This window comes from Oryza glaberrima, chromosome 12 (genome assembly GCF_000147395.1).
Source record: "Oryza glaberrima chromosome 12, OglaRS2, whole genome shotgun sequence".
In the NCBI taxonomy this organism is placed as follows: domain Eukaryota; kingdom Viridiplantae; phylum Streptophyta; class Magnoliopsida; order Poales; family Poaceae; genus Oryza; species Oryza glaberrima.
In genome coordinates this window covers 23,098,301-23,234,735 of record NC_068337.1, presented here as the reverse complement: position 1 = coordinate 23,234,735, position 136,435 = coordinate 23,098,301, and the positions used below count along the sequence as shown (strand labels likewise).

At 45.6% G+C, this 136,435-nt stretch overlaps 15 protein-coding genes and 7 pseudogenes across 16 annotated transcripts; 12 read left to right on the top strand and 10 right to left on the bottom strand.

Annotated features, from left to right (window-relative positions):
- Window positions 1-1,077: 1,077 nt before the first annotated feature.
- On the bottom strand, window positions 1,078-1,928 carry LOC127757982 (uncharacterized). The gene has a single exon (XM_052283579.1). It carries the CDS (start codon window positions 1,835-1,837, stop codon window positions 1,310-1,312), a length of 528 nt encoding a protein of 175 aa, XP_052139539.1. The 5' UTR covers window positions 1,838-1,928; the 3' UTR covers window positions 1,078-1,309.
- Window positions 1,929-6,934: 5,006 nt separating this feature from the next.
- Window positions 6,935-8,283, top strand: LOC127757688 (F-box/LRR-repeat protein At3g48880-like). The gene has a single exon (XM_052283256.1). The coding sequence runs from the start codon at window positions 7,143-7,145 to the stop codon at window positions 8,013-8,015; it is 873 nt and encodes a 290-aa protein (XP_052139216.1). The 5' UTR covers window positions 6,935-7,142; the 3' UTR covers window positions 8,016-8,283.
- A 124-nt stretch (window positions 8,284-8,407) lies between these two features.
- On the bottom strand, window positions 8,408-14,662 carry LOC127757687 (uncharacterized). Its single transcript, XM_052283255.1, has 16 exons — window positions 14,445-14,662; window positions 14,168-14,356; window positions 13,895-14,059; window positions 13,264-13,660; window positions 13,065-13,183; window positions 12,307-12,384; window positions 12,031-12,171; window positions 11,849-11,893; window positions 11,545-11,711; window positions 11,397-11,475; window positions 11,241-11,323; window positions 10,960-11,089; window positions 10,744-10,876; window positions 10,205-10,353; window positions 9,774-9,969; window positions 8,408-9,222 (listed from the first exon to the last, which is right to left on the bottom strand). The coding sequence occupies exons 1-16, from the start codon at window positions 14,562-14,564 to the stop codon at window positions 9,020-9,022; spliced, it is 2,394 nt and encodes a 797-aa protein (XP_052139215.1). The 5' UTR covers window positions 14,565-14,662; the 3' UTR covers window positions 8,408-9,019.
- Window positions 14,563-15,854, top strand: LOC127756412 (probable BOI-related E3 ubiquitin-protein ligase 2; annotated as a pseudogene).
- A 4,452-nt stretch (window positions 15,855-20,306) lies between these two features.
- Window positions 20,307-21,386, top strand: LOC127757800 (auxin-responsive protein SAUR77-like). 2 transcript variants are annotated; one of them, XM_052283388.1, is made up of 2 exons: window positions 20,307-20,389; window positions 20,539-21,386. In XM_052283388.1, exons 1-2 carry the CDS (start codon window positions 20,382-20,384, stop codon window positions 21,050-21,052), a joined length of 522 nt encoding a protein of 173 aa, XP_052139348.1. In that variant the 5' UTR covers window positions 20,307-20,381; the 3' UTR covers window positions 21,053-21,386. The 2 variants fall into 2 exon arrangements, with proteins under 2 accessions (XP_052139348.1, XP_052139347.1); XM_052283387.1 differs by having other exon boundaries at window positions 20,307-21,386.
- Window positions 21,387-24,248: 2,862 nt separating this feature from the next.
- LOC127756872 (uncharacterized) lies at window positions 24,249-27,063 on the top strand. The gene is made up of 6 exons (XM_052282254.1): window positions 24,249-24,562; window positions 25,157-25,309; window positions 25,829-25,922; window positions 26,022-26,104; window positions 26,216-26,369; window positions 26,489-27,063. Exons 1-6 carry the CDS (start codon window positions 24,440-24,442, stop codon window positions 26,719-26,721), a joined length of 840 nt encoding a protein of 279 aa, XP_052138214.1. The 5' UTR covers window positions 24,249-24,439; the 3' UTR covers window positions 26,722-27,063.
- Window positions 27,064-27,518: 455 nt separating this feature from the next.
- LOC127756410 (L-type lectin-domain containing receptor kinase IX.1-like) lies at window positions 27,519-29,364 on the top strand (annotated as a pseudogene).
- Window positions 29,365-29,502: 138 nt separating this feature from the next.
- Window positions 29,503-32,237, bottom strand: LOC127756409 (L-type lectin-domain containing receptor kinase IX.1-like; annotated as a pseudogene).
- A 5,653-nt stretch (window positions 32,238-37,890) lies between these two features.
- On the top strand, window positions 37,891-42,466 carry LOC127757591 (probable L-type lectin-domain containing receptor kinase S.7). Its single transcript, XM_052283134.1, has 2 exons — window positions 37,891-38,740; window positions 41,033-42,466. The coding sequence occupies exons 1-2, from the start codon at window positions 37,915-37,917 to the stop codon at window positions 42,244-42,246; spliced, it is 2,040 nt and encodes a 679-aa protein (XP_052139094.1). The 5' UTR covers window positions 37,891-37,914; the 3' UTR covers window positions 42,247-42,466.
- A 1,965-nt stretch (window positions 42,467-44,431) lies between these two features.
- On the top strand, window positions 44,432-46,529 carry LOC127757590 (L-type lectin-domain containing receptor kinase IX.1-like). Its single transcript, XM_052283133.1, has one exon. It carries the CDS (start codon window positions 44,432-44,434, stop codon window positions 46,487-46,489), a length of 2,058 nt encoding a protein of 685 aa, XP_052139093.1. The 3' UTR covers window positions 46,490-46,529.
- A 2,755-nt stretch (window positions 46,530-49,284) lies between these two features.
- Window positions 49,285-51,280, top strand: LOC127757808 (LRR receptor-like serine/threonine-protein kinase ER2; annotated as a pseudogene).
- A 2,777-nt stretch (window positions 51,281-54,057) lies between these two features.
- LOC127757849 (L-type lectin-domain containing receptor kinase IX.1-like) lies at window positions 54,058-56,154 on the top strand (annotated as a pseudogene).
- A 3,657-nt stretch (window positions 56,155-59,811) lies between these two features.
- Window positions 59,812-64,777, top strand: LOC127757348 (thiosulfate/3-mercaptopyruvate sulfurtransferase 2-like). Its single transcript, XM_052282854.1, has 12 exons — window positions 59,812-60,097; window positions 60,176-60,400; window positions 60,946-61,005; window positions 61,209-61,271; window positions 62,010-62,134; window positions 62,324-62,486; window positions 62,645-62,704; window positions 62,807-62,865; window positions 63,448-63,529; window positions 63,729-63,792; window positions 64,215-64,282; window positions 64,367-64,777. Exons 1-12 carry the CDS (start codon window positions 59,936-59,938, stop codon window positions 64,463-64,465), a joined length of 1,230 nt encoding a protein of 409 aa, XP_052138814.1. The 5' UTR covers window positions 59,812-59,935; the 3' UTR covers window positions 64,466-64,777.
- LOC127757347 (L-type lectin-domain containing receptor kinase IX.1-like) lies at window positions 64,682-67,077 on the bottom strand. The gene has a single exon (XM_052282853.1). The coding sequence runs from the start codon at window positions 66,989-66,991 to the stop codon at window positions 64,928-64,930; it is 2,064 nt and encodes a 687-aa protein (XP_052138813.1). The 5' UTR covers window positions 66,992-67,077; the 3' UTR covers window positions 64,682-64,927.
- An 18,415-nt stretch (window positions 67,078-85,492) lies between these two features.
- Window positions 85,493-86,979, bottom strand: LOC127756408 (uncharacterized). The gene is made up of 2 exons (XM_052281746.1): window positions 86,127-86,979; window positions 85,493-85,596 (listed from the first exon to the last, which is right to left on the bottom strand). Exons 1-2 carry the CDS (start codon window positions 86,977-86,979, stop codon window positions 85,493-85,495), a joined length of 957 nt encoding a protein of 318 aa, XP_052137706.1.
- A 970-nt stretch (window positions 86,980-87,949) lies between these two features.
- On the bottom strand, window positions 87,950-92,671 carry LOC127757745 (eukaryotic translation initiation factor 2 subunit gamma-like). The gene is made up of 9 exons (XM_052283311.1): window positions 92,428-92,671; window positions 91,424-91,537; window positions 90,855-90,916; window positions 90,321-90,433; window positions 89,954-90,056; window positions 89,327-89,554; window positions 89,028-89,246; window positions 88,675-88,935; window positions 87,950-88,595 (listed from the first exon to the last, which is right to left on the bottom strand). Exons 2-9 carry the CDS (start codon window positions 91,527-91,529, stop codon window positions 88,293-88,295), a joined length of 1,395 nt encoding a protein of 464 aa, XP_052139271.1. The 5' UTR covers window positions 91,530-91,537; window positions 92,428-92,671; the 3' UTR covers window positions 87,950-88,292.
- Window positions 92,672-94,639: 1,968 nt separating this feature from the next.
- LOC127757685 (homocysteine S-methyltransferase 2) lies at window positions 94,640-98,114 on the bottom strand. The gene is made up of 7 exons (XM_052283253.1): window positions 97,777-98,114; window positions 96,558-96,614; window positions 96,278-96,477; window positions 96,068-96,197; window positions 95,774-95,977; window positions 95,531-95,602; window positions 94,640-95,241 (listed from the first exon to the last, which is right to left on the bottom strand). Exons 1-7 carry the CDS (start codon window positions 97,975-97,977, stop codon window positions 95,074-95,076), a joined length of 1,032 nt encoding a protein of 343 aa, XP_052139213.1. The 5' UTR covers window positions 97,978-98,114; the 3' UTR covers window positions 94,640-95,073.
- A 3,960-nt stretch (window positions 98,115-102,074) lies between these two features.
- On the bottom strand, window positions 102,075-108,074 carry LOC127757898 (ubiquitin-like-specific protease 1C). The gene is made up of 14 exons (XM_052283490.1): window positions 107,626-108,074; window positions 107,419-107,464; window positions 106,940-107,028; window positions 106,576-106,778; window positions 105,741-105,783; window positions 105,198-105,274; window positions 105,087-105,116; window positions 104,905-105,000; window positions 104,475-104,577; window positions 104,023-104,105; window positions 103,743-103,865; window positions 103,493-103,604; window positions 103,171-103,278; window positions 102,075-103,063 (listed from the first exon to the last, which is right to left on the bottom strand). Exons 1-14 carry the CDS (start codon window positions 107,950-107,952, stop codon window positions 102,479-102,481), a joined length of 2,025 nt encoding a protein of 674 aa, XP_052139450.1. The 5' UTR covers window positions 107,953-108,074; the 3' UTR covers window positions 102,075-102,478.
- A 2,075-nt stretch (window positions 108,075-110,149) lies between these two features.
- LOC127756746 (uncharacterized) lies at window positions 110,150-110,679 on the top strand. The gene has a single exon (XM_052282123.1). The coding sequence runs from the start codon at window positions 110,152-110,154 to the stop codon at window positions 110,677-110,679; it is 528 nt and encodes a 175-aa protein (XP_052138083.1). The 5' UTR covers window positions 110,150-110,151.
- A 1,579-nt stretch (window positions 110,680-112,258) lies between these two features.
- On the bottom strand, window positions 112,259-112,741 carry LOC127756407 (uncharacterized). The gene has a single exon (XM_052281745.1). It carries the CDS (start codon window positions 112,739-112,741, stop codon window positions 112,259-112,261), a length of 483 nt encoding a protein of 160 aa, XP_052137705.1.
- Window positions 112,742-113,051: 310 nt separating this feature from the next.
- Window positions 113,052-114,896, top strand: LOC127756909 (uncharacterized; annotated as a pseudogene).
- Window positions 114,897-126,349: 11,453 nt separating this feature from the next.
- On the bottom strand, window positions 126,350-132,054 carry LOC127757500 (uncharacterized; annotated as a pseudogene).
- Between the last annotated feature and the right edge of the window lie 4,381 nt (window positions 132,055-136,435).

Here is a 136,435-nt window from a genome sequence, read left to right as displayed (position 1 = left end):
CTTGCCAAAAAGCCATGAATAATTGATAGTCACCATCACACTCCTTGGAAAAAGAAAAGAAAAAAAATATTCCAAAGACCAAAACGAAAGAGAGAAAAAAAAGGGTTCTATGAATTTCTCATGCTCCAACCTGCTTTGAATTTGATCCACATCACTATAAAACTTTGGTGGACTTGTGGCCTCAAAACAGATCCTTGGAACCCTAGCCACATATTTTATTCTCCTTCTGGGGCCTAGCATTTTGCATTGCATCGTCCATTCTCCTCTGCCCCATGAGATTGTGAGGCAGAGAAGTCATTCAGATGTAAGGAGAGAGCAGCCATGGCTGAGCTTGTGGCTCACATCCATCCATAGCTAACCACCATTTTTTTCTATCATCATCATTAGCTTGATTAACTCGTACATAAATACAGGTGCCAACAGCTAGCCTTTTCCATCAGGTTTATGACAAGCTTGCAGGCTGCTGCATTAAACTCAAGACATTGGAGATTAACAAATTTGGAACATTTTCCCTGAAATCTAGGAGTCTCTACCCATTTATTGCTGTGCAATATTAGAGCATGTGAGCACTTGGTTCAAGTCTTATGTTTCTTTTAGCTATCACATGATTGGCAATTATGCAATTTCATTTTCTATCAGATTAGTCTCAGTACCCAATTTGTGTGGATAAGAAAGGGAGGACAAATTGAGCAAATAATTAGTATGTTGTATGGTTTAATGCAGAGATGGAGTTAGGCAATTTTCACTAGAGGCTAATGTTTAATCTTCCTCTTGCGAAAGTATCAAATGCTAAATTACATTTATCTACCAAATTCTAAATAGGCCGGCCAGAGGTTGGCTATACAAAATCAAGTGCATCTCAAGCAAATTGGGCTGGAATTCCCGGCCCATATAGCACAAATGGGCCTGAAAATTTATGACTTAAGAAACCTCCAAAAAAAAAAAAGCATTGGACAACTAAAATGATCATCCATCCCTTCAGGATGATCATTTTTATCCAGCTAGGCATTGTTAAATTAATATATATCCAACTATCTTAGTCAGTGTTGAGAAAAAAACAAAAATATTCAAGTGACTATATATATATTTTAAACGGTGGGACAGGATATAAGTGAAGAATTTTCATGTGTTTTCATCACTACAAATATTACAACTCTCCATATTTTCTTTTGTAATAAGTTTGACACCTAAACATGCAGACTTACATATGTATTACTTGAATTATACTCACTAAACTTTAATCCAAAAAGAAGGTCGATTAATTCATTTCTATACTTAAAAGCTAATGGATCATAATATTCATCATAGGCTAGTTGTTGTTGCCGAAGAAGACGCCCCACTTGGGCTCGCCGGCGGCCGGCTCGTCCACCGTCGTCTTCTCCGGCGACACGCCGGCAATGGCCGGGATGTCCACGGGCACCGCCGGCGACGTCGTCTCTGCGGCGGCGGCGGGCAGCCTGGGCCTGACCTGGAACGGGTTGAACAGCGACGCCCACAGGCTTAGCTGCTCCTGCCGCGTCGCGCCGACGTACGGCGGCACCAGCTGCACCCCCGGCCCGGCCATCGCCGGCGGCGCCCCGGCCATCCACGGCATCGACACGCCGCCGACCACCGGGAAGTGCATCAGCCCCCCACCCGCCGGCAGCAGCGGCAGCCACTTCCCCTCTCGAACCGCCCCATCGCCGGAGGGCGCCGCCGCCGACACGTCCATCTCCACCGCCTCGCCGTGTCTCCTCGCCTGCAGCGGCCTCGCCGCCGTCGCGACGACGACGACGCAGAGCGCCGCGGCGAGCACGGCGAGGCGTCGCAGCTGGTGGTGGTGGTGGTGGCAGCCCATCGCCGTCGCAACTGCTGCTGGTCTCTCTCTCCTCGCCGCCGGCCGCCGTCGTGCAGCTCGGTGGCTGCGCCGCGCGAAGCTTTTGTAGGCGAATCCATGGCGAGGTTTAGGTCGGGGTTTGCACCGTTGACCAGAAAAGGCCAGGGGTGGTTTAGTTGATGGTTCGGTTTAGTTAGGCCACGCTGCGCTCGTGTCAATCCTAATCCCCTGCTAATTAACCTGGTTTAAGCGAAGAGATCGAGATTAATTGGGCCTGCAGCCCGCAGGCCCAATAACCAATAAATGGTTATTGGGCCGTATATGGGTGAAAACGGTCACAGAAATTCCCAATCGATCAAGCTCCGTTTCTGTTTAAGGGGTATCGTTTCCACCCGTACCTTTTTCACTATTTATAAATTTTATTTTTTCTAATTTCTTTATACATCGTATTAGTGTCAACGTTAAGTAATTTAATAAATAATAAAGGAAAAAGTACAAATTACCCCCTCGAACTATCGCGGTCGTCTGAATTACCCCCCGAACCACAAAACCAGGTATTCTTCACCCCCAACCATGTAAACCGGACAAATTACCCCCCCGACCCAATTTGCGGTGGTTTTGATCCACGTAGCGTACGCGTGGCAGTACAGTCAGCACTCTATTTATAAAACAAAATTGTGGGACCTACCTGTCATCTCCCCATCCTCTCTTCCTCTATCTTCTCCCTCTCTCTCTCAAACGGCTCCGGCGCGGTGTGCGGGGGAGGACGCGGCAGTGGCGTGCGGGCGGTGGCGGAGCGCCGGGAGGACGTGGCGGCGGGCGGTAGCGGTGGCGGAGCGCCGGGGAGGACGCGGTGGCGGGCGGGAGGTTGAGGAGGAGGACGACGAGGATGACTACTAGCAATCACTGCCCACTCATACATAATCCCGGCAATGGCGGCCGAGGAGACCAACTCCTCCTCACCTCACCTCACCAACCTCCTCCACGACTCCAGGGAACTCGAATCCCGGCCCGGTTGGTTGCCGCCGAGATCGATCCATGGTGGCCGAGGAAGCCCACTGCCTCGCCGACGCCACCGCCACCGCCTTGCCCAAGGCGTCGCCTAAGAACGCCGCCGCCGTCGATGGCATCGCAGTCGGCGGGCCTGCTGTTCGCGCTGCTCGGCTTCCTCGTCTTTCCCGTCATCTGGGCCGTCCCAGAGTCGCTCATCACCGCCGAGCTCTCCACGGCGATGCCGGGGAACGGCAAGTTCGTGGTCTGGGCGGACCGAGCGTTCGGGCCCTTCTCCGGGTCGCTCATGGGCGCCGCCGCCATGCGCTCCATCCTCGTCGTCGTCCTCCTCATCATCGGCGCCGCCTTCCGCCACGTCCTCCCCGGCGCTCCGCCACTGCCCACACGTCGCCGCCGCGTCCTCCCCCGCACGCCGCCGCCGGAGCCGTTTGAGAGAGAGAGGAAGAGTGAGAGAGAAGAGAGAGAAGAGAGAGGAAGAGAGGATAAGGAGATGACAGGTGGGTCCCACAATTTTTTTTTTATAAATAGAGTGCTGACTGGACTGCCACGCGCACGCCACGTGGACCAAAACCACCGCGGATTGGATCGAGGGGGGTAATTTGTCCGATTTACATAGTTGGGGGTAAAGAATACCCGGTTTTGTGGTTCGGGGGGTAATTCGGACGACCGCGATAGTTCGGGGGGTAATTCGTACTTTTTCCAATAATAAATATGATCAATTATCAACTGATGAGGGTCGTTTTTCAAAGAGATGCTATCCATTCCAACTGTTTTCATCCCTTGGGCCGTAGCAACACCGGGCTGAAATTGTCACAGAGAGGGGGAAAAATGGAAAAAGAAAAAAAAAGAGGAAAAGGAGAGGTCGACGTCGATGTCAATTGTCAAGCTCGATTTGCGGCGGTGGCCGGCGGCGAGGAAACAACGGGCCGGAGATGTTGGTCGTCGGCGCCGATGAGTGGCACGGCAGCTGGATTGATTGGGCCGGAGCCCACTGGATCATTAATTACGCGTGCGGTTTGGCCCGAACCAACTGGGTGCACGTACTAAAATTCTTACTAAACCTTTAGCTTTAGTAACAGTCATATTATGGTGGTTTCATGTTGCTGAATTAGGTGGTTGTCTAATACACATTTTGTCATGTAATAAAACAATCTAATAGGATGAAACATAACTGAGTACAATAAATCCTGATAGCATCTAATTTGTTTTATAGAACGGAGAGATAATATATGAATTTGTAGTGGACATGTCACATGTGTATAAGGAGTTAAGGACGCGCTCATATATGCGTGTGCAGTGGTATGAGTGTAATGCACGCACGTCCTTAAGTAGATTTAGAAAGATATTTTCTTCTACGAGTACACATTTAAATATTTGGATTGTGCAATACGACCAAAATTGAGAAAATATGCTCTCACTTTTGTTAACTCTATATCTAAACAATCTATTCCCGTATTTTGTGGGACTAACTATGTTTATTATTATTTTTAATAAAAAACAGTGATTGAAATTAGAAAAAAAGTGGCGTCCTATTTTTAACGAAACTACTACTCCCTCCGTTTCGAAATATTTGATGCCGTTGACTTTTTATCACATGTTTGACCGTTCGTCTTATACAAAAAATTTAAGTAATTATTAATTCTTTTCCTATCATTTGATTCATTGTTAAATATATTTTTATGTAGGCATATAATTTTACATATCTCACCAAAGTTTTTGAATAAGACAAACGGTCAAACATGTGCTAAAAAGTCAACGGTGTCAAACATTTCGAAACGGAGGGAGCACTATTTATTTAGCATAAGCTGCAATTCTGCAAAAGCGTGGACTTATTGCCAATAAAATCAGAAAGAAGCACTTTATAGTTTCGACCACCACTCGCGTAATTTGAGACCTGCACGTTCCTTCGTCAATTCATCGCGGGACAGGGATTTGAATTTCGAAACGTGAACAACTTGAACATTGATCACGATTTCTGCCTACTCTTGATTTAAAAAAAAATCACAAAATTTATCTTTTCGGTGTGATGTCCTTCGCAATGTTAGCTATAGTCGCAATTGGCCAACTGGCTCACTCTTGTAGACACCAACTTCATCGACCGCATGTGAAATTGCAAGGAGAAAATAAAATAAAATTGAAGCACTTTGAGCCATCTTCTCGATCTTTGTCCCAAAATTAATCATCTCGATCGTACGTAATCAAGATATTTTTAGGTTAATTGTCAGACCTAATGGCAACAAAGCCGGATCCTGTCAGGCATAATGACGTCTTTGATTGTAATTGGTTACAGTTCAAACGTACTCTGTGTGTAAATTATGATTGATTTGCTGCACATTTGTGCGGTATCTCTGGAAGACACGTGGTTGTTCTTTGTTCAGGTTCCTGTATATACATAATTGGCATGGATTTTGTCTTGAAAAAAGTACAGAGATTGATTTGCACCACATGGAGATATATCAACATATGTCAGTCAGTGTATCACAAATACAATTAAATTATGCATATGGCAATCTTTGCATCATTCGTTTTTTTTTCTAAAAAAATCTTCGCATCATTGTCAACGCTAGAGAGGGGTTAACATTTTTTTTAAAAAAAAAACTATGCTTACATAAGAATGTGAAGCCAAAGAAAATCCAACGTAACATCAACGCTTTGTTTTCTCAAAACAGTGTTACTTTAAGATTGATTGATGCAAGGTTGCAAACCATCATTTTCACTTAACCAATATGGCTGGGTTTAACAAAAAGAGATGACGAATGGAATACCTTTTTCATATTAAATATATTAAAAAAATCATTTCACCCTGCGTGTACCTGGACATGTTTCTGGTCAAACATTTTAAAACTCTGAAGTATGAACGGCATCTTAAAAGTATTTAGAATGGATACGCGAGAATCACATATAAATTAATCTGGAGAAATGTTTCATAATGTTTGAATTTCACCAGACTATATAATATATTACAATACAAATTATTGAATTGTGTTTTAAATACCATAATGATGTCCAAAACGATATTTATCAAGACATATTGGAGGGAGTAATATCCTTCTGTCCTAAGCACATGCGAACGTCATGCATGGATAGCTAGCTCTGTTCCAATGTTTAATTAATTTCAAATTTTTTTTTTATGTAAGCTATGTCGACAAAGTCGAGTATACAACGTACCCATGGCACAGCGCATTTATGGTGAAGAAATTAGGACTAATCCCACTTGGATGACAAAGTTGTACCAATAATAATTTCGGATCATTATCGGATTTTGAGTTGACTTCATTTTGAAAAATACAAACTTAGCTTTCGTGAACATATAGATGTAATTGGGGTATCTAGTCAATCATACAATATTTTGTTTTGCTAAATTCTTATACGGCCTATTTAGGTTGGAGGAATTTCATGAGAATTTTAGAGAAACGGAACCATTTCGTCAACATAGATACAATGTCATTTTTTTTCTTTTTGAAGAATTCTGCCTATATATTTTATTTTACCATCTAATTACTACAATAGAATTTAACTGCTACTACCACACTGGTCTTGTCTCCAGTGACCAATAGGGTAAACACCAAAATAATACCACACATATACATTAGATGGTACCCGTGCTTTGCTACGGATAAATATTTTTTTTTATGAAGTGTGCTATCCATTATTTGCTACGGGGAATATTCACTTATTTTGATTCTATATTTGTCTAAATTTGATTGCCTTCAATATCAAGATGTTCAAGAAGTGATTTACTCCATAAAATTTACGACGGAAATACTTACAATGATAGATTTCACTATCCCTATCACTGAAGCCTTTTTAAGTATTATTGATAAATACATTTTGCCAATGCCAAGCTAGCTGTGGCTGCTAAGGAAATTAATACTACTACTACTGGTCTAACTTGACTCATTCCTATACCATGTGTATGCGTGTGTGATATGGACACTCCCTCCTATCCAAATTCCAACTTTCTTTGTTGTCTCACTTTCCCTTTTTCCACTTCTTTTTAAACTTTTTCTCACCTTTGAGCTGTCCCTATATACACAACATTTGACCAAGATGATGACGACTAAACATGTTGCAAAAATCAAATCCACAAGTGTAGATGTCCATTGATCTTAGATCGGACGTAAGTGGCCCACGCAGTTGCACGACTTAAATTTATATCGATAATAGTGTCGACATTAAGTGGCAAGTTGCAATTTGTACAATTTTAGTTGCATTTGGGGTTATAGTGGTTTTCGCCTCAAGATTTTAATCTTATTTTTTTTACTATTTAAGGAGATAGCAATTGGAAAATTAGCAAGAACCAAGGGTGGCGCCAATGGACACCGGAGAGGAGGAGGCGGCGGCGGCGGTGGCGCGGTGGGGAGACATGGACGCCGACTGCCTCGTCGAGATCTTCCGGCGGCTGCCGCTCGACGACGTGGCCGCGGCGGCGCCGCTGGTGTGCCGGTCGTGGCGCGCCGCGGCGCGCGACGCGTCGCTGTGGCGGGCGCTCGACCTCCGCGGCGGCGGCGGCGCCGCCGCGCGCTTCATGCCGTGGTCGCCGCTGGGCGCCGCGTTCGCCGCGCGCTACGGCGTCCGCCGCTTCACCTTCGCGGGCTACCTCCGCCTCTGCGTCGCGCGCGCCGCGGGCCGCGCCGCCGAGCTCGCCCTCCCGCCGCTGCTCGGCGCGCCCGACCTGGACCTCGTGTCGCTCCGGTGCACGGAGCTGAGGAGGGTCGCCCTCCCGGCGCTGTCCGCCGCCGACGATGCGCGGCTGCCCGGCCTCGTCGCGCGGTGGCGCCGCCTCGAGCACCTGGAGCTCGAGCACAGGCCGGCGTCGTTCCCGGCGACGGCGGCGCGCGTCGGCGCCGGCTGCCCAGGCTTCTCCAGCCTCAAGATGGCCGGCGCCATCCGCGACGTGGACGCCGCGGCCATGGCGGCGTCGCTGCCGCGCCTCAAGCGCCTCTGCCTCGACGGCTGCTACCTGCCAAGGCACGAGCTCCTCGCCGTCATCCATGGCTGCCTCGAGCTGGAGTCGCTGAGCGCGAAGCACTGCGTGGGGTTCGACGAGGGAGACGAGGAGGTGGCGAGGGAGGCCGCCATGATCGGGAGGCTCGAGGTTGGAGGGTCGAGATTGGTCGACAAGTTTGACCAGCGTGACGTGGACGGCCTGGATGATGACACGTCGTCCTACGTGGACGTCATGTGATCTCGCTGTCTGTGTCGCCAGTTTGCCTGGATGTAAAAATTTGCTTTGACATTTCGGTTGTTGCGGTTGGGTCCATTTGAAACGCAGGAATTCTACTTGATTCGGCTTCAGTAAAATTCACGCGTTTCAAATTGATTGTAACTTGTAAGTCGTATTATGACATCATAAATTTTTTTTATTTAGGGCTTGTTTGGAACAAACGAATTTCAAAGGATTTGTACGAGAACTGAGCTTGATTCATGTGAATATCATACAAATTACTGGAGTATCATATTTGGAGATATGGCACGGGTCAACATCTATTGCCATCGATACAGACTGAAACCGTTCACAAGCCTGCATGCATTTCGTACTTGTCAGTGCAGCTTAGCCATCAATTTCTGAATCTGGAAGACTTATATGGCAATATTTGGCATCTAATGCAATTGCTAAGTTTAGCCTGCCAGATATCAGTACATAATCGACAAGATTGCCTTTTTTCCAGGAAGACAAATTATTTGCCTGGTTGTTATAGAGTTCTAGAAGAAAAAAGTATTCCATCATGTATGCAAGCAACAGACAACTGAAACTCTGAAAGAAGCATCGAGTTTTCAGTTTACCAGATCAACACACACTTCATTCAGAGTCAGTAAAACAGCATCATTCACTCACCGTGTTACTGGATATCTTAGCGTTACATTTTCACCAAAAAGAGCTAGTTTTTGCTATCAGAATTACAGATTAGCCTATGGAAACAAAATTTGCTAGGATCTGAAGATAGATCACTAGATATCACCTACAAAAAGAGGTAGGGTGGCTCATTCACCCAACAGCGTTGCTGTAGCCATCATCGCATGTGTTCTCTTGTGAGCTGAGCTGACAGATAATCAATGCCCACAACCAGCTTCAGCAGTATTGGACGAGCTTCGGGCAGCACTAGTCATAAGGATTTCATGTGCAATACCATTTGTAACTAGCAGGGTTCCTTGTTGCATTGTATGACGGGACAAAACTTCGGCACTTTCTCACTCATTTGCAACTGGTCTCTTCTCAAGCAATGATGCCAAGAATGCAGGACATAACTTTGTGAGAGGCGGAAGAACATGAGTTGATCCACTGAATATAGTCTCCCAAGGTCTCTCTGACGGTATAAATAGAATTTCTGGAACATCTTTCTTTGACTCCAGTTTCGGAAGTTCTCCAAAAATAGAAGCATAACCAATTGGTCCTGGAATAACAAAAAGGAGCTTCAGAGCCTTTTTCAACATGTTTTAGAGTACAAAAGAAAAAGGGGCAAATAAATGGTTTTGCCAGGCACAATGCAACAATATTCAGAAAGGGTTTCTGGAAGGCTAGCATTAAAAAAGAGAATGGTTTCTGGAGCGTAAAACATTTAGCATGAGAAAATGTTGGGATATGATGTTCATATACTCCCTCCGTTTCAAAATGTTTGACACTGTTGACTTTTTATTACATGTTTGACCGTTCGTCTTATTCAAAAAAATTTGTGAAATATGTAAAACTATATGTGTACATGAAAGTATATTTAACAATGAATCAAATGATATGAAAAGAATAAATAATTACTTAAATTTTTTGAATAAGACGAATGGTCAAACACGTACTAAAAAGTCAACGGTGTCAAACATTTTGAAACGGAGGGAGTACTATATAATCTTGCCACCAGCAAATATAGCCGTAGAGAAGAGCAGGTTAACACAATGAAAAATACAAGTATACAGAAGCTGATTAGAATAAATGCAGCAAACCATAACTCACCAGGCTCCTCAGTTTGAATATTTTTGTGTGCACTCTTGCCAATATGCAATTCTTCATTGCTTCGGGGATCAAATATAACATACTCATGAGAACCGTTGACATAAACCAGCGATGATGCCTCTCCATCTATCCTGTCTTTTCTGTTTGCATCCAAAGAGGAATCACCCTTCAAAAAAGCAACGCTGCCTCCCCTTGCCTACAAAAGAAAAGTGAAATTAACTCTTGTAATACATTAATGGGCCACTGATGCATTCAACAGATTGACACAAGCAGAGGAAAGAAACAAAATATAAACATTTCACTTGAGAACCAAAGCAATAAGTAGCTAACAATGCGCATTGCCTACAATCACTAACCAGAAAATTTAGTCCCAGAAAATATATAATGTGCTCTATGGACTGTTCAGAGTATAACAACTCAGCCAAACATACCTTCTTTACTGACCAGGAAGAAACAGGCTTTGGATTTTCTGCATCGAAAAGTAGTATCACCCCATCTTGCTCTGCCAGTGTTTCTCCATCAGGACAGCTTAGAAGAGCAAGAACTGCAAACTCACTTCTACTTGACGAGCAACACGCAGCTGTCAAAAGTACATATATAAAATGAGAATTATATCAGATGCATTTTTCTGCGGACTTATCCAAGGAGATATCAGCAGTTTGTTTTCACAAACCCAACTTCTTTGATAGAATTTCGAAATGTTCGCACAAAGGTCAAACCTAAGTTCTGTACTAGACTATTAGCTATAGTTTGCCTACTTAATTCTATATCATGAACGTACAGAACAATTGGATCTAGACGACTGCATCTGTATAGGGTAATTGAATTATTAGAACTATCATTTGGCAGCTCTTCAAGCTGGTAAGATTAAATCTTAATAGTCATCATGAAGATGAATAACTAGACATGCAATCTGAACCAACTCATGTAATAAAATCATAAGATACATTTCAACGAGATAATTTTGTACCTTCTGCAAAGAGGCTGTAAGACCATTGCATGGAAAGATTTGGAACATTCCACATGGCAACCTGTGGTTTGGAGCTCTGAGATAGAGACATCAAAAATGGTGATGTCCCAATGAACGAAAGTTTTGTGATGGGCTGCAAATTGAAATGAGATACACATATCAAACTATTAATCTGAACAGAATGGCAAAGGTCCACGCTGAGGAATAATACAATACCGATAGTGCCTCTGCAATCACACCAACAAGTGTGTTATTATCAGGATCCCACAATGTGACGACATTCTCAGCTGCAACCGCAAGAACAGATCCATCGCTTGAGAAAGTTGCGGCTGTCATAGGTTTATTCCTGCAATTTTTCATTTTTTACGTCACCATTTACAACATTTGCCACAAATTAATAGATGATATTATAGCAGCATAAACAATAACATATATGCTTATGGCAGCAATATTGAGGTATTGTTTAAAGGGAAATTAAATTAACAAAGTCAACTCACTTGTATGAGCCGACGGATTGGCATCTCCAACCAGATTGATTTTTTTCATCACTTGGTTGTGAAAGCATACTTTGGACCCAAACCTACAGGTAAAACAGTAAAAATTAAGAAATAGATACGCAGAGCATCATCTCAATAACCAATAGATATGCACACCTTAAAGTTGCCACCAAATGAAGAGCTCACAGCCATGTTTTTTCCAGGGCGGAAAGCAATAGCAGAAATTCCAGCATCGCTGTATGAAAGAATGGTAAGAGAACATATGCAACCATTTATAATTGACCTTATATAGTCATGTTGGTACCTGTGCGGCTCATAAATGACAGTGGACAAAAAATATTGTCCAGCACGAGACCCTTGGTTCCAAAATTTCAATGTAACAAGCCCACCTAATTCTTCTTCAGGAAGCTTGACATCAACGGTGCACATAAACTTACCATCAATTGACAATGAAACTAAGGAAATGTACATCTGTGGAAAGGAAAGCATTCTCATCAGAGCAAACTTCTGGATACTAAAATAAATGTGAAAAACAAAGAAAAATTTTAAGCCACAAGAACCTAACAAAAGAAATCTACGGTACAAGCAAAAGGAAGTTGTTATCTCACTGTGATATCATCAACAGGCTGAAAGTTCCTCTCACAAACTTGCACCTGTAGAAAGTAAAAATATTGGGATGGGATATTCTTGCACAAAACCAGAACAGGAAGACAAGTACCGATTCAATATACTGAGAACCACAGAACTGGATAAAATATGATGAAATGCTCTCATATGCTTACTGTTTTACCTCTGAAACTTCAGTATTCTCAAATAAATCGTAGAACTGTATGCAATAATCTTCTGTTGGCACAGCAACAAGTTTGTTACTGTAATCAAATCCATACACATCTCGATAACAACCACCCAGGTTTGGTGAAGATATAGGTAGCTGAAGAGATAAACAAATAAAAGACATCCATTAGCACATAATATAATCACCAAAAAGTGAAACAGCAGAGATCATCAATACAATTTATTTGGATTAGAGTGGGCTCTTAAAGGGCATATTTATGCTATTACAAACCTTAATTCCAGCAATAGATTTCATGACCTCCATGTTGGGCATTTTTAGAAGATGGACTTGGTTATTCATACATGACACCTGAAATACAAAGAACATTAAGCTCTACTTCAAAAATGAATTGCAAACAAATGAAACAGAAACAGACAAAAAGAAACGGTAGTTTGAAACAATCATAGAGCCAAAAAAAAGTCTAATACAAAAATGCTACCTGCTACACTTTATGAGCCCCCCATCATCAGTACAGCCCATTAGGAAGTAAATGTGTTACCATAAAAAGATGCTGAAGTGCTGAACCATTCTAGTTTTCTCATACGGTTCTAATAACATCATGTAACCTAATGTGGACATGTATGATTATGATATATAATTATGCTCACTCTGGCCACAAAAAAACAAGTCAATTTAAAATGCATGCAGTCAACACGAATTCTTTGACCATAAATATCAGTTAAAATATAGTATTCCGGTATGCAAATGAAACTGATAAATTCAATTTTGTCATAACAAGAGCTTTCATAATATTACAGTTATATAAACTTTTTTAAAATTTATGCTAAAGAACTAGGCAGTAAAAAGTTGTATAATGTGGACTTAGATAAGTCCAAAACGACTTGTTTTTGTGACTGGAGGCTACTATGTGGCAACATCATATTCAAATAACTCTTAAATCAACAAAAATAGTGTGTTTTTCACTCTTCAGATTACTATATCAGGTGCAACGAAGTTCAATGGGAGATGTAAAATATGGGGATACTTACACAGGCAATGGAAGAATCCGGAGAATCTACAAAGGACAAAAGAGGAGACCCTAGACGTGGTTTATATCTTCTCTTCCCAGTATCTAGTTGCCATACAACAATAACTCCCTCCATACCACCTATAAGATAAGGAACTTGTCATTGAAAAGCATAAAACCCTAGAATCACAACTGAATGAACACAAATCAGCAAGCAAAACCTGAGAACAAGTAAGCTCCATCAGTAGAAAATTTGAGAAACCTCACTCCGCTTGAATGCCAATGCCATGTAGTGCAAGTATCTGCATCACCATTACCCCTCACATCACCCCTGTCTTCATCTAGTTCAGATTTTGTGCCATCTGATCCAGAAAACTTTGCATTTCCAAAACCTCTCCAGATCAGTATTCGCCCCGTTGCATCACCACTAGCAACAATTCTCTCACTTGGATGGAAGGCCAGTGTGTTCAAGTTTTTTGTGTGGCTAAGCTTTATCTTCCTTATCTTGTCGGGCTTGAAATTTTTTGTTGGTATCCTCCATACATGGAGCTTTCTCTTATTTGTAATACCCAAAAATTCACCAGAGCTACTTGCAACAATCATTTCCGGTTTACGGGTCTGTTTAAATCGAAGCAAACAACACATTGATGTAAGTTTTAATAGAAAACCTTACCACAGCTACTACAGCACAATATTATTGTTATATTTCTAATTGCAATAGCAACATTAGCAGCAAACTACATTTCCAAATGGAAGCTCACTATTCATAGCATGATCAATAATAAAATATCTAAAAACATATTGTCGCAGGAAAATGGTTAGAAAACGAACTGGGACAGGTAAAATTTGTACCTCAGCCAGAAGACTACCCACTTGACGCCCTTTGGTTAAGTCATAAATTCGCAACTGCCCGCGCAATTTCTCATTAGATGGCTTACTGGTGTCTTCAACAGAGACGAATGCAAACGGCGTGTAAATTTCAGCTCCTCTCGATATTCTGGCTATGTTAGGAATGACCTGCGCCCAAAACAGAATAAAAAAAATTAACCTATAAACATTTGCCCAATTCACTGCTCACAACAAAACGGTAGCAACCAAGGCGACGAAATTCGCAAAGCGGCTCACCATGGAGTGCACGGGGAGGCCGACCTGGACCTTCCGCACCAGCTCCGCCGCCGCGAAGTCCCAGTAAATCAGAAACCCGTCAAGCCCCGCCGTCCAGCAGTAGCTCGCGAGCTTCGCCGCCGCCGCCACCGGCGGCGGCGCCACCACCACCGCCGTGACGTCCCCCTCGTGCCCCTCCAGCTCCGACACCTGCAAACACACTCCCCCATCGGTAACCAAAAAAAAAAAACCACAGCGAGCCACAAAATCTCTCTCTCTCTCTCTCCATGGTGCGTACCAGCATGCCGGTGGAGGCGCTGAAGACGGAGACGGTGCGGCCGGTGCAGGCGAGGAGGAGACGCCCGTCGGCCGAGAAGGCCGGCGGCGCGGAGACGTAGCTCTGGCCGCCGGTGATCATGGCGGCGGCGGCGAGGGGTTTGGGAGCTAGGGTTTTGCGGCGGACGGGAGAATGGTGGCGGCGAGGCGGCGGCAGAGGCAGCGTAGGGTTTTGGGATTTTTGGCAATGGCAGAGGCGGGTTAACGGGTAGCGACCCGGTCCGCTTTGTTTGAGCTCTTGATGGGCTCCATGGGCCAGGTTGATGGGCTGTCCTTGTTTAGGTTAAACGTGGGCCGGGTCGAATTTGTAGTGATTTAGGCCTGGTTTGATAGGTCCAGGTTTTAGTTCGAGCTTCCCAGCCCATCTAGATTTCTTTGGAATTGAGGCCCGTCTATGTGTTTGCTTAAGATTTTAGGAAAAAGTACACCGAAGGTCCCTCAACTTGTCATCGGGATAAAAAACGTCCTCGAACCGCAAAACCAGATATGCGGGGTCCCTTAACTATACAAAACTGTTCACCCGAGGTCCTTCGGTGGTTTTGACCCCGGTTTTGGCCTACGTGGCACGTGGGACCCATGTGGACCCCACATGTCAGCGTGCCACGTCATCACCATCTCTCTCTTTCCCTTTGTCCTCTCTCTCTCACTTTTCCTCTCTCTAGGCTGGCGACAGGCGACGTGGTGGTGGCGGCGATGCGGGAACAGGCCTCCCATCCTGACAGCCAACGCCTCGCTCTTCTTCACCTACGACGAGGCCACGCACCCGCTCACGCCGCCGCCCTCCTCTGTTTGTGTTTGGTGAGTGGTGTTTGATCGGCGTCGGTGTTTGGTGGATGCCGTGCAAGCCGAGCGGATGCGCGTGGGGCTGGAAGAAGCGCAGCGACAGCACGTCCGGGCGCTGGTGGCGGCCGTGGCGCGCGCCACGACGGGGAGGGTGCGTGCGGCGGAGGCCAAGCTGGATCGCGCACGCTGCCGCAACGCGGAGCTAGAGGAGAAGCTCCGCTAGATGAGCGCGGAGGGGCAGGCTTGGATAGGCGTTGCTAAGAGCCACGAGGCTGTCGCCGCCGGCCTCCGTGCCACGCTCGACTAGCTCCTCTAGTCCCCCTGTGCCGTCGCCGCCGCAGCGGGGGAGGGCGACGCCGAGGATGCGCAGTCGTGCTGCTTCGAGACCCTAGGCGGCGCCGCCGCCACCACTGCCGCCGACACGGTGTCCGGGGTGACGTCGTGCAAGGCCTGCCGTGTCACGGAGGCATCTGTGCCGCTGCTCTCGTGCCGCCGCCTGTGCCTGTGCGGCGCCTGCGAGGCCGCCGTTGACGCTTGCCCCGTCTGCGCCGCCACCAAGATCGCCTCCGTCCATGTCCTCCTCTCCTGAAGTCACTCACATGTGCCACACCAGCCACTGCATGGAGTAGGAGATTTCGATAGCGCAACAGCTATGGCCAGACCGAAACCGGGCATCCATCAGCCAACTCCGGTGACAAGCAAGCTAACAACAATCATCCTGTCCCAAGTTACATGGAAATTCATGCTAGGGAAGCCATGGTTCTGTCATCAGTGATCTCCAGGCCATGCGAGTTTTGTCGGTGGAAACAACAGTGTTCGGTGCGATGAATTAATGGTTGATTGCCAATCTCATCTGTCGCAGGTACCATTGCTTCAAATATTTGGCAGCCCAGGTCGGCACGCACGCCGCCCCGTCTCCCCGTCGACCGCTGCTCATCGGTTGTCCTCCCCATCGGCCGCCGCCCGTCCCGGCACCCCTTCTCCCCGCCGATCCCCGCCTATCGACGAAGTCCCGGCGCCGCTCCCCATCCGCCGGCCACCGTAGCTCCGCGCCTCCGCTTCGCCGGCCGCCACGCGCTCACACGCCGCCTCCGCCGTTCGCCGCTCAACCCCCCTCGCTGCCCGGTCGTCTGCTCCCTACCCGTCGGCCGGCCTGAGAAGAGTGCGAGAGAGAGGGGAGGAAGGGAGAGAAGAAGAGGGGAATGGACGTGGCACGCTGACATGTGGAGCCCACGTGGGTCCCACGCGCCACGTAGGCTAAAACTGGGGTCAAAACCACTCAAGGACCTCGGGTGACTGGTTTTGTATAGTGAAGGGACCATGCATATCTGGTTTTGCGATTCGAGGACATTTTTGTATCCGGGTGACAAGTTGAGGGACCTTCGGTGTACTTTTTCCAATATTTTAGCCCAAATCCCCGGGTTGAGGAAACCATGATCAGGCTCTCACCAGCCATAGCTAAATTTAAATTTTAGAAATAATTAGAGGTCTTTTTTTTTATAAAAAACACACAGTACAAATGTAGACACCCACAACATACGCACACTCACTCCTACGAGCACCTTTAAAAGATTGGGTCGACATGTCTTGAGATTGACAAAATCACCACGGACACCTTGCTATCGATGGATACTCGTGCCTACCACTAAAATAACCATATGAGCATCTCCAAAAACTGGGCCAACTTATCTTAAGATTAACGAAGTCACCACGGGCGTCTTGCTGTCATGAGTACGTACCCGACGCCTACCATTGAAAGAAAAATTAGCCGTAAATAGAAGCACCCGTGTTAAGTCTAGAAGTTAAACCCGTCCACCCGGGTGGGTTGTTTTCACCATGAGAAATCTAACCAATTAAACTATACTCACTTCGCAATTTAGAGTTTTTTGCTGTCGCTTTTTATTTTTCAAACGAGACACTACAAAAATAAACTGGGAATTTAGGCTTCTCAAAGAGACCCTTAGGGGACAACTTGGTGATCTATATGCTCACTTTATTTTATGACGCGTGAACTAATTAAGCTGCTAGCTAGATTGGTAGGCCTACTTATAAAATTTGCTACAGTTTCTAGCCTGGACAGGTCGTTGATGTGTACACTTCCAATTCAAAGAATGTTATGTTCTTGATCGAGCAAGTGGAAATTGGTATGAGTAGTGTAGTGTAACTAATTTTGGTTGCTTAGAACATAAACCTCCTGAACTACGTACCCTTGGTTTTCTTAATTACCAACTAAGCTTAGGTTGAGTGCCACACTAATTACCAATTAGGCAGGACACAAGATGTAATAATTCTTGTTACCTTTTGTGTTGGATCCAATATCTACACTCTGATCCAAAGCTAGTAGCAACACCATCTTTTATGTAAAATTAACTGTACCGTACAGATTAACCAACCAAGAAGCATAATATATACAAACTTGATCCTACAAGATCAAATTCCTATTAATTCAAGGACCTACAGGATCAAAGCATATCGGTATAGTCTAATCTTGCTACACATGCCTCAAATTAATTTGTTCAATTTCAGAGGTGCTTGGTTTGAAGCCTAATCTTGGTGTAGTGTTTAAAACTTATGAAGATAAAGATTAAATTGGTGTACGACGTACGTAAAACGCGAAAGATATTAACACATGATTAGTTAAGTTTTAAGTATTACAAACTTGACGAATGGATATATTAGATATTTTAAAGCAACTTCTATATAACAAGTTTTCGCACGAAAATATAAGTTTGAAAAACGTGCTAACGAAAACCGAGGTAAAATCTATATCTTCATCCGAAAAGAACATGATTCAGCCATACTTATGGCCTTATCGGTTCTGACAAATTAGTGTACAAGATTACTTATACTTCACTATATAAAAAAAACTACATAGAAATATGTCTTTTTTACTGTACAGATGGTGTACATAAGAAAATCCACTTATGCCTGCAGTGCGGGCTGTGCGGCCCACAGTTAGTATTGCACGCCTCATTTCTATTCTAGAGACGGTTATGCGAACATCTAGAAATTGATTTTTAGATATAGTTGTCTTAAGCGATTGTCTTTAAAAGTAGATTTTCATATGTGGTCATCTAAGTTGTCCGCATGATTTAGAAATGTCACTACTCTGAAGGTGGTATTTTTTAACCTGGAGTCCTTTTGTGCCTTTTTTTCTTGAGTACTTATTAATTAATTAATACTTCGTAAAAAAACAATTGAATAGTCCTTACATGTCTAAAGGGTTTTTTTTTTGCATAAAACCTATGGCTTTTCCACGTTTTCAAACCGTGTATACATGCCACATGTGCAACGATTACTCTAGATTGCTGTCTTTTCTAACATATTAATCTCTATGGTCTAAATATCAATAAATAATTGTGAATCTAACACGTGATATTACATGTAAGCAAAAGATTAAAATGTGAAGTACCATATCAATGCTGAATATGGTCCAGAGAGAGGACGGACGAATCAACGGTGTATGTTGTACCACCAATTCTTATATCAAGATTTGTGCAGGACTGGAGGATGGTTGTTTAGACATTGCAATCTTATAAAAGCTAGGTCATGTCCTCATGTGCAGTTGTCGGCCTATACACAACTACTCCCTCCGTTTTAAAAAGAATCAACATATTCTAGGACAACAAATTTGGACAAAAACTTATTCAGATTTGTTGTCTTGGGATGCTGACTCCAACCAATCAACCGCCGCCACTTGTGGCACTGACAAGCAGGCCTGCCTGTTGGCTAGATAAGATAAACTTTGTGTCCCTGTTTGGTACAGCTTTAGATCACAAATCCATGGTAGATTTGTATTTTGTATGTTAAATAATAATGGTTTAAAATTTTAAATTATATATAAAATATGAAAAAAAATGATTAATCAAAATGTTATCAATGTAATCTAGATCCGCTGATTTTGTACCCAGCTTCAAAAAATTTTGGATCCAGAGTTGTGCCAAAAAGGATTTGTATATATATGTTTATGATCTTTTTTTTTTGTTCTGATTAATTCCTCCTCCTTTTTCATACATGGTCCATAGCTTGCATCCTGTACTAATTAAGTACTAACAGCCTAACAGGTAGGACAGGCAGGTCCGAATATAATGCTGAAGTGAGACCCTGAAAACCATGAAAGCTCTCCTTGCTAATCTTGTCCCTGTTGTTTGTTAATTTAGTTGAAAGTCTATGATGGTTGCATTAGAGGAGATTAATTAGTTGGAACTTGGAACAGCTCTTTCAAGAAAATTCTTTGCCCTCAATTAATCCACTTGCTATCATGAGCCAATGCTCTTTGCATACAATTGATCGAGATTGGTTCGAGTTTGCAATATCACGCTATTACCTCACAGTTATCATAGTTACCCCCTCAGTAACTACCTTAGTTTTTAACCTTATAGCTTTTATGGTAACCACATGGATACTAGGGTAACCACGATACCGTCAGGTAGAGGTAACCATCACCAAAATGGTAAGGGAAACCATGGGGTGGGCTACGCTTGCAATGCTCAATTTCTGACGATAGACTTTTTTTTTCTCTACGAAACACAGTACAAGAAATTCATGTATATATACGCTACACACTCACACCTATGAATACGTATAGGTACGCAACAAACCACATTTATAAAAGCCAAACTTTTGCTATGTGTATCTCTATTGTAGGTGAAGATCATTAGATCAAGACCAGAGTTATATATGTTCCATCATCCTAAAACTTCCAAAAGCTCTAATCATGAGCACTACTCAAGACCAAAGTGGATCATGCATGTAACAAATGAAATAAGATAAGAGTCACTGGCAAACAAAAATGTGGCATATATGCCTCTGGGCCCCAATTAAGCAAATAGGCCAACCTGGTGCCCTAATTAAGCTAGCTTGCAAAAATTCAATGGACAGGTAGATCGATCAGTGTGTGACTACCTATAGCTATATAGCTTTAGCTAGCTAGCGTCCTCACTTGTCTACAACGACGTGCCACCCACTTCTCCTCCTCACTAACACACATCCACTTATATATACACACATTTGTAATTTGTATCTATATATATTTGCAATGCTTAAGCTTGAAACCTAGCTTGAAGCTAGCTTAATTTGCTAGCCATTATAGCCTCTCATCGATATATATACCCCAATGCATATGTAATTAAGCTTGAATCCTATTTTTCTTCCTTGTTTGTGTTTTGTGTTTGTGACTTGGGTCGAATTAGTTTGAGAGAATTTGGAGGGTTTTTGGTTTTGGTTTTGATTTTGATTTTGATTTTGATTTAGTTTTTGAGTTACATGAACAGGTTCAGAAATGTGTTGCTACGAAAGTGCAAGAGCCTGTCACGCTCTCTCTCGAGGTCGAGCTCCTACAGGAACCTCCGATCCATGTCCACCCGGGAGCACGTCGTCGCCGGCGGCGATGGCGGCATTGTCGGCGGCGGCGACAGCAAGGCGGTGTCGGCCGGCGGCGACGGGGCGGTGGTGTTCGTCGGGAGCTCGCGGCGGCGCTACGTGATCAGCAACAAGCACCTCAGCCACCCGCTGATCGCCGCGCTCATCGACGACGACGTCCCGGCGGCGGCCGCCGGAGACGGAAAAGAAGGCGGCGGCGGCGGTGGGGTGGTTGAGAGGAGGAGGTCGACGTCGGCGGCGACGACGACGTCGTCGTCGACGAAGCCGATCGCCGTCAACTGCGAGGTCGTGCTGTTCGACCACCTGCTGTGGATGCTGGACAACGCCGTCGACCTCCGCGCCGGCGGCGACGGCGACGACGACGACGCCGCCATGAGAGAGCTCGCCCAGCTCTACGCCTACTAGCTGCTGCTGCTGCTGCTGCTGATCATGGAGAGAGATCAGCTTAATCAACACCATCAATGTTAGTTAAGTACTCGATCGGTACATGCGTGCATGCATGTTGTTAGTAATTGTTTTGATTAGTTCTTAAAATTAACTGCCTTGATTGATTTCATTTTTAATTTTGATGTTCATTTGGTTCTTGCGCGAGATCTAAAAGATTATTCGGCGCGATGAAGAAGATGATTTGATGCATGTACATGCAAAATGTATGGAACATGGTGTAGTTATTATGGTTTATGATGTTTTTCACAAAAGAAGAACAGATGAATGAATTTATGGATAGAGTTGTTTGTTATGGTTTTAATCTGGTCTGGTTAATTATGCTCTTGATATGAATAAGTATAGTTGGCCATGCATCATCATCATCATCATGCATGCATGCATGCAGCTTAATTAAGGTGGTTGTTGATATGATGATGCTGGAGTTAATGTAGGTACATTAGTAGGTGCTAATTTGATGAATGATGCATTCTTGTGTACCACAAGCTAGCTCAATAAATTTGGTTGCCTTCACTTTGGGCAATTAGTTGACTTGTGATCAAAGTGAAGATGCAATTTGTGCATGCAATTTGATGAGTGCTTGTTAGCTTGCTGCAAGTTGCTGTCTATACAGCTCATACTTATATACTACACTAGCAAATTGCCCATTGTTTACTATGGGTAAAAGAAAATATATAATGCTTTATCGTAGATAAAATATATTTTTATGAAATATGCTAGTATTATTATTATTTACTTATTTTAGCTTGTGTTATTCATTTGATTTAAATAAATATTAAACTATTGCATATACTATTATAAAATATTAAGGAGTAATTTGTAAGACTGCAAAATTAGTGGTTTCGACGGCGTATTGTATTTTATAGTAGTATAGATATGAGCAGAAATTTGTCGACCGGAAATGATATTTGGTACTCACTTTAAAATCAGTATACATTTATTACCTTTTCTAACATTATCTAAAAATGCCTTTCCAAACATGTATTTCGGGAAGAAAATAATTATTGGGGGAAAAAGGAGCCCTGGAGTCTTGAGACAGATTAGACGTTAACATCTGAAATTCAAGTAAAAAAATAATATCTGAAATTAAAAATGGAGGCAGTGCTAGCAAGGTTTAGAAGCGAATTTGAAGTTAAAAAAAGGCAAAAAGAAAAAATTAAAGAGAGCGCAATCAAGTAGTTAGCAAAGGCAATCAGATACAGCTAGCAGAAGTAATTAACACAGCTAACATTTGTATCAGACAGCAAGCAGGCACAGAACAGCTGAACTGAACAGATATAACGGCAGTTCAGAGCAGACAGGCCACCAAATACAGCACACCCGTTAGTTCCAACCCAATTTTAGCTCAACAGTCCACATCTCATAATATATGCACAAAATCTAGCTTTTGATTATCTTGGATTTTATGCTCTTCTAAAAAAAATACTTCTTCAATTTCAAATTATAAGTAGTTTTGATTTTTATCAAAGACAAACTATTTCAAGTTTAGCTAAATTAATAGATAAATATAATAATATTTATAATATTAAATTAGTTTTGTTAAATCTATAATTAAATATATTTTCATAACATATTTGTCTTGCATTGAAAATGTTACTGTTTTTTCTACAAACTTAATTAAACTTGAAGCAAATTTGACTTTGACTGAAGTTAAAATGACTTATAATTTGAAACGAATAAACTACAAAGATAGAATGCTTCATTGTCAGTTTGATATCATGATGAGTTCAGGTTTGAACGTGTGTTTGAATCTTAACAATCAATAATATAATCTCGAAAGCAGCAACATCATCATCTTAAATGGAGTACATAATACTACAAACATTGGAGCCATTAGCTGTATGTTTCCCTTTTGTCTAGAACAAAACACATTTGAGTTTTATAAGAGACATCATGCGCATCTGCAAAATTTTAAAGCTGTACTAGCTGTCAGTCACCTGAAATTCCCATGTATATATATCTGTTCCATTCTTAAAGAAGAAATATTCAAGTAAGTATTATATGTAGCTTTGAAGTTACTACATGTAATTCAGTTTGGTCCAGATTGTTTTTGGCAGCTGGAAATCAATGTGCCAATTTGGACAGCCTGCAAAGGATTGGGCAGAGTGAAGAATAGGTCCATATGGAATGGACGCATAATTTTGCGCCCAAAGGCCTGTCCCCTTGTAAATTTTGCTGAATTTTTGCAGGAAGCATGGATGCTTGTTTGCGAATTGAGATTCATGTAGGAGTTGGGCTATTCACCTGTTCAAACTCGGAGATTAGAAACTTGGAGCAAATTTTACTTTGCCATGGAGTTCATGAAAAAGCCGGTGTTTGCTTTGACAATATACCTTCACTTTCCAAGCTGATTCGGCGCCTAGGATTCAAAATTGAGGATTTATCCTCTAGTGCCAATGACATATAAGGTCAGAAGGCTATAAATGCTTAATTTCTATCTAAAAGGAGTGCATCTGATCAAATTTTACCATGAAGCTCGGCACAAAATCTCAATTGAACTAGAGGACTTTGTATGCATATGACAGATTTAGGCTGATTTCAAACCTCGTGTTTTCAACATTTCTATATGGCACAGAAAATAAAATAGAGTGGCTCATTAACAGGTGATTAATTAAATATCAGTTGTAAAAAAAATTAAAAATAAATTAATCTGATATTTTAAAGTAATTTTTCTATAGATATTTTTTACAAATATACCGTGTAGCAGTTTGGAAAACATGTGCGCGGAAAACGGGAGGCAAAAGTTAGGAAAATGGAGTAGAGAACTTTGGAACTTTGGGGGTGTTTAGATATAGGGATATAAAGTTTTGGCGTGTCACATCGATATTATATAGGGTGTTGCACGAGGTGTTTGGGCACTAATAAAAAAATTAATTATATAATCCGCTAGTAAACCTCAAGAAAAATTTATTAAGCCTAATTAATCCATCATTAGCAAATGTTTAATGTAGCACTACATTGTCAATTAGGCTTAAAAGATTTCTCTTATAAATTATTCGTAATTTGTACAATTAGTTATTTTTTAGTCTATATTTAATACTTTATTCGGTGTTCAAATGTTTGATGTGACATGGTAAAAAATTTTAGGTGATAACTAAACAGCGCCTTTGCAAAGAAGAAGGGGAAAAGTGCGTAAACGAAAAGAGAGAAAAAACGAGAGAGGAATTAAAGAGGCCGTTCCCGGCCAGCGCGCGGCATACGTGTGCCTTCGTCTAGCCACGCAATTCTCCCCCAAAATTTCCCCCACAACAACGACCCGCCATTACTGCCCCTGTGCGCCTCGCCTCGCCACCGAACCGCCGCGAGCACCCGGAGGAAGAGAATCGAATCGAGGCGAGAGGAGGAGCAATGGCGACGGCGAGGACGCTGGCGGCTGCTGCGGGGGCGGCGAGGGCGTTCTCGTCGACGGCGACATCCGGCGGCGGCGTGTCCATGGTGCAGGGCGCGTCCCGCGGCATCGGGCTCGAGTTCGTGAGCACTCATCGTCTCCTTCCTCCTCCTCCTCTTCCATCTCCCATCTCATTTTCACCTTTTTTCACATCAATCCCTTCGCTTCTCCATATTTACTACTTACTCCATTTCAGATTATAAGATGTTTAGATTTTGGTAAAAGACGAATTATTTCAAGTTTAACTAAGTTTATAAGTTTATAGACAAATATACTCTCTCAGTTTCATATTATAAGAATTTTTAACATTGTCCATATTCATATAAATGTTAATGAATCTACCTGTCTAAAAAATATGGGCAATGCTAGAAAGTCTTATAATATGAAACTGAGGAAATAGTAGATATTACTATTTTTTCTATAAATCTAGTCAAACTATAAACAATTTTACTTTAACTAGAGTCAAAACCTCTTTACCTAAAACGAAGGGAATACTTTCCATATTCATTTCTCGCTTGGCTCCCACATTCGCCGAAAGAATCCATCGGGCCCACCTGTCAGCCACTCATACGGCTCACCGAGTTCGTGCTGGTGTGCAGTGTGTAGCTGCTCTGATCATGCGCGTTGCCGGCGATTTCTTCTACGAGCTCTGAATCTCTCGTGCGCATGCGATGCAGGTGAGGCAGCTGCTGAAGAGGAGCGACGAGGGCCGCGTCGTCGCGACGTGTCGCGCGCCGGATTCAGCCGTGGAGCTTCAGAAGCTGAGGCAGGAGCACGAGCAGCGCCTCGCCGTGCTCCCGCTCGACGTCACCGACGAGAGCACCATAGAGGTATAGATATACTGTGCACTATATACAGAGATTAGAGATTGATAGGTAGTACTCCCTCCGTATTCTAATGTATAACGCTGTTGACTTTTCGACCAACGTTTGACCATTTGTTTTATTCAAAATTTTTATGCAAATATGAAAATATTTATGTCATGCTTAAAGAACATTTGATAACGAATCAAGCCATAATAAAATAAATAATAATTACATAAATTTTTTGAATAAAACGAATAGTCAAACGTTAGACAAAAAGTCAACGGCGTCATACATTAAAATATAGAGGTAGTAGTAGATTAGATTATTCTTTGCTTGGATTGTTAGTCGTACCCGGATAGACAATGTTGTGTTGTGAGCAGAGTTACTTGATATTCAGATTCAGAAGGATGATATGAGGTTTTGTTTTTTCTAATCTGCACAGCTTGTTTCTTGGTAGGAACTACTAGATTATGATGCTAGTGAAGGCATGCTGAATTGAGACTTGAGAGTTCTTATGTAAAATTTTGAGTCTTCCGGTGACAGGCAGCTGCGGCCTCGATAGGAGAGACCCATGGATCTCTGAACCTGCTGATCAATGCAACTGGGATCCTTTCAATTCCGAATGTGATACATCCAGGTTTATAGTTGAAATTTGAGCATAGCTTTTCAGGTTGTATTTGATTGGTTGGTTGGTTGTTGCTTACTGAATTTGGGATATTTTCATGTTGTGTTACAGAGACTACATTTAGCAAAGTTCAGAAGTCATCCCTGCTACTGGCATATGAAGTGAACGCTGTTGGCCCTATTTTAGTGATCAAGGTATAAATAATAACTCACTGTTTCACTTCCGTTTTCATATTCTTGTCGTGATGTGGTCGGATATCATCTGTTATATAGACATGCTTACTCTAAATTGATTTGTTCTATCAGCATATGTGGCCATTCCTGAAGGCTGGAGGTCGCTCTGAGACCGGGAGAGGATTTTCATTGGTTGCAAACATGAGTGCCAGAGTCGGTTCAATAGGTGACAATGGCCTAGGAGGCTGGCATTCATATAGGGCTTCTAAAACAGCACTGAATCAATGTATGCAAATACTAACATGTTCCATTTTGCCTGTACTAGCCTGCTTTTGACACTAATCTTAGTTTTACAGATAATTTGTTTCCATCAGATTTACAAAATGTTTTGCTAATTTTGTGCAGTGACAAAGACTGTATCAGTTGAGCTGGGGAAGAAGGACAACATTGCCTGCATCCTGCTGCATCCAGGAACCGTGGACACTGACCTCTCACGCCCTTTTCAGAAGAATGTTCCCAAGGATAAGCTCTTCACAAGGGAGTTCTCTGTTCAGAAGCTACTGTCCATCATCGACAATGTCAAGAAGAGCGACAACGGCAAGTTCTTTGCTTGGGATGGACAAGAAATCCCATGGTGATATCAATCAGCACTTCAGCAGAGCAAGTGAGCAACAGTGTCCAAAATTTGTGCTCAATATTTTCTCAGCCTTTATTGTGTTGTTGGCACCAAATAGATCGTGTCAATGCTCGATTTGAATTCTATTTGGATCTACGACGATCTGAACATAACAAACCAAAATCCATTTTCTTTTCGCTTCCTTTTTAGATGCATACAAATGATCGATGTAACTTTCTTTTGCCACTGGTGGCACAACAGTTAACCCAGTGTAATTAGTTGCAACGTATCCTGATGGATGTATATGTTGAAAACTTCCAGCCAATTTCTCAACTACTGCATCATGTCCATATCATATCCTGCGACGACCATTGACTTGTAAAGTACTTCAAATCTCCTCCATAGTACTAGAAATTATAGAACATTATATGCTACCACAGGAGACTCCTGGTAGTCCATCATTGATGCCGGATTGACTACGGCCATGGCCGGCTGGGGTACGTCCAGGAAAGAAGTCGCCAATGCCAGATGCATGGAAGCTTCTGTCGATAAGTTGACAGTGACGTGGTCTCCCTTGCACGATACTTGAATCTTATGTGCACTAATCAACGAAGATAAATATACGGTACAAACCACATATGCATTAAAAATCTGAAAACTACTGTTGAATCTAAAAATAATGTCTGATACCAATAGTAAAAGTTTTACTTCCAGATTCAATCAACAGTGACGTGGATAAATCTCAGACGTCCATTTCCATGTCTCCATATATAGTTTGCGCTACATATTTTCTCACTCAATGGCGTCAGTCAGTACCTGGCTATCGGCCATGGCTCCACCGCTTCTCCTGCTCCTTGCCGTCGCCGGCTCGCTCCGCGCCACCGTAGTCGACGGCGACAACGGCGATGGCGGCGGTGATCAGATCATCCGGCCGTTGAAGATGTCGTGCTCGACGGGCGACGGCAGCAGCTATGTTGCCGGCGGTCAGTACCACAAGAACCTCGACCAGCTCCTCGCCGCCATCCCCATGGCGGCCGCCGGCGCCGAAAACCACGGCTTCTACAACGGCTCGTTCGGCGCTGCGCCCGACGAGGTCTTTGGCCTCGTCATGTGCTACGCTCAAGCCACCGGCGACGCCGACCCGTGCCGGAAGTGCCTCGCCGCTGCTCCCTCGGGGATCATGCAGCTGTGCCCGGGGAGCCGGACGGCGCGCGCGGTGTTCGACGAGTGCGTCGTCCTCGATCTACTCGGACGCGTCTTTCTTCTCCGTCGCCGGCGACCTCACCGCGTCATCCCCTAAGTTAAGTACCGTGGCTGCGGTTGCCATTGGAGTGGGTTTTACGGGAAGAGCGAGTTCTTCGAGATGAGGCTCTCTCGAAGACGAAGCGCCGGAGACGGCTAGTTGCCGCCGTTGTTGTTGGCTTGTCTGCCGGCGGCGTCGTGCTCGTGCTCTGCATGAGCCTCTCGGTGCGGTACTTTCTTCACCGGCGGCGGCAATGGCGGACGGCGGCGGCCGTCAAAAAATCCGAGCTAGAACAGCCACTGAAACAGAACGAGCTCTCTAAAGGCACCGGGCCACGGTGATTTTCCTACGGCGAGCTCGCCGCCGCCACGGACAACTTCGCCGGCGGCAACAAGCTCGGAGAAGGAGGCTTCGGGTCCGTGTACCGTGGGGTGTTGTCCACCATGAACGACCTCCCAGTCGCGGTGAAGAAGATGTCCAAGAGAGCTCGAAGCAGGGGTGGAAGGAGTTCGTCTCGGAGGTGAGGATCATCAGCCGCCTCCGCCACCGCAACCTCGTGCAGCTCATCGGCTGGTGCCACGACGGCGGCGACGAGCTCCTCCTCGTCTACGAGCTCATGCCCAACGGCAGCCTCGACGGCCACATCTACGGTCCGGAGAACATCGTCCTGCCATGGCCGGTCAGGTACGAGGTCCTGCTCGGCGTCGGCTCCGCGCTGCTGTACCTGCACGAGGAGACGACGGAGCAGTGCGTCCTCCACCGCGACATCAAGCCGAGCAACGTCATGCTCGACGCCTCCTTCGACGCCAAGCTCGGCGACTTCGGCCTCGCCAGGCTCGTCGGCGTCGGCCGCCGTTCGCGCACCACCGGCGCCGCCGGCACCCTGGGGTACATGGACCCTGCCTGCGTGTCCGCCTTCACGGCGAGCGTCGAGTCCGACGTGTACAGCTTCGGCGTCCTGCTGCTCGAGGTCGCGTGCGGCCGGCGCCCCGCCGTGGCCACCGACGACGGCGACGTGGTCCACCTGGCGCAGTGGGTCTGGGAGTGGCACGGCGGAGGCGCGATCCTCGACGCGGCGGACGCGCGGCTCGACGGCGAGTTCGACGGCCAGGAGATGGAGTGCGTGCTGGCCGTCGGGCTGTGGTGCGCGCACCCCGACCGCGCGCTCCGGCCGTCGGTGAGGCAGGCCGTCGGCGTGGTACGGTTCGAGGCGCCGCTGCCGGCTCTCCCGGCGAGGATGCCCGTCGCGACCTACACGACGCCGCCGGCGGCGGCTGGTTCTGCAGACGGCAGCGGCGGTGACGACGACACTAACGGCAGCACGTGTTCCATCTCGATCGAGACTTGAAGATGTACAATTCAGAACAAAAATGGTTGAGGAAACTACGATGGTTAATTGCAGCTTGTGATGAAATGAGATAGTTCATTCAATCTGCTGTTCAGAATGCAAAATTAGTTTGAATATTTCGTTCGAAATTTCCGAGATTTAGAATTTCGGTGAACCCTGAAATTCTTTTCCCCTTCCGAAATTGTAAACCCCTCTAATCCTCAAAGCATTAATCAAAGACAGCTCAAAGCATTAAGCTGGACAGTAGCTGATGCTGATCCGGCGGCCATGGAAATCTTGACGCCTGCAGAGCCGTCGCTGCTGCCGGTCTCCGGCGCGCCGGAAACAGGCGGGCCGTACGTCGCCACCGGCATCTTCGCCGGGAGGCTCGGCAACGGCGCCTCGAACCGCAGCACGCTGACGGCCTGCCTGATGGAGGGCCGCAGGCCGCGGTCGGGGTGCGCGCACCAGAGCCCGACGATCAGCACGCGCTCCATCTCCGCGACGTCGAACTCGCCGTTCAGCCGCGCGTCGGCGGCGTCGAGGATGCCGACCCCACCGCCGCCGCCGTCGAGACCCACTGCACGAGGTGGATGGCGTCCTCGCCACCGTCGAGGAACACCGCCGGACGCCGGCTGCAGGCCACCTCGAGGAGGACGACGCCGAAGCTGTACACGTCGGACTCGACGCTGGCCCTCCCGGCGAGGAAGAAGCACTCCGCGTCAATGTACCCCATCGTGCCGGCGATGCCCGTCGTGCGCGAGCGCCGGCCGTCGTCGATGAGCCTCGCGAGGCCGAAGTCCCCGAGCCTGGCGGTGAGCGACGCGTCGAGCATGACGTTGCTCGGCTTGATGTCGCGGGGCACGACGCGCTGCTCCGCCTCCTGGTGCAGGTACAGCAGCGCGGCGCCGACGCCGAGCACGTCCTCGTACCTGACCGGCCATGGCAGCACGTTCTCCGGGCTGTAGATGTGGGCGTCGAGGCTGCCATTGGGCATGAGATCGTAGACGAGGAGAAGCTCGTCGCCGCCGTCGTGGCACCAGCCGATGAGCGGGACGAGGTTGCGGTGGCGGAGCCGGCTGATGATCCTCACCTCGGCGACGAACTCCTTCCATCCCTAACGAGATGTCTCGGCCACCAGGGGCGTACCTACGTGTATCTACCCGGTGTCCCCGGACACAAGGTAGCTTGTCTATTTCTAGGTATTTTAGGGTCATATTAAGCATTATATCACTCAAAAATTAGCCTATAAGCATATCAAGGACCCCCGGTAATTTTTGTTCTAGGTTCGCCACTGTCGGCCACCCTCTTCACGGCGACATCACGGCTCACGCCGCCGTCGCTCAAGATCCCGCGGTACACTGACCCGAAGCCGCCGCTCCCCAACTTCGTGTCGTCGGAGAAGTTCGCCGTGGCCGCAGCGAGCTCGCCGGGGTCCGGCGACCTCTAGCTCCAGCTCGTATTCGACGGGTTTCCCGCGGAAAAATCCTGCATCTTGCTTTCGCGCCATCTTCACCGCGAGCTTGGCATTCCGCCGCCTTCGCCGGCGGCGCAAGAGGCCCCAAGCAACCACGGTGAGGAAGAGCAAGAACGCCACCGAACCGACGGCGACGGCGACGGCGACTACTTTGCTTTTGCTGGAGCGAGCAACTTTTGTGATGCATTTGAAGTTGAGCGAGAAGAGACGGCGATCAGACATTTTTCGAAACGTACATGAGAATCGGAGCGACTAAAAATCAAGGGGAGTGGATTTTGATCCCTCAAAGATATATCTCTCGTTGTTTATATGAAAGTTAAATAGTTATTAAATTTTTTTTAAAAAAACTAAGAAGTTCAAATATGCAAGTTACCACATATTCATAGTTAAATTTGCTTTTTTTCGTTGCGAGATGTAGAAGTTGAATATGAACTTGCATGTTAGTTGAGTGATATATCACATGTTTATATACCATCTCAATTTTTTTAAAATTTTTCATAACCATTTAAGTGACATATAAACAACAAGTGGATATCCCTTCGAGGTATCAAAATAGTTTCCCAAAAATCAAGTACTGATTGACACTTACCTTTACCGGCGTAGCAGCCGTTGCCAGCGGCAAACCCGTCGCCGGTGAACCCTGCCGGGCACTTGCACTGGTGGCCCCACGCGCCGCTTGCGGTTTTCACGTCGTTGCACGCAGCGTTCGCCGCGCACCGCCCGGCGGCGAGGTCGCCGGCGGCGCCGCGGTTGTTGCAGCTCCCGTTGACCCACCATCCCAGCTCCGCCACGGCGAGCTGCAGCGAGAACGCCCCCCCCCCCCCCCCCCTCCGGCGTCTCGCCGTAGAAGAAGGACGTCAGCATGTTGTCGCACCGGGGCTCCTCGACCGCGTCCCACCGAGCGAACAGGCCGACGCCGAGCGCCTCCGCCGTGGAGTTGGGCGGGATCGACGCGACGCACGTCAGGGACGACGACGCGGTCCCGTTCCCGCCGGCGCCGCCGCACTGCGCCGCGCGGATCACCTTGGACATGGCATCGGCGGGGACGCTACAGGCGGTGGTCGTCGCGGTTCGGCAGCTGCCGCGGAGGAACATGCCGACGCGCGACGAGACGCCGTAGCTGGCGCCGGAGAGCCACCGCTTGGCGTCGGGGACGGTGCGGTTGCAGGACGGCGGGACGGAGACGGCGAAGGTGGAGGTGGTCGAGTTGAACGAGCCGTCGACGACGGTGTACGATCGATCCGTCGTCGGAGAGTGGTTACCTTGGAGGATCAGTGCGGCGGTGGAGTTGCCGGCGTCGACGTTGCAGGACAGCATGATGGGGCAGCTGCCGGAGAAGCCGAAAGGGTAGGGGACGACCAGGCCGCCGCACCGGCGGCTACACCCCTGGGCAGCGGCGGCGGCGGCGGAGGCTTCAGGAAGGAGCAGCGAGAAGAGGATGACATGGAGGAGAAGCTGCCGCTGCATCTCTGCTTCCGGCTTGCTTGCCATTGGAAGACTCACCGAGTCATTGCTTATTACTGCTGAGCTAGAACCCTACCCCTCCCGTTAACCCGTTTCATATTATAGTTCAGTTTGAGTTTATTTTGTCAAACAGTTTTAGGTTTGGTCAAGTTTAGAAAAAAAATTAGCAGCATTAGTTTCAATAAATATAATATTAAAATATATATTTTTAAAAAATTAAGTTTGATTAGGAAAAGTTTCAAAGCTGCCTGTAAAATGGATGAGTAGGATATGGATTTTTATCCCTCGAGAAGATATCCTCTCGTTGTTTGCATGTCATTTAAATAATTATTAAAAAATTAAAAAAAAATAACAATATAGATTAATATGGAATATACCACTCTACGAGCATGCAAGACCAAATTTGACTTCTACAAGTTGCAACAAAAGGAACAAATTAAACTGAAAATAGTTATCGTACATTCATATCTATATTTGTTATTTTTGTTGCAAGTTGTAAAGTTGAATTTTAACTAGAATGTTTTTAAAGTCATATATTTCATATTAATCCATATTGGCAATTTTTTTTAACTATTTAAGTGGCATGCACAAAACGAAAGATATCCTCTCGAAGGATGAAATCACTTTCTCGGATAAGTATATATATAATCTATATAACACATCCTTGACAGCTAAGCTATTTTTTTCTCAATGTCTGAACTTTCTTTCGTCGACAAAACCATTGCTATCCGTCCAGTTCGTAGATCAACAGGCACATGTTCAATTCACAACAACAAGTACTTTTCTTTGAGCCCCGAAAAAAAAAGAATGAACTTTTCTTTGCGAATCCACAAGTAATTATCTTGAAATTTAACATTGAGACTTCTAGAGACAGTTTGACTATAACTCTACACCAAAAGCCATTGATATATTGGTGATATTGCATGCCTAAACCCCCGGAGGTTCATTGTAGCGCCCGTTCCGTCGTGGCGCCTAGCGGGAAAACTATCTCTTAAAAACCCTAGTTGCGAAATCCGTTTCTTTGCTTGTTGTCTAGTGTCCGTGCCATCTCAGATCTCAAATCCCCGATCTATCGTCGAGTTCAATCCCGAATCCAAATCCTTCCCATATCAATCCCTCCGCAAAAGTCTATTTCGCCTCCCTAGGGTTCGATGGGCCGAATCCCTCTCGGCCCATCTCCCCCTCCTTCCCCGGGCTCTCTCTCTCTCTCCCTCCCTCTCCCCCGCTCTGCCCAAGCGCTGCACGCGCGTGCGCGCGAGCCGCGCCGAGCCGAGCCCTTCCTCCCGCATCCCGCTGCCGTTCCCGCCGACGCCGCCAAATCGTCGCCGCGCGCCGTTGCTTCCCCCCGCGCGCGCGCCGTGGTGGCCGACCGGCCAGTCGCCGCCGCCGTCACCCTCTGCCGCGCCTGCCGCCCGTGTCGCCGCTCCGCTCCAAGCCGCCTCCGCCGTCATCGCCGTCGTCATCGCCTCGGCCCGGCCACTCCCCGCACGTGCCCCCAAGGGACGGAGGCAGAGCCCTCCGCTCCCTCTGCCCGTCGCCTTCTCTCCCTCCTCCTTTTCCCGAAACGGCAAGGAGGCAAGCCCCCTTTTCCTCTCCTCCTTTTCCCCTTTTCTCTCCCCGCCGGCGTCATCCTTCCCCCACCTCTGCGCCGCTTGACCGCTCGCACCACCCGCCTCATCTCCCTTGACCGCCCAAGGTCGGTTTCCAAACCGACATCGCCGTCCTATAAACCCAAGCGCCTCCCTTCCTTTTCCCCTCCCAAATCTTCCCCGTTTTCGCCCGCGCCATTGCCGTCCCTCCATCTCTCTCGCCGACCGTCGCCGTCGCGTGTGCCGGAGGAGCCGGTGCGCGGGTAGTAGCACGAGTAGCCTCCCCGTAGCTAGCTGGCGCCGCCCCGACCGTTGCCGCCGCCCACCGTGTGCTCGCCGCCGTCGCCGCCCGTGCTCCGTAGCGCCCGCTCGTCGCCGGCCTCGCTCGGCGTAGCTCCGCCCAATCCGATGCTAGCAACGGATTCCCGTAGCCGCGTAGATGCTCTCACCACCGGGAATCGACCCCTCGTGACCTCATCGCCGTTTCCCCCTTCTCCCGCTGCCGGTTGCCGCCGCCGCAATCTGCCGCCGTCGAGCATCCCCCGGCGAATCCGAGCCGTTGGCTCGTCTCCTCTCGTCCCGTGCAACCTCCCGGTGTGCTCGCTTTCGCCTGTATCGCCGTGGTTCGCTCCGCCGCTCGCCGCTTTCGTCCGCCGTCCGTTCCGGCCGGCGTCGTCGTCTACCTCTCGCCGGTCCGCGTGGCAGCCACGTAGGCGCCACGTCGGCGCCGCCTCGGCCGCGACCGGATCGGCTGACCAGGCCAGCCGCCCCCTCCGTTTCCCTCCCCATGCGTGCGGTCCACCGCGAGCCGTGAGGCTGCGCGTGGGCCCGCCGCATCGCGTCCTCCGCGAACCGCGCGCATGCGCCGCGCCTCCCTCCGCAAACCCTAACTCGCCCCGCGTGCACCTCGCCCACGGTGAGCCGAGTCGCTGACAAGCGGGTCCCACCCGGGACCACGCGGGATGGACCCGGCCCACCGGCTCTCTCTCCCCTCCCCGCCCGCGCGCGCGCCTTGGGCCGCTCTCTTGGGCCGGCCGGCCCATTAAACTCGGCCGAGCCGCCCCTTTCTCTCGGGCCGCGCCCTAGCCGCCCGAGGGAAGTCTAATTTCCCTCCCTCCTTCTTTTCTTTTCTTTTTCAAAAAGGATTTAAATAAATCCTTTTCCTTTAGACCAAAAATCCAATAATCTTAGAAATTCAATATCTTTCCAACCGTAAGTCCGTTTGATTCTGTTCAACTTCCAAAATTCCTCAAATCTCGAGATCTATCTAATGGCACGCTTAGAGGTCAATAATAGGGCTTTATTTTCGCCGTTTGTTAAGTTGTTCCGTTTCGCGTGTAGTTTCGGAGCCCGAAGACCCGCAGTGCGAGGATTTCGAGGAACAAGCTCCAGATCTCGAGCAAGGCAAGTCAGCTTTGATCATCTTGCACCTATAATTTAAATCTAAGTATTTCTTTCCGCAAAATTTTGCATGAATAGGATTTACACAAGTAATTCGGCCGCGGCTTGCGAGATAGCCTGCCGGCCCCCAACCCTAATTGCTGCAATTACCCTCCTTGATTTATTGAACACTAAAACCTCCTTTGTCGACTGTTGTGCTTCGATGCATGGGCCTTCAGGCACGGACATCGAAACACCTCCCCTCAAATTTAAAATATCCAATGATGGGTAAAACTTGGGGTTTTACAAAAGACTTGGAAAACCCGACACCTGGGTCGGTGCTTGCGAACTAAATGATTTTTCCAAATCGCGGACCGGGGAACGTACCGGGTGTATGGTTTCCCGCTCTTGCACTTAAGGACCGTTTCCTTGGAATTTCATCCGAACATAAGACAAGTCCGACCACATGGGTGGAATGGGACACCCCTGGCTGAGTAATTAGCTAATCGGGGAAGCCTTGATGTCAAGAGACATGTGGATTCGCCGGGGTGGTGTCGGGGAGAACCCCTGGGCTTCCTGGCACAGTATGGTCTGGGACCTAATCTGGTGTTGGTATGGGACCCCTCTCGTTGGCATATGGTGAACCTGTGTCGGCTTTCGAAATGCCTTGTCATGAAAGCCTTAAGGTCTCTAGTCGTGGCCGTCTTGCACGGGCTGGATGATCCGTGTTAGTAATGTCGTGTGGGTAAAGTGTACCTCCTCTGCAGAGGTTATTAAACTGTTCGAACAGCCGTGCCCACGGTCATGGGTGGATGTGAGGTGATTCCTAGCGTAGTTTTGTTTGACTACTGCCTTGTTAAATTTGCTGATGTGGTTTGGGAATGATGTTTGGAAAATCCGCAGCTGATGGGATCAGCCAGGCCCGGGTGGCCGTTTGAAAGCTATTGGCCGGGTGCCAATCTTGATCAATTCAAAAGACTGATACATTGCACATACTCCGACCGGACGAGGCGCACTGTCTCATTCGTGTCGTTTGAGAAGCACTCATTTAGTTGTTTCAGAAAAGAGTTTAAATAAAATCAATTGCAAAAAAAAAAAAACAACAGCCTTTCCTTGAAGCCTGCATTAAACACATATATCCCATGGCTTGCTGAGTACTCCTGTACTCACCCTTTGCTCTATATAAATAATCCCCCCCCCCCAAGTTGCTGAAGAAGACGAAGCGGATCCCGCTGACGAGAAGTACTTCCAGGAGCAAGCCGGCTGCGATGAGTTTTAGGGTTTCGGCCTAGTTCCCAAGTCGTGCCTGTGATGTGTGGTCCAAGTCTTGGCTTCCGCTTCCCTTTTGTAATGCAGTTGTGAGCTCGGGATCTGTCCGCAGCCCAACATGACTGTACTCCTACTCTATAATAAAGAGACCTCTGTTGCTGTGATATTCTGTCTTCCTGTGATACCAGCACTATTTCCTGGGACTGGTATCGATTAACAGGTTAATTTGAAGCGTCACGGGCTAGTTCCTCTCGGGACTAGTTCGGGGCGTGACATTCATATCCTCTACCAATACACCTTAGTTGACGAGTAATACCTAAATCGTCGTGTTTAGTGTCATGCTCATGCGTCATAGTAAGGTATCTAAAAATATGGTCACCGCTACTAAATTTTATATTAACGTCCTGCTAGTGTCAGTCATCACCGCTATTGCCGTCTACAGAACTAGCCGATGGCGGCGGTGTCGTGTAGGTCACCATGGGCATCCTCGACAGGAGAACCGGCAAACGATGCCAACGGTCTGTCTTATGGACGGCGGTGTGGTCGAGGTGTATGTACGTACCACAAATAGATAATTTAAAGCCAATAGTTGATTATACTAACTTGCTCTTAGATGCTCGCCGTGAAGGCGGACATGCACGGACGCACCCTGCCTAGCTTGGTCTATATACTCGAGGGTGTCAATGGCCGTTGCCAATGACGAGCCTGGCGAGGCCAAAACCACCGAGCTTGGCGTTGAAGGAGGCGTCCAGCATGACGTTGCTTGGCTTCGTGTCACAGTGCAGACACACTCCTCAGTTATCTCCTCGTGCAGGTAAAGCAGCAGCCGCCGCGGAAGTTAGCAGTGGGCCGTAGTGCCTCTCTCTCAAGCTCGTCTTCTAATGTTCTGCCGCAAAATATTTATTAAATATTAAGAAGTTGGAGTTGTATAATTTATAAAATAAACTAAGAGTTAGAAAATGAGTTTTTTAGCTTCTCTGGATTCCCACTGTCTGAATTTATCAGTTGTTTACCGGAATCTTAAAGTCTCTTGAACATAGCCAATGTTTAACTTCAATTATATGCGGCGTCCTTGTTTTGTTTTGTGAATGGAAAACACCCATGAAAAACTGAGATGGATTTTTATTTTTCGAAAGAGCATTATTCGTTTCCTACATGTTATCTAAATAATTATAAATAAATTTTTTAAAACTATTTCATACCTTTTCACCGAAATTATTTGAAAACTTAACGAAACTTGAATAAACATTGACCAAATTAAAAAAAAACAAATATTTTGGCTTGGCTTGTCGGAGGGCGCGAAATTGTAAACAATGGTCATTTTTTTACTCACCACTAGGTAACATAAAAAAACAATGGGATAAAATTTTGGCGTGAAGGATGTTGACTAGTACTAGTAGTACTCCAGCAATGACTTGGACTAGCGAGTCTTCCAAGTGCCGAGTAGCAGACGACAAAGAGTAGAGATGCAGCGGCTCGTCGTCGTCCTCCTTCTCTTCTCGTTGCTCGCTCATGAAGCCACCGCCGTCGCCGCCCAGGGCCAGGGGTGTAGCCGCCGGTGCGGCGGCCTGGTCGTCCCCTACCCTTTCGGCTTCTCCGGCAGCTGCCCCATCATGCTGTCCTGCAACGTCGACGGCAGCAACTCCACGGCGGCGCTGCTCCGGCCAACCAACGCCGCCGCCACGACGGATCACTCCTACACGGTCGCCTCGTTCAACTCGACCGCCTCGACCTTCGCCGTCTCCTTCCCGCCCTCCTGCAACCGCACCGTCTCCGACGCCAAGCGGTGGCTCTCCGGCGCCAACTACGGCGTGTCGTCGCGCACCGGCCTGTTCCTCCGCGGCTGCCGGAACGCGACGACCGCCAACTGCAGCGTCCCCGTCGAAACCATGCTTCACACGACGAGGTGCGGCGGTGGTGGAGGCAACGAAACCGCGTCCTCCTCCCTGACGTGCATCGCCTCGATCTCGCCGGCGACGGAGACGGAGAGGGGTTTGGGCGGCGGCCTGTTCGCGCAGTGGGAGAAGGTGGAGGAGCCTAGCTGCGAGAACCTGCTGACATCCGTGTATGGCGATACACGGGAAGGGGTGTTCTCGCTGGAGTTCGCGGCGGCGGAGATGGGGTGGTGGCTCAACGGGAGCTCCGGCGGCGGCGTCGACGAGGCCGGGCGGTGCGCGGCGAACGCGACGTGCATCCCTGTGCAGACCCCGAGCGGCAACTGGGGCCACCGGTGCGAGTGCCTGCCATGGATGGCCGGCGACGGGTTCGCCGCCGGCGAGGGATGCTATGCTGGTAAGTGCACTATCTATTGTGAATTTTTAATCTCTCGAATTATTTTATTTTCCCTTAAAAATGTTCAATACAAAAAGGTCAAGAATGAGACATCAAGGTGCGTACGACCACGTAGACTTGCACAGTCACCCAACTTCCATCTATCTATCTATCTATCTATTATATTATTCTGAATTTCAGTTATTTATAAATTGTATTCCTACTTAAACTCTTCTTTTTTTTCTTTTTCTAATTTTGAAATTTATTTTATCATTATTCCGAATTTTAGTTAATCATGTATTGGGTTCCTATATGGACTCCTCTTCCCATATTGCATATTTTTAATTCCGAATTTCTGCTATTTTTAAATTGTATTTCTACTTGGACTCTTCTTTTCTTTTTCTCCGATTAATGTGAGAATTTCTAGCCTCCACAGTGAACGTGGTGCCTCCTTTCAAGGCTGTTTTAATAATATAAATAATAGATAGATAGATAGATAGATAGATAGATAGATAGATAGATAGATAGATGGATGAGTTTCTGATAACCATTCAGATTTTCAATCGCTCGAATTATTTAATTTATCCTTGAAAAAACAAATCTGTTCAATGCAAAAAGGGACAAGACTAAGACATTGCTAACGACCACGTAGACTTTTCCACTGCCGCCTAACTTGCGCCAATATATAAGAACTTGAAATATAAAAGTAAGATTTCTATGTTAATATGTTTTTACACCTGGAGTGCACATTTCCTTCTCTTTTGTCAAATATCAATAAAATGATAATATTGATACAACATGTATATATGCACAATCTTGTACAATTTTAGGTCGACACAAGATCTACAAAACAAGAAGTAAAATAAATAAATTCGGTCATGAATATTATTCCTTCTATTTCAAATTACTTGTTGATCCAAATGCATGGTCCAAAGTCGAATATATTACTCTTAATCATCAATTTTTATGAACTAATTCAGTAATAACATAATATTTATATTTGTATTCACCATGAGAAATACTTTCATAATATATAATTCACATTTGTTCAACCATAAGATCTTTAGAAATTAATAGTTGAAGATAGACATATTTGACTTAGAACAAATTAAAATGAATTTAAAAAGGAGAAAATACTAATATTGTTTAAAAGCCAAATTCGTAGTACCTTTTTCTTACCATGTTTTTTTCCCGAAATAAACTGTACAATAAAAAAAACATTGTACATTGGAAAGGACTCAATGTCGAATTTATTAAAAAAGAGTGTGAGCGCATCTTACCAACGTCGAAGGTGGGTCGCGGAGAGCACAACGGTTGCACCATGCCATTTGCTCTACGTCCTGTCTCAATAAACTGTACAATTGAATGCTAGGTTTCATATTATATATGAGTTTAGCACGACATGTTCATGTAGCGATATATGACATTATAATCTTTCATCATCCTCCGTACTCACGCCGGTCTGATAATACTTGAGATCAAACTTTAGAATCTTTTATTATAAATCATTTTTAAAATATTTATCTTTCAAATATGGTGACTACATGTATAGATTAGTCTTCAAATGTAATTTAATAAAATTATATATTTGTTAACACTTTTATACATATTATAATGAAAAATAATGATCAAAGTTGTTTTTGGAGACCTAGGCATAGGTGTAGAAAATACTTTCTGGTGTTCATCTCTTATATCTAAATAGTTACTCTCTCCGAGTCGATAATACTTATCGTTTTGGACAAGGGCACGGTCTCCAAAAACAACTTTGACCATTATTTTTCATTATAATATATATAAAAGTGTTAACAAATATATGATTTTATTAAATATATGATTTTATTAAATTACATTTGAAGACTAATCTAGAGGTGTATGCATGTAATTTAAACAATTATATAAAAATACATAAAATTTAATAAGATAGTCCATGATAATATAAGACACTATGCAAACATGTAAGTCTAAATTCGATCGATATATGAAGAAACAAAAATAACAAATTTTATCTGCACTGTACAGGTACTATTGACTGTCTGATTTTATTATTTTTGTTTCTCTAGTTGTAGATTAAATTTAGTCATGCATGTTTGTATATAGACTTGTATCATCACAAACGATGTTACTAATTTTTTTGAATTTTTTCTATAACTATTTAAGTCGCATGCAAATGATAGGTGGTGTAGAAAATCTTTGTCCACATGAACACCCACATATTTAAATTGTAAATGGAGTAGATTAGTTCGTGCGGCTTTTTTTTTTATGCAAAAAGTGTACTCTCTCTTCTCTCACGATCGATTGTCTCTTCTTCCTCAGTTTCCAATGCAGTAAAACATCGTCGAATTCCGGAAATAGCGGTTGCCACCGCCGGTTCGGTGGCGTTCTTGATCTGCCTCGCTCTCACTGTTTGGTGCCTCTTGCGCCGCCGGCAATGGCGGTGGAATGCCAAGCTCGCGGTGAAGATGGCGCCGAAACATCTATCGAAGGATGCAAGATTCTTCCGCGGCAAACCCATCGAGGATGAGCTGGAGCTAGAGGCCGCCGGGCCCCGTCGATTCCACTACGACGAGCTCGCCGCGGCCACGGCGAGCTTCTCCGACGACAGGAGGCTGGGGAGCGGCGGCTTCGGGTCGGTGTACCGCGGGTTCTTGAACGGCGGCGACGTGGCCGTGAAGAGGGTGGCCGAGACATCTCGTCAGGGATGGAAGGAGTTCGTCGCCGAGGTGAGGATCATCAGCCGGCTCCGCCACCGCAACCTCGTGCCGCTCATCGGCTGGTGCCACGACGGCGGCGACGAGCTGCTCCTCGTCTACGAGCTCATGCCCAATGGCAGCCTCGACGCCCACATCCACAGCCCGGAGAACGTGCTGCCGTGGCCGGTCAGGTACGAGGTCGTGCTCGGCGTCGGCGCCGCGCTGATGTACCTGCACCACGAGGCGGAGCAGCGCGTCGTGCACCGCGACATCAAGCCGAGCAACGTCATGCTCGACGCGTCGCTCACCGCCAGGCTCGGCGACTTCGGCCTCGCGAGGCTCATCGACGACGGCCGGCGCTCGCGCACGACGGGAATCGCCCGCACGATGGGGTACATCGACGCGGAGTGCTTCCTCCTCGCCGGGAGGGCCAGCGTCGAGTCCGACGTGTACAGCTTCGGCGTCGTCCTCCTCGAGGTCGCCTGCGGCCGGCGGCCGGCGGTGGTCATCAACGGCGGCGAGGACGCGATCCACCTGACGCAGTGGGTGTGGAACACGCACGGCGGCGGCGCCGCCGGGGGCAGCATCCTCGACGCCGCCGACGCGCGGCTGAACGGCGAGTTCGACGTCGCGGAGATGGAGCGCGTGCTGGTCGTCGGGCTCTGGTGCGCGCACCCCGACCGCGGCCTGCGGCCGTCCATCAGGCAGGCCGTCAGCGTGCTGCGGTTCGAGGCGCCGCTGCCGAGCCTCCCGGCGAAGATGCCGGTGGCGACGTACGGCCCGCCGGTGTCCACAGCGTCGGCGCCCACCAGCATTGACACCTCCGCAGGACGGTAGGCGCTAAGGTTTCCATGGCCGCCGGACCAGGATCACTGCATCAGCTAGCTCGTTCAGATTGGTGAGACAGCAATCCACGGATGCAGATCTCAATCGAATTAGCTTAATCAGCTGTCTCGATGGATTCGTTGAGTGATTAGCGACGCAGCAAAATTGGTGCCTGTTCTTGGCCGATGCGAAATTTGATCTCGAAGGAATACTTGGATAAAAACGTCTGAATAGAACGACACTGAAATCTGAGTTTATTTCAGTTGATTGGTATTACCATATCATGAGTTGGCAATTAATGCCGAAAATCTTGTCATGCATGCTCTTCAGATATTCTGAATTCAACATGTTTTGTGTCTGAATTCTGTCATCAAGTGTCGCGCCCGGGAACCTGTAATTTGCAGTTGAGTCACTGATATGTGGGCCATAGTAAAGTGGAACTCACATACCAGTGACTCCGCTACACATACAATTAAGTTAGAGGATCTGCTTCCGCCGCGCCTATATCTGCGCCAAGGCCAGCTCGATTCACATCTTATCCCGCTCGCATTCATCGAACCATGCACCCCCTCGTCGAGCACCTTGCGTGCATGCCCCGCCACGCTCGCCACATCCACCCCCATCGAGCTCGCCATCGCCATCCGCCTCGCCCTTCACCTCGTTCGCCGACAATCACCCCCGCCTGTGCCATCCCCTCGCCGTGCCCGCCTTCCTCTCGCACTGGAGACCTAGCGCCTAGAGCGCCGAGACCGCCGGCCGAACACTTGGCGTGCGTACGCGGCAACTCATCCAGGCAGCTGCTGGGCATGAAGCCGCGCGCTGACTGGCTCCTATGCCACGCGCGCGCGTCAAAGCCATTCCTTGCAAGCAGGCAACAACCTTATCCGGTTCGTCACTTGCTGAGTCTCACGCACGCGCTACACTACGACAGATCCGGCCGCCACTCGTGGTGTATTACCTACGTGTTCAGGTATTTTTCATACTTACAATGCATCAAGAGAAGCACAAGAACCAGAAGGTCGTCCAAGTGCACGAGGAAACACAGAGAAGAAATCATGCATGTATGACCAGAGAAAGTATTCTAAACTATTAAAAGAGCTCGTTCGGTTAATCTCTCCCATAAAAAAATCGCCGGGGATTCAGAGAAGATTTATTCTACATCTATTATAGTAGTGTGTAATGTAATTATTCTCTTTCAATCCCTTCCTATATCTCTCTTGGGGATTAAATTAACATGCTTTAAAAGGGAATGTCTCTCGTGTACTGCATATCATCTAAAACAAATTAAATGTTTGTAAGATAGATTAATATGTGATATATCATATCATAAACATACACGTTCAAATATGACTTCTACAAGTTATAATGAAAAAAAATATAACTGCATATACGCATACAAGTCAAAATTTAATTTAATTTTTTTACAACTTGTAGAAGTTGTATTTGAATATGTTTGTGGAGCGATATATCATATTTTAAAATATATCTTGCTATTTTTTTAGTTCTTTTACATCTATTTAAATGGTAAAAGGGAGCATTCCTATTAGAATCTTTTCTGTTCATTAGCTGGTCGATCGTAGTGATAATAGAGGGTGGGGGGGAACTATTTTTTGTCCATTAGGGGATATTCTTTTGCATGCCACTTAGGTATCTATTAAAAAGTTTGAAAAATATGGGTATGATAAATCAATATAAAACATATCATTCCACAAACATAAAACATACTATTCGCTGTGAAATTTGTTATGTTTTCTATTCGTATAAAGTTTAAATTTGTATATTTGTGAAATAATATATCCTACTTTGCATAGGTTGAATACGTAAGAATTCACATTTGGCCAGTAAACCCAAGCATGTGCATGCATGCATGTCCAAGAGGGAAAAAAAAATTTGGTCCAACACATGTGAGTAGCTAGAAACGGCCCAACGCGTAAGAGTAGAATTGTTCCCGCTTTAAAGAGAACTGCATATGCTTACGTCCAGTCATCCACACCAACTCAAATTTGTCATCAATTCTTTCAGAAGTCTCTGTTATAAAACCAGCCTCAAAATCGACATCCCTATACGTAGCTAAACGCAGAAGAAACGTCATAGGAGATCCACACAAACTCTAGCGGTCTCCATCCCTAATTCTTGATTGAGGAATTGAAGCCATAGCCTTCCTGTTCCTAGAAACTAGGGGCGTCGCTGGCTGGTCATGGCCTCCGACCTTGTCATCTTCCTCCTCTTCCTCGCCGTCACCGGCTCGCTATGCGAGACGGCAGTCGGTCATCACAACCTGAACCTCCCGTATCAGCCGTCGTGCTCGACCACCGGCAACTACACCGACGACAGCCAGTACAAGAAGAACCTCGACCAGCTGTTCACCACCCTCTCCGCCGGCGCCATCGCCGGCGACTGGTTCAACACCAGCTCGGTCGGGACGGGCGCCGACCAGGTGTTCGGCCTCATCATGTGCTACGCCGACAGCAACGCGACGGAGTGCCAGAAATGCCTTTCCATGGCGCCCGCTGTGGTCCAGCATCCGTGCCGCGGAAGCCGGTCGGTGAACGCCAACTACGACGCCTGCCTCCTCCGCTACTCCGACGAGCCCTTCTTCTCCGAGCTCACCACCTATGGCGGCAACACCAACGTTTCCTTGGACGTCGACGACACGAACCTCTACGTCGAGAATATGACCGCCATGAACGACACGCGGTGGCAGCTGATGAGCCAGCTCGCCGAGAGGGCCGGCGACACCAAGCTCAGGCTGGACAACGGCAGCTTGCCGTACGTCGACTCGAAGCTCGGCACGTCGGCGTTGTACGGGCTGGCGCAGTGCACGAGGGACCTTGCGGCGAGCGAGTGCCGGAGGTGCCTCAGCTGCTATGTCGATGATCTCAGCAAAACCTTCCCCAACAACAGCGGCGGCGCCATTAAGGGGTACAGCTGCTACCTCAGGTACCAGCTTTGGCCGATCGACATCACGCTGCCGCCGCCGCTGCTGTCGCGGCCTCCCTCGTCTCCGGCACCGCCTCCACCTCCTCCTCCCTCGGTGTCGATAGGCCTCGTGGCCGGATCGACCGTCGGCGCCGTCTCGTTCGTGGTGGTTCTTGGTGTCTCAATATGGCTCCTCTTGCGCCAGCGGCGGAAGCGCGCCGGCGAGGCGAGGGAGCAGGAGATGGACGAGGGAGACTTCTTCGACGATGAGGCCGATGACTTTGAGAAGGGGACTGGACCCAAACGGTTTCGCTACGGCGTGCTCGCCATCGCCACCGACGACTTCTCCGACAAGCACAAGCTCGGGGAAGGCGGGTTCGGGTCAGTGTACAGAGGATTCCTCAAGGAGATGAACCAACACGTCGCCATTAAGAAGGTGTCCAAGAGCTCGAAGCAGGGGAGGAAGGAGTACGCGTCGGAGGTGCAGATCATCAGCCGCCTCCGCCACCGCAACCTGGTGCAGCTCATCGGGTGGTGCCATGGCGGCGGCGAGCTCCTCCTCGTCTACGAGCTCATGCCCAATGCCAGCCTCGACACCCACCTCTACAGCGCCAACGCCGGCGTGCTCCCATGGCCACTTAGGCACGAGATCGTGCTCGGGGTCGGCTCGGCGCTGCTGTACCTGCACGAGGGGTGGGAGCAGTGCGTGGTGCACCGCGACATCAAGCCGAGCAACATCATGCTCGACACCGCCTTCAACGCCAAGCTCGGCGACTTCGGTCTCGCCAGGCTCGTCGACCATGGCCGGGGCTCACACACCACGGTGATCGCCGGCACGATGGGGTACATGGATCCGGAGAGCATGATCACCGGCAGGGCCAACACCGAGTCCGACATATACAGCTTTGGTATCGTCCTCCTCGAGATTGCCTGCGGCCGACCGCCGGTAATGGCACCGGAACACCAAGCTGAGAAAGGACAAGACATGATCCACCTTGTTCAATGGGTCTGGGATCTGTACGGCAAGGGGAGAATTCTTGACGCCGCCGATCACCGGCTCGATGGCGAGTTCAACGGCGGGGAGATGGAGCGTGTCATGATTGTCGGGCTCTGGTGCGCGCACCCTGACCGGAGCGTGAGGCCGGCGATCAGGCAGGCCGTCAGCGTGTTACGAGGCGAAGCGCCGCCGCGGAGCCTCCCGGCGAGGATGCCGGTGGCGACGTTCCTGCCACCGATTGATGCTTTCAGCTACACATCTTCGGCTGTAACGGGGAGCAGCACCAGCAGCGGCAACATAGGCGTTCCTCACACTCAGACATCGTCCTTGCTAAGATGACATATTTAACATCTCAGCAATGCATTTTGTGTATAAGATCTACTGCACATTGGATTAATTTTTTTATGAATTTTTTTAGTGTATCTTTTGTTGGATGTGGGCCGTTGAAGATATGGGATCTAAGGGTGAAAATTCGTTGCTACTACACCTAGTATAGAGGTGTAATAGTGTAGTAGAAGGGTAGTTATGAAAAGAATTAATATTTCCTGTATAATTATTAATTCTTTTCCTATCATTTGATTCAGTGTTAAATATATAGATTATATTATTGAAGGAATAGAAAAAGGAGCCTCCACGTTCGCTCTCATGGCCTAGAAATTCTCACATTAATCGGAGAAAAAGAAAAAACAGGTCCATATAGAAATACAATTTAGAAATAGCTGAAATTCAAAATTAAAAAATAAGGAATATTAGAAGAGGAGACTAGAGTCCATATAGAAATATAATTTAGAAATAGTTGAAATTCGGAATTAAAAAATAAGGAATATTAGAAGAGGAGACTAGAGTCTATATAGAAATACAATTAGGAAATAACTGAAATTCGGAACTAAAAATAAGGAATATTAGAAGTAGAGTATAGAGTCCATATAGAAATACAATTAGGAAACAACTAAAATTCAGAATTAAAAATAAGGAATATTAGAAGTAAAGTATAGAGTCCATATAGAAATACAGGAAATAATAGAAATTTGAAATTAAAAATAAGAAATATTAGAAGTAGAGTATAGAGTACATATAGAAATACAATTAGGAAATAACTGAAATTCGGAATTAAAAATAAGGAATATTAGACGTATAGTATAGAGTCCATATAGAAATACACCCAAATTTGGCACCTAGGGATAAAATAGGGAAAATTGCCAAAGTTTGGAAGTCTACCGGTTTTCCTCTGAGAGGGCCGGTCTGACCGCCGTTAGTTGGCCGGTCAGACCGCCGACAGTGGGCCAGTCAAACCGGTAGTGTATGGTCGATCTGACCGGCAGAGTCCGAGCCGGAGTCTGTTTCGTTGGGTCTCGCGGTTTCCTTGCTCGGGAAGGCATGTTTCAGATTTCCTTTGGATTCTATCCCGAGTTGAACGTGGAGGAGGGCCTGTAGAGGGCAAGACCAACCCCTATATAAGGGGGTAAGGCCGGTTCATTATAAACAATCAACCAACAATCAATCAATCGAATCGTTCTTTTACTTTTGCTTCTAGTTATAGTTTAGTTTGTTCATCTTTGTCGATTTGCTTCGTAAACCGTCCGCCGCCGCTGCGAGAGTGCGATACTTTTTTGTAGGTTTGTCCTGAAAATCTTCCGTTTTGCCCACGAGACGGGTAGTTATCTATTGTTCTATCTAGAATCGGCTCCGCTAGCCAGTTTTGTTATCAAAACCCATCTTGGTTTAGCTTTTGCTAGATTGAGGTGGTTGGCGACTCTGACATCACCGCAAAGCGTTAGGTGCTGCGATCGTGTTTGTCAACTTGTCAAAAATGTTGCCAACACCCAGTCCCTCTGAAAATCAAGATCTTCTTATGGCTAGCCTTGAAAGGAAGAACCTAACTTGCTAATCAACCGAAAAAGATGAATTGGGGGGGGGGGGGGGGGGGGGGGAGTTTTGAGGGCAAATTGTGTGGCTTGGAAGAAGATGTTGATCATCTTATGTTTAGATGTGCCCCTGCTCAGTTCCTGTGGTGTAGTATTATTAGAGATACTTTACATTGGGATAGACTCCCTACTTCCAGAGCTGATCTCTTAGAAATTGTTCAGAACAAAAATAGGGAAAAGAATCTTGTTGGGCTCACTTTGATTGCTGCATGTTTCTGGGCTTTGTGGAGTGTGAGAAACGACTGGATTTTTAACAATAAGTTGCTAGCTGACATTATGATATTACCTTATAAGACTGTGTCTTTTCTGGTACAGTGGAGACGTTTGGCGCCGGTGAAAATGAGGGGAGACTTGGATAAGCTAAGGGGCTTGTTGCTTGCCAGCTTCCACGAGACAGGAGATCTTCGCTGCAGTCCTTCGATCGCTGATTAGTTCTCTGTTTGCAGTAGTGTTTTCTCTCTGGCTGGTTGTGGCTGTGCCAGCAGCTTTTGAATGAGCCTGCGTGCTCAGGACCTTTCATAGTCAGCTGGAATCCCCAGCATGATATTGTTTTCGTTCTCTTTTAGCTTTTGTAATAAACTCTTACGCTTTATAGTAAAAGCTGGGCGCAATGCCTTTCCTAAAAAAAAAGCATATCACGATAACTTATTAGCAAAGTATCTAGAAAAGAAGAAGGCCTAAAATTATTTGGGGCTGATCTTGGTCCACGTCCAATATGCTCACTGTTACGGTCTCGTTGGTTAGGGCGGTGACTACAGTGAGTTGAGAGAGAATGAGGAAGGCATGCGAAAACAGCAAAATATCCGTACTTCACCCACTTTATTCAATCTATAGGATGGGACAGCCCAATAATCCTCAAGTACTGACTCATCCAGCCAGGCGTGCAATTGCAAGCTGGCTGGTTCCTATGCAATATCACCAATGGCGTCCAAAAAAATTACCACTAGAGAGAGAGACCCATTCATTCCAATCAGGTAACCACCTCATGTAGTCCTTTATTTTTTTTTTACCATTTTGTTATTGAGTTAATTGCACTCTATGTTCGCTATATCTCCAGATCCCAACTGGAACTGTAATGCACGGAAAATGGAGCGATCCATTACTGCGTAATTAATTAAGTATTAGCTATTTTTTTAAAAAAATGGATTAATTTGATTTTTTAAAACAACTTTCATATAGAAACTTTTTTTAAAAAAACACACCGTTTAACAGTTTGAAAAGCGTGCACGTGAAAAGCATGGGATGAGAAAAGGGGCATCCGAACACACCCACTCAGTCACGGTACGGTACGATGCACACACCAAATAATTATCTTGCCAAGTGTCCAACTAGACATGGTCCAGCGCGTATCATCGAGAACTGGTGCTTGACCGCTACTAGTTGTCTTAAAAAAACAAACCTGCATATGCACTCCATCTCTTCAATTGTAATCCAAGATAAATTGGGATCAAAGCCTTCATGTTTATAGCAAATCAAGAGCGTCGCCAGCTAGCCGGTCATGGGTATGGCATCGCGGCTTGTCATCCTCCTCCTCCTCGCCGTGGTTGCCTCGGCGGCAGTTGCTCAGAGCAACGAGATAGATCAGTGGTTCAGGATAGACTGCTCGACCACCGGTAACTATACCAGGGGCAGCCAGTTCGAGAAGAACCTCAACCAGCTCCTCGCCAACCTCTCTGCCGGCGCCATCGCCGGCGACTGGTTCAACACCAACTCGGTCGGGACGGGTCCCGACCAGGTGTTCGCCCTCATCATGTGCTACGCCGACGTCGGCGATGCGACGAGGTGTAAGGAATGCCTTGCCCGGGCGCCCGCTGGGGTCAGACAGGAGTGCCCCGGAAGCCGGGCGGTGACCGCCAGCAACGACGCCTGCCTCCTCCGCTACTCCGACAAGCCTTTCTTCTCCCCCGTCGACGTCACCTACAACGCCAGCACCAACATCAGCTACACAAAAGCCGGTGACCAAATCGTCGTCCAGAACATGGCCACCATGAACAACACGCGATGGCAGCTTTTGAGCATGCTAGCGGAGAGGGCCGGTGACAACACGCTGAGGATAGACAACCGTAGCGAGCCGTACGTGGACTCGCTCCTCGGCACGTCGGCGATGTACGGGCTGGCTCAGTGCACGAGGGATCTAGCGCCCAGCGAGTGCCGCAAGTGCCTGGTTGCGTACATCAAGCCATTAAATGAATACTTAACCATTATCAGCTACGGCGCCGTTAAGACGTACAGCTGCTACCTGAGATACGCCCTTCAGCCGTTTAACATCACACTGCCGCCGGCTCCGTCGCCACCGTCGTCATCTTCGGCGCTGCCTGCACTACCTCCTCCTCCTCCTCCTCCTCGTAATCCCTCTGTGTCGACAGGACTCGTCGCCGGCGAGCTCCTCCTCGTCTACGAGCTCATGCCCAACGCCAGCCTCGACACCCACCTCTACAACGCCAGCGCCGGCGTGCTCCCATGGCCACTCAGGCACGAGATCGTGCTCGGGATCGGCTCGGCTCTGCTGTACCTGCATGAGGAGTGGGAGCAGTGCGTGGTGCACCGCGATATCAAGCCAAGCAACATCATGCTCGACGCCGCCTTCAACGCCAAGCTCGGCGACTTTGGCCTCGCCAGGCTCGTCGACCACGGCCGGGGCTCACACACCACGGTGCTCGCCGGCACGATGGGGTACATGGACCCGGAGTGCATGATCACCGGCAGGGCCAACGCCGAGTCTGACGTGTACAGCTTTGGCGTCGTCCTCCTTGAGATCGCCTGTGGCCGGCGGACCACCAATCCGAGGTAGATGAAGACCGGATCCACATTGCTCAGTGGGTCTGGGATTTATACGGCAGTGGGAGGATTCTTGACGCCGCTGACAGGCGGCTCACCGGCGAGTTCGACGGTGGCGAGATGGAGCGTGTCATGGTTGTCGGGCTCTGGTGCGCGCACCCTGACCGGAGCGTGAGGCCGGTGATCAGGCAGGCCATCAGCGTGCTGAGGGGTGAGGCGCCGCCGCCCAGCCTCCCGGCGAGGATGCCGGTGGCGACGTTCCTGCCACCGATTGATGCTTTTGGCTACACGTCATCTTTGGCTGTGACAGGGAGCAGCAGCACCACCAGCGGCAGCACAGGCGCTCCTCACACTGAGACATCGTCCTTGCTAAGATGACATAGCTAGGGTGTGTCTGTAAGAGCAAGTTCCCGACACTCTCCTCTCATTTTCCGCGCGCATGTTTTTCAAACTGTTAAGCGGTTCTTTTTTTTCGAAAAGTTTCTATATAAAAGTTGTTTAAAAAAAATCATATTGATCTATTTTTTTTTAAAAAAATAGCTAACATTTAATTAATCACGTGCTAATGTACTGCTCTGTTTTTCGTGCAGATGGGTTCCCAACACCCACCTCCAAACACAGCCATATTGAGTATTGATAATTTGACATGCATTTTGTGTATCAGATCAACTGTAAAATTGGATCGATTTTTACTCCTCTTTAGGCCCTGTTCTTTTTCTTGTAGACTATGGATTATCACGTACACGCTTCCGAAGCTCCCAAACGGTGCTAGATACGGGAGTGGATTTTCATCCCTCGAGGAGATATCCCCTCATTATTTGCATGTCACTCAAAGGGTTATAAAAAAATTTGAAAAAAAAGATGTATTAACATGTGATATATCACTCCACAAATATGCAAGTTCAAATACAACTTCTACATCGATCTCGCAATGAAAAAAACAAATTAAACTACAACTAGTTAACGTATATTCATAGTCAAATTTGTTTTTTTCGTTGCGAGATATAGAAGTTGAAATTGAACTTGCATGTTTGTAAAGTGATATATCACATGTTAATGCATCTTCTCAAGTTTTTTTAATTTTTTTCATAACTATTTGAGTGACATGTAAACAACGAGGGAATATCCCCTCGAGGGATAAAAATAGGTTTCCGCTAGATATGTTTGTATCAGGCAGCTGATGCTAGATTAATTTGATCATTGTTAACTGTCCTGTTTTCAGGCTACATATCCTTCTACCGGTTTAAGAACACATTGAAAATCAGTGAATCAGTGACAGTCATAGGATTCTCTGATCTACCAGCCTGCTGGAAACTGAACATATTGAAAATCTGAGGCTTTCTTTTTTCAAATAATGGAAATGAATTACATGTCCGGCCTCTGTCCGTAGGCACACAGCCAAAAAATCCAGAAATTAACAGAAAATAGCTTAAAAAAAGGTAAGATGGGACAAACCCCTAACTTCTGCCAATAATATGATCTACTAAAAATATTGTTTTTAAAATCACGCAGATTCTATCATAAAATTCTATAGTTACTACGCCATAGAAACTGGAATAAAAAGTTCCTTGGCTACCAATTCCAAGCGTGTAGCATCATTGTGCATAATATCCTCTTGTTCCTATGAAAGCATCATACACCAAGAGTGTAGCCAATCTATATCTATACTTTCTATATAGTTGGTACCCACTAACAATTATTAGAAGCTAAAGCTCAACATGCAAGTATGCCACATCATCACCCACTAGCAATTACTATTCTAACCCATTTAAAATCCTATACACACATGCCACATTTTCACTAACTATCAATTACTACTACCTCCATTTCAGGTTATAAGACTTTCTAGCATTGCCCACATTCATATGGATCTTAATGAATCTAGGCATACACATATGTGCCTAGATTCATTAACATTTATATGAATGTGGGTAATTATGAAAGTCTTATAATATGAAACGGAGGAAGTACTATTCTAGCCTATTTTAAATCACATGCAAGCATAATATATCATCTAAAATATTATATTATAGGATCAACAAGTATGTGTCAAATCATCTTCATCACATTATTTTCTCAATATTTCAACTTTCATTATTTCGAGAATATTTAACATATACACATCTATGAGTCCCGCAGCAAAGCGCGGGGTATCACGTAGCTAGAACACATGAAGATAACCTGCATGTTGCATAGGCGGCGGTGGCGGCCCTCCCCCGCCCCGATCCGCCGGCCGCCACCCTCCCCCACCCGAATCCGCCGGCCACTGCCCTCCCCCGCTCGGCCGCTCCAATCCGCTGGCAAGAAGGGAGGAGGAGGAAGATGATGGCGGCAGCAACAGCAGGAGGACGACGTCGACGGTGGCAGCGATAGGAGGATGAGGACGACGGCGGTGGTGGCTGGAGAAGACGGTGACTATGGTGGCTGCTGGAGGATGAAGACAACGGTGGCAGCGACTAGAGGACGAGGACGGTGGCGGGCCGCTGACGGCGGCAGTTTATTTTTTGATTTTTGGAATTTTTATCTTTTTTCGCAATTTTTTATTTTCACATATGGTTGCGCTAGCCGCATGTGAAAATCATGATTTTCGTAGACATTTTCTTTCATGCAGTCCGCTCAACTCTATGAGAAAATACATTTTGACCGTTTGGAAAAACGTATTCCGTAGTAGGGAATGTTCCTAGCGCCGATTGATGCTTTCGGCTACACATCTTCGGCTTTGACAGGGAGCAGTACCAGCACTCCAACAGTGGAAACACAGCCGATTACTTTTCGTTGGATCGGGCGCACGGACCGAGTCGTCTTCTTCTTCTTCTTTTTTTCTTTTGCGGTGGACCGAATCATTTTCGTACGTAATCCTTACTATGCAATTGCAAAGCTGACTGGTTCCTATGCAATATCGCCAATGGTGTCCAAAAAAATTACCCCTTACTAGAGAGATAGACCCATCATTCCAATCAGCTAACGACCCCTTTTAGTTAACCGCGAGACAGACTCGGTCACGGTACATATATACGGTGCAAACACCAAACAGTGATCTGGCCAAGTGGCCAACCAGTAGTGTATACTATATGATCCAACGCGTAATCGAACACTAGTTCTCTTTGAAAAAACTGCACATGAACCCCGTCCCTTCAATTGTCATCCAAGATAAATTGGGACCAAAGCATTCATGTTCCTAGCAAATTCAAGGCGTCGCCAGCTATGGCTCCTCGCCTTGTCATCATCCTCTTCCTCCTCGCTGTGGTTGCCTCGGCGGCAGTTGCTCGGAGCAACTACGAAGAGCCGCTCTGGCCAGACTGCTCGACCACCGGCAACTACACCGTGGGCAACCAGTTCGAGAAGAACCTCGACCAGCTCCTCTCCACGCTCGCCACGGCCGCCACCGACGATGGTTGGTTCAACACCAGCTCGGTCGGGACGGGTACTGCCGACCAGGTATTCGGCCTTATCATGTGCTACGCCGACTACAACGCGACGGAGTGCAAGAAATGCCTCGCCGGAGCGCCCGCCGGGATCAAGCAGGTGTGCCCCGGAAGCCGGACGGTCAAGGCCAACTACGACGCCTGCCTCCTCCGCTACTCCGATGCGTCCTTTTTCTCCGAGCTCACCTACGGCAAGGTCGAAGTCAATCGCTCCACCTACACGTTCAACGGGCTCTACGTCGAGAACATGACGGCCATGAACGACACGAGGCGGGAGCTGATGAACAAACTCGCGGACAGGGCCGGTGACAACTAGCTGAGACTGTTCAACGACAGCATGCCGTACGTCGACTCGAAGCTCGGCACGTCGCGGTTGTACGGGCTGGCGCAGTGCACGAGGGACCTAGCGGGGAGCGAGTGCCAGAAGTGCCTGAAGAGGTACGTTGACGACCTCGGCCAGTACTACACCAACCAAAGCGCTGGCAACATTAAGGGGTACAGCTGCTACCTGAGGTTCGACCTTTGGCCATTCAACATCACTCTGCCGCCGGCGCCGTCACCATTGTCGTCGTCGCCGCCGCCGCCGATTCCGGCGACGCCAGTACCTCCTCCCTCAGTGTCAGCGGGGCTTGTGGCAGGCCTGACTGTCAGCGCTATCTCGTTCTTGGTGGTTCTTGGTTTCTCAGTCCGGTTTGTCTTGCGCCGGCGGCGGAAGCATGCTGGGTTGGCGAAGGAGCAGGAGATGGAAGAGGGGGGCATCTTCGATGATGAGACGGCCATGGAAGACGACTTCGAGAAGGGGACAGGGCCGAAGAGATTCCGCTTTGGCGAGCTCGCCATCGCCACCGACGACTTCTCCGACGAGCACAAGCTCGGGGAAGGCGGGTTCGGGTCAGTGTACAGAGGATTCTTGAAAGAGTTGAACCTTGACGTCGCCATTAAAAGGGTGTCCAAGAGCTCGAAGCAGGGGAGGAAGGAGTACGAGTCGGAGGTGCGGATCATCAGCCGCCTCCGCCACCGCAACCTGGTGCAGCTCATCGGCTGGTGCCACGGCGGTGGCGAGCTCCTCCTCGTCTACGAGCTCATGCCCAACGCCAGCCTCGACACCCACCTCTACAAAGCCAGCGCCGGCGTGCTCCCATGGCCACTCAGGCACGAGATCGTGCTCGGGATCGGCTCGGCTCTGCTGTACCTGCACGAGGAGTGGGAGCAGTGCGTGGTGCACCGCGACATCAAGCCAAGCAACATCATGCTCGACGCCGCCTTCAACGCTAAGCTCGGCGACTTCGGCCTCGCCAGGCTCGTCGACCACGGCCGGGGATCACACACCACGGTGCTCGCCGGCACGATGGGGTACATGGACCCGGAGTGCATGATCACCGGCAGGGCCAACGCCGAGTCCGACGTGTACAGCTTTGGCGTCCTCCTCCTTGAGATCGCCTGTGGCCGGCGACCGATAATGGCGGACCACCAATCCGAGGTAGACGAAGACCGGATCCACCTTGCTCAATGGGTCTGGGATTTGTACGGCAAGGGGAGGATTCTTGACGCTGCTGACCGGCGGCTCACCGGCGAGTTCGACGGTGGCGAGATGGAGCGTGTCATGGTTGTCGGGCTCTGGTGCGCGCACCCTGACCGGAGCGTGAGGCCGGTGATCAGGCAGGCCATCAGCGTGCTGAGGGGTGAGGCGCCGCCGCCGAGCCTCCCGGCGAGGATGCCGGTGGCGACGTTCCTGCCACCGATTGATGCTTTTGGCTACACGTCATCTTTGGCTGTGACAGGGAGCAGCAGCGGCAGCACTGGCGCTCCTCACACTGAGACATCGTCCTTGCTAAGATGACATATTGAGTATTGATAATTTGACATGCATTTTATGTATCAGATCAACTGCAAAATTGGATTGATTTTTACCCCTGTTTAGGCCCTGTTCCTTTTCTTGTAGACTATGGATTATCACGTACACGCTTCCGAAGCTCCCAAATGGTGCTAGATATGTCTGTATCAGGCAGCTGATGCTAGATTAATTTGATCATTGTTAACTGTCCTGTTTTCAGGCTACATATCCATTCTACCGGTTTAAGAACACATTGAAAATCAGTGAATCAGTGACAGTCATAGGGTTCTCTGATCTACCAGCCTGCTGGAAACGGAACACATTGAAAATCTGAGACTTTCAGAATTGCATTTCACAGAAGATCGCGATCATCTCATGGAACATTTCTATTGCTTATAGTGTCTGAACATAATGGAGTTTCTTTTACTGCCTATCCTTCGGATGGTCAGATTACCCAAGGTTACTGTCCAGTCGGTCCTCCCACTGACCAAATAATTGTTCAACATTTTTTTTACCATTGTGAAGATCAGACGTCAGGCATGATGATTGATGCTTGTCACATGAATCTGCAATTCTGGATCCGATTCGGTTTGAGGAGGAGCGGCATGTTTTTCTCTTCATAAAAAAGCATCCTTCTAGACGGTAGGTGACTCCAACAGGCTACGGGAGCGATTGTCCTATTGTTTAACTTGTGCAATCTTTTGTTGCGGTTGCAAACTTTTGGATCTTTTAAATAGAAAACATATTTTTTTCCTTTTAAAATGTTAAAATTTGCATAAACTCGTGAGCAAGTAAATCTACCCTTACAACTGACTTACAATATAAAAACCGATATGCGGCATATGTCCTATATATACTCTTGCCTAGCGCACTACCCTACAAATAAATTTGGTCTCGCACTCTTGCACCTTATCTTATCTTAACTAATTAAAAGATTCGTAATTTTCCTTTTGTCACCCAAACTTTCGTCGGTATGCGCGATTTTTCACTTCTCCGTGCGATCCGTCCCTGCTTCGTTCGTTTGAGTCCGAGTCTATCTTAAAAAAAACCTCGAGCTAGATCCCCAAATCAATCAATCAATCAGACAACCAAAAACACAACACGAAAATACCAAATTTAATCTCGACCTCATAAATTTGATCCCCAGAACAAACCTAATATCCAAGTATTACCTCCCTCCCGATCCGATCCATCTGAGCGACAATACAAAGAAACGATAAAAAATGAATCACAAATCCACTAAATCAGGAAATCACAAATCCAACAAAAAAAATCATCCCAGAAAATCAAATCACAAATCCAACAACAAAATCATGGCAGGCCGAGGACACTGCTGCCCCAAGGCCGTGGTGGCGATGTCGGGCCGCCACCACCCTTCCTCCCGTCGGATCTGCCCGAGGGAGGGCGCCTCCGAGCGGCCGCCGCTCCTCTCGCTGCATGCCGCTGCCGCAGATGGGAGGGCGTGGCCATCGCCGCCGATCGATGCCGCCTCCTGCCACTGGGCCGCACCGTCTCTACCCGCCGCAGCCTCCCCTCTTGCGCCACCGCCTGTCGCCTCAGCTCCGAGAGAGAGGAGAGCGAGAGAGAAGACCGAGAGAGAGAGGAGAGCAAAACGAGAGAGAGGACCGCCTAAATCCAACACCTCGCCAGAGCCGGGGGATTTGCAATTATGACACTATAAACATTAACAATGCATATGAGGGAGAGAGGAGAGAGAAAGTAAAGTAGTGGGAAGTAAAGTAGTGGGAAAGGATAGGAAGGACATATCGTGTGGAGGGAGAGATCGAGAGAGAGTGAGTGGAATAAACGAGACACTGCTGCTGCTGTTTTCTTATTGCCCCTCTCTATCCACTGCGCTTCCCTTGCTTTTGTCTTTGTTTTTTTCTCCCCGTCTACTCTGCTTCTTCCTCTCTTTTTTTTTTCATATTTGATCTCAAATGTGATTTATAAATAGAAAACAATACTCCCTAAAAAAATAATAACATTGATATTCATTATTAGATATGTCGTCAGTTTTCATAATTACAATAGGTATAATTTTTATGTGCCATGATTTAGATGTGTCATCAGTTCAAGTCCACACTTTTATCAATGCATAAGAATATTTCCACAATTACATTAAAAAGATATATATTTTTTTGTATGACGTGATTCGGATGTGCCGTCAATTCAAATTCACGCATTTTCTTCATGTACCAGTTCACGAGTATATTCAACAATTACATTATACATCTTAACTAATTAAAAGATTGGTAATTTTCCATTCGTCACAAGATGGACGAAGGCCGCCTTCGCAGCCCCCCCGAATCCCAATCGCTCTTAGAATCGGATAAAAAAAATAAAATTCAACCACTCTTTACCCCCAAAATCAACCACAATCATCACAAAATCATAAAATAATCATCCAAGAACAACAACATACATCACATCACATCCAAGAACACCTGCCGCCAGATCCACCTGCCGTTGACGCCACCACCGCCGCGGGAGGGAAAAGAGAGGCAGCGGATGGAGCCGCCGCCGACGCGGATCGAGGACCAAGAAAGAGAGAGTGAGAGTGAGAGTGAGAGAGAGAGAGAGTGAGAGGACTAGAGGAGAGCGAGAGAGAGTGGGAGGGGACTGGATAAGGATGTTGCCTCGGCTTGGCTCAGCACGGTTTTTTTGTTGTTTTTTTTATAAGAACCGACATTATTATAGGTACCGATTTTTTTAAAAACCAACATATAGTATAGTTGTCGCTCAAAATCCACATGCTATAAATTGATGGTTCATTAACAAGCATGAAACTAGAGGTATACAATTTAGAGCTAATTAAAATCTAGAATTAAAAAATAAGAAAAATTAAAGGTAGAGATTAGAGTCCATATAGAAATACAATTTATAAATAAATAAATTTTGAAATTTTAAAAAAAATATTGGAAAAAGAGTCTAGAATCCATATAGAATTATAACTTATACATAACTAAAATTCTGAATTAAAAAATAAAGAATATTGAAAGATAAGTTTAGAGTTCACATAAAAATACAATTAGAAATAACAAAAATCCAGAATTAAAAGTAAGAAATACTAAAATAATAACATCACATAGTCATGGTCACCACTGTCGCGGAAGGGAAACGGACGGCCAGACGCAGCTGCGGTCATCAATCGACCATCGATTGGTCTGAGGTTGCTTGCTGATTCACTGGTCGATCGTGTTGCTAAGCCACCTCGTAGATCTGCCTATATCTTCAGAGTCCATATTGACTCGCACCGTGTAAAGGTGGAAATCAAACCGGCTTTGTCTTTTTTATCTCTTTTTTTTTGAAATTATTCTTGAATAATAATTTATTATGAGCTACTACATTTCTCTCTATCATTTAAGACTTTTTCTAGCGAGGAAAAGCAGTGTGAAAATAACTTCGGTTTAAAACAAATATTTTTAGTTTATTTTGCTAGTATCATTAAAAAAATTAATTTGCTATGAATCTCAGCGAGATTTGATACGATAAAAAATTTAGTTTTTACACTTTTCTACCTTTACAAAATGTTATGCCTTTACATCTCGCAAAAAAAAAAAAGCCTTTACAGGAATACTCACTGCTGATTTTCTAGATAAACTTTGTGCGTTTCAGGAGAGGCCTGCGAAGCTACACTGGCTCTTCTGCCCAACCGTAGGCTCCGCGGATTCCCGCGAAACCAGTTGGTTTCCTTTCCCCGCGGATTAATAAACACTCGTCGAGCAACGAAGTAGTACCAACCCATCCACCTCTTCCCCTTCTTCCTCTCGCTTCCGCCACCAACCCCTTCGCGAACCTTCTAGAACCCCCCAAAACCCTATCCATGGCGGCCACCCTCCTCTCCCGGGCCGCTGCCGCCGCCGCCGTCTCCCTCCGCGGCGCTCGCTCGCACCACATACTGTCCTCCTCCCTCCCCAAGGAAACCCTCCTTCCTCCTCCCCTCCTCCTCATCCTCCTCACCACCACCATCGCCTCGCTCCTCGCGGTCGTACTCCGACGCCGCTCCGCCTTCTCCCTGATCTCTCCGGCCTGACGGTGGTTTGTGTGTTTTGTGCGGGTGCAGGGGGGAAGAGTCGGATGGGCGCGCGCCGCCGAGGAGGGCGCCGGGTTCGGGTGCAGGGCGTCGGTGCCGGCGGCGCTGGGGGGCGTCGGTTCGTTCGGGATCGCGGCGCGCTGCAACGCCACCTCGTCGTCGGCCGTTTCGGAGGCTACCAACGCGCTGCCGAGGACGGAGCCCGTGGTTTCGGCCGAGTGGCTGCACGCCAACCTCAAGGACCCCGATGTGAAGGTAGTGTGCAGTGATGGGACTGTAGCGATCTGCGGTTGACCTGTGAAATTGTTGCATATACTGTGCTACAACTAATAAACTGGAAGATAATTTTTGTGAATTGTTGCATATACCGTGCTACAGCTAATAAACTGATAGTGAATTGCTAGTTGCTGGCGTTCTACCATGCTGGCAGTTTGATTGATGATGGAAGAGAGATAAATCGTAGGAGGATGGCTAGTGACTTATTATTGCTGAGTTTGTCGCGTTAGCTGTGCGGATTGATGGTTGAGGAAAAGCATGAGGTCTTTGTACTACAGACTACAGCACATTCAGGATGGCACTGGCTTTCCATTGGCTACTTTCGCTTTTACAGCAGAAGCTGCATTTGTATTAAAGTTCTTTTTTCATATGCATTATGATATACTCTCAGTAGGATAAATGAGTCTAGTATAATAATAACACTATAACAGTAGTCACTGGATAGTTTTCTTTTCCCTGTTAAAAATGTTTGTCTTCCTTGAGTCCACTATATCTCATTGAATCATCCTCTTGTTTCTGTCAAGGTACTTGATGCCTCTTGGTATATGCCTGCCGAACAAAGGAATCCTCTTCAGGAGTACCAGGTAGCGATTACATGCCATACTGAGGTTTTGCAGTTTTGGAATTCTTACCACCTGCTGTGACGCCATTGTTCTTATCTGATTGTTTATATGCTCTTATTTTCACTGGTTCCTTGTCACCTTAATTTTCTGTTTTTATCAGTTCATTTGAAATTATAGTAGCAGAAGTTCTGATGCTTTCATATGCATTTTAATCTTGTTTCCAGGTGGCTCATATTCCTGGGGCGCTATTCTTTGATGTTGATGGAATATCAGACAGAACATCAAGCGTAAGTTCAACTCACTAGCTTGTTTTTTCATTTACTACTAGCTAATCATATGAACTTTCTTTATGTGCCACATCATCCTGCTTTTCTGATGTTATTTTTTTATCAATATAACATTATAAATTGTCAGAATATGGGCTTGTGCTATGCAAATTTAGGGGCTGGTAAACCCAATTCCATAAATACATGAAGCGAAAGCATTTAGTTCAGTATGTCAATACATTTAAGTTCCACTCATACAGGTCAACAAAAATAGCTTTAGGCAACACCAGAAAGTAAAAGGTTGAAGCTGGTGAAGTAAAACAGGGACTGACAGATCACAACACAGTTGATAACATTTGTGTGTGTTGTGATCTGGTGGTCTGTCCCAATCCCCTGATTGGTGTAAAAAAAGTGATAATAAGTTACTCAAGTTTGATTTCTTTCAGATCACGTCAAGCTTTTATATTGTACTAGCTGGTGTAATGGCACTTAAATTTTCTTTCCCTTTCTCCTTGACTGTATTTTTCATCTACTACTGTCAATCTTCATGATAAAAAAGTAACACTAATAAATTAACATGTTTTTTTAATCCTGTTTGGTTAAGTAGATCAACAATTCAACATAATGCCCTTATTATGATAGGAATATGAATTGCAAAACATGGCATCATTCTTGATTTCTTTGTGTTGGTTATTGTTGAGCTGATTAATTGTTTTTCGGCATGCTTGATATCATTGAATGTATTATCTTTTGAGTCAGTTGCCGCACATGCTGCCATCTGAAAAGGCATTTTCTGCTGCTGTATCTTCGCTTGGAATATACAACAAAGATGGGATAGTAGTTTATGATGGAAAGGGACTATTTAGTGCTGCTCGTGTTTGGTGGTAAGCTGCTTCTTCTCGAAACCAAAGTAAACATCAAGAGTAGAATTCAGGCAGAAACGACAGACAATCTTTTTTCCCCTTAAATGATCATAAGCCGTTCTTACTAGTGCATTTGCAATATGTTCCTTTGTTGTTAATTTTGATAATTGAATTAAATTTCATGTGCGATGCCTGCTTCCTTGATATCAGGATGTTTCGTGTTTTCGGACATGATAAAGTTTGGGTGTTGGATGGTGGTTTGCCCCAATGGCGTGCTTCTGGGTATGATGTTGAATCAAGTGCCTCTAGTGATGCCATCTTAAAAGCCAGTGCTGCTCGCGAAGCAATTGAGAAAGTTTATCAGGGGCAGTTGGTAAGTTGAATTAAACCTCTATTTTGTTTGTTCTAACATTTGGACCTTACTCCTGTTATGTACTTGTCAACCCCTGAATCGTGATACTCATGCTAGTAGCTGCTGTGAATGGTGCTTAGCTTGACCTTCAGTTACACAACTTTTTATTATCTTTGTAGGTTGGTCCCTCCACATTTGAAGCAAAGTTGCAGCCTCATCTTATTTGGAATCTTGACCAGGTTAGAGGTCTTCAGGCTGAAAATCTTGCCCATACATTTCTTCACCATTTATTAAACTCAGTCGCATGTTTGGTATAACTAGTTCATGATTTTTTTTCTCAGGTAAAAGAGAACATTGATGCCAAGACACATCAACTTATAGATGCTCGAGGAAAGCCTAGGTAAATCTGCTATTTTAATTCTGGAAAAGTCCAGATTATATACCATACACGATTACATGTATATAAAGCCTTTACCTTTATGCTTAAGGATCCATTGGGTTATGGTGGATTTTATAAAAGGCACTTCCAATTTTGGAGACAATGGCAAAATTTTGCAGGAATCATTCGATATTCAAGTAATGAACTAAATTCTACACGGCAGCAGACCCTGTTGTCACTGGCTACAGACCATGTTCCTCCCTAGGCCTAGTACATTGATTTGGATAATATATCCATAGACTCACTAGTATCTGTCAAGATCTTCATTGCCAATAAAGTCGGCTGTTTGGCTTTTGCCTTTTTAAGTAATCTTTTTCCAGTTCAACCATGATTCCATGTAACACCTCACCAACATAGTAGGCATTCCAGACTCTTATGGTGTTTTATCTTTTCGACTCTTCTGACTTGTTTTTTTTGTGTCAGTAATTGCGGTAGATTTGCCATATTACCTCATAAAAATGTGAATGCTTCAAGCTTCATTGGGTTGTGTCTTTGTAATGTTGGTCATTGGTCTTGAATACTAACATGAAGCTTTCACTTCAGATTTGATGGTGCAGTTCCAGAGCCACGGAAAGGAATAAGAAGTGGGCATGTGCCTGGGAGCAAATGTGTTCCTTTCCCTCAGGTGGAGACTTGCAATTATCCAATCAACTTGTACTCTTTTGGACATAAATTTTGGATAATTACTTTTACCTGATCTTTGGTTGTCTTTGGTCTCATTGGATTAATTATTTATTCGGGTTCATTTGTGACCATATTTTTGTATTTTTAATCTTTGTGTATTACCAATTCTTTTTGCTGAATCTTTGTTTGTTCTTCTGCAGTTGCTTGACAGTTCGCAAAAGCTATTACCTCCAGAAGAGCTCCGTAAACGATTTGAACAAGAAGGTAATATTTTTATCCAGATAAAGTTTCAAATTCTTTCTGTCTGCTGACAATGCCCTGCTTAGCCATGTTTGCAATCCTATTCCCCATTCTGAAACATGCCTATATCTTAACCATGAACCTAATGTTTTGGCCTTCTGGGTCTTTTGAAACATTAAGAGCCTCTTATTTATATTTTTGTATTAGTTGATGGTTGAGTTAATTAACCAACTAGTGCCAGGTGTTGTCGCTTATATGATTGTAATGACCAGGCATGACTTCTTGCAGTGCTTTGTTTATTGGTAGTGGTTGTTACTAGCATCATTTTTCTGTGGTATTTTGATGTAGATCTGTGGTAGCAAGTATGAATTATGAAATATAAAATTATGGCAACATCTTTGGTAATATTGGCAATAACTTTACTACTTTGTTGTGATATTCGTCAGGTATATCTCTTGATCAACCCCTGGTGACCTCATGTGGTACTGGTGTGACAGCATGTATATTAGCTCTGGTAAGACTACCTGTGACTTGGAAGTTCACAAGATTTACTTTGCAATTGTTACATTACGTCGCATAACCTATGCTTTCTTCTTAGGGCCTCCACCGGCTTGGCAAAACCGACGTTCCTGTATATGATGGATCATGGACTGAATGGGGAGCCCATCCTGACACTCCAGTTGCCACTGCTGCTTAATTAGTACCAGTTACAATCTATTGGAGAACTCTTGATTATACTTCCCCTGTACCGTGAATGGTCCTATGGAAGGAAGAAAGCAAAGGAGATTGGAGAGGTCGGCTGGGCGTAGGTTGGGGGGAAGGGACGCCATTAGACCGGCCTTTTCGTTGTAAATGGTTTTGAAAATAGACATACACTGTGAATTATTATGAGCTGTTGATCTACCTTTCTGAAGTCCCTTTTATATGATGGCTTGGGGCAATAATAAATGAGAACACTAATTAATATGCTGAAAGTGTCAATAGCTGTATCCCTTTTATGTTTGTGCCATTGTGTTCTTGTGTTATGTAACTAATGTTCATCATATTACCAGTCCAAAATCAGCTGCATACTCTAGTAAAAAACAGGTATGATGCTCCTGTCAAAACCAATTCATTTTTGCAGTTAATTAATCTGATAAAAAACGTCATTGCTCAAGTGTCATTTCAGCAAGGAAGATGTCTCCGTCGTCCTGGACGACCGAGTAGTGTCTGTGCTGGCGCTGCTGCTTCCTGTCGCAACTGAAGATGATGTGTGGTTGAAAGCATCAACCGGCGGCAGGAACGTCGCCACCGGCATCCTCGCCGGGAGGCTCGGCGGCGGCGCCTCGCCCCTCAGCACGCCGACGGCCTGCCTGATCGTTGGCCGCAGGCTCCGGTCAGGGTGCGCGCACCAGAGCCCGACGACCATGACAGCCTCCATCTCCCCGCCGTCGAACTCGCCGTTGAGCCGCCGGTCGGTGGCGTCAAGAATCCTCCCATTGCCGTACAAATCCCAGACCCACTGAGCAATGTGGATCCGGTCTTCGTCTACCTCGGATTGGTGGTCCGCCATTATCGGTCGCCGGCCGCAGGCGATCTCAAGTAGGACGACGCCGAAGCTGTACACGTCGGACTCGGCGTTCGCCCTGCCGGTGATCATGCACTCCGGGTCCATGTACCCCATGGTGCCGGCGAGCACCGTGGTGTGTGAGCCCCGGCCATGGTCGACGAGCCTGGCGAGGCCGAAGTCGCCGAGCTTGGCGTTGAAGGCGGCGTCGAGCATGATGTTGCTCGGCTTGATGTCGCGGTGCACCACACACTGCTCCCACTCCTCGTGCAGGTACAGCAGCGCCGAGCCGATGCCGAGCACGATCTCGTGCCTGAGTGGCCATGGGAGCACGCCGGCGTTGGCGCTGTAGAGATGGGTGTCGAGGCTGGCGTTGGGCATGAGCTCGTAGACGAGGAGGAGCTCGCCGCCGCCGTGGCACCACCCGATGAGCTGCACCAGGTTGCGGTGGCGGAGGCGGCTGATGATCCGCACCTCCGACGCGTACTCCTTCCTCCCCTGCTTCGAGCTCTTGGACACTCTCTTAATGGCGACGTCAAGGTTCAACTCTTTCAAGAATCCTCTGTACACTGACCCGAACCCGCCTTCACCGAGCTTGTGCTCGTCGGAGAAGTCGTCGGTGGCGATGGCGAGCTCGCCGTAGTGGAACCGTTTGGGACCAGTCCCCTTCTCAAAGTCATCGGCCTCATCGTCGAAGAAGTCGCCCTCGTCCATCTCCAGCTCCCTCGCCTCGCCGGCGCGCTTCTGCCACCGGCGCAAGAGGAGCCAGATTGAGACACCAAGAACCACCAAGAACGAGACGGCGCCGACGGTCGATCCGGCCACGAGTCCTCCCGACACCGAGGGAGGAGGTGAAGGCGGTGCCGGAGACGACGACGGAGGCCGCGACGACGGCGGCAACGGCGGCGGCGGCAGCGTGATGTCGATCGGCCAAAGATGGTACCTGAGGTAGCAGCTGTACCCCTTAATGGCGCCGCCGCTGTTGTTGGGGAAGGTGTTGCTGAGGTCGTCGACGTAGCCGCTGAGGCACCTCCGGCACTCGCTCGCCGCCAGGTCCCTCGTGCACTGCGCCAGCCCGTACAACGCCGACGTGCCGAGCTTCGAGTCGGCGTACGGCAAGCTGCCGTTGTCCAGCCTGAGCTTGGTGTCGCCGGCCCTCTCGGCGAGCTGGCTCATCAGCCGCCGCCGCGTGTCGTTCATGGTGGTCATGTTGTCGACGAAGGGGGTGAAGTAGACGTTCCAGGCGATGGTGGGGTCGGCGCCGTAGGTGAGCTCGGAGAAGAAGGACTTGTCGGAGTAGCGGAGGAGGCAGGCGTCGTAGTTGGCGTCCGCCGTTCGGCTTCCCGGGCACACCTGCACGATCCCGGCCGGAGCGCCGGCGAGGCATTCCTGGCACTGCGTCGAGTTGCGGTCGGCGTAGCACATGATGAGGCCGAACACCTGGTCGGCGCCCGTCCCGACCGAGCTGGTGTTGAACCAGTCGCCGGCGATGGCGCCGGCGGAGAGGGTGGTGAATAGCTGGTCGAGGTTCTTCTTGTACTGGCTGTCGCCGGTGTAGTTGCCGGCGGTCGAGCACGACGGCGCGAACGGGAGCACGATATTGTTCCCCTGACCGACTGCCGCGACGCAGAGCGAGCCGATGACGACGGCGACGGCGACGAGATGGCCGGAAGCCATGGCCGGTGACGCCGTTGCTAGGACACTATGAAGTTGCTTATTGTTCTTGGTTAGCTGACGAAGGTTGTTGGATGCACATGCACAAGAAATTAATAAGTGATCGGACTTCTCTTTTGACTAAGTCATCAGTCCAAGCATGTCTAATCTAATTGTGTGTTATCCTCAAGAGATGATATTTCCTCGTTTATTTAAAAAGCATTGAAACGATTATGAAAAATTCCAAAAAAAATTGACAACGCTGATACAGCATTGAACTTGATTTTTTTTTTTTGCACAGATAGGTATAACAATACTCAACATTGTCAATTTTTTTCTATAATTTTTTACAACTATTTGAATGGAATTTGGAAGAAAAGATATATGAAGATATATGAGTAGACATCTCCTCTCGCTCCCCTAATAGAGAGAGACTCTTTTCACATATAATTCTGAATCAGAGCAATAGATGATGGCAAAGGCTATCTTCTTGGAGAATTGCAAGTAGAATTGATTAGAAACTCTCTTTTAACAATTAATTAATACTATACTGCTGTAATTAGGTCCTGTCACTGTCAGTATATAATTTGCGTTTGACCAAGTCAAAAGTGTACATGATGTAACTTCGCCTGCCTACTTTTGTCTTGCACCAAACTGCTTCCATCACTATATATCTGTAAATGCGCCACAATAAATTCAATGAAATCAAGTTGTCATTGTTCTTTTTTTTTTCTGAATCATGTGGAGAACGCATATACAAATCACTATATGTGTTCATACTTGTGTGAATCTATAAGCATGCTCCTAAAATATGTTAAAGAGATGGAGTCAACGATAACTTTCTATTCTCTAATTCTCTGAATTCTATTAAAAGCATTCACGTGTGTATGAAATATACGTGAGTATCAGAAGCACAAATTGCCCCTGATTTTTTTTTTCAGTAAATTGAGAGGAAGGTTTCTTGGTCTGGAAGCCTTTGTGGTGTATGGCCTGTGACTCTGTCAACTCTGCATTTATCTTGTATACTTTCATTTTTTATGTGCGAATTACTGTGACAAAAGGTCTCTGCCGCGTATTGCCTGAGTTGACCATATGTTTTGTGACAAGGACTGAACATGGCCTCTCTGAATTGGCGTCACATTGTTCTAAAAAAAATATTGGCGTCACAGAGTCAGCAACTCAGGCCGAGTCTAGTTCCAAATTTTTTCTTCAAACTTCTAACTTTTCCATCACATTAAAACTTTCCTACACACAAACTTCTAACTTTTTCGTCACATCGTTCCAATTTCAACCAAACTTTCAATTTTGACGTGAACTATACACACCCTCATCATGTTGGAAGCTAGAAGCACATTATTTTTTTTAAAAAAAATCTCCTCATTTTTTTTAAAAAAAGATTAGATCTCCATTCCAGACAAGTGTTGTTCCTAGATTCTGTCTGCTGTTTAGTTAGATAGGAGTATGATGTACTATCAGCCTGGATAGAGTCAATTGCTTACTGCTGAATTATTAGTTCTGATGTTACCAGCCTGGACAGAGTCAGTTGATTACTGCTGAAATATTAGTTCTGATGTTCCTATCGAGTAATAGTAAAGTCTGATGGTCATTCAAGGTCCAGGATACAATTCAGAGGTCTATATATGCGTGTCCAGTACTCCAGTCAGCACTGAATATTTGGTGAAAAATTGAGTATTTTCCAGTGCATGATGAGATCATGCATGATGAAGAGTATTGGAAGACAGTTTAACTTGTAAAGTTGCAGTTTTCTCCGACAATAGTGATTTAGAAAATTATGCGTGCCATAATTTGTTGGCCTTAGATTTCAGATCATGTCAAAAGTAATGCAAATGATCTATGTGTTCCTAACTTCCTATCACTCGTTCACTATTATATATTGAGAGTTCGTACGTTAATAAGTTAAACCCATATAATTAGGGACATGCTAGGATCCTGTACGTGAACAAGTTAAATTCATGGGAGGCATGCATATCTCTCTTCAAGGCACAGAAACATTAGTCCTTTCACTGTCCATGCGTCTTGTGCATGAATAACTTTTTGCAAGATTCAAACCACACTAGCCACATACTCCCTTCGTCCCAGAAAAAAGACAACCTATACCTAGTAAAACGAATCTGGACAACCATTTGTCTAGATATGATACCATGTAGATCCTAAGACTATGAATTTTGGTGCTAGAACGTAGCCTGCTCTGATACCATGTTGAATAGTGTAGAGAGGAGTTAGATGATTGTATTGAGTCTTAGGGACTGAAATATATAAAGATTACACGGGTAGAGATAAGGAAGATATAGAGATAAGAAAATACTCTAATCAAATCAATCCTATCCTAATATTCCTACAACTACCAAATATACTCTAACAGTGTTGTTGCTTCCCCCATCGCCCTGCCTCGCCCTTCCTCTATCAACTCCACTATCGATCCACCATCCCGACCTTGCCATGCCAGCTCATCCACGGGAAGGAGGCAGCAGCGGCCACCGGCGGCCTCCCAATCGCCATCCGGGCCATCGGCTTCTGCGCGTGAGGTTGTGCGACGAGCTGTGTCGGTGCCATGCCGTCCTCCGCTGAACCGCACCCAGTGCTAAGAGAGATAGAGGAAGAGAGGAGAGGGTGAGGTGGGGCCACATTTGAGTCTTTGTTTTCCTAATGACATATGGGTCCATTGAGTTTTTTTATTTTTCTATTTTTTTTTCTAATCCCACATAAGCACAAGCGCTACATAGGAATAAAAATCATGCCAACATGCCACGTGGGTAACCGTAGGATAAAATTGCCATTTAAACCGCTAAGGGACTTTATTTGCACTGGTTTTGATAATTAGATGACGTTTTATACCCGATTTCATGGGTAAGGGATGTAAATAGAATTTGACTCATAGTTGAGGAATGTAAAGTGAACTTATTACTTCTTACTTCATAGAGGAGGGGCAGGAGAGAAGCAGGACTGGGCCAGGAGAGAAGCAGGACTTCAGGAGGCTGGGAGCCCAAAAGGAGGTGGGCTATCTTACATCTTAGGCCTCGTTCACATTCCTTTTTTAAAAAATCTTCATGTTCCCATCTTTATTTCACGGTTGGCTCAGTGATGTCACGAGCTAACAGGCGAGTGATGTCATGCTTGTAGTGGGTTCCAACTATAAAAAAGGACTCGTGACATACGAAACATATTATTATATTGGTCTTCTCGCAGGCTAAAAAAATGCCTCAAGTTTAGGAAGAATTAGAAAGAATTAGTGACATTAGGATCCTTTGTTAATGCAGTCATACTCAGAAAGGCCTTATCTTAATTAAGTTAATGAGAAAAATAATTGAATACACTGACTTATTACTGTAGCCTCGGATGTGAATTACGGATAATTCTGTGGATTTCCAAAGTCCAAAGTCGACCAAGTAACCTTCACCAGGAAGGATGCAAACTCAGTATTTATCTGCTGACATGAATGTCCATGGTGATTTGGTTCGAACGAGCAAAAATGTTCAGCGTAAGACCCTCCTTGGCTTACCTTCAACTTCAATCGCAGCAAATTACGCATCATTGCAGCAAGCACAAACTTCCTTAAGCCACACGGCTCGACTATGTGGCCACAAAACAGCTGCATTTCATCAGGTAACGAACCCACATAAGAACCGATAGACAGATTGAAATGACTCTGCACTTCCAATACGGCAACCTGTACCGTCGCCTCCACTGCATGATGTAGATGTGAAAATTTTATCTCGACCGCACCGCAATCGCCATAGATGTGTTTTCTCAATGTTACATCTGTTGGTGTCTCACAACCAACGACTAATACACCATCAATCAGTTGTCCATCATCATCTTCTTCTGCTCCTGTCTTTATCCTCATATCAAACTCGATTAGGACATCACTTAATATTTCGATCCCTCGTTTAGGGCCAGATATTTCGATGAGGGAACCCTACAGAAACAATATTACGTATTAGCTCATCATAGAAAATAGGACAATGAAACGGGTCGATATGTTATTTTTACTATTAACTATATATATAAAGCTGAGCGAAAAGTGAAATGAATATTACACAAATAATAAAGAACCTAGTATATTAAACACATCAAACATTGAATGGCTGCCAAGTGTATAGGATTGACAGAGATAGCAAAACTACCCGATAGAATAATTCAATTTTATCTAGATTGTTAAATATTAAATTATGGATGTTTGTGGAGTTATTATGAGAAAAAAAAGGATAGTTTGTGCTGTGTATCTTGTATTCCTACAGATTAACGAAAAAAATGTATTATCAGATAGCTACTAAAGGTCCAAAGTACTATTCTGTTTGATTTTCTTTGCAACACATAAAACGTCATACTTAATTTAATTATATAGGTTTATTTGATAGTATAATTACCACAACCAAAATCTTGGTTAGCATCGTAATGGCTTACACAATCAACTGTTTCTATTCTGCTACTTTTGGGTATGTTGACCACCTTGAAGCATGTTTTTGCAGCCATAACACCGAAATATTACTATAATAGAAATATTCACAAAAAGTAAATATCTATGCATTTGTTTCTAGCAATGTCAGGATATATATATGTATTACTTTTAACTGTAATGAGGCCACAGACATTTAACTAATTAGAAAAATATAGAGTTATGAAATAGGGGATAACTGGAGATAGCTTTTCATGGCCGTGCTCCCAAAACCACAATAAATTGTGCTATGACAAACACTTTATAAATGTCACAGCAACATAAACTAACCATATGTCTTAAAATCAAGAAAATTGTGAGTGCAAATTGAGCCTATGTCTAAACATCAAGAGCACAGTTATGACAACATTTCCGTTGATTGGATGATGTAAAACAGATAAACTTGCTTTTAGTATACCATCAAAATTGTCTCCTTTTGTTGTATGCATGTGATGATGACTTCATATTATGAAATAAAACAAAGTAATTTAAAAAAAATGCAGAGTAGGGGTGTGCACCTTCTCCACGATGATGGGATCATCCCTGCTAGTATGGAATATATAGTTACGCAATGGATCCAAAAGGTCCCGTGCTGCTAAGTATCCATACAGCTCTACTGGGCCACTGGTGACAGCAATTTCAGCCAGTTTTAGTGAGAAAAAGTGCAACATGGGACATGGTCTATGCCTTGCACATTTTTCACCATGCATAATGCAATATTTAGGACCTGATAACATCATCGCCTCCAATCGAGCTTCCCCAATGATCACATGTCATATTACAACCAACAATTAATACGGTCAACAAATACTTAATTAGTACAAATAAAGAAAACTATACTTTTGCACATCAATTGGGTTGCAGAAAATCCTGGGTCAAACCGCTTTATCTTTTTTGAGTAATTCTATAAAAAAACTACAAATATTTTTGTCAAAATTATCAGTTTGTTGCAATTTTAGCTAGGGATTTCAGAATACTGCAACTTGAGCCCAAACCTGTCGGTATTTACAGTAGCAAATATAAAATGAAACAAACAATGCAGAAAATAGTCAAACATTGGGATTCAATAGCAAATACTATAATGATTGATCTATAGCTTGATAAAATTTCTAAGACCAAAATAGATTTTTTTTTTAAAAAAAAAACAGTAAGGATATCTGGATCACTTACTCTCCTCAAGATCTGCAATACGATAAATCTTTTTCCATCTGCTGTTGCCCTTGTATATAGAACCATGACGGTGACTGCTATCTTCCAAAATCGACGCGGTATTTGCAATTTTAGGGGGATTGTAAGAGGAATCATCTTCGCTATCAGTTGACATCCCTGCCTCTTCTTCACTATCCGATGCATCTTCATCGCTACTGGTTGCCATCTCGGGATATTCTATGGTCTCGTCGTGTTCTTCGCTATCTGTTGTGGTCCTTGCATTATCTTTACAATCACCCAAATGATCTTTAGTTGCCCCCTCATTGTTTTCATCATCTGTGGCAACACCATAACGATCATGATGACTGCTAATGTCCATCTTCTGAGATCCAAAAACAAATCTATCATCAAAGGGCACAAAAGAAAGGGCTCGTCTTAGCATCCATCCATCACGATTAAATCGTAAATGTAATACTATTGTCCATTCTGAAATCTATTTTTATAATTCGTTCCCAAAAAAAAATGATGATCAGAAGAACTTCAATTTCAACAAACATCTTACCTTGTTACAGCTCCAAAAATCGATAGTACTGCCAGCTTTCTCAACCATAGAAAATTAAAATGAAGAGAGAATTGGTTGCAATCCAGATCTCTAAGACTGCAACTAAAGGATATATTAACTAACATGAGAAGGAGAAAACACACACCTGAGGATAGGATGGACAAATCGATCTTGATTGGGATCGGTAGAGGACAATGCCGCCGTCAGATGCCATAGAGGAGAGAAGTCGAGAGGCGGTACATCGTGGGGTGGGGGAGGTGAATCGTTGGCGTCGGAAGAATCGAGCAAACATTCAGTTGGAGATCAGTCTCACCGGCGGTGGCCGTAGCGGCGGCGGCGGCGGCGCGGCCGGGGGATCTGCCGATCTTGGGCTCAAATTGGCTGCACTTGCATGGATCGATCCAATCTGCGTGATTACCTAGTCCGATTGGTATAGCACGGTCGTACAGTACAGTCAGTTACTGACTCGGAATCATGACTAACCAACCTTAACCTCTTCATGTCATATCTTACGTTGCCAGGCACTAAGCCGTCAAGCTTGCTAGGCGCGCGCGCTTTGCGTGATGGACCTATCGACCGGCGCCGGCGGGTCGCCGGTGAGCTTGTCGGACATGGTGTTCGACCTCCTCGCCACCGTCTTCCACACCTTCAACGACCCCGCCGACCTCCTCCGCTGCGCCGCCGTCTGCCGCTCCTGGCACGCCGCCGCCGCCTCCGTCCGCGACCGCCACCCGCTCTTCTCCCGCCGCCCGCCGCCGCCCTGCCTAGTCTACACGGCTGACCAAGGCAACGACCACGGCGACCGGCACCGCGTCGCCACCGTCTTTCCCCTCGTCGGCGGCGGGAGGACGTACGAGGTGACGCTGCCGGTCGAGCCCCCCATCCGCAACAGGTCATGGTTGGGCAGCTCCCACGGCTGGATCGTCACCGCCGACGCCGACTCCGCCGAGCTCCGCCTCGTCAACCCCGTCACCGGCCAGCAGATCGACTCGCTCCCGCCGGTCGACACCATCGAGCATGTCAGGCACCGCAGCCAGAGCGCCGCCGCCGCCGCCGACGACGACGACGAAGATGACTACGATTACGAGATCGTCCAGTACAACTGGACCATGGAGCAGCGCGACGACCGGCCACCGACCCAGGCGAAGGCCGACAAGCTCGCCGCGTACCTCCTCATGCGCGCCTTCCTGTCGTCCGACCCGGCGGCGGACGGCGGCGGCTGCATCGTCGTGCTGCTCCACACGCCGGACTACCAGCTCTCGTTCGCGCGGGTGGGCGTCGACGAGCGCTGGGCTTGGGTCAACCTGCCCGACTCAGACTTCTACACCGACGTCGTCTACAACGACGGCGACGGCATGTTCTACGCTATCACGTACCTGGCCGCCATCCACGCCTACGACTTCTCCGGCGGGCCCTCCGCCGTGCGCCGGACGATCGTCCTAGCTGACCAGTTACACGGCGTCATCGACAGCGAGACCAAGTACCTCGTCCACGCCCCCGACGGCGACGGGTGGCTTCAGGTGTGGAGGATGATGAAGCCCGTGCGCACGGGCGCGGCGCACGACGCCGGCGCCGACACGACGCGGACGACAGCGGTGTATAGGAAGACGACGATCTGGATCAAGGTGTTCCGCGTGGACCTCGCCGCGCAGAGGCTGGAGGAGACGGCGACGCTGGGCGACGGCGGCGACAGCCACGCGCTGTTCATTGGGTGCAACCAGCCGTTCTGGGTGCCGGCCGGCGGCGACGGCGAGTGCCCGGCGGGCGGTGTGCTGCCCAACCACATCTACTACACGGACAATGAAGAGGACTACGCGCTGCTCTTCCCGGAGTCGCCCAGGGACATCAGCGTCTACAGCGTCGCAGACGGCAGCTTCTCGCCGTTCCGGCCAACTCAACCATGGCTGACTTGGCCATTGCCGACTTGGCTTGTTCCCAATTTCGGATACTATCGTCAGTGTTTAAGTTAATTAACACAGAGCAGCTAATTTGTTTGTTTGTTTGATTGATTAACTAGCATGGTGGCCCGTGCAATCTAGCATCATTATGTTTTCTCTCATATAATAGCATATATGTTTTCTCAATGTATTATTCAAATATATTAAAATGACAACGTAATTTTAAATTTTGTACTAACTTTACGAAACTACTAATTTATAATATTCATATTGTATTTTATATACGTGTTAGTTATTAATTATTTTTAATATCAAATTTTAGTTATTTGTAAATTATATTTCTGTATGGACTCTAGACTCGTCTTTCAATATTTACTTTTTTAATTCCAAATTTTAGTTATCTGTGAATTGTGTGAATTGTATTCCTATATAGACTCTAGACTCTTCTTCCAATATTATTTATTTTTAATTCTGAATTTTTATTATTTCTAATTGTATTTTCTATGTGGACTCTAAATTCATCTTTCAATATTCTTTAATTTTTAATTATTAATTTCGGTTACTTCTAAATTATATTCATATATTGACTTTTCTTCCCATGATTTTTTTATTTTAAAATTTTAGTTATTTGTAAATTGTGTTTTTATACGAACTCTAAACTCTACTTTTAATTTTATTATCTTAGTTTTAAACTCCCATATGGACTCTATACTTCTAATATTCCTTATTTTTAAGTCCGAATTTCTATTATTTCTTAATTGTATTTCTATATGGACTCTATACTCTACTTATAATATTCCTTATTTTTAATTCCGAAATTTCTATTATTTCTTAATTGTATTTCTATATGGACTCTATACTCTTATTCTAATATTCTTTATTTTTTAATTCCGAATTTTAGTTATTTATAAATTGTATTTCTATATGGACTCTACTCTCCTCTTCCAATATTCCTTTTTTTTAATTTCAATTCTGAATTTCAGTTATTTATAAATTGTATTTCTATATGAACTCTAGTCTTCTCATCCAATATTCCTTATTTTTTAATTCCGAATTTCAACTATTTCTAAATTGTATTTCTACATGGACTCTGTTTTTCTTTTGTAGACCGTGAGAGCGAACGTGGAGGCTTCTCTTTCTATTCCTTTAATATTAAAGTTAATAGATGTTGCTTTCATTATTTAAAGCTAGGTTTTCTTCTCTGATGTTTTTGTTGTTCTAATTATTGTTCAATCCACAATCGGGCTGAACGCATAGACTAAAATTGACATTTTTTCCCCTAACTTTTGTGCTGATAAGATTGGACTTATTTTTTTTACCTGTATGGATCTGACCAATTTAGCTACATTTTTTAAAGCTAGAATATTTTTTAAGGGTCCATGCCATTGAAAATGTGGCTATTTAGAAAAATGATATCACAATTCATTTGTTCGTAGCCGTGCCACTCCAATTACGAAATTAGAACCATACCACTGTCGTCACTTTTTTCATCCATCATCTTCCTTTCAGTCTTCTTCCTTCCTTCTCCATCTTCTTCGCGGCCATTGCATGTCGTCGGCGTCGATGCAGGCGTCGAGCACCTCCCAGTCCCTCCCGGGAGGCACGGGGAGCGCCACCCGCGCCACCGCTGCACCTAACGACGATGACGACTCTCACGCCGCCGAGGGAGGCTCGATGTCGACGAACCGCAGGAAGCGGAGCACACGGGGGAGGTCCCTGGAGGAGGCGGAGGAGGGGGAGGTGAGGGGAGGGAAGAAGGAGGCGGTGGTCACCATGAATCATGGACTTGACATGAGAAAATACCATATGCAACGTTTGCAAACAATATTACTTGTCGAAACATTCAAATAAATACTAGGTGCAACACTAAAGAAATATCCATTACAACAAGAAAAATAAGGCCTTGTTTAGTTGGGGAAGATTTTTTTGTTTGGTTATCACATCGGATATACAGACATACATTTAAAGTATTAAACGTAGTCTAATAACAAAACAAATTACAGATTCCGCCAGGAAACTGCGAGACGAATTTATTAAGCCTAATTAATCCGTCATTAGCAAATGTTTACTGTAGCACCACATTGTCAAATCATGGCGCAATTAGTCTTAAAAGATTCGACTCGCAATTTACACGCAATATGTGTAATTGGTTTTTTTCCTACATTTAATACTCCATGCATGTGTCAAACATTCGATGTGACATCATTAAATATTTTGTTTTCAAAACTAAAAAGGGCCTAAAAAATGTGCAACAAAGTTGATTTTTAGTTGAAACTACTTTCCCTTTCTCACATATGAAACACAATTCTTTTAATTATTGAAACATACATTTTTTTATCATCGGAATATAAAGTGAAAAGGTAATCTCCAAAGTGAAACTATCGCAATAAAGTATGACCCAAAGTGCAATTAACTCTTATTTTCGCTTGCATCGGGCACCTGCTACAAAATATTCTCCTAATTTGTTTGGGAATTCCGTACCAAAACAGCATACCGGCCGCTACAATGGCGAAAATACTTACGATCAGACGTCCGATCCAGCGAAAACTATCGGACACTCGGATGGCGGACGCACCGTATAACACTCGTATAACACCTTTCACAGATTATGAGCTAGCATGCATACAGTCTCTTTTTCAATACCAAAACCTTTCTCTCTCACATCAGATAGCTCACGTACTACTCTTGCCCTCTCTCCCCTACGCATGCATGCTGTAGCGCCCGTTCCGTCGTGGCGCCTAGCGGGAAAACTATCTCTTAAAAACCCTAATTGCGAAATCCGTTTCCTTGCTTGTTGTCTAGTGTCCGTGCCATCTCAGATCTCAAATCCCCGATCTATCGTCGAGTTCAATCCCGAATCCAAATCCTTCCCAAATCAAATCCCTCCGCAAAAGTCTAATTCGCCTCCCTAGGGTTCGATGGGCCGAATCCCTCTCGGCCCATCTCCCCCTCCCTCCCCGGCTCTCTCTCTCTCTCTCTCTCTCCGCCCCCCCGCTTTGCCCAAGCGCTGCACGCGCGTGCGCGCGAGCCGCGCCGAGCCGAGCCCTCTCTCTCCGCATCCCGCTGCCGTTCCCGCCGACGCCGCCAAATCGTCGCCGCGCGCCGATGCTTCCCGCGCGCGCGCGCCGTGGTGGCCGACCGGCCAGTCGCCGCCGCCGTCAGCCTCTGCCGCGCCTGCCGCCCGTGTCGCCGCTCCGCTCCAAGCCGCCTCCGCCGTCATCGCCGTCGTCATCGATTCGGCCCCGCCACTCCCCGCGCGTGCCTCCAAGGGACGGAGGCAGAGCCCTCCGCCCTCCCTCTGCCGCGTCGCTCTCTCTCCCCCCCCCTTTTTCCCGAAGCGGCAAGAAGGCAAGCCCCCCTTTCTTCCCTCCTTTTTCTCTTTTTCTTCCTCCGCCGGCGTCATTCCCCTCCTCCCTGTCGCCGATTTGGCCGCTAGCCGGAGCGCCAGCTCGCTGGCTTGACCGTCCAAAGTCGGTTCCCCTCTCCCAAATCGACATTCTCGCCCATATAAACCCAAGTTCCCCCCCTTTCCTTTCCTCTCCCATTCGCCCTCGCCCCACCGCGCCATTGCCGTCCCTCTGCCACTCTCTCGCCGACCGCCGCCGTCGCGTGTGCCGGAGGAGCCGGTGCGCGCTAGGACGTGGAAGGGGACTCCGGACGCGCCCTCTTCTTCCTCTTCCCCAGCCCGAGGCCGGAGAGATCGCTCCCGTGCCGTCGGCCCATCGTCACTGCGCCCTTCCTCGTCGCGGTAGTGTCGCCCCCCGTTCTCCCTCCTCAATCCCTCCCTTCCCCCTAGTTTCCGGTAGAAGCATGTGTAGCCTCCCCGTAGCTAGCCGACGCCGCCCCGACCGTTGCCGCCGCTCACCGTGTGCTCGCCGCCGTCGCTGCCCGAGCTCCGTAGCGCCCGCTCGTCGCCAGCCTCGCTCGGCGTAGCTCCGCCCAATCCGACGCTAGCAATGGATTCCCGTAGCCGCGTAGATGCTCTCACCGCCGGGAATCGACCCCTCGTGACCTCGTCGCCGTTTCCCCTTCTCCCGCCGCCGGTTGCCGCCGCCGCAATCCGTCGCCGTCGAGCATCCCCCGGCAAATCCGAGCCGTTGGCTCGTCTCCCCTCGTCCCGTGCAACCTCCCGATGTGCTCGCTTTCGCTTGTATCGCCGTGGTTCGCTCCGCCGATTGCCACCGCCGTCCGCCGTCCGTTCCGGCCGCCATCGTCGTCTACCTCCCGCCGGTCCGCGTGGCAGCCACGTAGGCGCCAGTCGGCGCCACGTCGGCCGCAACCAGGCCGACTAACCCGACCAGCCGCGCCCTCCGCTTCCCTCCCCGTGCGCGCGGTCCACCGCGAGCCGTGAGGCTACGCGTGGGCCCGCCGCACCGCGTCCTCCGCAAGCCGCGCGCATGCGCCGCGCCTCCCTCCCAAAGCCCTAGCACGCCCGCGTGCACCTCGCTCACGATGAGCCGAGTCGCTGACAAGCAGGTCCCACCCGGGACCACGCGGGATAGACCCGGCCCACCGGCTCTCTCTCCCCTCCCCGCGCGCGCGCGCCTTGGGCCGCCTTCTTGGGCCGGCCGGCCCGTTAAGCTCGGCCGAGCCGCCCCTTTCTCTCGGGCCGCGCCCTAGCCGCTCGAGGGAAGTCTAATTTCCCTCCCTCCTCCTTTTCTTTTCTTTTCTTTTTCAAAAAGGATTTAAATAAATCCTTTTCCTTTAGAACAAAAATCCAATAATCTTAGAAATTCAATATCTTCCCAACCGTAAGTCCGTTTGACTCCGTTCAACTTCCAAAATTCCTCAAATCTCGAGATCTATCTAATGGCACGCTTAGAGGTCAATAATAGGGCTTTATTTTCGCCGTTTGTTGAGTTGTCCTATTTCGCGTGTAGTTTCGGAGCCCGAAGACCCGCAGTGCGAGGATTTCGAGGATCAGGCTCAAGATCTCGAGCAAGGCAAGCCACCTTTGAATATATTGAGCCTATATTTGAACTTAATTAATTTGCTTGCAAAATATTATGCATTGATAGGATTGCACTTAATCTGTTTGCCTCGTCTGCAAGGCAGACCGGTGGGCCTACCCAACTTGTTGCATCTGATCCTTCCACTGTTAATTGTTATATCATGTTCCCTTGTAATCACCTAGTTGCGCCTCGATATTCGTGCACTCTGTGCGAGTATCGACGGTCGCCTTCAAACTTAAAATCTGAGTAACTTCTTGGGTAAAACTTGGTTTACAAAAGCTTTGGAAAACCCGACGCCTGGGTCGGTGCCTTGTGAAAGAAAATGAGTTTTAAAAATAAAACTCGCGACACAAGGCCATTCCTGGGCGGAATACTTGTGCGGTCGCATCTAAGGACCGATTCCTTTGGAATTATATCCGAGCATACAATAGTGCGACCACACGGGTGGAATGGGACGCCCCTGGCTGAGTAAATTGCTAATCGGGGGAGCCTTGATGCCGAGAGACATGTGGATTCAACGGGGTGGTGTCAGGGAGAAACCCCGGGCTTCCTGGCACAGTATGGTCTGGGACCTAACCTGTTGTTGGTCTGGGACCCCTCTCGTCGGCATATGGCAACCCTGTGTCTGCTCTCGAAATGCCTTGTCATGAAAGCCCTTAGGTCACCAGACGTGGCCGTTCTACACGGGCTGGGTGATTCGGGTTAGTAATGTCGTGTGGGTAAAGTGTACCCCCTCTGCAGAGGTTAACAAACTGTTCGAACAGCCGTGCCCACGGTCATGGGCGGATGTGAGGTGATTCCTAGCGTAGTTTTGTTTGACCACTGCCTTGTGAAATTTGCTGTTGAGAAATGGGTTTGATGTTTGGAAAATCAGCGGCTGATGGGATCAGCCAGGCCCGGGTGGCCGTTTGAAAGCTGTTGGCCAGGTGCCAATCTTGATCAATTCAAAAGACTGGTACATTGCACATACTCCGACCGGACGAGACGCACTGTCTCACCCGTGTCGTTTGAGAAGCACTCACTTAGTCGTTTCAGAAATAAGTTCAAATAAAATCAATTGCAAAAACAACAGCTTTTCCCTGAAGCCTGCATTAAACACTTATTTCCCATGGCTTGCTGAGTACTTCCGTACTCACCCTTGCTCTATATAAATAATCCCCCCCCCCCCAGTTGCTGAAGAAGATGAAGCGGATCCCGCCGATGAGGAGTTCTTCCAGGAGCAAGCCGGCTACGATGAGTTTTAGGGTTTCGGCCTAGTTCCCAAGTCGCGCCTGTGATATGTGGTCCAAGTCTTGGCTTCCGCGTTTCCTTTTGTAATGCAGTTGTGAGCTCGGGAATGTCCGCAGCCCAACATGACTGTACCCCTACTCTGTAATAAAGAGACCCCTGTTGCTGTGATATTCTGTCTTCCTGTGATACCAGCACTGTTTCCTGGGACTGGTATCGATTAACAGGTTAATTTGGAGCGTCACGGGCTAGTTCCGCTCGGGACTAGTTCGGGGCGTGACACATGCATTCTTTTAATAAGCTTCAAATGTTTTTTTTCCCAATAACCATATATCAAATTTATGATTCGATTACACCATTATATTCATTTTAATTAAATCTTCATAATAAGATATTACATTACTATATTCTGATCGAAATATTTCATTTTTTTGCAATAAATGTTTTTAAGTGTTTCACATTATTTTATTTATATATTTCAATGTATTCGATTATCCTACGCCTCAATCGTCGGTGGAGGGGAAAAAATCGGTCGCTCCCCCTCCCCCCACGACGCGCGTGCGCGCGCACATGCGCCCTGGGTCCCACGATGTGTCACTGTCTACCTGTTACTTGTCCCAACCACATACTCCGTTGCAACAAATCACCTACATATTTTGGAAACCCTCTATTAAGGAAATTCGTTTTATTTTTTGTTCCACCAAAAAATATTTCACCTAGTGTACTCACAATGTTTCACTATGTATAGATCTAATATTGCAGTGAACCGAAACATTCTTTTGCAACAAATCACTCATATATTTTGGAAACCCTCTATTAAGGGAATTTGTTTCTTTTTTTTCACAAAAAATGTTTCACCTAGTGTACTCACAATATTTCACTATGCATAGAGCTAATGTTGCAGTGAACTGAAACATTCTTTCGCTATTTGCTGAAACATTATTTTCATATAAGGTGAAACAACGCCCAATTTAAACGACTAAAACATTTTCGATCTACTTAGTGAAACAATCTCAGTATACTTGGTGGAACATTGTGCAACATTTTTTAAAAAAATTCAATAATAAGCTAAAAAAAGTTTCTTCGAAATATTTTAAAGATTTAATTGCAACAAATTTAATGGTGCAATCGGATCATGATTTGGACAAATAATTTAAGAGAAAAAGTGGATTTAAGTAGTTTTGCACGCATGTATCATGCTGACGTCAGTGCCCGATTTTCCCCCTCCCCCATCGGGCGCCCGACGCGTAGGCTCCTCCATAAGTATTTCATAATGTTTCGCTAGTTTATTTGCAAATATTGCATACCATGTTTTTAGAATGTTTTAGTTGGTAATTTGTGATGTTTCAACACTTATAGCTTGATGTTTCATACGTCATATAAAAATGTTTCAATAAAACTAAGTATTTGCAAAAATATAATACATGTTACCAATGATATTTTTTCGATGTTTCACTTGTTATGACTTAATGTTGCATCTATTTGTTGATGGTGCTGCAGTTCGTATATTTAAAATATTGCATCTTTTGGAACATTTTCATTGAACGAGAACACATTTGATAAAGTGATGAAATATATTTTTATAAGGGGTGAAACAATATCCTATTTTTACAGATATTTTTCTTCATCAAATATAATCGTGTGGGATCTTGTTGTAAAAATTTAATTGCAATAAATATAGTGATATAATCGGATCATGCATCGCATAAATATTTTAGGATAAAAAATAGTTTAGAGTTAGTAGAGTTTTATACTGCATGAGGAGGGAAGAGAGAGCAATTGTGATAGTGTGTATGTATGACTGACTGCATGAGTATAAAGCTATAACTAGAGATAGCTAGAAAGCGCATTTGCATGTGGCAGTAGACCGTAGAGACAGAAAGACTAGTGCATGGGCGTCCGATTTTTTGCTATTCCTCATACGTCCGACGCGTAGTTAATCATGGAAGAAACCGTCGTCGGTACAAAACAGAAGCGGATGCGGTTGCGGTTGGGATTTTCAATACCGGTTTCATCCCGTGCATATACATAGTCCATCTGTCCGTACACTCAGTTACCGATCGAGTTGGAATCGTGCGTGACCGGCCGAACTGCATATCTACGCATACGCACGCAAATCGCAATCAGATCACAGTCACCCATCGTCGAGCTCAGCTAGCTGTGCGCTTCGCATGATGGACCTATCCTCCTCGATGGTCACGTCGCCGGCGACGGCGAGCTGGTCGGACATGGTGTTCGACCTCCTCACCACCGTCTTCCACACCTTCAACGACCCCGCCGACCTCCTCCGCTGCGCCGCCGTCTGCCGCTCCTGGCACGACGCCGCCGCCTCTGTCCGCCGTCAGGTTTCCCTGGACAACCGAAACAAGAACTCGAGCAAAACTCAAACACACGCGAGAGGTGGAAGAACAAGTGGACACAAGTGTTTGTGCTGCGATGAAGCTGCAGCGTTTTCTGTTTTTTCTTCTCCTTTTATTGTGCGAATTGTAGACATGCAACATGCAAAACTTCCGGATCACTGCACACGCCGCGCGAGTTTGCCGCGTCCATCCCCACGACCGAACGACGTGCGCTTATGCCCCAAAGCTCGGATCCATCACAAGCTAATCTCGCTCTTGGATGCCACTACATGCACGGCTTCCACACGTTGGAGCTCATGCACTGACCATGCACAAAAACAGGAAATTTAACTAACTAACAGAATACAAGATTTACCGCCAACATCAACCCCGTCACCGGCCAGCAGATCGACTCGCTCCCACCGGTCGACACCATCGAGCACGTCAGGCACCGCAGCCAGAGCGCCGCCGCCGACGACGGCGAAGATGACTACGACTACGAGATCGTCCAGTACGACTGGACCATGGAGCAGCGCGACGACCGGCCACCGACCCAGGCGAAGGCCGACGAGCTCGCCGAGTACCTCCTCATGCGCGCCTTCCTGTCGTCTGATCCATCGTCGGACAGCGGCGGCGGCTGCATCGTTGTCCTGCTCCACCGGCCAAAGTACCAGCTCTCGTTCGCGCGGGTGGGCGTCGACGAGCGCTGGGCTTGGGTCAACCTGCCCGACTCGGACTTCTACACCGACGTCGTCTACAACGACAGCGACGGCATGTTCTACGCTGTCACGCACCAGGCCGCCATCCACGCCTACGACTTCTCCGGAGGGCCCTCCGCCGTGCGCCGGACGATCGTCCTAGCCGACCAGTTACACGGCGTCATCGACCTCGAGACCAAGTACCTCGTCCGCGCCCCCGACGGCGGCGGGTGGCTGCAGGTGTGGAGGATGCTGAAGCCCGTGCGCCGCGCCGCCGACACCCACGGCGACACGACGCCGACGACGGCGGTGTATAGGAAGACGACGATCTGGATCAAGGTGTTCCGCGTCGACCTCGCCGCGCAGAGGCTGGAGGAGACGGCGACGCTGGGCGACGGCGGCGACAGCCACGCGCTGTTCATCGGGTGCAACCAGCCGTTCTGGGTGCCGGCCGGCGGCGGCGACGGCGAGTGCCCCGGCGGCGCGCTGCCCAATCACATCTACTACACGGACAACGAGGAGGACTACGCGCTGCTCTACCCGGAGGCGCCCAGGGACATCGGCGTCTACAGCGTCACCGACGGCAGCTTCTCGCCGTTCCGGCCATCTCTACCATGGCTGACTGGGCCATTGCCGACCTGGCTTGTTCCCAATTTTGGTTACTACTGTCAAGGTTAAGTTAGGAAGAACTAAATTAATACAGAGCAGCCAAGTTTGATTGATTGATTGGTTGATTTTTGTTGCATTCATTATTTAAATCTACGTTTTATTGTCTCTGATTTTTTTTTTGTTTTAATCAGCGTTCAATCCAAATGTCGGGCTGTGCATAGAGTGTGACTTTTCTTTTTCCTTCTAAATTAAATTTTGTGCTGATAAGACTAGACTTCTTTTTTTTTTTTCCTACCTGTATCGATTTGACCAATTTAGCTACATTTTTTTAAAGCTAGAATATATTTTTTAAATGCTTATGAAATCCGAACTTCTCTAGTCATCACTAGTTCACTACCTCTTTGAGGGAAAAAAATGGAACTCGTTTCTTCAGTTAACTTCATCTGATCGTAATACATACATTGGGAGGGGCTCTGTTTTGTGCTTTTATAATATGTCTCATTAGTTCTGATTATCCTCATTTGAGGAACATTTGTTGTTAACCTTTTTAAATTTCTCTTTCCACTCTCAATATAATCATCACGACGAACATGTGATCCGCATAAAACACATAGGCCTCCGAGGCCTCGGACACCCTAGGCCATGGAGCGGCACACGACGCCGCAGCGGAGGAGGTCGGCGGGGTCGTTGAAGGTGTGGAGGACGGTGGCGTGGACGTCGAAGAGCATGTCCGACCAGGCTAATGAATAATGCATGTCATAAATTTAAGTCAATGGTTATACAATTTTTTTTTTGCCAACTTCGTGTTTGGTGTGTGCTTGCTTAATGTTTTTGTTAGAGTGTGGTTGTGAACTTGTTTTTTTTGACGATTTTTTAATAATTGGTTGTAACTCTTTCAGGCCAAGATGATATTCCATTATTAAAAAAAATTCTTTCGACAATAGCTCGTATGGTAGTCGTCCTCTAAATTTCGTCATCCACATCTAGAGGGGCTAAAAAGCTGGAGTAATTCAATCATCGTTGCACATGCAAATGCAATCCTGCAGTTTCTACATAGATGTCGACTTATCGAGAGAAATAGCTACTTCCTCCGTTTCACAATATAAGACTTTCTAGCATTGTCCACATTCATTTAGATGTTAATGAATCTAGATATATGTATGTGTTTAAATTCATTAACACATATATGTATGTGGGCAATGGTAGAAAGTCTTACATTGTGAAATGGAGGAACGGAGGAAGTAGCCGGCACCCAGAACGGCTGGTTGCACCCGATGAACAGCGCGTGGCTGTCGCCGCCGTCGCCCATCGTCGCCGTCTCCTCCAGACTCTGCGCGGCGAGGTCGACGCGGTACACCTTGATCCACACCGTCTTGAACACGGTTCTGATGGCGCCGTCCGCCGCGAGCCAGGTTGTCTTGGCGCCGTCCGCCGCGCGCACGGGCTCTAGCATCCTCCACACCTGCAGCCACCCGCCGCCGCCGTCGGGGGCGCGGACGAGGTACTTGGTCTCGGTGCCGATGATGCCGTATATCTGGTCGGCTAGGACGATCGTCCGGCGCACGGCGGAGGGCCCGCCGGAGAAGTCGTAGGCGTGGACGCCGGCCTGGTGCGTGACAGCGTAGAACATGCCGTCGCCGTCGTTGTAGACGACGTCGGTGTAGAAGTCCAAGTCCGGCAGCTGCACCCACGCCCACCGCTCGTCGACGCCCAGCCGCCCGAACGAGAGCTGGTACCTTGGCCGGTGGAGAAGAACGACGGTGCAGCCGCCGCCGCCGCTGTCCGACGATGGATCAGACGACAGGAAGGCGCGCATGAGGAGGTACCCGGCGAGCTCGTCGGCCTTCGCGTCGGTCGGCGGCCTGTCGTGCCGCTGCTCTATGGTCCAGTTGTACTGGACGATCTCGTAGTCGTAGTCGTCGTCGGCGCTCTGGCTGCGGCGCCTGACGTGCTCGATGGTGTCGACCGGCGGGAGCGAGTCGATCTGCTGGCCGGTGACGGGGTTGACGAGGCGGAGCTCGGCGGAGTCGGCGTCGGCGGTGACGATCCAGCCGTGGGAGCTGCCCAGCCATGACCTGTTGCGGATGGGGGGCTCAGCCGGCAGCGTCACCTCGTACGTCATCCCGCCGCCGGCGAGAGCAAATACGGTGGCGACGCGGTGCCGGTCGCCGTGGTCGTTGCCTTGGTCAGCCGTGTAGACTAGGCACGGCGGCGGCGGGCGGCGAGAGAAGAGCGGGTGGCGGTCGCGGACGGAGGCGGCGGCGGCGTGCCAGGAGCGGCAGACGGCGGCGCAGCGGAGGAGGTCGGCGGGGTCGTTGAAGGTGTGGAAGACGGTGGCGAGGAGGTCGAACACCATGTCCGACCAGCTCGCCGCCGGCGACGCGCCGGCGCCGGTCGAGAGGTCCATCACGCAAAGCAGGCGGCTAACTAACTAGTTTTGATTGGTTTGAGTACGAATAGGATGTGAAGAGATGAGGCACTTAATTTGCCGATCTGTCATGAACTCATGCATGATACCCTGTCAGTAACTGACTGTACGACTGGGCTACAGCGGAGATGAATTCTAATCCCTCCGGTAGACGAGAGGGCTATACCAATCGAAGATGAATTCTAATATCTCGCGTGTGAAGGTTATGAAAAATTTTCAAACATATAAGTTCAAATTCGATTTTTATAAATTATATAAAAAGCAAGAAATTAAACTCAAACATCCACAGCCAAATTTATTATTTTTAAGTCCAAATTTATTGTTTTTGTTACATCTTAAAATATTACATTAATTAACTATTTAGTTGACATAGGTGGACGTCCACCTAGTACATGTTTAAAACAGTTTCCCCATACCAATCGGACTAGGTAATCACGAGTGTTTGGATCCATGCATGTCGAAAAAAAAAAGGGAAAAACGTCAGGATGGTAAGAAAAGACGGTCAACTCACTCATAGTTGAAACCCTCCCTTCCCCACATCAAGAACTACTAGTACACAACTACCAGGTTACTGTGGTTTACATTTTCGACCACATGCGCTGAATCCACTTGGTTTGTCGGCCATGTTCATGAGAACACACCCTTAATGCAAGAGGCCACAAGGTAGAAGAAGCTGATCGAAATCCAGAGCGATGCTACTTTCGGTTGCAACATGCTCAATGCAATACAGTCCTGATTTGGATTAAGGGTACTAGTAGGTTTCTCGCCTACTTCACATTCATATTTCATAATAACATGCAAGAAAAACGATTTTTCCCAAGATTTCGATTGTAAGAAAACTTTTAGAAGCGAGCGTAGGTGAAATCTATAGCACGCGATGACATGTCTTCCAAACTCATGTTTTCTCCTCCATCTCACAAAAATTGTGCCTAGGAGCTCTCTGCCCTTCCACATTTCTTCTCTCTTACCTCAAACTGTTTGTGGTCTTCTGCCTAAACAACTGCACTTCAGAGCGGGCACGGTGGAACTTCGAGCGTCGTGCCAGCCTGGATCTGGCCCCATCCGATGAGACGCCAATGCTTCTCGACACGACGGCTAAGGGCAACCTTCTCACCTTTGCTTGTGCAGACAGGGGCAGTGAGCTGAAGTTTGGCAAGATCGTTCTTGACAGCAACCACACGAGCACCAGTCGACATGGATCCGATGTTAAGCATGAGGATTTCACCCTTGGTGAGCTTGGAGACCTTCCCAGCCTTCTCAGTACCTTTTGTCCTCACACCCAACAGCCTCCGAAGAAGGAAGAAGTTGATCTGCATGCATGAAAGTCCAGATTTAAGCAATGAATGTTTTATTCTCACTAACTCTTGATGCAACGAAGAGTTGACAAACCTCAAGCTCCACATAGACATCAGGAAGTGACCCAACTTCACCTAGAACCTGACCAACCAGTCTATCAGCACGTGTCAAGGTTGGATCCATGGTTGTTCCCACACCAATAAGACCTCCAGGCACAGCAAATTGGAGCTCATTCTGCTCAGCATAGAGCGAAACAATCCTTGAATAGATTGGGGTGCATTTGATGTTGCCGCTTTCATCCTTCATTACAATGCCAGGGCGGACTTCAATGTTCTGGTTCACCCTCAAAACTCCCTATAAAAGAAGCATCACAATTTAAGTCATACCTAATAACCCAAAAGTAGTGATAAAAAATCTAATTACATGTCACACGAGGGAATACATACTCTGAGGATGCTGCCACCAGCTACACCACCCCTAATTTCATCAACCTCTGAACCAGGCTTGTTGACATCAAAGGAGCGAATGACAATCATGTTTGGAGGGGAAGTGAAGTTCCTTTCAGGAATGGGGATTTTCTTCACAATGTATTCACATATCACATCAATGTTATACTTAAGCTGAGCAGATATTGGCACCACCGGAGCACCTTCAGCTATGGTACCCTATAGAGAAATAAAATAACCCATAAACAAATAGACAGACAGATGTACCCATCTACAAGATAATAATGGACAGTAGCAACCTGGATGAATTTCTGGATCGCTTCATGTTGATTCATTGCTGCACTTTCCTGGATAAGATCAATCTTGTTCTGAAGAATAATGATATGTTGGAGACGCATGATTTCAACAGCAGCAAGATGCTCAGATGTTTGGGGTTGTGGGCAGCTTTCATTGGCTGCTATCAAAAGCAATGCTCCATCCATGATAGCAGCTCCATTAAGCATTGTAGCCATGAGAATGTCATGCCCCTGTTAAGAAGAAATAGGTAGTGTATTACATATGTAATATTTTCTCATTATTGACTTCGAGAGATCAAAAAATAAAAAACAATATGCAGTGACCCATAAAAATATTTGAGATGACATCAGTTTATACTTCTTATCTACATCTTCTTATCTACATCCTTCACTCCTGTATGGCCATGTGCCTTCTAGTGGAAAAAATATTTGCATATAAAAACCAATGCAAGTGAAACCCCATGATCATAATTGACGGAACAAAATGTTTTAAAACAAATATACAGGCCAGTGAAAAGCCACATAAAGTAATATCATGAAATATTCAGGAAGACAATAAATGCTCAGAGAAATGTCTTGAGAAAAAGAACATTCATATATGCAACAAAGGGTAAGAGGTTTATATCATACCGGACAATCAACAAAAGAAACATGTCTCAGTAGCTTCATCCTAGTGTTTTCAAACCCAGGCACATCACAGTGAGGGCTATCTTCTTTTCCACTTCCATAAGCCCTTTATATAACAGGAAAAAAAGTCAACATATAGTGCAGAGCACACATGCATTAGCTTGACATCAAAGCAGCAGTCCTAAGTAGGTGAATGGCAGATAATTAGAAGTTACTTTTCTGGAGAATCAATCATGAGATTTTAATCATAACTTCTACCAGATATTAACTGGAAAACTAATTTTATATAGATAAGTGTTTTTAACATGGTAATACAAATGGAAGTTCATTGCATAGAACAAATCATGCCATTTAGTGGTTTATTGCATACTTGTAGCACATTGGTCGTGGGCATTTCTCGTCTTCACATTTGTAGATTTTCGCATTAGCATAACCAAGCTTTATAGTGATGTTACGCTCCAGCTCATTCTTGAAGCGAACAGTCTGTACAAATCACAAGGAAGAAATCAGAACTATATAAACAAATAAACAGATTGCATATGAAGTACATACATACTAAAAACGATTGAGCAGTTCAACAACCATCATTTAAATCCAGTCTAGCTTGAACTACAACTGTACCGCCTTTATAAGGAATGCCAACACATATCCTTCTACGCGCTATTATATTATATGAATTCCCAGATACAACTCTTCTGAAATCTAAACTCTATAGTGATTTTCAGCACACATTTTAAAGTTCACTGTAATTTACTCAAGAATGTAGAATAGTGCACATCAAGAATCAAGTGGCAGAAAGATAAGGAAAAGTTACTGATAAACGTGAGATATGATTCTCAGGTATACACAGAGTCTAGATTCATCACTTGGAAAGAAGTGCAATAATGAAATATATGAATTATACCTGAACTCCAGATATAGCTTTCACAACGGTGGACTTTCCATGGGCCACATGCCCAATGGTACCTGATGTTACAAAACAACAAAGAATATCATGCCCATGCAGGAGGCTCACAAAATCAGAAGACAAATAACATAACATTGCAATGTCCCTAGTCAACACAAAACCAGAGACATGCATCTCCATTAGATATAAATTGCAAAGTCATAAAAAAAATTTAAAAAAAACAGAGTACTTCCTGCCATGCACAATATCTGGACAAAAATGAATCATAACAAACTAGTCAACAAGTACAAACAGCAACAGTGTACCCATGTCTTAAGTGAGAGACTTCAGACTTCAGTATCATTATAGTGGTCATAAACAGGCACATCCCTAGAAAGGAAATAGTTCCCAAGTTTCCAGCATTTAAAGGAGCAAACTATAACACAGCTAAATGCTAATGAAGGAAACCTAAACATCTTACAGAACTATGATATTCACTTTGTAGACAGGAAACACAGAAAAAAACTGCAGTGACAAGCTATGCAATACTCGTAGAACAGTAAAACATCGCTAAAAGGATTGCATACCTATATTGATCGTCGCCTGGCGTGAGATAACTTCAGGCGATAACGGGTGGAGCTTTGTCACGTCAAGCTTGCTTAAGTCCTGCTCCATCAATCCTCGGCGAGACATGTTTGAAACTGCAAAAATGTTAAACAGCAAGGTCACCAACTGTCTTGTTCACTGTGTAAATACCAAATGCAGGTAAACAGAAAACATGCTATCTCCACCCATGAAACTATACACCAAATTTGAATTACTTTTGGCAGCACATGCAATCATTACTATTAAGCAATGTACTCCTGTGTAGAGGCTATACAGCCTAGTTTGTTTTAAGCCAGGATATTTTGATCATGGAAGCTGGCAGGGAGTAGTAATAAACAGGAACAAAGAAGTAGGACAATTGAGCCTGATAAGCTTATGATATCTCCCGTGCTGTTTGTGTCATTATCAGGATACCTATAAGTTAGACATGCTAATTTTACATTTTTTATAAGGATTTCCACAAACAACTTTGGCTGTGTTTTTACCCCAGGTTTCCCAACTCATCTCCCTCGTTTTCCACGCGCACGCTTTTCAAATTGCTAAACAGTGCGTTTTTTGCAAAAAAAAAAAAAGTTTCTATACGAAAGTTGCTTAAAAAATCATATTGATCTATTTTTGAAAAAAAAATTAGCTAATACTTAATTAATCATGCGCTAATGGACCGTTCCGTTTTCCGTGCGCACTGCTCTGGTTGGGAACACGCTCCAGCGAACACAGTAAGTGTACAACTTCAAGTGCAAAAAACAACTTTCCATCAACATTTTTCAGAGGTTTACAGGGCGATTTCTATTCAAATAGTCAATTATGCGGGGGGTAATGGTCTAATGAACTAATGACGACTACAGCTACTGCAGCTTAATTTCTGAACAACCAACCTCGCATTCATCATCATCATTCAGTAACACGCGTGCATCCAAATAAAAGCAACAAAAAATTGCCATGGAAAACAGGAAGAGTGAGTAATACGAGAGTACACGAGGCTCACCGTCGAAGGTGCCTCGGGTTGGCCGATCGGCGGTGGACGACAAACTCGGGAGAGGCGGCGGCGGATCGAGGAGGAGGTGGCAGTGGCGGCTCCGGCTCGGTGAGGCGGGGAGGGATCGAGGTGTGGGAGGGGATGAAGTGGGTGACAGATCAGAGGGGCGCGGCGGCGGCGGCGGCGGCGGTGGATCGGGGAGGAGGAGAAGTCGGCGACGGAGAAGACGAAGGCGGCGGCGGGTTGTGGGGGGAGGTGAGATTGGGTGATGGGGTTAGGGTTTGCTTTATATAGGTGGAAGGGTGAGGACGATTTTGGATCGCTGGATCTCCATCCAACGGACAGAATGAGTTTGGAAATTGATGATGTGATTAATCATGTGAATAATGATGACTACGAGAGTGGCAAAATTTTCCAATAAGACACACAGTAGTTTTGTGGCATCAACCGTACAACACTTTAAATTTAAAAGTGTATTTGTCATAGGATATTCTGATTTGATTTTATGAATATTTACGAAAACATGGTATGCCCATTACTTTAACATTTTTCGTTTAATGAGACACCAATTTGGAAATGACAGTACTGCCCAGTGCCCCCTATGCCAAATTGCAAGGCACCGTTAAGTAATTTGACTAAAACTTTCCAAATTTCAAATCTTTTGGGTCTCTGGTGTGATATATTTCCCCACCCAAATAAAGGAACTTATTTAGAATCTTAAAAATTTTAAGTTCATTCAATGTGTTTAAAATTTACTTTTTTAGATTTTTTATTTGAAATTTTTTGTTCTGTCGGTCTCCGGAAATGTTTTTATTTTCACTATTTGGGACGAGCAGTTTAAAATTTGTAGGTTTGTTTAAATTTAAACAAAATTTCTTCCAAACTCACAATTTCCATTAAATTCTTTAGAAATTTAATAAATTTCCATTTAATCTGTCACCCAAATTTAATATTTGTGATTTTAAAAATGTGAGACAAAAAATTTAGTCCGGTCGAGCATGCAACTTGTCATAAGGGTAAAACTGTTACTTCTAAAAATTTTATCTCCAATTGAGATGTGAGTGCTAAATAATGGCCATAATGTCCTATAGCAAGGACATATATTATATGGCACCTTGCGGTTAATGCCACAAAACTACAATATCCTGGGCAAATTTTGTGAAGGAGCAAATGTTAGGACATTAACGTTGGGTCGAGTATTAACTTGGACTTTATATCTCTTATTTTTTTAACTAATCACTTTGCTTGTTTAGATTCGTAGAAATAGCTACACTTTCAAAGCGAGAGGAGAGTAAATATTTTTCAATATTTTGTACACAATATAACTTCGTTAACATTCAAAACCATTGATATCAATCGCACATCAGTGCTAATCCTATGGACTAAAAATATACCAAAATATAAATTAAAAAATAGCACCATACATAGACATGACAAAACCATTCCTTTTTCAATATGTCATCTGCCTCCTGACAGCTGGGAAGCAGAAATGGAAGAATCAAGCGTCGATGGCACCGACATCTCCTCCGGCGTGTCAAACCGAAGAACATTGACAGCCTGCCTAATGGATTGTTTATTCCTACCCTGTACCTTTGTCATGTGTTATTTTTCTCTCTTAGGCCTTCTTCAATTTGAAAGGTATTGAAGGGGATTAAAATAAATTAAAAGGGAATAATAACACACCACAATTGATATAAAATAAATTCTCTCTAACTTCTTCCTCGTACGGATTAACCGAACATGGTCTTATGTATCCGTCAGTAATGGCGTGCCCTTCTATTGCAATGTGCATCTTGCCGATTACATACAACAATTCAAGGCCACAAGTTAGCATATCTTGAAAGCAATAGGAGCCGTTCCTGTTATTTTTCATTGAAAAAACTATTTCAAAATGGCAGGGCTAATACCCTAGTACCAATGTACCATAAGAGAGACTTCCACATAGTGCAAGAGCATCCAATTCTTCGATCAACACAAACTTTATACAACTAAATAGAGCTGAATACTACTAGTATTTCACAACAAAATTGTTTCTTCCTCCCCTGTTAGGATTGTTCATCACTAATGGCGTGCCCTTTAATGGTGGATCACGATCCTCTACCGTCACTGCACCGTACATTTGTCAATTACATGTGGGTCTGATGTCGACTGCAGAGGATCTCAATCCTTGATGGTAGGGCTAGTACCATCAGAAAATTCCACAGAATGCAAGAGCATCAAGTTCTCCATTAACAAACAAAACTTATTGTTATAGACTTGTAGTATAGCAAAACAAGAGTTCACAGGGTAGTAGTAGTACAGCAGTAGTAGTAGTACACAACATAGGCTCTTATAACAGGCTCAGGTCTGCACAACAACTCTTGATAGCTTACAAGCTTCATCAACTTTGCCGCAGATTGTTTTCACTCACTTGTTACTTACTTAGTAGAACAGCTCACTATCACTGTTTGCTGCTTGCTAATCCTTCTTGGTAGGTTGTACCTCCAGATTGGGCAACTTTAAGAACTCAGACGAAACGCACAGTTATTCGCAAGTGTAAGTGCAGAGCCATCTCATTTGCAGCAGAGAACATCATGCTGCTAGTAAGGACCTCCAGGATATGTTCATCAGGTTCAGGTACCAGCATGAGTAGCACACCTGAAGGAGCGTGCAACTCTATGCCACAGGTAAATGCAGCGAAGAGTGGCGTTGGTTAAGTGATCTACTTATGGCCTTGATGGTGTTTGGAGTTGTCCTGCAGCAGCCGCCAATGAGGACAGCCCCATCTTTGCACCATTCGTTTACGTAGGAAACAAAATCACCGTCTGACACGCCAGTTGATTCCTGCACAGCAAATGCAGCAGATGTTTAGAATTTCAGACTAACCTCAAAGATTATATTAGTTGGGAAATACTAGAGAATCACTTTTATGTTTAACAGAAAGTTGGCCTTTGATTTTCCTATGTTTTCAAACAAAATTACAGTAGTAGACTGGCAGAGGTGATGGTATAGTTTTTCTGGCACTTCAGAATGCATATATTCAGAAAGCACCAAAGTATTTGATTGCCGGATTTTTCATGATCAGAAGAATGTTTCTACTCAAATCCATGTATATTCCTTGAGATGAACTTACCACCCACTCCTTTTTCTCAGCATCATATCTTTCTCCGCTGTTGGGATATATCAGAATTGGCTTATCTGTGACCTGTGATAATGCACAAGTAGTCAAGTGAAGAGATATACTGCTTGCTCAATCAACATGTTTTATATAATTTGTACAAGCACAAACAAGCAGGAAACATGATTCTTTCACCAGGACATAGGACACTGAGCTCAAACATGTTTCAGTAACTGAAAAGCATGTACAACTACATACCTTTCGTATGGAGAGTATCAGGCCATGGATAAATCTTGGAGGTGTGCAATTTATTCCAACTGCACCAACCTTCGAACACCCATTAGCAATAGTAGCACATTCAATTAACGAGTCTCCACTCACAATGTGAACTCCATCTTTTGAATTAAATGAGAACCATGCAGGGATACTGATGTTACATTCGTCGAGAAGTTCAACATAAGCCTAAAGACCAGCAAGCGAAACAATAGAGATTATTTTGTAAGAACACATTGTTAAATGAGAGGCAAAATATCCCTGGTTGGGAATTGTTACCTGAGCTTCCAATTTGTTGGGAATTGTTTCAAAAGCGATCAAATCAGGACCTGCTTCTGCAAGAACCTCCAGCCTTCGCTTATGAAAATCTTTCAGGAATTCTAATGTGCCAGCTTCGCCATAATCCCCACTAATAACACCAGAGAAACAGTGATTACCCAGAAGCAATACAGGAAAATGAGTGCTCTGCTCTATTAAGTAGTTAAGTACCTGTACTCAGAGCCGTCAGCAAGATAGGCCCCATAACTTCCTATGGAAGCTGCAACCAGGATAGGATGTTGTATGGGACGATCTGAATGTTCCTTCAGAAACATGTCATGCGCTTCACGTGCAATCTCAACACTCTTTGCAAGCAAGTCTTCACTTTGTTCTTTTGAAAATCCCTTGGATTCAAAGCCTTGAATTGTAGCCTGCAACATCAAATATATTGGAACTGTTCATACAAGAATATCATATATACTGGAAAAATGCGTGGAAATATATAATTGACCTGGTATGACGCTGTGATTATGATATTTGCACCTGCTTCTAGGTAGTCTAAATGGACCTGTTCCATCACATAAGGAGAATGTATGATGTCATAATCTGTAAACAGCTCTTTGCATGCGAAATAATTGGTCAGATTGAAAATAGTACACTACATTTATTAGGTACATACAGCAGAAAAAAAGAAGGAAAGTTAGCAACTCCTTAGCACTGCAAAAATATAAAAATCTGTGCATTTTAAGTAATAGTTCTCCTCACATTATTTCACATAACAGTACAGGGTAATTGTGACATGCCAATCCACAATTATCATCTGAAAGGACAGAAACAGACAGACTAGGACCAGGATACATGGCCCATGAAACTTGGACCAGCAAGACCAATCCCCCCAGATCTGAGCTCAGGTCATGGAAAACAGTCAAGACTTCAATTATGCTTTCGAATAAGAATTCAATTCTATCCCAAAATGCCAGAATAAGTTTGGCAAGTGGCATATACTCCAGTTGGCAAATGCTGTGGGCAGATTCAGCAGCTGGTCTGCACTTTATCCTACAAGACTACCTTCGGAGAAAGACAGCACAAAAGCACCTAGCCGGCATGCTTGACTCGCGTATTAAATCAATCCTTCAAAACCTCATTGAACTCCCAAAATCAGACAGTCCACAGGAGTAGAAGCACAGAAAATTGCTGGTTTTTTGTTCCCTTCTTTACTACTCCACCCGTCCCAAAAAAAAAAAACCAATGTTCGTTATGCTAGGAAATATCACCTCCAATTTAGGTTGGTTTTTTGGGACGAATGGACTACTCCACTCAGTAAAAAAAAGTTTTAGTTTTAAAAAAAGAGTTGGTAAAAAGAAACACTTGTTTGATACTGTCCTGTCCATGGTATAGCAATTAGCTTATTATAATGGAACCGTGGGGACATTTCCAATGCTCTTTTTAATATTTTCTTTAGAACAAGATATTTCCCAGTTCCAACACTCTAGGGGCAAGCAGAAAAAAACTTTTCCCTACTCCAGTAAACTAGTGACCTGTCAATTTCATAACCCTGCCTGCTTCAATTGATCTAGTCGTTTATTTCCAAATCTTAAATAACTTCTCTTCTCTTTTTTTTGGGTTAACCATGCTCGCTCGCATCAAGAATCAAGTTGAACACATCACAGCTGTTCTACTCCAAAGTTGAACAAATTCGTCAGATAGCACGAGACAGATTGCGGGCTGACCTTGCGGATGAGGTGCGAGGAGGAGAGGAGGCACTTGGCGCTCCAGAGCGGGTCGTTGAGGTCGGCGCCGTTGGCCTCCAGCTCCGTCGCCAGCCCGCCGTCCATCACCAGCCTCCCGCCGCCGGCCTCCACCCACCTCCTCACCGCCGCCGCTCCGTCCTCCTCCGCCGCCCCGCCGCCGCCGCCGCTCTTCCCCACCATCTCTCCCGCCTAGAGTAGGTAGGTAGGTCGCTTCTCCGAGCTTGGATTTGGATTTGGATTTGCGCGAGGTGGATTTATAGGAGGAGGCGAAGGATTTGGAGGAAGAAGACGAGGGAAAAGGGGGAAATAAAAATGGCGCCTTTTGCAGTTGGGTTCGGCTGCTGACACGACAGAGAGGGTTTATGCCTATCCCCTTCATCTTTGCTGTCAATACTTTTATTTTTTTTGATAATCACATAGGCATCTCTAATTAAGTTTTTCTAATAATAAAATAGTGTTCCGGTGTTTGCTTAATGAGCTATCATCAATTACTACAAAATCGACACATAAATAAACACATCACATACTGATATGATATAAAGAAAACGCAAACTAAAAGACACCATCATAAGGTAAAAGAACCCTTATTATTGTATCCTATCAGAGAATTTCCATCTGAAGTTGGTAAAAAGGCACCTAATCATCTCTAATTAATTATTCTTCATCAAAATAATACTCCATATTCCAAAAATGTGAGTCCTATTTCTTTTTCACTAAGACCAAGAAGCAATTAATTCATTCACCATATGACAAAACCAATGAATATGCAACCAATAAGCATTAAAATGGCTTCTTGGATTCCTATCAACAATTTAATTTAGCACATAATAACTACAAATAGGACTCAGACTTTTGGAAAAACCAAAGAATGAAATAGTTCTTAGACTTTTGGAAAGAGAGGGTAAATCTCAGTAATATACTAATTTATGGTAGAATGATTGTCAATAAATGTTGACCATTTACTCAGCACTTAACAAATTCCAAACATAATAGGGTTTACCTTACCTTACCGATGAAGGAGGGGTTCCGATGATAAATCCGATAACTATATGATTATTATTGTGGTGAACGTTGGAAAAACCTAATGAAATTTACTAAAATTTATTTTATTTTTCTAAAACTTGAAGAGGTTATCAGATCCTTATCGTTAGTTTACCCGACGGTAATATTATTTCCACGATAACAAACAATAAGGAACACCTACTTATTCTAGATAGGGAGAACTCTATACATGATAGGTTGAGTCATGCCTTTGATAATCTCGACATATGAAATTCATGAGACCTCATTCGTTTTGCCCGTTAAAAGGTCGATAACTTGTGACTTTGAATTTCTCAAGATAGATTATGTTCGATGTGATCTTGGTTGCTGTATTACGCAACATGAGTTGGCAACCTGTGACGAAAATTTTGGAGTTACAAATTGCGAGAATTGAACTAGAGCACTCCACGTGTGGCACTGAAAGCAGCTTATCATCATACTAGGTATGGATGGGTCGTTTGTGGCTGCCAACTATCACACTTTTGGAGCTTTTCCAACCTGCATTTGTCATTTGCATATAGGTGATGATGTAGGCAGGTTTATCATCCTACACTCACGTTCTTGTCATTTTTCTAAAAAAAAACAGATTTTTTTGGGTATACGTAAATATTCACTGGCATATGTAACAATGTAAAGATTTTCAATGTGCTTTACTGTCCTACTGATATTGTTAGCTTACACACAATTGTTCATTTTGTCACTGTAGTCATCATTCATATCTATGTCACTGTACTATAATTCGCTTTCTTCCCCAACCAACAAAAAATTGATATCTTTTGACAACGACAAGAGCAGTAAAGCCCTTATTTAGATCTGGTTTAGTTCTTAACTTTTTCTTCAAACTTCTAACTTTTTCATCACATCAAAACTTTCCTATGCACAAACTTCCAACTTTTCTATCACATCGTTTCAATTTTAATCAAACTTCCAATTTTAGCGTGACCTAAACACACCATAAAGGATGGTTTTCTAATTTTACAAAAGAAAGGGATCAAATTGTTTTATATGCAATTCATGCGTCCTTGATGAAGAACACATGGGATGGGACAGAGCAAGAAAATGGGGAGCTTATAACCAATTTTCTCCATATAAAGTGACAGCATGACAGGTTCATCGCACCTGGACATTTTCTTTTTTCTTTCAGCCTGAGAACAGTTTCAGAAGCTGTCAAGCTGCCGGTGTGATGATACTAGGAATTAAAGCTGGAAGCTTGGAGGTGAAAGCAACGAAAATGATGGGCACGTTGAAGTAATCAGCTGCTCAAAGCATTTTAATTAGTATCACCAATCAGCTAGGGCGTGTCGTGTTAACTTGCTTCTATAACTAATTAATTAAACAAATCAGCAGAGTGTTTTGGGAGGCTTGCTTCAGTACACTTATTTCTGAAAAAGTTGCTGGATTTTGGCAAAGTAGTTTATGACTAGTGCTTATTTAAGAGGGAGTTGCAAATTGGTACTCCACGGAATTGGTTGAGGTGTTTGCCACCGGAAATCAACTGCTTGATTAGGTACGATTTAGATATGTAATCATACACGCGATGTGCAATTAACGAGAGCAGTAGCGGTGGATGATTAGGAAACTGCTGCCCAGCTTGGTCAGCAATTCAGCATCAGGTTAGGTCCTCTTCTGATCAAGCAATATTCTTTAAGCATGGTATAAATACTTTCGTATTTGCACGAAAATTTTAAATAAGACGAATGATCAAACGTTGGATAAAAAATCAACGGCGTCATACATTAAAATATGGAGATAGTAGTAGTGTATAGTTGTTGACGTAAAATATGTCGTAACACATGATAGATCTGCTTAATTTCAGTTCCAGTATAGTTACTTAAAGTTGATGTTCATAATGTACCAGTTAGATAGGATGATAGAAAGAATCGAACCAATGAACCAATCGATGGATACTGATATAGGAGTATATCGGATCCGATGCAGGTCCGATGTTTAAGACGTGCATGATGAGAAATTAATCAGCCAAATAACAGAGGTGGTATGTGATTGCACCTCCCTGGCGTTTAATCAGCACTTTGGCCGGTTGCTTCAGGAAGACAAACGTCGATGAGCAGGAAAATGCTCCTGCCTTCCGGAAAGCGTGGGTGACCTGAGTAGGTACTTCTCTGGTGATTAGAATAACAATGCATGGTTTGTTATTAAATTGAGAAGATTAGAGAAGTCTTTGTAGTAATATCTAAGCCAGCTTTGGTTGCTTTAGCACAAAGTAATAAATGCTCCAATAATTCGTTTCCCCGGTCTAAAATTACTATATCTTCAGCACCATATATTAATTAACAATATATAATAATATATTATATATACGATCTCTGATAGATTGTTCTTATCTGCAGCATCTTTTTTTCCCAGATGATAATCGCATGATCATCCACTAGCAGCTGCCGCGGTGATCTAATCTTGATGGCATGCACCAGTGTTTAATTAATAAAAAGGTTCAGATTAGCTGGAAGAATCCATCCCAAGATGGACCAAATTAAGTATCGTTAATCAACGTGCAAAACAAGAGGGGAATAAATTCGCCAGCATTTTTGGAGAGGAATACTTTTTTCAAGTATTTTTGGACAAGGAATAATATGGTCTCATATCAAAGGAAAAGAATATGCAATATGTATATCATATTGCCTCAGTTTTGAACATGTTGGAAGTATTTCAATAGCTTATCTCATAGATCAAGAAAGGAATATAATGCATGCACGGCCACTTGTGTCCAAAGTTGTCCACTACCAAATTATACTTGCTTTTCTTTAAACCACCATAGCCAATTATTATCAAAGTTTTTATTAACTTAATATCCCTATCCGCCCTTGTTCCTTGTTTGATACTCCCTTCATTAACAAATGACTGTCGATTTTAACTTTGAGTTGTCCTATCTTAACCAATAACGATATTATTTTACAACAATCGAACTACACGTGATTTGGCTGAGTAAATTCGTATAGATAGTAAATTCATCAGCACATTCAGAGAATATAGTTATATGAAAGAAAAATATGATATATACACATCACGTTGACTCCAAAAACATGTTAGAAGTATTTCAATAGCTTAATATGAAAAATACTATACGTATTACTAAACTTGTCCGACTTTGGAACGACCTTAACGCCGTGAGCTCGTGACGTTAATCTCCGTATAACCAAGCCATGTTGTCACCATACTCAGTCACGTATTGAGTTGTTTTACCGTTTGATCGTACACTGATCGGACATACAGGTCGTACGTATAGTATTGTTCGCTTAATATCTCATATTAGGAATATAAACAATTTGTGTCCATACATAACTAGCATTCTGACCTACTCCGTACATGCTTGGCCTGTACACTGTACACTTCCCGTGACTACACCATGGCCTTCCTGCCAAAAATGAAAGGAAAAAAAAAACTACCACCATGGGCACAGAACAGGAGAAGGGAGAGGGAGGCAGATTATGTGTAACCCACCTTCACTCATTTACTTCTTCAATTCACCTACCATCATGCAGTTGAGATGTTGTATCAGGTAGTCATCATCCATTTGGCATGTGGCAACAGGCACCTCCAAAATTTGTGCATGCACAAGCATCTGCCATATTTTGTTTATCATCCTGGAAATGGAACAGATGGTGTGACGCATGAGCCCTTCATGTCAAAAGATGCGACAATTTTGCTTGTTAGTTCTTTGGTATGGATCTTCAATGATCTTCACATCGTCCATCTCACTGTCGGAGCTGTCGCAACATATATCTGGCTGTGGCTGCTTATGTGTATTCTCTTCACTGTTTTTCCATGCACCAGGGGATAAAACTGCAACTTCTTGTTCATCTTGTGAGCTAACAGGATCTGCTTTTGTAGTGTCTTCTTCATCCTTCATCACGCTATCCGACAATGTAGCTTCTTCCAAAAGAACACAGCCCGCGAGATTGTCAGCGCTTCTGCAGATGCTAGAGCTTGCTTCTTTTGATGCCGCGACCCCCTTGAAGTCTTCATTACTTATGCCAGTGTCTCCACCCTCTACGATCATTTCTGAACTACCACTACCAGGAGCTGCTGCTGCTGCTTGTTCTGATTCTGCGCTCTTTGTGGCATCTTCTTCATTATCGGATCGGTCAGATGTGTCAGCCTCCGACAAAGCTTCATCCAGCCTGGCACTTTCAAATTCTTCCAACAGCAGTTCTCGTATTCTCTGTCTTAGATCAGAAGCATCTTCAGGCTGGAACCAACTACGACTAAACTGTATAACAATTACAACCGCAGTGTTAAAATTTCGAAAACACACTGAGATCTAAACAGATGAAGTTCTACAAGAAACAAGTACAGAAAAATGACAGGGCCACTAACCATGCTAAGATTATCTCGAGTGAATCTTTCTGGTGCTAGCCTTATAAACCGTTCAATATAATAAAGCATGAAGATACCACAGTCATACTCATTCTTCTGCTGTGGAACCTGGCAGGAGTGAAAATTGTGTACAAATTGAATTAAGCGCAAAAACATCTAAGTGTTTATTGCAGCATTACTGTAATCTGAACAATTATTCAACACAAATATTCAATATGCATGCAGTCAGACAAGCACAACAAAATTGTACCATAACCTTCTAATAGAATGTTAATTGATTAATACTATTGATATGTGCATCACATGTCTAACGAAGGTTTACCTGAACTTTTTCTTTCTGTATATTGCTCGGAAGATCATCCCATATTGTCTCTGAAATTGAAATATCAGGAGGGGGATTCTTCCGTAAATGGCACCATTCTGCTTCAAGGTATCTATAACATGTATAGTTGCCAACATCAGAAAAGAGGTCACTTGCGCTAGAACTCAGTATAAGGTTAAGTTATCCACAAAATAGTGGCAGAAAACAACTTTTAACATGATCGATTATGAATAGGAGATCAGCCACTCACCTCCTAACGGTGTCAAAAATCTTAGCACTGGAATGCAGCTCAAGGGAGTCCAGATGAAGTATGATCGGCCCTGAATTACTTTCTTTGGAAGGAATGCAGATGATAATCAAGCTCCAGTGCGCCCTGATTTAGAAATGCAGATAGGCAAACTCATCATACATTGAAACCTACTGTAAACAACAAGGTATGGCATTAAAGGCACACTAGCAGTAGCATACAATGTTGGTGTGAATATTTCAAGAAAATGTTTGAATTATTATCCATATGAATAGCAACTTACGTTCCATGGATTGGCAAGATGATGTATGATGTGTGATATATATTGACACCTTTCCACCATCTTCTCAATTTCAGAAACTCACCCTAGAACAAGCAACCAATTAAAACGTCTCTATGTGAGATGAGCTATATACAATATTTCAGTCCAACATTATCATGTGAAGATAATACAACACTGAGAAGCAAAATGAGATAAAGCATCATAAAAGGTATATAACAGCAGATATAACAGAAGAGATCAACAAACAGCAATAGAATCAGGGTACTAGCAATGTTAGGACTACTACAAAACAGAAGTGGTATTCTTCATACTGCTTTTTATGGAGAGAAAGTGATTAAGGTTTGTACTCCACACTCATGGCAACCACGACAATAGAGTTAACCTTCTCTTTTTGCGTCAAGAAAAGAAACACAGTCGGCAGAAAACATAGTGTTCATTGCACACAATAGTACCTTCCCCAATAAAGCCTCTTCAAGCTTGCTATAGAAATATGTGTTAAATATGTAGAATTTTTCTCTGCAATCATCATCATGCAGTTTGGTCCTCTTCATGTACCTGCCATAACATTATGTAGAAAGAGTAAACTAACAATATTTATAAAATGAGATATAATCCAAATTCAGGAGTCCTAACTTTATGAGGTATTCATATTTTTTGTGCAACTAGAATGATCAGGAATGCATATCATTTTAAATATCTTGACTTTGTTTTATATATTTAAATGTCAAATGGCAGAAAAACTAGCATAAAAACAAATCCTGCACGAATTATTTCTTTTTAAAGGAAGAAAAAGATTATACACTCAAGTAGTCTCCAAAGAATATTTTAGATATTAGAATGGTTAAAAGCTAAAACTTAAAAGATAACAAGGTGCATTCTTACTGAATGTAGAAGTTTATCACTGGTGATGATAAATATACCCCAGGATCAAGACATTTAATATCTGAGCTGCTAAGCTCTACAGCTTCTGGATCATCTCTGTTCATATAAATAACATTAACAACATAAGGAAAAAAAACACTTCCATGACATCAAAACTTTCAGAAAGAATGGAAAATGTTCACCTTGATGGGTAGTAAATCATGGTCTCGTTCCTGAAAACACATTTGTTATGTTACATAAATCAATATTGTGGCTTGAAGTACACAACAACACCATTTTCTCGAGAAGCTTACCTTCTGTCATGCATCCTACAGTCTACTTGACCCTCAGGCTGAACATCTTCATCATCCAAGAGAACCACGTCTTGAACCTGATAGGTCAAACATTTTAATTTGAATAGTGAAACTTGCATGTGGTATTAGGATCACCACTAATGTGCCATACATAATAATACTGAGGGAATAGAATGATTTTCACTCATACAATGTATGATGGCCAAATTTCTAAGCAAAGAATTTACTGGAATGGGCAAACTATTAAATGAAAGCATATCACAACAGCAAACCAAAGACATCAACCACCCACTCAGTCATCATAGAGTTCGTGAAGTCTGGCAAACATAATATCCTCAGTTATGTACAGCATGGAAAAGAAATGCATATACATGCAGCTTGTTTAATTCTCACTTTTAGCTATTGATCCAAAATGAAATAGACAGTGCTTTGAGCATTCAATAGATCAGTAGGGAAATATGATAGTTTGTATGGAAGAAGATACTACAGAAAAGAATAGGTTCATCTTGGGATAGATGCTTTATCACTTATCAGCGTACCCACCTTTTGAAAATCAGAGAGACATGACTGATGTTTTTCCTTCCTCCTGCAAAGAAGAATTGAAGAGGAATTTTTCGTTGATTGAACAAAATAATACACAATTAACATATCAATGCATCAAACTGATACATGAAAAGAGATGTGAGGTACTAGGTGATATTTCTCACACTAGAGTCCCACCAGAAATTGGATTCCTACCTATCGACTCAATGGTATGTTTCCATTAAGCGATGCCCGAATCAGAGTAACAAAGTAGTGAGTAGTGATTCCAAAAATACTCCTACCCATAATGTAAGACCAAAAAAGTAAAATATGCCTATACTGGACTAAAGAAGCATAAGAGATGGAATTGTTAATAATGAGAGTGCTCCAGAAGCATGACCTTGCTGGACACATAACTGTGCATGTATGAACTCTAGATCAATCAAAGATACAAAGGTTTCATTACATTTCTCGTTGGAAGGATTAAAGGTTCTTGATATCTCTATCTTCGAAATTTCATGAACAATAACAAGTATTGCAATACTACAGAACAGAATGAACCCATTATAGAAAATACACAATGTTGCAAAAATATTTCCTTACTAATAGGAATTTCAAAAAAAGATGCAGTAGTAAACATCACTTATATATCTGCGATTCAACAGAACTACAGAAGTAACTAGGAATTTCTCTAATAATAGCACGGTGTCATCATGGAACATCAAGCATGCTTAAAAAAGTTAGTTACTTACACATAATGTTAAGGCAAAATTATTGAAATTCAGTAACAGCTCAGGTTGAACAAGGAATACATAGAACAAGCGTTCTAAACAGCTTAACAGATATTGATACATACTTCTTAATATAATTTCTGAAAGAGTATCTTGTACTTGGTTCAGATTTTTCATCATCAGCTTTCTCATCAGGATCAATGGCATGAACTCTCAGTTTGTGCCCAGATAAAGTTGAAGAACATGGTTTGCTCGAGTACATCTTATCCACTGAAATGGGTTTCCGCTGTTCAATTTGCCTTGAACTTCTCCGTGTTTCAATACCTAGCTGCATTGAGAGAAAACATATCTCATCCTGGTTACTATGGAATATCAAAAGAAACCCCTCACCTACCCGCGCACGCACCCCCCACCCCCCCACCCCAAAAAAAAAAAGAAGAAAAAAAGAGAAAGAAGAAAGCCAAATGATGTCATCACATTACTGTATACCTGACCATAGTTCTCCTTTGTAGAAGAAACGGGCCATGGTTTACCACAGAACTTGCGAGATGCATCTTCCCCAAGCTGATCTTCAATATCTGCAAACACACCGAGGCATATAAATATTGTGTCAATGGTAGATCATCAGGATGTACCTTTTGTCTTGATGAAACAGAATATAAAAAGGCAACAGCAAATGATCTCCCATTGCCATGTCTATTATCCCTAAAAAGCCAACCAAGGTATCTTTTACCATATGGTGATAAGTTTTCCCAAATGCTATAATCTATATTCCTTGACAGTGTATATAGTTTAATAGTAAAGGCTCCCCCACCCCACCCCCCTACTCGTCAGACTAACCGAATGTGTTTTCCACAGGAATTCACTAATACAGCAGATGAACAAAAAAAAAAACTCCTAATCATTCTGTTGGCGTTGTGGTATAAGCCTAGAAAAAACAGCACCGACACTGAATGCGAAGATCATACCGAAACTGAATACATCGCGTGAGGTAGAGTGACGGTCATCTCCATCCTGAAATAATAATAAGGACACTGGTTAGTGGACTACCCAACAAACATAAGCCAGAAATGCACACTAATTGCTCCACGAATTGATGATCAAACACTCGAATCTCATGGGGGAACAAAGCTGCAGCTACAACCCAGCCCAATCCGATCACACGAGCAGAATACCTTCGCGGCAGGGCCGATCCCCCGGCGGCGCGCCTCGGCCTCGAGCAGCGCGCGGCGGCGGCGGTTCCCCTCCCCGCCGTCGCAGAGGATCCCCTCGAACCGGGGCCGGAGGCGGCCCGCGAACGCCATCTCCCTCCGCAGCTCGTCGTCCCTCATCCTCACGATCTCCGCCTCCTCCTCCGTCCTCGCCCCCCGCGGCCGCAGCCGCTGCGCCACCGACGACCGCGTGGAGGTCGAGACGAAGCGGACCTCGACATCGTCGCCGTGGGAGGAGGAGGCGGCGGTGGTGGTCGGCATCACCTCCTCCCAGTCGATCTCGATCGGCATCGCCGCCGCGCCACCGCGATCGGCGGCGGAGGGCGAGGAGATTGGGGTTTTGGGGGGTGGAAACCGAAGAAGGGATGGGAGAAGAAAAGGGAAGGGGAAAAATTTTGGGTTGGGAGGGGAGGTTGCGTTGCCGCCCGCCTAATCAATCACCAGGAGCAGCTTACACTGCAAGATTTGGTTTGAAATATTTGGATTTAATTAATGCTACTTTCAAATATACGAATTTACTGCTACTTTTGAATGAGGTTTCACGAAAGTTCCAATCAGATTTTATGAAATTTCATGAAATTTCCGTAAGTTTTAGCCTAAACCTATTATTACAAAGTGAAACGAGAGAGACGCTTTTACCGATGTAAATTGTAATTTTTATACTCTAGGAGTGGTATAATGTTTATTCTCTCGCTTAATACCGATGTAAAATCATTTGTTTGCCCGGAGTAGCACGTACAGTGTACGGACGGCCCAGTATTTACATGGCCGTGTATTCTGGCCGGGCCCAGCACGTTCCCGATCCGGCCCAGCCGATATCATCATCTAGGCCCATCTGCAAGGCGTTTTTGCGATATGGTCCACTCAGCAACATGAATTACCTTGCGTAGTCCCTAGGTGGGGTTCAGAAACTGATTCTTCAAACCCCTTGGAATAGGGATGCAAGTGGGTAGTCCCATTACATGCATAAAAATCCGCTTCCCACTACCTGCATAAAAATCCGCTTGCTAATCTATTTCCTGTATGGTAGTACAAAATTTAGAAGAAAAAATGAACTAGAAGTGGAATAAGAAGGAAAAAAACCTGCTTGCCAGCCCCGCTTGTATCCCTACCTCGGAAATGGATAACGACCGTTGGATCAGGTGGCTTGTGGTATAGATCGATGAGGTGGGTAATTTTTTTGTGATATAGACCCCGTTAGTATCATGAATTGTAAAGTGTAGTCCTTATGCGGAGGTCGATGACTAAAGGGTTGTTTGATTGCATGCCACAACTTGCCATGCCTAAAGTAAGTCATGTCACAATTTTTTTAGTCACTTGTTTGGTTGATGACTCAACTATGTCGAGCCACACATTTTCTCTTTATGGCCCCACATGTCATACACTTGTATTGTTGGCTAACTTTAGCTAAATTGTGGCTAGCCACATCTTGCCTAACATGTGGTTTGACAAAGTTAGTAAGCAACCAAATTCTCCGACCACCTTGGCATCCGCTGCATCGGGAATTGCCATTGGCGACAAAGGAATAACAAACACAAGAACTCTGGTTGTGTCTTTTTATTTCCCCTGTTATTTTTTTCATAGACCTTTGTATTTTGGCTTTCTCCTAGAAGTCGGGTAATGAAAGTTGCCCGGTGGTCCTGTGCTTCTTCTTTATGAAGCTGGAAAAACATATGAGAGAGAAACATATAGAGGAAATGGATATGAGATATGATGGTGGAATGGCGATAACATCTTGAGCAAAATATGTTTCGGGGTGGTGTGAGCTCCATAGTCTTGTCTAGATTTAATGTGAGTGTATATTTTTGTCAGAATGCCTGTCTATTTTTTCACGAACTCATAAAAGGATTGCACGTCAATATATTAAAAGAAGAGAGCAGAGTTTGGTCAGAATACCTTTCTAGATCTAGAACCACAATGAAAATGCATGAAAAAATGGGCGCACAGAACTAATGGTTCGAGTCTGAAAATGGATGAAAACGGGGAAGTATCATGTGTTCCGAATACGGGGGATTCGTTTTTGGTGTTTTTGAAAGAAACGGAGAGGTGAGTTCTGCTAGGATGACGGTGGTGTTTGGAATGGGAATGGGAGACGTCGGTTAAGTAGTTGTCCGCATAGGTAGATCAGAATTACTATAATCATCTAGGCTATATATTTTATAATAGATGGAGGTGATATTAGGATGAAGAATTATTACAAACTTAAAAATTAAATCTATATCTGATATTTCCAAACAAATTTTTATATAAAAGTTTTTCATACGCAATGGGCCGTTTAGTAATTTGAAAAAAAGGCATGTATTAATAGAAATCGACATCTAAATTAGAAAAGAACATTATTCCAAGCAGGAGTTGTTTCCGCATACGATCCGTCGTCCACGGCAAACAAAGGAATATATTCTTCATAAAATAAAAGTCCTCCATGCACGCCGATAAACTAACGATCATAGCTAGATTAGATAGAGCTTAAGGTAGGAGGAGCCGAGAAGGATGGACGTGAACGCGGCGCCGGCGGCGGCGTCGACGGCGGCGAGACCTGCTGCGACGATCAACTTCTGGAAGGACCCAAACGCGGAGTCATGCTGCATCTGCGGCGGCGAGGCGGCGGCGGCGACGGTGGTGGAGGCGGAGGAGGAGGAGGAGCACACGGAGCTCACGTGCCCCTACAACTACCTCGCCCCGGCGGCCGCGCGCTGCTACGTGCCATGCCGGGCGAGGCGCGCCGCCTGGAGAGGGGACGCGGCGGGGGCGTCGGAGCGCCGCCGCTTCCTCCGCCGCTTCGTGCGCGTGAGCAACCTGCCGGCGAGCTGCCGGCCGGCCGACCTCGCCGGGCTCCTCGCCGGGTTCGGGCCGCTGCGGATGTGGCACGTCGCCATGGACGGGCCCCGGGAGTGCAAGGGGTTCGCCGCCGTCGTGTTCGAGCGGCGGGAGCACGCCGACGAGGCCATCGAGGGGCTCAACTGCTTTAGCTTCGGTGGCCGTAGCTTGCGGGTGGATTGGGCTTACCCGAGTGCCTAGCGTACAATTTTTTTTGTTAAAAATAAATACTAAACTATTAGTTATCTTAATTTTTAAGGGGAGTGTCTAGCAAACATTCGAATGATTTTTTTCATCCATGGGTGTGTTTAGTTCAAGTTTAATTGAAATTGGAACGATGTGACAGAAAAGTTGGAAGTTTGTGTGTGTAGGAAAGTTTTAATGGGATGGAAAAGTTGAAAGAAAAAGTTGAAAACTAAACCAGGCCCATCTCACTCAGATTTTTCAACATTTGGATAGACGACACGTTGATTTTTCAATATCTGGATAGACGACACATTGCCGAGTGAAAACGTCTTTACTGATAAATGGGGGGGGGGGGGGAGCATCCTCTCTATCTCTACGGATGGTGGCACTCCTTCCCTCTCCTTCCCGGCAATCCCTCCCTCCTCAAGCTCCCTCGCCGGCGAGCGGTAAGCCGCCCGAAGCTCTTGGCCACGGCGCTCGTGCAGTCTAGAGCAGGTGGTTGGTGGCGGCGGTCACTATGGCATCCGCAGGAGGCGGCGACAGTGGTGGGAGGTGAGGAGGTCCACGGCAATGGGGCTTCAGAAGGCATAGGCGGCGACGAAGCAGATGCAGGGAAGGAGCTCAAGGAGGCGGAGATGGTGGCTGCTGGGGATGTTGACGGAGGCTTCTTCCTTTGCAGGAGGGAGGGAAGGGGTGGGTGGGGGAAGGGGAGATGAGATCTACGTGAAGAAGCCAGCGGCGGCGGTGACGTCGCGGGATGAGACGTCGGTGGCAATGCTGATGTCGTTCATGACAAGGTTGGTGGTGGGGAAGTGATTCTACCGCAATGCTCCCGTGCAGCGCACCGACGACAGGAACAACGGAAGAAGAGGCAGCGGTGCGGCGGTGGCCGGGGGAGGGGGGGTCTCGCTTTCGGTCGCGGAGGTGATGCCTCCTGTGAAGGTCTCCCATGCGCACGGGTGCACGGAGTACGGCGTGGAGTTTGACTCGACGTCCACATACGGTGGCACCACGTCACGGGCTCTGAGGCTGAGGAGGTGACGAGCGGGGCGGAACGGCGGCGCGGAGAGAGGGCGGCAAGCGAAGCAGGTCGGGCAGAGCGGCGGCCGCCCTGACCAGGCACTCGAGGCCATCGACTTCGTCAGTTCGTCGCCCACGCTGCCACGCACCCGCTCAATAGATAGAAAGGGGCTTTGTTCAATTTGAACATCATAGCTAGCTTTATAGATAATTATTGGTTGCAAGAAGATGGAACAAGTTCTGATAACTTCATGCATGATGGATGGATGTTTTTGGCGACGGGCGTCAGCTCCAGTATATAAGAATGCCAATTAATTTTGAATTGTTTTGATAAGGGGGAAATTGAAATCATCCCTCGAGAGGATATCCCTTGATAAGATTTCTATAGAGCATTGTAATAGGGAAGAAAACCAAGTACTAGCTCATGAATTGGCCAATATAGCTTTATTAAAAATTCATGTATCTGGGTCGATAAACCCCCTGGCTTTTATTACGAGCAAATTGGTTAAAGATGTAACTATGTTTTCAGATCAATAAAGTCTAGCCAAATGGCTTCCAAAAAAAAAAAAGAACTTCATGCATGATGGCTGAGCACCACGACGCGAGGGTACGCCAAGTCGACTCGCAGCATACGGTCGCCGGCGAGATGGCCATTCAGCCCTTCCACCGCCGCCTCCGCGTCGCCGCCGCTGTAGAACGTCACAAACGCCAGCCCGCCGTCGCCGTCGCCGGCGGGCTGGCCTTCTCTGGACAGGGAGCACGCGCGCACGGGCCCGAACCGCTGGAAGAGCCACCGGAGGTTATGCCCTTCGACGCCCGCCGCCACGTTGGTGACGCGGACGAAGCAACGCCGCCACTCGTCGGCGTCGAAGTCGGCGGCGGCGGCGTGCCGGTGCCACCCCGGCTTGCACTGCTCTCTGCAGCTACGAGATGAGAAATAGCCGTCCATGTAGTTGAAGACGCAGAAGCTCTCGTTGTGTGATCGCCATCCGCAGATCCTGCACGCGTCGTCCTCCACACATCTCCTCCCGCCGCCGCTCGCCGCCGCCGCCACCATCTCTTTGTTGCTCGTCGCCGTTGTCGTCATCTTCTTCTTCTTAATTATTGTTGCGATCGAATATCTAATTTTATTGGTCTTCCGGCTAGCTTCATCAGGTAGTAGGCTAACAATCTAGATTCGAAACCTTACCTTTTCTAATTATTTGATATTAGCTTATTTCCTAATATTCGCGTCTAATTAATTATATTTATCTATAATAAAGTTTAAGCCAATTGTAGTTGTATACGGATACGGTTGTGAATTTCCAAGTTAAATTATTAAGGTTTTTTTAGTATCATCTCCAATATTCCAACTCATCCAATCAGGCATGATGAAACGCAAGGAGAGATCATCGGAGTTAGAGGACGCCGTCGCCGGAGATGATGACGATGATCGTCTGAGCAGCCTCCCCGACGACGTGATCGGCCGCATCCTCTCTTTCCTGCCCGCCCGGCAAGCCGCGCGCACGACGCAGCTGTCTCGGCGGTGGCGGCGAGTGTGGCCCGCGCACGTCGCCGCGCTCAACCTGTCCGTCCTGGACTTGCCGCGGCGGCGCCGCCGGTGCCCGGGGATGATCCAGAGAGAGTTCGCCGCTCTCGCCGGGGAGGCCCTCCTCCGGTTCCCGACCACCGGCATCCCCTCCATCTCCGTCGAGGTCGACCACTACATCAACGTCGCCGCCGACGGATGGTTCGGCCAGGCGATGGAGCGCGCCGTCGGCTCCGTGCGCGTCACGTCGCTGCGCGGGCTCGTCGGCGGGCTGCCGCTCCCGCCCTGCACCCGCGCGGCGGCCATGGCCGTCGCCGCGCCGCGCACCGTGCTGACACTCCCCGGCGTCGACGACCGGCAGGTGTTCGGCAGATTGTCCGAGCTGAGCCTGTCGCTGGTGCGGCTCGGCGGCGGCGGCGAGCGGCCGCTGGACGAGTTCCTGTCGTCGTGCTGCCCGCGGCTGAGGCGGCTGCGGCTGCGCGGCGTGAGGGGGCGCCACGCCGTGCGCCGGCTGGCGCTCCACACGCTGGACCATCTCGAGGTCCTCGACATCGACGGCGTCGACGACCTGGAAGCCCTCGACGTGTCGGCGCCCAACCTCCAGTGCCTGAACGTGCGCTCCTGCTTCCGCGGCGGCGGCGGCGACGTCGCCGTCACGGCGCCGGGGATCGAGGCCGTCGTCTGGCACCGGAGCTACCCGGAGCATCTCGCCTTCCGCTCCGGCCTGGCGCGCGTTCGCCGGCTCGCCGGGCCACTCAAGCTCGCGGCGGTCGGGCGGCGCGACCTGTTCGACGCCCCTTACACCACGCAGCTCCTGCGGTCGTGCTCCCTCGCCGTCGGCCATCTCGACATGGAGCTCGTGATGCCGGACGACATGGCTCTCGCCAACTGGCTAGGCGGCGGCGGCGGCGGCGCGTGCGAGGACTTGATCCGCCACCTGCCGGAGCTGCCGCGTGTCACTGTACTCTCGCTCAACATCAGGTAGAGCTTCGCCGGCGGCGGCGGCGGCGGCATTGCGGCGAGCTTGGCGTCACTACTCTCCAAAACACCAAGCTTAACAAGGCTTCACATTCGAACAAGCCCCTACTGCTTCTCAGTCTTTGTATGCTCCCTCATTGTTTCTTGCAGACCTGAAACGTGTGCCCTCATTTTCCACGCTCACACTCCCCAATCAGCTAAACGTTATGGTATATAACTTTTTTAAAAAATAAAATTATAGAAAAATTGTTTTAAAAAGCTGTATTAATCCATTTTTTAGTTTTAGGAATGTAATACTTAATTAATCATACGTACTCTAAATGTGTTCTTTTTTTAATCTTAGGAGGGCCAAGAGGAGGTTGAGGCGGTGGCGGTGGCGGCACGAGGAAGCTGGCACATGTGGATGACAGATGGTGAGGACGACAGCCGGAAGCCGAGGCTTGGTCGTCGTCTCGACTTCCTTCGAGAGGTGAGCGTGGACGGGCTCACCGGCGGCGACCGTGAAGAGTACAGCGTCGTCGTCGAGCTCTTGCTTGCGACCATCGTGCCACCGTCGCTAGAGAGGACGTCTCTCGCGTTCCATGGCCACGTCGCGCCAGCCATCATTGATGACATCGCTAGGGAGATCCTGCTGCACTTCCCTATCATGGCGACCGGCCGCTGGGAACGCTCCCCGCCGAGCGTGCTCACATGGAAATCAAGCTAGATGACAGCTCGTCAGCTCCCACGGGGATGCAACTGGGACGGGCAAGCGGGTTTTTTTTTCCTTCCCGTTTATCACAATTTAGTTAAATTTTTCTTTCAAAATTTGTGTATTTCCTATATTTTTGAAATATATGGTGCATTTTTGTTTGTTATAGCCCTATATTTTGACTGAGAAATGTGTGTACTTCCTATTTTCTTTCAAAATTTGTAACTTTTTTCCTTCTATATTGACAGTATGAACTTCGCATTATCTGGTGTGAGTCGTTCAGAAAAAAAAAAAACTTAAAATCCAATCTTCCTCTAACTGAAAGGCGTCACGTCGGCTAAAACTATTCTCAATACTACAGAGGGACTCGATTTTCTCTGGTTAAGAAGTTGTGGAGGTGTTACATACCCGATTTTGTGGTTAACGGACACGAATGAAACTCAATGTGTTGTGGAGGGATGTAAAGTGGACTTTTTTTCATTTTCCATAGATATATTATTGGCTCTGGCCTAACCTACGTATTAGCCCAGCACGTCTGAACGCTCCCAATCCGGCCCAACCTGTATCTAAGCCCATCGGTAAAGGAATAACAACCATTGGATCAGTCGCCCACTGCGTGGATTCGACGACGTGGTTAATTTTGTGATATAGTCCACTCAAAAACTAACCACGTACGACGACGTGGTTAATTTTGCGATATAGTCCACTCAAAAACTAACCACGTCGTCGAATCCACGCAGATTATGTTTCTTGTACAATCTGTACCTAACTACTTATCTGTTTCCTCCGAACAGATTAGGTACAGATTATGTAGATTTCTGAGGAATCCACTCGAAAACTATCGAGAAAAATCCTCCGAACCACTCTAAGCTTCGTGTCTTGGAAGTTTAAAGCATTTGGCGGCGCGCCGGTGCAGAATTCTAGGTTGGGCTTACCAGGGCAATGGAGTCAAAGGAAGAGCAGCACAATAAGCCACTAATTAAGAACATAATTATTCTGAAATCTGAAGCTTTAGTTAGGCAATTCTTCGGTACTACATTCATATGTACTAATTAAGAACATAATTATTCTGAAATCTGTAGCTTTAGTTAGGCAGTTCTTCGTACTACATTCATATGTACTTAGCATCTGAATGAATGAGGGGCTGTTTGGATGGAGACTAACTTTACCATAACTCCATTTGCCATTATTGTGGTAAGCCACGCAAAGTGCGGCCAACAATTTGTTAGCCATAACTATGCCAAACTTTGGCTAGAAAATGAGAGTATGACGCGTGGGCTAATGTGTTAACAAAGTGTGGCTTGATTCAAATGTGGCACTCTACCAAACGCTAGCTAAGAATTTATGGCACGCCTAAGATTTGGTTTGGCAGACTGCGGCCACCGACCAAACAGTCCCTGAGATAATGAGAATTATGCTGCAGCATGCGGTTTAAACAAAGTTGTTCAAGGCGTACACACAGCAGCAGCAGCTAATTAAGCTAGTGTACTTTAATCTCCCTGTATATGTTGATTATTGTTCAATCTGAAGATCAATGTTCTTGCATCCTCGATAGGTAGTTAGGTACAGATTGTGCAGATTATGTGTGCGTTTTTTCCTTCTTTCCAGAGATGCAAGTGCAGAGGAAGATGATCAATTGATGAGTTGGGTTGAGTTAACCTGGGCGTGTGGGGGTCGGAAACAAATTTTCTGAACCCCTTCAATTTTAGCTATGTTGGCTTAAAGGAGCTTAAATCCAATCTTCCTTGAAAAAAAAAAGATATGTGAAATAACCATTTGTGATTATAAGACTAGTCGCCACTAAATTCTTTCCAACTTACTAAGATAAAATAAATCAATCAACCAACACCATTAATGGATCCAAACTCACCAATATCCTTGCTTCAGTGCTAATATCTCAAAGCAAGGAAACCGTGACAAATCAAAATCTCATCCACCTCTGGAAGTCAACTAGTAACATTAATCAACTAATCAAGTACTCCCTCTATATGACGCTGTTGACTTTTCGATCAACGTTTGTGTCACACCCCGATCCGGCACCGCCGTACAACGGCACCTGACAGGAGCGTGTCGTAGGGAAAACGGCGCAAACCGATTCCTACGAAACCGCGATCTCAGTACCAGTCCCAGGACATAGCGCTGGTACCCACGGTGACAAATATGAATCATTGCAATCCTTAAAATAAATAGATGATTTATTTACCTTAACTTAGGTTGCAACTCAAAACAGCATGAGAATGCAACCGACGACGCGGATGAGGAAACACCAACAATAGCAGCAGCAGCGGAACCAACGGTCTAACACCCAACACCACAGGCGACGGCTGGGAACCAGGACGAAACCTTAATCTTCACTTCACTTCATCTTCACTTCAAGGCAGAGGAACTATATATATATTTATATAGAGCAAGGATGAGTATTTTCATACTCAGCAAGTCACGGGAATTTAGGTGTTTAATGCAAGCTTGGAAGAGAGGCAAGGTTTTTTTTTTTTTGCAAATCTTTTGTTTGAAATCATTTTGAAGTCACTAAGTGATTATTTCTTTTCAGGTTTTGGGTCGAAAAGAGACTTGCGTCTCGATTCAACTTTAAGAGATGCTTTTCAACAACTCAAATGGTAATGTAACGACCTCCTGGGTCAGATCATTACTTCTCGGCTCCCAGAGCCATTTCACTTGATTAATCGGCTCCCAGAGCCTTTTTTTTATTTTCTCGGACTCCCAGAGTCCAGCTGCCCAGCAGCACAACAATCTGCTTCCACTCGGGAAGCCTAGTCTATGATGCCCGCAGACATCCCGAATCACACAGATTCATTTCTGACCACTCAGGTCATCCATCTGCCACATAGGCTGATTCTGGTGACGATTCCCATTCCACGATAACTTTTCACAAAGCACAGGCAAACAAATCTATGCAACGGGAAACACCCCACATCCGCCCATGACCGTGGGCACGTGTTGACGAAAAAATCGAACACACCGGCCTGGGAGATCTGCTTAACTCCTGTGCAGGTCCAAATATGATGGGATGCGGGCGTGCCAGTCAGTTTGATCCTGCAACTAACAAGATATGCAAATAGTAGATCAAAACAGCTGATCGGCTGACAAGCCGATGGAGTAGTTCCAGCCGATAGCCGATAACAGCCGATGCCGATACCAGCCGATAGCGATAGGGTTTAAGCAATCGGCTATATGTCCAATGTAGATAATGATATAAAGGCAATCGGCTGATGATGATGTAATAAAATAACAATATAATCCAGTATAAACCAATCGGCTAATAATGATATGATACATAAGCATCGATCCGAAGGTTAAAGCACACATCGGCTGGAGGTCCGATGTCATAAAATCCACAAGATTAGATTAAACGATGAAACCTTTGTTGCGATCGGCTAAATCCAATATGTATACAATCCTTTTAAGCTGATGCAATGTCCAGATAACTCATCAGCTGAAACCCCAATGAAATCCTTATTAGCAATCAAAAAGCAGGCTAGAGATTATGGTTCTAAGCACGACTTAGTAAATCAAACTTAACTGATGCAGCACTAAGTATGAAAAGAAACATAATATCTAGACAATCAAGCCGTTGACTGAGTTTTCAGGGTGGCAGATGTCTAAGCTAATCTAATCTAGCTGCACGATTTAGCCGATATCGGCATAAACCCTAAAACGAGAAGCAGCCGATAGAGCTAAATTGAGATGCTAGGACTAGATTAACGATAGACATATGATAAATAGCCAGGCGAATATATTATCCAAACCAGAATAATCCAAGAGGTCGAATGTACTGATGCAGCCTTGAATGACGCCGACGTAGACAATACAATTGCCTGGACCGGTGGAACATTGGACTTATCCCTTCGCCGGAGATCAAAGACGATGCAGCCCCGCGTCGGGTGCCAAGTTCCGCCGAACGATAAAATAAAGTAGAAAAGGTAAAAGGTGGCGATGCGCCGAATTGTATTGATCGTGAAGATAGATTACATGGACCCCGGGTGTACATATTTATACCCATGGGTTGATACAAGTTCTTGCCGGACAAGAAAGAAACTTTCCTAAAGATAAAAGGAAAAGATAAAGTCCTTATAGGACACTAAACACACTTTCCTAAAGATAAAAGGAAAAGATAAAGTCCTTATAAGACACTAAACACACTTTCCTAAAGATAAAAGGAAACTAACAAACTATGCCTAATTAATAGATAAACTATCATGTCGCATCCTTCTTGAACTCAGACTCTTCTAGATAAGCTTCCTTTGATTGATCCGACTCCACCAAGAACACGACATCGTGGTGACTTGACTCCCATCGGCTGATTCTAGAACTTTGAAGCCGATACTGACTCTGAGCTGATGGTAACTTTGGGCTTACCAAATTTCGCTGTTAACAGCACGGCTGTTCGAACAGTTAGTTAACCTCTGCAGAGGGGTGCACTTTACCCACACAACGCGAACTTGCTCCCATCACCTAACCCGTGTTCATGACGCACGGCTGGAAAAAGGGAGATTCGCGACAAGGCATTTCCAAAGCTAACTTCTGGGTCACCTCATGCCACATAGAGGGTCTCCCTGACCAACATCGGGCCAACTCCGGCTTTCCTTTTAGGACTCTCGGGTGCCTTCCTCTGTTTCGGACTCCCAGGATGCCTCTACCCCCACATCCCGGCTTTCCGCCTCTATTGGCATACAAGATTTCCCAAAAGCAGCTAATTACTTAGCCAGGGTGTCCCATACCACCATGTGGTTGCACTTGTTATGCTTGATGAATTTCCCACAGGAATCGGTCCTTATATGCGAATACGGGACGACGCCACCCAGGCACAACACCCGTATCGCGAGTTTTCACAATTCATTTTATTTTCTAACACACCGACACCACATGTCGGGTTTAAAAGCCTTCTCAAACCCATTTCCCAGATTATCGACAAACAACGATGTATGTGGAATAGTTGTTATACGCGCTCAGAGAGCACGGATACCGAAGTACCACAAAGGTGGAGCGACAAGGAATCAGGGTAGTACAGCCTACAGGAATTAGTGCGACTACTGGGTAGGTCCGTCGGTTTGGCACGCAAACCGAGGCCAAGCATGTTATAAACGTGTGTTGCTAATTGAAAGTGCATCTAGGCCCCTAATGATTTTGATGATGGATTACAATGCGATTAGAGAGGACTAACATTTTTATTCAAGCAAATGTGAAGGTTGTTAAGTCCTCAACGTGTTGTAATACAATGCATATCCCGTGAATGCGATATCGCGATGAAATGCGGCAATGATCAAATGGTATATTGTATCTTTTTTCCTCGCATTGTGTCGTAGGGAAGCCGTACTATTAAGAGGGATGATGCATAGACATATAAGGAGTGATGCATGTGCTCAAAATCGATTTTTCTTCGAAGCATTTCTCTTTTGGAGCGTTCTGGAAATTTTCGGAAGTTCCGAAAATACACAGAACCGTTTGAGAGCTCTCTGGACATTTTCGGAAGTTTCGAAAATACACAGAAGCGTTCTGGAAATTTTCGGAAGTTCCGAAAATGTTTTTCGGAAGTTTCGAAAATTGCGTTGACTTCGATTTTTTTCTCAGATCTGGAATTTTCGGAAGTTCCGAAAATCCCTTTTATTGCACTCCAACGGGCAGATTTGTGCTGTGGGTATAAATACCCACCTCCCCTCACTTGTGAGGGCTGCTGGTTCCATTCCAACTATTTGTACCCTTGGCTTGCTCTCTCTCTCTAGTTTATTTGAGCCTTGCTTCCTCGATTCATCTCTCTACCCGTGTTTGATTCGGATTTGGTGTGTGTGTGTGAGAGTGTGGATTCGAGTTTGTGTGGGTGCTACTTGTGGTCTTTGTGAAGATTTGTGAGCACTTGCATCATCTCCGGGAGTTCTTTGCATCATCTTTTACTCTTGGAGGTTGAGGACTCCTAGACGGTTAGGTGTCACTCCCGAGCCACCGATCTACTTGTGGTTGGCCGGGAGAAGTTTGTGAAGGCCGGATCTCGCCTCCGCAAGGGAAGAGATACCTCTTAGTGGAAGGAGGAGTGCTTAGTGCAACCTCTTGAGGAAAGGGTTAGCTAAGACCCGGCTCTTAGTGAGCTCCTCAACGGAGAGTAGAATCCCCTCAAGGATTTGAACTCTGGCGAACAACTTTGGGAGCTACATCTTGGTGATATTTCTTCATCCCTCTCCTCTAGCTTTGCTTGCTTGTACCGCTATTGGTCTAGTTGCTGATTGTGCCTTGTATTCCCTGTTATAGACTTTTAGATCTAGAGTTTTTCATTTTGTGTGCGCTGCTCTGTGCATTTTCGGAAGTTCCGAAAATCCTTTCGGAAGTTTCGAAAATTCCCAGCCTAGCTCCGAAAATTACTGCTTCCGCATTTCTTAAGTTTTAAATTAGCCTATTCACCCCCCCTCTAGGCCTAATTGACCCTTTCACTAATAATGCGAATTGCAAACAAATTAATAATGAATTTTCAATTATATGAGCAATTGGTCAAAGGGTGACTTGCCTTACTCAAGGTCTTCACGAAGCTTCGCGAGTCTTCGAGAAAACCACGATCGACGAAAATCCAGTAACCGCAACTATATGCAAACAAACGAAAACCTAAACAAAAGACCAAAAAAAATCCTATTTAGGCTAATTAATAGTGCCATTAAATAGATCTCAATTTTATAGAAATACTAGAAGTGGAACGGAGTCAATCGGAGCTACGGATCGAGAGATATGAATTTTGGAAGTTTATTTGGATTTTCTGGACAAGGAAAAAAGGATCTATTGAATTTATAGAAATAATAAATAAATTGGTGGAATTTTTAGAAAAGAATATTCTCAAGAATATTCTTTGCTTTCATTGACATGTGGGGCCAACAAGGGGGAGAGACATTTGTGTATGGGAACTGATTTGGTGGAGGGAGGAAATATGGACTTTAGCTCATGAGGGATGGGCATTGGGCTTAGAGGGAGGGACTGAAAGTGGACTTTATGAGGTCGGACCGAGGGAGAGGGGGCACGGCCCGGGTGTGGAAGGGATGGCCCACGGCCGGGCGGGCGAGGCCGAGCCGAGCCAGGCATGCGCGCGGGCGGGCGCTGACTGGGTCAAGCGGGGCCGGCAGGCTGAGGTGGCATGGATGCCATGGTGGCAAGGCGAGAGGGGACGAGGTGGCGCGCCCGGAGATCGGACGGCGCTCAGCAGCCGATGGGTTCCGGCGAGCGGCGGCGAGCCGGAGGGGGATGCAGGCACCGGGGGCGAGAGGAGGAGAAAGGGAAGCCATTCCATGGCTTGGATCTGGGAGAGGATGCGCGATGGCGGCTGGCGGCGGCGGCGAAGCTCGTCGGATGCCAGACGCGAATGCGCGAGAGAAGGGACGAGGGGATGCGGGGTTGGGCTTAGCCGAACCAATTCGCAGTTGCGACGCGCAAGCGAGGGCACGGGACCCAATGGTCTCCGCGTTCGAACTCGCGGCGACGCTATGCGGTGGCGGAAGGGGCGGCATGGCACGGGAGTGGGTGGGGAGGCCGATGACTCGGGCGGCAGTCTGGGAAGGTTCAAGGGGACACGGGGAGGGTCGTGGCGCAAGGAATCTGCGAGAGAAGGGCCGACGGCGGCGGATTGCGGCGGCGACCGTCGCCAGCGGAGAAATGGGGAAAACTCGCCGGGGCAATGGGAGTCCAATTCACCGGGGAAGGAGCTTCTACACGGCTCCGGGAACTCGTTTCAAGCGACGGTCGGCGACGAGCTAGCCTAGGGAGTCATGGCGACGGCGAGCGACCTCCGGAACAGAGCAAAGACGCACGGTGGCTACGACGGCGACGGTGGAGCCAAGCGAGCATCTAGGCACGAGGGGACAAGGACGGTGAAGTCGCCTAGAGCCTAGGGAAGGGAGAGGACGGGGGGGCGCTCACCGACGAGAGAGGAGCGGCGTCGGCGGCGTGGATGGAGTCGCGGCGGCGGTGCGACGCGGCACCGAGGGTGCGCGGCCGGGGAAGAAGGGAGGGAGAGGTGGCGCCCAGAGCTCCTCGTCACGCGTCTACACACGCACCGGCTCCTTCGGTGCTCGGCGGCGAACGGCGACGGCGAGAGCGGGGCGAGCAGCAACAATGGCGCGGCGGTGATGGAAGTGAAATGAGAGGAGGATTCGATGGGAGGGGCTCGGGTTTTTATAGCGGAGGCGTGGTCGGTTTGGGGAGGTGGAACCGACTTGGCGGTCGAGCGCTCGGCTGGCGGTCACGGGCGACGCAAGAGCGGCGGACGACAAGGATGCAAGGAGCGGCGAAGGCGGTGGATCGGACGGCGTGAATTGAATCAAGGGAGCGCGAGGGGCAACGCGGCGAGCTAGCGCGTGGTCAAGGTGGGGCGTCGAGTTGCTGCGGCAGCGTCAGCGGCGCTCTGTCCGCGGCGCAAGCAACAGAGGTAGGGCGCCGGTCTGGGAAGGAAAAAAGGAAAAAGGAGAGGGGAAGGGGACTTGGTCCCTTGCCACTTTGGGTGAGGGAGGAAGCAGAGGCGCAAGCTCTGGCTCCCGTTTTTTGGTGGTTAGCGGCGTGGAGTGGCTCGGGATGGTGGCGGCAAAAGCGGGCGGGGCCGGGCGGCACGCGGTCACGGGCGGCGTCAGGGCTGACGCGGCGGCGACCGAGTGGCTAGCCACGAGCAAGCGCGCGCGCGTGGGAAACCGATGGGCGGCGGCGAAAAATCGAATGGCGGCGGCGGGAGGGTTCAAACCGCGACAGCGGGAATCGGCAAGGCGGAAGTGGTCGACCGGCGAGAGAGAGAGAGGAAGAGAGATGACGCTCTCTCGGGCGGCGCACGTGCTATGCAGGTGCGAGGAGGAGGGAGGAGATAGGCAGAGGGGAGATGGGCCGAGGGGGAACATGATCGGCCCACAAAACTTGAGGGAGGCGATTTAGACTTTCACAGAGGAGGCTGATTTGGAGAGAATTGGAGTTTGGATTTGGATTCAAGTTCGATATCCGAACTCGAGGGTTCAGGGAGGAATCAAGGAATGGATTCAAGGTGGACTCGGATATTTTGGAATCAGGACCAGTGTTTGCCGAGGATTCAAAGGAGGCGATTGACCTTTGGAAAATTGAATCGGAATTGGAATCTTGAGGTGGGGGATTTTGATGGCGACGAGAGGGAACAATGATGGAGATTGAATTGAGATCCACGGCATGACTTAGACTCTCACTCGAACAAAATTTTTGCATATAGGATTTTGCCGAATTAGTTTTTAACGTCCCACGAGAAGCGGGGCGTTACAGTTTGACCATTCGTTTTATTCAAAATTTTTGTACAAATATGAAAATATTTATGTCATACTTAAAGAACATTTGATGACGAATCAAGTCACAATAAAATAAATGATAATTACATTTTTTTTTGAATAAGACGAATGGTCAAATGGTAGACAAAAATTTAACGGCGCCATATATTAAAATATAGAGGTAGTACTACCTCCATCCCATATTACTTGTCACTTTGAGTTTTTATTTGTAAAGTTTGATCATTAGTCTTATTTAATAAATTTTAGAATTATCATTTATTTTGTTTGTGACTTGTTTTATTATCAAAAACATTTTAAGTATGACTTACTATTTTTTATATCTGCGCTAATTTTTTAAATAAAATGAATGGTCGAACGTTGCAAGAAAAAGTCAAGCGATAAGTAATATACAACGGAGGTAGTATTGACGTGATATGTTTACTCCACAAAGCTAGTAGTGATCAAGGATTGACACGAAGGTTTACTGATGAGAAGGTACTTTCGTGATATGATCAAATTTTTAACACGAATTTCAGTGATTGGGGTTCGTCAACTAATTCTCCGACCCCTCTAACCTTCGCGTATTGGCAGATTAAAGCATGGACTCGAGGTTAGGCTTACTACTTACTAGGGCACTTGCGGCAAAGGAAGAACAACACAGTAAACTAAGAGAAAATTCATTCCATACCTCTGAAATTTTAGCCGATCCTTTTTATGCCCCTAAATTTTCTTCGATCCCTTGTATACCTCTAAAATTTGATTTAGATCCCTTTTATACCCTTGTTGTCAATTGACCATCAGTTGACCATTTAATAGGTATAGAAAAGTCAGTTTTACCCTTCAATACATGGGGAATATGTAGAAATTTGTAAACTATTTTGTTGCAAGTATATAAATTTATTGTATGATTATAATATTTGTAAGTTTTTTGTACATATAAATTTTAACAAATATTAAAAAGTATGTGTAGAATTTTCTTTAAATGATAAACATAGTTTTGGAAAGCATTCCTATAAAATATATAGGACATGAAAAAATGTTGAACTAGCATAAAAAATGCTACATATACTCTTTTAATAAGTAAATAAATATTAGTTTTATATCATTATGTAAAAAATAAACTTTACCATAAACAATACCTTGTACAATAAAATCATGAATATAATAGTCTTATATAACAAAATTATACACTTCCAACAATAAGGTGAATACGGTTCACCTTATTCAAGTTCTAGATTGGACTCCGAGTGATTTTGAGAAATTTACTTCTATATATGTTCCAATGCAGGATGAAATTCAAATCACAAATGATGTGGGTAGGAGTCAAGAGAAAGAAGTTGTTCCAGACTTCTAGTCATAGGGATACAAGTGGGGTGTTCGAGCACGATTTTATTTTATTTTTTCAGTTTATTCCACTTGTTTTCTTTTTCTAAAAGTGTACTAACATATGAGAAATAAACCAACAAGCGACCTTTCATACGGTGTTGGGTTTGCCCGCTTGCATCCTTAACTCGTAGACTCGCTAGAACGTTTGATATCCTTTGGTACCTCCCATATGGGATCATCTCCATAAGAAGACTCGCTCCTGACAGAACAGGACGTGTCAACCATCGCCGGCGGCGCCGCCGGCATTTTCGCCGGGGGCGGGAGGCTCGGCAGCGGCGCGTCGAACCGTAGCACGTTGACGGCCTGCCTGATGGCCGGCCTCATGCCGCGGTCGGGGTGCGCGCACCACAGCCCGACCACCAGCACGCGCTCCATCTCGTCGCCGTCGAACCCTCCGTTCAGCCGTCCGTCGGCGGCGGCGGTGACCCTCCCGGCGTCGTGCAGCTCCCGCACCCGCTGCGCCAGGTGCACGGCGCTCCCGTCCGGCCGCGTCATCACCGGGCACCTGCCGCAGGCGAGCTCAAGGAGCGTGACGCCGAAGCTGTACACGTCCGACTCCACGCTGGCCCTGCCGGTCACCATGCACTCCAAGTGACCTCGAGCTACCGGTCCAACAAAAAGGAAAAAGAAAGATTTGCTCCGGTCAAACAAAAAGTACCTCGAGCTTGAGCTACCGGTACCTCACAGTATCAAATCATTTCCGATCGTTGGATCTAACAATGTCCATCCTACCTAGATAGATCCAACGATCGGAAACGATTTGGCACTTCGAGATACTTTATGTTGTACCGGAGTAAATCTCTTTCAACAAAGCCTCAATTGAACGCGATGGCAAACGACTTGTATTTAAGCCATCATTGAAAGTGAACGTGGGATAAGTATTTAAACAACAACAACAACAACAACAGACTGGCGCAAAAATTTACAGCTTACAGAAAACCATACTGGCACAAAACTTACAACCTACAAATCCCTAAACATTCTGTAAGAATGCATTTGCATCCTGGGATATGGTGATGCCTTCCTGGCTGCATCAGCATTGACCACACTTTACAAATCCAGTATATACATTCCCCACAAAATGGAGAGCAACACCTAAGATCCTATATTCCTATGAGCACTGCAAGACTGCTACCGTGGCCGAGATCCAGGGATGGCAGAGAAGCTTCCGCTGTCAGACATGTAATAGTGGTTGTAATTGATTCTCGTAACGAGATCCGCCAGATGGGGGAAGTGACCAACATTGAGCTTGAAAGATAGGATCTGAAAAGGGATATTGAGATTGTCATGAATCTACTGAAAATACCAAGTTCAGACAACATAGGAGATCATCGAGTTTTGCTGGTAGTAGATGGAAACATACCCGCAGGAGAAATACAACGCACTCGTCAAATTGCTTCTCGATGCGATCCACTTCCATCTCACATCTTGCCTTGACGGCTGGAGCAGTTCCACCAGTACCAAGAGTCTGTTCTATGTTGTGGAAGTCAAGTGCCAATCCAAGAATGGTCTTAACTCGACTGGCTATGAGGGCCCACTGCACACAGGCAATTGCCGCAATGAACAATCTTAGCTAGAATAAAGTTTTTGGAATTAAGCTTTGATGATTGTAATAAGAACGACAAGTTACTCACCAACTTATCAGAGGCCACAAAGCATTGTCGCTGAATAGAAGAGAGGTATGCTTCATGAACTTCCATGACTTCATCCAGTGTAGTGGCGGATGCCATGCCATCACAAAGCTCAGTCCACGCACTATGGTATACCTACTCAAAACTGCGTCATGAGTACAGTAGAGAGATGTAGAAAGGAATGGATCAAAAATACCCAACTCACCCGATCCATGACATATTGATGAAATGCATCAACAAAATGAAGGAGCTTCTGCTCAACTATTAAATGTTGCTTAAAATTATGCGTAGTGCTGCCTCCGCCCTGCCAGTGCGGAAAGGTTTGATACATCAGAATGAAGCTATCATATTGAGAAGTTAGAGCAGATTCACGTACCCAACTATCAAACACTATATGAGTTTATACTGTTTCCAGATTTATCAGACGACAACATGAAAAATAAATAAATAAATAGATTCCATAAGATGGTGACAGGGTTATAGGATGGATAAGTACCTTCCACGTCCACTTTCGAGTTTCGTCCAAAATAAACTTTGCACGCTTGACCTTTAGTAAGAATGCCATGACCTGATCGAGCAAAACAGCAAAAGGTCAAAAGCCATCAAATACATGGCACTGTTAAATAATTAGTCTAGAAAGTAAGTACCTGGTTATACTTCTTCAGTGCCTCCGTATTGACAATCAGATCAAGAGGCCAAGACACCTGCCACCCAACAGCATAACATGAACACATGGTAAAGAACGCAGAATATTGGTGCTGTTTTGTGCATACCTTATATGTAAAACTAAGCACATCAAGTGCCTCAATGCCAAAACCTTGTGCACGACCTTTCCTAGAAATTGATGTAGTTTCTTCATCGTTGCGCGTATCATGCTTTGCTAGCGAGACAACCAAAGAATCTGGCGCAGTCAGGAGCATTTTGTCAGCTGAGTTTCTTATGGATTCCTGCAGACAAAAATTGATAAAGCTATTAAGATTCTAATGTGGCATCAATTTTGTCGCACTAGATTAGCATAGTGAATCACCTGTAGCAAAGTATTCAACTCAAAATCATCATCCCAGGGATTTCCTTTATCGAGCTTGTCAAAAATTGTTACCAGAAACTGCTGCAGCATGTCACCTGAAGGCTCAAGTTGGTCAATAGAATTGTATTTATTTCTACATTTGGTTTGAAAATAATGTTTGTTTCTTTGATGAAACATGTATTTAACCTAGACATAGTAAAAAGATTTTTTCAGGGAAAATATTGCGAGAGGTTAAGAACAGCTCAATGATAGGTTGATAGCATAATACCTGACCCTAGCAAATAAATAGCACGTAAAACAAAGAGTTCGTCCATTAACCTCCAGTCACCCATTAGCTTTGACAAGATTTGCTTGCCAATTTGATCAACCTGTTGAGGGGGAAAATGCAAAAACCTGTTATACGGATGACTAACAAGATATATAACGTAAATAACTAAATGCTAGTATAATGTTTGAGCAGACCTGTCTCTTTATACATTTAGAAAGGCATTCTTGGATGATACCAACTGGTTGAAGAGGATCTCTCAAACTCATGCTCTGAATAAACTTCAAAGCTCTTGAGGCAAGTGTGCTATCTTTCTGCAAAGGTAAGATCTCTGACAGCGGGACATTTTCCTGAAGGGTGAAAAGGTTAACAACTAATAAGAAAACATGAACAAGAAACTATACTTCAGAATCAGTCTCACATTTACACATGGCAGAAGAGTCGGGAATGTATAGAGAGACTCCAAGGTTCTCCTGTCATCCTCTTGGCGGATATATTCTGAATCATCAAACTGAAAACCAAACTTGTAATCAGTTCCGTCTAGTCTGGGGAAATATGTTGTAGATAGGGTATCACCAGGGCTAGTCCCTGAAGAGTCTCTATCACCAAATATAGACTTCCGTATGTTCTCATCATTCAGTGGAGGAAGATGGAAACTTTTAGAGATATTTAAGTCACTCCAGGAGTTTTTGTTCCTCTCTAGTATTTCTTGACAAGCAGTGATCCCTGGGTTTTCATAGCAAGATAGGTTGAAATGGCTTTCTACTGCAGTGGAAGATACATCTTGATGATCTCCAGGGACAAATGTTGGATCCCTCATAACAGCATTTTTTGCTAAAGTTTTCTCCATGCCGTCATAGTCCCTGCCTGATGTAGCATCTCTTAGGAGCTTTAACCAAGTCTTCTCAGAGCTGTTTTCTCCACATGCCTCTTCTGTTTCTTGTACATTACTCTTACTGTGCACAATTGATTTGTTAACTGGAGCATGATCAGCACACAACTTTCTTAAGTAATCATCAACATGGTCACCATTTTCCAACAGACCAGATAGGCATATCAAGAAACTCTCAGACAAGGTTAAGAAACCCATTTTGCAAGCATTATTTCCAAACTGGCCTGCAGATTCTTCAATAATATCTTCACACTTATCTTGAATTCTTATACTTGAGGTATCAGGCCGAAACTTCTGTTGACTAATGTAATTGCCATGCTGATCAACATTAAACTCATGTACGACTTCACGAGTTTGAATCCGATGTGTCTCTTGAACATGCTGAACAAGCTGAAATGATTTCCCAGCAGATAAAATGGCTCTTGCAATATCTTTCAAGAACACTGGGCATAATATATCCGCGCAACCTTGATTGCTAGATTTCAAGAGAGCTGCTGCAGCAGTTGCTTCCTGGTTGATTAATTCCTTTTTCCTGATAGATTCATTGTCAGCTAATGTTGATGAGCTATCAGTTCGTGGTCCTCGTACTCTGAGCATATAACTCATTTCCCAGAATGCTGGTTGATCTATTGTAACTGCTTTGTTCGCGTAAAAGAACATCTGCAGAAAACAGGTTCCCAAACCACAACAGGGAAGTTTTAAAAATGCAAATTTAAGTAACACATTTCATGACAGTTGCTCAATAAAATTAAAATTAAAGGACTTACATCCCTAACAGGATTACATTAGGCATCGAGGTAATGTTTAACTACATGATCACACGCAACTCCTCAGCAGGCATTAATAAAACGGAAGGGTTTATAAGACTCACCAAACTTAAAAAATGAGCCCAACACAAAGAAACATTTCAGACACAAGAGTAATAACCTTATACTAGAAAGGATTATAGTGTGCTCATACGGAGTAGAAGATATACAGGTCAGGATCATAATTGCATATACTTATATGTGACTTTCAGGAGACAAATCGAATAGGATTAAGATCTCTGCCAAGCGCCAATCCAACAAAAAAAAATTGCATTTATAACATAATGATATTATCATGATTTATGTTTGAACCAAGGTAGCTCAGGTCGAGCAAAGGATAGAGGCCATCCTTACAGTATTTCACAGCTAATGTGTAGAGAAAACTTTAAATTTAAGAATACCAGTTAATAATTTCAAAATGTAGTTCAAAAAATGTCTTCCTTCAATACCTATTCATAAGGGTCATCAAGAATACCATCATAGAGCCAGGAATCAAGACACTGGAGATATGGTAACAAGGTTCCAGCGAATATCACAAGCAGCATATGATAAGGTTCACCCTGGAATTTATAAAGATTTCAAATGTAAGAGGGTTGAACATTCTGTTAATAAACAAATAAGACCAAGTATTTGGACAACTGGCTTTTTTGTGGCAACCTCGCCATCTTCCACAAGACAGACTTCATTTAACTTCTTAAAAAGATGGTTTACAGCATGAACCGCCACTTCACTAGATGCCATCTGTGCGCCAGAATTCCAAAAGGCATCAGGCACAGCTCCTTGCACAACTTGATACAAATGTTCTGCTCCAGAACATAAACTGCATAAGATTTTATATTATGGGGTGAGTGAAAGCCACAATCTGTCAAGTGATAAAGAAGCATGAAACTGAAAACACAAGTTGTCAGTTGTACAGTCCTCTCTGGCTTTTAGAAAACTACCTAAAAAGGTAAAAAGGAAAAAAAAAGACTATACTATCATGTCTCTATAATCTCATATCTCTATGCAACTTTTTTTGCCATCACACATTACATAGAGTTGCTGATGTCTCTAGAATCACCTATAGTAGCATACAACATCACTACTAAAAACTAACCTAGTTATCCATTTCGTACAACAGTAAGAGGTCCTTGACTAAAGTAATGGTCACTCTGAGGAAGAAAAATAATGTTATAGTAGAATAGACCATGACCTTGACGTAGAATCAGTCAATCCCAGCAGAGTTATAGTCCTGTCAACTGAAAGAAACAACTGCTCTTCCTCCTTCAGAGCTGCTTTGCGGAGCCTCTGATATTAACATGACAACAATGTAATTTCGGACAAAACAAACATCATCCCCGAAAAATATATGCACAGTCTGAATTGCAACCTCACCATTAGCCAAGAATCGACCGAACTAGCAAATGCACTCAGCGTCGGAGTTCCATGACCGCACGATCTTACCCTCCCAACAAAGAGCTCCACCTGCTTCAAGCATGTCGCAGCAAACAGAAAAGGCTTGAGCACAGCTCTGAGGCTGGTCTGCGACAGGTGCGAAACATAGACCCCTGCTTTATCACAGTATCCAGGTGCAGTCTTATCCCAGTAGAGCAAGACCGTGTCAAAGCCTTGGAGCACTTGGAAAACACTTTTAACCTGTAACATGTGCAACACCAATATAGTGCATATCTACATGATCATACACATAAAAGAAGCATAGCACCAATTCCCACTGAGAATGAAAGGAACAGACGTGAAGCAGTCAGAATGAATTACCCACCAATTCATGCTCTTGTGTACTCAGTTCTGGAACAGGCGCCGCATGAGGAAGGCCATCAGAAACGCTGAGCTGCAGCTTGCGTATAAAGCTCGCAGAGCCATCGGCCTACATCAATCCTGCGTTTTGCTGGGGAAGAACCATGGGTGGATCCACTCGAGACCCTGCGACATTTGCGTGAATGAAAAAGAGTTAATTGCACATTGAGCTAGGTATTAGCCATCCATTTCAATTGACGCCATAAATTTGCATAACTTTGCAGGTTGAATAAAAAAATTAAATGCAGATTGTACCAGGGTGGGCAACATTGCACCCAAGTCCCCAAAATGGCCACCCAAAATCACAAAACATCAGGGGCGGATCCAACTTGGGACATGGGGGTTCAGTTGAACCCCCAAACTTTTGGGTGAACAAACAAACTGTTATTACTTGAATTATTTAAGAGAGGTTTAAGGCTATCAAATTAAGGAGGAGGAGGAGATCTAGAAGAGAAGCGCAAGCAAATTCCAGTCCCGGTGGGGTGGGAGAGAGAGAGAGAGATGAATCAGAAAGAGGACGCACCAGGATCCCCTCCCCTCCCCTCCGCTGCGATGGAGATCGCCGCCCAGCCCTCCCCTGTTCAGCCGCGAGTCCGCGACTCGTCTTGGCGGCGGCGCAAGGAGCGGAGGAGACAACGACAGATTTCTTTTTCTTTTACGAGATACTCGACTCAATATTCTTTTATTTATTTACCACTCCCTCCGTTCAACGTTTAACCTTTTGTCTTATTTAAAAAATTTTTTATGATTAGTATTTTTATGAGAAAGACTATAGAACGGGATCCTGTTAGAACGGGATATTTTAAGTGACTCCTCCCCTTTCTTTCCGTTAGCTTCCACGTGCGTTTCCCCGGGCACCTAGTACCTTGGGTACCAGCTGGTACATGGTACCTGGTACATTTGGTACCGACTGGTACTTGGTACCGGCTGGTATCTAGGTATCACAGACTTTGGTACCTGGGTACCAGGCTGTTGACGAAAAAATCGAACAAATCGGCCTGGAAGATCTGCTTAACTCCTGTGCAGGTCCAAAGGTTGATGAGATGCGGGCGTGCCAGTCAGTTTGATCCTGCAACTGACAAGATATGCAAATAGTACATCAAAACAGCCGATCGGCTAACAAGCCGATGGAGTAGTTCCAGCCGATAGCCGATAATAGCCGATGCCGATACCAGCCGATAGCGATAGGGTTTAAGCAATCGGCTATATGTCCAATGTAGATAATGATATATAGGCAATCGGCTGATGATGATATAATAAAATAACAATATAATCCAATATAAACCAATCGGCAAATAATGATATGATAAATAAGCATCGATCCGAAGGTTAAAGCACATATCGGCTGGAGGTCCGATGTCATGAAATCCACAAGATTAGATTAAACAATGAAACCTTTGTTGTCATCAGCTAAATCTAACTTATATGTATATGCAATCCTTATGAGCTGATGCAACGTCCAGATAACTCACCGGCTGAAACCCCGATGAAACCCTTATTGGCAATCAAGAAGCAGGCTAGAGATTATGGTTCTAAGCACGACTTAGTAGATCAAACTTAACTGATGCAGCACTAAATATGAAAAGAAACATAATATCTAGACAATCAAGCCGTTGACTGAGTTTTCAGGGTGGTAGATGTCTAAGCTAATCTAATCTAGCAACGCAATTTAGCCGATACCGGCAGAAACCCTAAAACGAGAAGCAGCCGATAGAGCTAAATTGATATGCTAAGACTAGATTAACAGAGACATATGATAAATAGGTAGGCAAATATATTATCCAAACCAGAGTAATCTAAGAGGTCGAATGTACTGATGCAGCCTTGAACGACGCCGACGTAGATGAGACAATTGCCTGGGCCGATGGAACATTGGACTTACCCCTTCGCCGGAGATCGAACACCAATGCAGCCCCGCGTCAGGTGCCAAGTCCCGCCGGACGATAAAATAAAGTAGAAAAGGTAAAAGGTGGCGATGCGCCGAATTGTATTGATCATGAAGATAGATTACATAGACCCCGGGTGTATATATTTATACCCATGAGTTGATACAAGTCCTTGTCGGACAAGAAAGAAACTTTCCTAAAGATAAAAGGAAAAGATAAAGTCCTTATATGACACTAAACACACTTTCCTAAAGATAAAAGGAAACTAACAAACTATTCCTAATTAATAGATAACTTGACATGCTGCATTCTCTTCGAACTCAGTCTCTTCTAAATAAGCTTCCTTTAGTAGATCAATTTCCTTAACCGAATATAGCAAGAATCCGACAACTGATGACTTGACAACTCTCATCGGCTAATCTCAGGACTTCGAAGCCGATGCTGACTCTAAGCCTATGACTACTTCGGGCTTACCAAATTTCACTGTTAACACAGGCCTGATACTTGGGTACCAGGCTTGATACTGAGGTATCGCGATTAATACCTGATAGAGAAGGCCGTGGCACAGACGCAGAAGATGGTGAGGTCCGGCCGGAAGTCGGCGGCGACCATCTCCAGGAACATGCGCTTCAACAACTTCATCTTGAAGTTGATGGCGAAATAGAGGAGGTAGAGGTTCTAGAGCAGGTTGTCGCCAGCGTTGCGGTGACAGAGGCACCGAGACCGCCGGCTTCTTCTTCTTCTGCAGTGGCGGAGGAGGAGCCACCTGCACTCACCGGCAAGGAGGCGGCGGGAGCAGTGGACAAGGACGATGGCGCTGGTGGATCGCGAGGGCGACGGAGACCTTGGCAAGGAGTCCGAGGGAGGAGGGGAGAGGCCTCGGCGCCGACAGCGACGGGGAGCGCCAGTAGAAGAAGCGGCGCCGCAGCGGGCGGAGGACGGCGTCGAGGAGGCGCGACGAGATCACCCTCGACGCCGCCCCGACCTCGCAGACGTCGTGCCGTCGTCGTCCACCTCGGCCGCCGAGACGACGACAACGACCCCTTCCTCCCAGCTGGCTTCATCTCCATGCTCTTGGACTTCTCCTGACGAGAGAGAGAGAGAGAGAAATTGTGGTGGGGAAGGGATCGAAGGAGATAAGGTAGATGAGACCTTATCCCGTTGTGACGGGATACTGTTGTGTAGATTTTCTCTATCTTTATTGTTATTAGATGATAAAACATGAATAATATTTTACGTGTGACTAATTTATTTTAATTTTTTCATAAGCTTTTCAAAGACAGACGGTCAAAAGTTCGACACGGATTTTCACGGTTGCACTTATTTTGGGACAAGGCAGTATTTTAAAACTAGCTAGTGTTATTTCTTTATATAACTGGTGACCCACGTATCATCAATACTTTGGAAAAAATTAAACGATTGTGTCAACAACAAATTCTTCATACCACCAGCAACCGCTAACTGCCACTCTACGCACCGCTCTTTCTCCTTGAGCCACCATCGTTCCTCCCCTTTGCCTTTACATGCGCGGCCTTAACCTCTAGTAACCGACATATCTTTTTCTCCTCCCCTATCGTGATGCGCACTATTGTTATGGTTGCCATTGAGGTCGGAGATGTCGGGCTTGCAGGGACTTTGGAAGGCAGGAGCTGACCCGACGAAGAGCGAAGGCGCTATATCCGAGCTTTCTTGCTAGATCTATCAGTTATCCAACTGTCGGATGGAAAAAGAAAATGGAGAAAGAGAGAGTTAATGTGCGAAGTGATTACTGAGTCACCGGACTTAGAGATGGATAGAATATGGTGGTCCAAATTAAAATGTAAAGTTAGCTATTGTGTAAATGAATATGGTTAAAGGATAACATTATATGAGAACTTTTAAGAATTTTTAAGAATACATAGTATGGATTGTAATTTACTCCCTTTGTCCAAAAAAACGAATGTAGAACTGGTGTGGCACATTCTAGTACAACAAATTTGAACATATGTATGACTAGATTCATTTTACTGGCCAGAACACCAAGCTTAACAAGGCTTCACATTCGTACAAGCCCCTACTGCTTCTCAGTCTTTGTATGCTCCCTCATTGTTTCTTGCAGAGCAGGAACGTGTGCCCTCATTTTTCACGCTCACATTCCCCAAACTGCTAAACATTATATAAAACATTTTTTAAAAAATGTTTATAGGAAAATTGTTTTGAAAAGCCGTATTAATCCATTTTTTATTTTAAAAGGTGATACATAATTAATCATACGCTAATGACTCAGCTTATTTTATGTTTATTTTCAATTTCTTCTCTCCCTCTCTCTCAAACACACTCTAAAGAGATTTACTCCGGCATAGTAAAAAGTACTTCGAGGTACCAGTACCTCTCACGGTATGAAATCGTTTCTAATTGTTGCATCTAGCTGGGCAGGATGGACATTGTTAGATCCAACAATCGCAAAACGATTTGGTACCGTAAGGTACCCGTACCTCGAGGTACTTTTTTTTCGACCGGAGCAAATCTCCACTCTAAATGTGTTTTTTTTTAATATTAGGAGGCCGGGAGGAGGGGGTGGTGGCGGCGCCAGCACGAGAAAGCTGGCACACGTGGATGACAGAT

Excerpts from the sequence above, each read along its gene's own strand:
- LOC127757982 (XM_052283579.1), bottom strand. The coding sequence starts at position 1,837 with ATGGGCTGCCACCACCACCACCACCAGCTGCGACGCCTCGCCGTGCTC.
- LOC127757898 (XM_052283490.1), bottom strand. The coding sequence starts at position 107,952 with ATGCCGATCGAGATCGACTGGGAGGAGGTGATGCCGACCACCACCGCC. Across the intron at positions 105,001-105,086 it reads ATGATTTACTACCCATCAAG|AGATGATCCAGAAGCTGTAG; the intron begins GTGAACATTTTC and ends TTATATGAACAG. Across the intron at positions 103,064-103,170 it reads CTCGAGATAATCTTAGCATG|TTTAGTCGTAGTTGGTTCCA; the intron begins GTTAGTGGCCCT and ends ATTGTTATACAG.
- LOC127757688 (XM_052283256.1), top strand. The coding sequence starts at position 7,143 with ATGGACACCGGAGAGGAGGAGGCGGCGGCGGCGGTGGCGCGGTGGGGA.
- LOC127756407 (XM_052281745.1), bottom strand. The coding sequence starts at position 112,741 with ATGGTGGCGGCGGCGGCGAGCGGCGGCGGGAGGAGATGTGTGGAGGAC.
- LOC127757745 (XM_052283311.1), bottom strand. The coding sequence starts at position 91,529 with ATGTCTCGCCGAGGATTGATGGAGCAGGACTTAAGCAAGCTTGACGTG. Across the intron at positions 89,247-89,326 it reads CGATCCAGAAATTCATCCAG|GGTACCATAGCTGAAGGTGC; the intron begins GTTGCTACTGTC and ends ATTTCTCTATAG. Across the intron at positions 88,596-88,674 it reads ATGTCTATGTGGAGCTTGAG|ATCAACTTCTTCCTTCTTCG; the intron begins GTTTGTCAACTC and ends TCATGCATGCAG.
- LOC127756872 (XM_052282254.1), top strand. The coding sequence starts at position 24,440 with ATGGCGACGGCGAGGACGCTGGCGGCTGCTGCGGGGGCGGCGAGGGCG. Across the intron at positions 24,563-25,156 it reads GCGGCATCGGGCTCGAGTTC|GTGAGGCAGCTGCTGAAGAG; the intron begins GTGAGCACTCAT and ends CATGCGATGCAG. Across the intron at positions 26,105-26,215 it reads GCCCTATTTTAGTGATCAAG|CATATGTGGCCATTCCTGAA; the intron begins GTATAAATAATA and ends TTGTTCTATCAG.
- LOC127757685 (XM_052283253.1), bottom strand. The coding sequence starts at position 97,977 with ATGGTGGGGAAGAGCGGCGGCGGCGGCGGGGCGGCGGAGGAGGACGGA. Across the intron at positions 95,603-95,773 it reads TGATACTCTCCATACGAAAG|GTCACAGATAAGCCAATTCT; the intron begins GTATGTAGTTGT and ends GCATTATCACAG. Across the intron at positions 95,242-95,530 it reads CTGAGAAAAAGGAGTGGGTG|GAATCAACTGGCGTGTCAGA; the intron begins GTAAGTTCATCT and ends TTTGCTGTGCAG.
- LOC127757347 (XM_052282853.1), bottom strand. The coding sequence starts at position 66,991 with ATGGCTTCCGGCCATCTCGTCGCCGTCGCCGTCGTCATCGGCTCGCTC.
- LOC127757348 (XM_052282854.1), top strand. The coding sequence starts at position 59,936 with ATGGCGGCCACCCTCCTCTCCCGGGCCGCTGCCGCCGCCGCCGTCTCC. Across the intron at positions 61,006-61,208 it reads ATCCTCTTCAGGAGTACCAG|GTGGCTCATATTCCTGGGGC; the intron begins GTAGCGATTACA and ends TCTTGTTTCCAG. Across the intron at positions 63,793-64,214 it reads TAAACGATTTGAACAAGAAG|GTATATCTCTTGATCAACCC; the intron begins GTAATATTTTTA and ends GATATTCGTCAG.
- LOC127757590 (XM_052283133.1), top strand. The coding sequence starts at position 44,432 with ATGGCCTCCGACCTTGTCATCTTCCTCCTCTTCCTCGCCGTCACCGGC.
- LOC127757687 (XM_052283255.1), bottom strand. The coding sequence starts at position 14,564 with ATGATCACCGGCGGCCAGAGCTACGTCTCCGCGCCGCCGGCCTTCTCG. Across the intron at positions 14,060-14,167 it reads GCCTCCCCGTGCACTCCATG|GTCATTCCTAACATAGCCAG; the intron begins GTGAGCCGCTTT and ends TTTTGGGCGCAG. Across the intron at positions 10,877-10,959 it reads TGATTGCAGAGGCACTATCG|CCCATCACAAAACTTTCGTT; the intron begins GTATTGTATTAT and ends TTCAATTTGCAG.
- LOC127756408 (XM_052281746.1), bottom strand. The coding sequence starts at position 86,979 with ATGACGTACGAGGTGACGCTGCCGGCTGAGCCCCCCATCCGCAACAGG. Across the intron at positions 85,597-86,126 it reads CCACGCGCTGTTCATCGGGT|CCTGGTCGGACATGCTCTTC; the intron begins GCAACCAGCCGT and ends ATTATTCATTAG.
- LOC127757591 (XM_052283134.1), top strand. The coding sequence starts at position 37,915 with ATGCAGCGGCTCGTCGTCGTCCTCCTTCTCTTCTCGTTGCTCGCTCAT. Across the intron at positions 38,741-41,032 it reads CGGCGAGGGATGCTATGCTG|TTTCCAATGCAGTAAAACAT; the intron begins GTAAGTGCACTA and ends CTTCTTCCTCAG.
- LOC127756746 (XM_052282123.1), top strand. The coding sequence starts at position 110,152 with ATGGACGTGAACGCGGCGCCGGCGGCGGCGTCGACGGCGGCGAGACCT.